The sequence below is a fragment of the Polypterus senegalus genome, chromosome 4 (genome assembly GCF_016835505.1).
Source record: "Polypterus senegalus isolate Bchr_013 chromosome 4, ASM1683550v1, whole genome shotgun sequence".
Lineage (NCBI taxonomy): Eukaryota > Metazoa > Chordata > Cladistia > Polypteriformes > Polypteridae > Polypterus > Polypterus senegalus.
This window is the reverse complement of record NC_053157.1, coordinates 57,915,352-58,059,530: the sequence shown is the minus strand read 5'-3', so window position 1 is coordinate 58,059,530 and position 144,179 is coordinate 57,915,352.

Here is a 144,179-nt window from a genome sequence, read left to right as displayed (position 1 = left end):
TAAAAAATGTGACAAATTTTAGTTATTAGATTTTGATTAGACACCTGTTACTGTAAATATGGAGTTTCTATACTCTTCCTGCCTTGGAGCAGATAATACTGGGATAGGCTCTGGCCCTCTGTCTCACTGAATTGGAAGAACTGGATAGAGAAAATGTATTAACTGGTATTTATCAGACTGAAGAAAGGCATTTCTTCTGTATTTAGTCAGGACCTTTGACTATTATATTTGATTCAGTTCATGTGATACATATAAAGTTAACTAGCCTAAATATTCCAAATGTCTGATAAAACGTTTTGTACATTGTACTTATTATACAGTCAATTCTCGTTTCCACAGGGTTAACTTCCTTAAAAACCCTGCAGATAAGAAAACTGCAGACACCCAAAGCATCAATCATATGGGAACAATGGGGTTAGGTTCCAGTGGATTGCTGGCTCAGGGGGAAAACCAACAAGGGAAGACAGGGTCAGATGGACACATTGGCCTTCTGCTGTCACACCTCAGGGCTCAGTAATGATTCTTCTGTAAGTTCACCTAGAGAAGCCTTGTTATGACTTTCATTTCCTCAATAGTCAAGTTTAATTGTCTTCTAGGCACTCCACTAGAGACTGCAAGTGACTGCAGTTGGGCCAATCCAAGAACCTCACTAAGTCATCTAATCAGTGGTAGCAACAGGCAGTGTGTACAATGGGCAGGGACGTAATCATTGTGATTACCCACACTTACTAGAAATTCTTCATTCATGAGGAACAATTGCAAGTTCCATTCTCCATCAAGAATCTGGCTCAATGTCTTACCCAGTCCTCTCACAACAGGGTAGACACACAATGATCGATTCAGTGTAGCGAACGTGCAGTCCAGAATATCTCAGGGCATTACAGACCTGTTATTGCTCAGTCTAACATTGTGCTGCTAGCTTATTGGATAGGCTCCTCTGGATTTTTTTTTCTGCTAGGCATAGCCGTGAATAAGAGTAACTGGGTTACACTACTGTAATAGCAGATAGGTTTATTTAAATTAATTAAATAAGGGAGAAATTTCACAGAAGCTTTCCCCAAGTTTATTGTTTATGATGGCTGCAGGGGAAATGTATCTACTGTAAAAAATAATATCAGATAGTGTTATGGGATATCTAGCACTGGATGGACAGGTAAGGGACACAGGAAAGCTCAAAAAGAAAGAAAAAACATGATCTGAGAGAAAGCTGGCAGTGTTTCCCAGGATTAAAGAGTATAAGTGACAAAGAGAAACATAACCAGAAGTGTGAAAGAGCTAGTGGAAAGTTAGCAACAACTCAAATACTCCTGGTCAGATGGACAGCACATCATTTTGCTTCAGGGAGAAACAGGACCATGTTGACCATTTTAGGACAGACAGTGAGCCAGCTGTAGCACTCCAGATGATAGGACTTGTTTTAAAAACAAAACCACTGGAAATGTGTTTTCTTTTTAAATTTGAAAGTAGAAGTGCTGCCTTAGAGAAACAGTCTGTTTGAAATTTCTTAATACTTAGGAGTGCTGGGAAACCAGAGCAGTTGTAGCCTGGCATTTTGATAACAAACGTTGTGTTCCCCCTTACACAAGGCATAACTCTGAGCTTGGCACGAACAGACAAAGAAATGGCTGGTAGAACCTTAGCAACTTTGAGCAAACAGCTGGGAGATTAGCTGGAGAAAGTCCTTACCTTCAGGAAAACTAAGTGCAGAAAAGACTGACAGTTAAGGCCATGTCTTATAAGGCAACTTACATGTGGATTTTCAGTCTTAGCTTCATGGAGCTGGCAATGTACTCCCGTGAAGGCTAATTGTGTATTTTGACATACCCTCAGACTCACTCCAACTAGTCCATGATTTGTTCCATTAAAGACAAACAACTTTGCATTTGTCTTTAGTTGTAGGTGAGTGCACACAGCCAATGAATGCTCATCCGGAAGTGCAACATGTATAAAGCAGCAATGAGGAATAAGGAACCGGACCACACAAACCGAAGAAAAGCTCACCTGTCTTATGTCTTGTGTTTTATGTACCACAACATAATGGAAAAAAAAAATCTGAAATTGAGGCTGAACCTGTTAACTCTTCATACAGCATGGACTCTGTCATGCAGCATGCTACTGACGGTCAGAAAGAGAGGCTAGCATGACCATGCTGGAATTTCAGCACTCAATTGGCAATTATAGCGTGAATTGCGATTTTCAGTCATATAAATTGACATATAAATTGTGTAATGTGACATAGGCTTTAGGCAACTGAGGGACCAGAAAGACATTGTGATACTTTGAATTTGGGAAGTAGTGAGCCAACCCACCTGGAAGATAAAGATCAATGCCTGTAAAGATAGGCCCAAATGGAAATAAGGTATGAGGCTTCATCATTTTTCCTTATGTTAATTTGGTACTTTTATTTTATCCCTTTGTCCTTCTTGTTTGTTTATTATATTAATAAATGGTATAGGGAGGTGGCATGGTGGCACAGTGGTAGCGCTGCTCCCTCGCAGTAAGGAGACCTGGGTTCGTTTCCCGGGTCCTCCCTGCGTGGACTTTGCATGTTCTCCCTGTGTCTGTGTGGGTTTCCTCCAGGTGCTCCGGTTTCCTCCCACAGTCCAAAGACATGCAGGTTAGGTGCATTGGCGATCCTAAATTGTCCCTAGTGTGCACTTGGAGTGTGGGTGAGTGTGTGTATGTGCACCCTGCCCCGGATTTGTTTCCTGCCTTGCACCCTGTGTTGGCTGGGATTGGCTCCAGCAGACCCCTGTGACCCTGTAGTTAGGATATAGCGGGTTGGATAATAGATGGGTGGTATAGGGTACCACTGCAAGTGGAATTTATCCTCCAGTTAATACACAGAATGAATAATTATAAAAAAGAAAACATTTTATAAGAGTTATATAGGTTCAAGCACATATTTAATAAATAAAGGAGAACAATACGTTCAGGGAATACTATAAGATGTTGCACTCTTTCAAATTTGTTAATAATGTGATACAAATAATCAACTTTCTTAGGATTTTACTGTATGCACACAATGAATTTTAGGCTTTATATACAAATGAGCTGGACCAACCTCTACATTTTTACAAATTTTTACAAAAAGTTCCAAATCTAAATGAGTTTCCATCAGAATGTTTCTATATATTCTAAATCTTCACCATTAAAGCTATCTGTATTTCTTCAAATGAAAGAGGAAGAATCATTACCTGAAAGTCTATATTAGGAACCTCATCCTTCTTTAGAAAAATGAAAATCTCTTAAACCATGAAGTGTATGTTCTGTAAAAGCCATTTGCTTTTAAATTACAGCAACTCGAAGAGTGGGAATAACACAACATGCATACGAAAACTATTTACCAAGCGCAACTTTAAAGGTCTTACAATATATTCTGTTAAATAAACAGTGCATTATGTTTAATAGCAGATTGAAGTAAACTAAAATATCCTATTTATAATAATAACAAATGTCCAGTTTTTAAATTTAATACATACAAACTACCATGGATCAAAACCTTACAGTGTTTTGCCATTGTAAAGAGAGAACTGATAAACATTTCTGCCGGACAATTCAGGCACAGCATCTGCATCATTTGCCCCATCCAAGGTTTGTTTTAACCTTGGCCTAAACCCTGACAATTAAAAGCAGCATCAGAAAATGGTTATATGAATATATACAGTATGTTTGCTCAGTATAATACTTTAGTTGCACAAATCCCCAGCAAGCTTTTTTTCATTGCAAGTTACTCATCAATTAGTTTCTCAACTAACATATTTTACAATATTGTTGTTTGATGGGGCAGGGCAAATCTCAGGAGGGTCTATCTGCATTTATTTGGTTTCTGTTGTTCCTGGAAAAACATTACAGGTTTGCTTCCATCATAACCATTCACCTTAACCTAATCAATTTACCGAGAGGAGTTTTTGCTTGAATGCATGTGATCCAACTGTTTTTAAAATTATTACTGTTTTAACGTCAAATGGTTTTGGGGAGACCTCTCCTAAAACATAATTCCTCATCTCAGCTGCACAGAACCTTTACCTGTAGACCCACAGTTATATATATTCTTCTCACCCTCTATGCTGTGCTCCTCCACTTACTCAGGAGATAAGACCTGCAGCCATAATGCACCGACACCTGGGACTATAGTGCAACAAAGCAAGCAAGGAAGCAGGTGTTGATCTTTATTTATCCATTAGTCATTCTTTAGTCATTGTCATTACTTAATATAGAAAAAGTAGAAGCAAATCAAAGGAGTGTGAAAATCCCACTGTACAACCTGGATGTTTAGCAGCTGTCAGAGATGGATGGCACTGACCAAACTGTTCAGGTAGTTCTTGGGTTCTGTAGCTCAGTCTCATGGCATGGATATCTGTTGGTTACAGTGCTGCTCCTATTTCATTGTCTAACTTTAATAAAGCAGGTCTAAAGTGTTACAGTTCCTGAAGTGGTGCACCTGTCTCCTTTTATGGAATTATTGTGAGCTTGGGTGCTGGGACATTTAAATGTCATCATTTGATTGATGTAGTTTGTTTATTTGCGCAACTATGTATGTAAAAATGTCAAGCAGCCCAAGCTGTCGGAGCAGTTCTGCTGATTCAGCCAGTTCAAAACAATCTATAAAGAAATAGTTTGGTATTTTTCAAGTCAAAATTGTTTCTTCACAAACATGGTATACAGTATATGCATTTCCCACACAAAATTGTGTTCTAACGTTAGACGTTTTCTATAAATTTAAAAAAATATATAGCCAGCCATGACATTTTACAATGAACCCTGTGGGCACGAAGCTCCAAAGGAATATAAAAGCATAAAAACATACCGCATCCATCCACTTTGAGTTTTGATAAAAGAAAACATGCCTTCTGCATTTCTGATGCATGCTCATGAAAACAAAAGGGATCTGGAAATAATTATTTTATCTCATATTCCTGGTGTTATTTTTCTCAAAGTAAGGATACATATTCTCTTCGCTTGTGTGAGTTCTCACATAAATACGGAAGTGAATCAAAACAAAACCAACCATGGGGAACAAACAGTTTGCTATGATTTTGCGTTTCAAGAGAAAACCATGTCTTGTGGGGGTAAAAGATTATTGCAGAAGACATGTGCTGAGGTAGTATGCGCAGCTGGTCTTCTTTTAATAAAGCTGAATCTCATAATATTGGTGTTTATTTGTTCACAATTTACATGTATAAGCTATTTTACAATGTGTGTGTGTAATTACAGGATGCAGTCCAATACTCAATAACTGTCTTGGCTTGAAAAACAGATATATTCAATAAATTTTTATGCTTTATACCCCGTGCCCCATTGGGTTAAATATAAAACTCCCAGAATGGCTATGCATCTTCTAACATTTATAGAAAACATTTAATTTTAGAACACAATTTCACATTACAAATGCATACCATGTTTGTTAAGAAATAACCTTGACTTGAAAATTGCTGAACTTATCCTTTAACATCGAGAAAACACACATCAAAGTTTCCCCTAGTTTATAAAGTCTAAAAACACATTAGCGGAAAGGTTACAGTCATACAGGCCTGTCATCTTTAAGTACTTTCAACATAATAAATTTGAAATGAGAGATACAGTAAGTAGAATATATTCTTAATAATGCTGATAAAATAATGAAATCATATTCCCCAACAATTACTTTAAAAATGTAAAATGATAACACAGTTTTTACATGCAGGAGTGGGGAATTTTGCATGTGCTTTTGTGAATGAAAAAGGAAAGGTCCTTTTTTAATTAAAATATTACCTATAAAAATATTTACTGATTTATGTATTTTAATTCATGAGACTGTATGTGCTTTTTCATGCACATAATTATTCATGATATCAGATGCTCAGTATAAAACTGTTTGGTCGAAGTTGAAAAACTGTCTTGGAACAACAACTGTGATGTTATTCACAACAGAACAGGTACAACCCAACAATACCAGATTGTCTGTCTCAGCTGCATGGGAATCAAAATAGTTAGCAACCCTGGACATAGTGCTAAATTACTTAAGAAACCAGGCTGGGAATTAAAACTTGGTCACCTGGAAACTTGGAACTATAAAACAATTGTTCTAATCACTACAGGACCACACCACTTAGTTTCAAAATAATACTCATAATAAATAATGCAATTAAAAGTAAGCACAGTTTATATAGTTTTCTAGTTCTTGTTTAACCTACTCTACAATTAATCACATGGTGAATGTCTTTCAACTGTATAGTGTGCCCTTGACAGGGACCGGTTTCACAGGTGCATATCAGAAGGATTTGGGTGTAAGCCTCTTACACATTTTTCCTCTTCCTTCCTCAGGCCAGAAGAAAATGACTTGGAAGAGGACCACTGATTTCACCTCAGCATCGCCTCTTGTCCAGCCCCTTTAGGTTTTACAATGGTTGGTCTCATCCGTTACAGAAGATGGGCGTCTGAAGCGAAACTCTGTTAGCAGCAGTGTTATTTTTTTCTTTTTTTAACATCCCATGGTATCCTTATTTACTTAAGGTTCAATTACAGTATATGCAAGCACATATAAACAAGAGAGGGAGAAAAAGGGCTCAGAAAAAAACAGAAAAGACAACTAATGCTTCATCCAAGCCTGGACAGGCGTCAAGTCCAAGCTCAAGGTACGGCCTGGCAGAGACTGATATGGAACAGACAGGCGAAAGCATAGATTTCCTGGGACCTGATGCTGCTACATCGTCTCCAGCTGAAAGCAAAAGTGGAAATGAACTTGCAAGCGAGTCAGGCCAAGAAAACTCATCGATTCCAGAATATTCATTGAAACTGAAAATGGCCTTACCGTGCACGTTGTCAACTACTCCCTGCGAGCCGAGAACATCAACTCCAACTGGGCCTGCCACTTCATCTGCGGAGCACGGAAAAGACTGAAATGATCTGTCCAAACTGAAGGTAATGATTGCCGCAATGGCCACCGCTCAAGACATAAAGGACCTCAAGAATGATTTAAAGAAAGATATAAGGAAATAAATAAAGGATATACACAAGACAAATGAGAAGCTGCTTCAGGATATTAAGGAAATTAAAACATTTAAACAATTGCTTTGAGGAAAACTTTAATGGTATGCTAGAAAAAATAGAGGAAAAAATAAAATAAAATGCGTCTAAGAAGTTTGAGAATAAATTTAGAACAATTGGCGCTCAGTTTGAAGATGTTAAGCAAACATTCACAACTCATATTGAAATAGCTAAAAAACTGGCATCTACCGCTGACGGAAAAGCAGTGGCTGCAAATTCCGAATGCAAAGTACTCTAAGACAGACTAGCTGCACTGGAAGATGGATGCAGAAGGAATAACATTAGAAGCGAAGGTCTCCCTGAGAATCATGAAAGTCCAAATCCAGTGAAATTCGTAGCTGAACTATTGTCTAAAATAATCGCAGTGGACTTAAAATCAGACACCAAGATAGCAGCAGCTTACCGTATATGAGGATCGAATACCTTAAAACCTAGGAATCTTATCATGCATTTTGAAAAATGACAATTTAAATTACATATAATGTTACTTCTCAGACAGAAATGAGATTATATTTGAAAATATAACCACATTCACATTTTCCCTGATTTGTCACCCTCAACAGCTGCTAAACATGCCACATTTTACAACATTAAACAGTTCTTACGGAAAGCCGAGATCAGATACAGCCTCTTGTACCCTGCCAAACTGAAGGTGGATATTTCAAGGCAAGCTGTACATTTTTTCTTCTACGGAGGAAGCAGAAAAAAAGCTTAGAAAACTGATCCCGATACTTTTTTGATATGCAATCATGAGTAACATCTGGTTCTGGCATGGCAAAGGTAGAGCTTACCTGCTGTTTGATCATCTTGCAATGATACTGTTACCATAATTATACATTCTATTTCCTTCTCGGCCACTTCTTGTTTACGTTTTAATTACAATTATAGGTTTTATGACTCAAGAGGATCATGGTGTCATTTGTGGATTGACCACAAAGGAAAGACAACAGTGTAGCACAATTATGTGAGATTTTCTTGCATCTTAATTTCAACTTGCCTTCAAACTTAAACTTAAATACAAAAAATAAAACATTTTAAATAATAACAGTAGCTTTATTATATACTAGAAAAATACCCGCGCTTCGCAGCGGAGAAGTAGTATGTTAAAGAAGTAAAGAAAAAGAAAAGGAAACATTTTGAAAATAACGTAACATGATTGTCAAAGTAATTGTTTTGTGTATTTGGCCGCAGCATCGCGAAGTTGTTTTCGTCTAGCTGCATCAGAAAATGTACCACGACATCTGACACGCCTCTTTTTTAGTGTTTTCTCACAGCTTGGATGCTTAAACTGCATTTTAATTCAAAACAGAAACAAAAATATCATCCCTGGCTAAAATTGGGCAGACTTAAAAATAAAGTGGTATTTTAAGTACTTTAAGTACATTTTCAGAATGGTATTGTCTTTAAATAATAATAACCAAAATTTCAACATAAAGTGCAGTTTTTCTTCTTAAAAAAATAAGTCAGCAACATAAAAGGTAATTTGACCAGCTTCACCTTTAAACTCTGAGTAACCTTAGCCAAAATTATTTTGTACATTAGGCTAAAACAGTGTGATCATTGAACATTTTGTAATTAGATGTAATTAGAATTACTAATGGTCACGGAAGTCCAATGATCCCCAGTAAGAGCCACAAAGTCCGCTTTCTGTAATGCATCTAATTTTGCTTGCTTTTCAGTGTGCAGAAAACCACGCTTTTATCAAGGCTTCTGTTGGGTAGTCTCTTGAAATTAAATTTTCCTCCGATCAGTCGTAGGAACACACTTTATTCCGACTGTAACATTTTTGTAGCTCTGAAGTGTGCATCAATGTAATCGATGTACAGGGCCGCTGCTGGCCAAATGGGTGCCCTAAGCAGAAATTTACTTTTGTGCCCCCTCCCCCAAATATTATGGAAGTAAAAATAAAATAATAAAAAAACACCTACTATAGGGGCCAAAATAGAACTTTATTCAAATAAAAGTAAATACATAAATAAATTGTATCATTTATAAAGTACAATTGTAGCTTTACAGCAAAAAATACAAACTAAAATTACACTTTAAATAAAAAAATTATAATAAATAAAATAAACAATAATAAACTGAAATAAAATCAACACTGTCATCTGCTGCAGCTTTCCAAAGTTCAAAATTTACAAAGGCACACTTCAGCTTTTTCTTGAGGCAAAGTCGTAAATGAGCTCTTCATATGATAAAGCCTTTGCTAATTCAGAGTTGATGCTGACAATTGCCAGACCACTCATGCGCTCTTGTGCCATAGATTAGCACAAGTACGTTTTGATGAGCTTCATTTTAGAAAAACTTCGCTCAGCAGAGGCAACAGTTACAGGGAGCGTCACTGCTATGCGCAGAGCAATCCAGAGATTTGGTTACATGCACAGGCTTCATCTTGGGCTTTTTTTTTTCTTTCGTTACTTGGCGCCGGACTGTTGATGTCTCCTTCCAGGAGCAGGCATATTGTTCAATTATTATCATTTTTGGCTAAATAGGCAGCCGTAACAGAGGTGAGGGCGTGCGCGTCATCACGTGTGCTTAGCCTACTCTGCGTTCAACGTAAAATGCAATATATATGTTTATATTTTTGTTTATTTGTATATGTATATTATTAATATTAATTTATTATTATAATATATAAAAACTATTTTTTTGAGCAGCTGGGATGGTGCCCCCCTGGGAGTTGGTGCCCTACACAGACTGCGTACTCTGCGTATAGGGAGCGGTGGTGCTGTCGATGCACCAGGAAATCATGCATTGACAAAAGTTCCCCTTTGCTTGGAATTGAAAGTGTGATTAAATGCGTTATTTTTTTTAACGCGTTATGTAGTACATGCATCAAAGCTTCTCAGCTGTGCTTGTGCTAAGAAAAGGAAACATTTTAAAAATAACGTAACATGATTCTGCGTTAACCGCATATTTTTTCATACATCTCAAACCAAGGGGATGCGAGGGTAAAATGAATCGGGAAGCACGCGTACATACTCAGTGCATCCCCTCTCGGGAATCAAACCTTGGATGTCGGCGCTAGAGGCAAAGCCTCTACCATTGCACCACGGCGTGTGGCTTGTCTATTTGAGAGTATGTAGATCGGGTATATATATATATATATATATATATATATATATATATATATATATATATATATATATATATACCAGCGTTCACAGCGGAGAAGTAGTGTGTTAAAGAAGTTATGAAAAAGAAAAGGGAACATTTTAAAAATAACGTAACATGATTGTCAATATACAGTAATTGTTTTGTGAGTGTTGCTGTCATCAAGGATTTGATTATCATTATTTCTTTCAATCAGGTTCGTATTTGTAGGATGTGTTGTGTTCAAGTTACATTCCGTGTTTGTCAATTGTTGTAAAGATAGCAGGTTTCATTCATCGATTCGTTTCTTACTGCATCAATAAACAGCTCGTCTTCCTCTTTATGTGAGACGTGACACACTGCATGCACGGGTTTTTTTTTACACCGTCTTCCTTTAGCGGGACATTGACTTTTTCCACCGTGTGCTTTGTTTCCGCAGTAGCTGCACTTATGAATATGCTTGTATGTATCAGACGCTTTATATTTTTTTGCTGCCTTCTCAAATGTGTATTTCGTTTTTTGTTCAGTACTCTTTGGAACTGTTGCTTTTTGTCTGTGCACTGCGTCAGTTAACGTGAGCCGCTCGTTGTACATGCATCGAAGTTTTCCAGCTGTGCTGGTGCCATGTTGTGCGATGTCCACGGCTGTATGTAATGGTAGCTAAGGCCCGGCACTTAAAAGTTTCTCTCGCAGTTTCGCTGAGTTTGTGCCGAACACCACCATGACCATGTCATCTTCCTCTGCATAAGCACAGTCCTTCACCCGTGAATATTTAGCGGCAGTGTTTCTATTGGATTGCCGCTGACGGACAGCCTTATATGGGCAGGCACTAAATTACATGGGAGGCGTAATTCCGCCTCCTATGGGCATCGAGCAGAAGTCTATTATAGTATATGGACGAAAAAATAGGTTCCAGTAATGACCATTACGCATAGAATTTCGAAATGAAACCTGACCAACTTTTGTAAGTAAGCTGTAAGGAATGAGCCTGCCAAATTTCAGCCTTCCACCCAAACGGGAAGTTGGAGAATTAGTGACGAGTCAGTGAGTGAGTGAGGGCTTTGCCTTTTATTAGTATAGATATACACGTACATATCTTCATATATATATACTGTAAAAGGATGAGACTTGACACACGTAAAAAAAAGGTTAGGGCAGCCACCCGTATAATATTCCTAGCTGCAAAGGAATTAGCTTTATGCAACAATGAAGCTGACTGTTGAGAGTCCAAGACTGAACTGCTGAAGGTTGTGAGAAATGGCGGTTTTAAATGGTCAGACAGGAAGTGATGTTTCAGGCACCGGAACCGGAAGTGACATTCCTCTAGGGGCCGGAACCGGAAGTGACATTTTCCTAGGCGCCGGAAGTGACACTCTTCTAGGCGCCAGAACTGGAAGGGACGCTCTTGTTTCAGAAAGGTTTTCCCGCGGCTGGTTTGCAAAGATAGTAGGAGAAGGTTTAATGCACTCCGCCCCCCCCTGGCCTGGCGTGGAATTACCTTTACTTGGTCCACACAACATCCTCCTATGCGCACGTGTGTTACAATACATATATACGTATCTGCATATACACATATATATATACATACCTATCTACATCATATATATACACACACATACATACAAACACACACACAAATTATATATGTGTGTGTGTGTATGTATGTATGTATATGTGTGTATATATAATGTAGATAGGTGTGTGTGTGTGTGTATATATCTATACTAATAAAAGGCAAAGCCCTCACTCACTCACTCACTCACTCAATGACTTATCACTAATTCTCCAACTTCCCGTGGAGGTAGAAGGCTGAAATTTGGCAGGCTCATTCCTGACAGCTTACTTACAAAAGTTGGGCAGGTTTCATTTCGAAATTCTACGCCTAATGGTCATAATTGGAAGGTATTTTTCTCCATTAACTGTAATGGAGTTGAGCTGGAAAGACGTGGGGGGCGGAGTTTCGTGTGACATCATCACGCCTCCCACGTAATCACGTGAACTGACTGTCAACGCAGTACATAGAAAACCAGGAAGACCTCCAAAAAGTGCTTAAGAAAACATGCATTATATAATTGAGAAGACAGTGAAACAATAAGAAGCGAGCGAGTGACATATACTACCATATTCATGATTGCTGCTACCTCGGAAAGAAAGCAAGGTGTAAACCTAAACTTTAAATTAAGGTGTGGACTGATGACAGTACAGGAGATAATTATACTACACAGGAGCACTATAAGAGTGAAATGCTTAAACCCTTCACCTATGGTTCTGCATGTGAGTTGATGGCTGCCGCTGAATTGTTTGGTTGTCGCTTTCAAGTGTACCGAAATGGCCAAATATTTTACACCTTTCGACAACCGCCAATGCCTCTTAAACATCTTAGATTGACAGGTGACGATTTCAGTAGTGGACACTTTGATGTTTATGAATGTTTGAACTCTCAAAAGCTGGATGTGATTTTATCGCTGAAACCGGTTGTGTGCTTACAACGCTTGACAGATGCCGAACGTCACTTCAATACAACAAATCCTGCAAATACTGCAAATAATTATTGGCATATTTTCCCTCAGTTTAAAAAGGTTAAATTTTCTTCTTAATAAAAATTTTAATGCAGTACTTCGCCGCTGTGAAGCGCGGGTATTTTGCTAGTATATATATATATATATACATACATACACATACATACATACATACACACAGGTATATATATGTGTATATATATATATATATATATATGTATGTGTCTATATGTTTGTGTATAGCTTTGGTCACTGAGTGCAAGGGAAAAATAATAAAATGTAGTCTATAAGTTATTAAACAGTAAAACATTAACGTTTTTAGAAGTAAAGCTACATTGAGCATTACTGGAGTGGTTTCGGGTAAACTACATTTTAAAGACGGTGTAACACTGCCAATACTGATGCTCTATGTAAGAAAGCTCAGAGCAGACTTTACTTTCTGAGAAGGTTGGCATCCTTCAACATCTGCAGTAAGATGCTGCAGATGTTCTACCAGATGGTTGTGGCGAGTGCCCTCTTTACGCGGTGGTGTGCTGGGGTGGCAGCATAAAGATGAAAGACGCCTCACGCCTGGACAAACTTGTTAAGAAGGCAGGCTCCATTGTAGGATTAAAGTTGGACAGTTTAACATCTGTGGCAGAGCGACGGGCACTAAGCAAACTCCTGTCAATCATGAAGAATCCATTGCATCCACTTAACAGGATCATCTCCAGGCAGAGGAGTAGCTTCAGTGACAGACTTTTGTCACTGTCCTGTTCCACTGACAGACTGAGGAGATCGTTCCTCCCCACACTATGCGACTCTTCAATTCCACCCGGGAGTAAATCACGAACATTAATTTTATTTTAATTCTTTTCATTTTTATTACTATTTAATTTAATATTGTTTCTTTGTATCAGTATACTGCTGCTGGATTATGTGAATTTCCCCTTGGGATTAATAAAGTATCTATCTATCTATCTATCTATCTATCTATCTATCTATCTATCTATCTATCTATATATATCTATCTATCTGTCTATCTAACACAACAGGTAAGTAGTACTAACAGCAGCTAAAATGTATATGGATGATCTCTCAGTAGTAGATCCCTTTTGAAAGGTGCTACACGACGGCTGTGGTATAGAAATTACATTTTCTATGTGAACGTCCAAATTTCTGCCTCTGGTAATGTGCCTTACCGGCATTACTAGCAATTAAAGAAAATTATTTTTGTGTCCTCTGCAGTGTTAAGAGAGAAAGGCTTTGGTTTGGGATAAAAGGAAAAAAGGTGTAAAGAAAGGAAAGTTGCCTTTTTCTTTAATATAGTGTAGAGAGAGGTCTTCGCTGACAATATGAGCGTCCCGGTGGGTCTCGTGTAGACTGGAGAGACGGCCTTGCCATTAACTGTCCGGGATGGCACTGTCGGTCCTCCACTCCTGTACGTGTCTTTATAATCCGACCTAACGACCTCATAATCGTATACGTGTAAAAGAAAGTGCGAAGCGCCTTAATATTAGTTTGCCGTGGTCTACAAATGGGATCCCGTGTTTACAGTTTTCTGGGCTATAGCTCATGGGAAGGGGGAAAAAAATTAAAAGAGTTTACTTTCACTTAAGGCAGAAGCGCAGTCAGCGTCACAAAGGCCGGCACAGCTAAGCGCGCGCGCCGGCTGCCCGACTTTTGTGGTATTTTTGCAGTGCAGGAAACTCCTCTTTTTGCAGACTCGTGTCTTCTCATTAAACTTGTATCTCGCGAATAGATTATTCGGCGCTCAGCGCTCTTTGGGGGCTCATCCTTCTTTTCTACGTACTGCCGTCATAGTCAGTTCACGTGATTACGTGGGAGGCGTGATGATGTCACACGCAGCTCTGCCCCCTACGGCCATCGGGCTAACGTCCATTACAGTATATGGAGAAAAATAGGTTCCAATTATGACCATTACGCGTAGAATTTCGAAATGAAACCTGCCCAACTTTTGTAAGTAAGCTGTAAGGAATGAGCCTGCCAAATTTCAGCCTTCTACTTACACGGGAAGTTGAAGAATTAGTGATGAGTGAGTGAGTCAGTGAGGGCTTTGCCTTTTATTAGTATAGATTATGTTCTGAGTTTAATGGTTTTTAGAGCAAAAAATTGTCTTTGTGCTTTTTTTAGTGTGAACATTCGCCACAGAGCCCAAAAAACACCAGGCATATCTCCATTAAACACAGTTTGGTTATAAATAAAAGTGTTTTTATTAACCAGAGACATGTTCACAGGCTTTCTTTAACAGTCTAACACAGTATTTGTGGATAATAAAGCCCACTTCTCCAATTCCATCCCCTTTCGCTCATCCACATAAGGCAGAGCAGATTCTTTAATGTGAGATATGGAAGCACTTCCAAAGTCACGACATTGCATGCTGGAAGTACTTCCGGGTCATATGGAAGCTCTCCAAAATAGTGATGTCCATTATTCAAAGCACCCCCCTGTGGTGCCCAAAGACCCCAACAGGATCTCCCTTCTGATGTACAATACCCAGGCAACCCTGAGGGTGTCCATATTGGGTTCCAGGCAGGGGAGCATTGCTATCTTGCATGCTGGAGGACAAAAGGTCCACTCGTTCCTTGTAGATCCATTATTTGATCATCCCAACTGGGACAAAAACTGAGGACCATTCCAGCTGGGTTGTGTCACCAATCTTGGGCTCCATTCATTAAGTCCTCCTAGCAGGCAGGTGATCTTTCCCAACCCCAGTCAGGATGCCCGGCCCTTCAATCCAGCACTTACATTAGGCATAAATCAGTACTTGGAATGTTGCATTTCCACAAAATCATTTTTTTAAATATTCTTAATGATTAGCATCTGCTTCAATATAAATGAAGTGAAGTAATTTTTATAGCAAAATCTGCAGTTATGTTAATTAACTGGATAAGTCCAACTTGTTTTTAGGGTACAAAAAAAAAAAATTGGTTTAAATAATTGCAGCATTGACTGTGGGTCTTTTTGTGACTGACATGTTATGTAATTAACACAAAACACAAAGATTGGAACATTTTTAAACAGTATTACTTTGGATAATAGATTTGTCTTCTCCAAATCCTAAAAGCAGCAATGCAAACGGTAATGTTTCTACTTTGAGCTAAGTAGATAACAGTGTGGACATCAGAAATAAAGAATATTACTTATTATTTTGGTAATAATAGTCAGCTATAATATTCATGAAGTATATACCCTGTCGCAAAAAAAAAAAAAATCTCACACATTCCTACTTAGATCACTTTCTTAGTTTTCAGCCTCTTTTAACACAACATATTTCTTCTTGCTGTAAACAACACATGGCAAAAAATCATGGTGTATTTTTTAAAGGATGTGATTTGTTACGTTTTAAACATTTTGTTGTTAACCATTTTGTGGAAATATTTAATTATTTAAAGTTTAATTACAGGTACTGGACATGATATAAATACAACAAAACAGAAATATCTAAATACCTGACCTTTTTAAAATTCAGCATTAAAGTAATAATAAACTTACAAGTACTTTAAATTATGTCATTAAGCTTTCTGTAGCATTCACATTGCTGTGAAGTATTCAAAAGAGAGTCATTGGCACATGCTTTCCCTAATCACCAATTCAGTTGTTCTATTAATGGAAATTTAAAATGTGTTTATCAGGTTATGAAGCTTGGTTTGTAATTTTGACCACAATTTTGTCTAGCACTTGAGTGATATTTGTCTGTTTAAATAGCATTAATGTTATACAAAAGGTTTCAAGGAAAAACATTTTCCTTTTTAAAAGGCTGTATTACTCAAATGCTTTTAATTTTACAAAAGACGAAAAGGTAGCATAGAAATATATAGTTTATGCAAAACAAAAACTGCATATACCTGCATATGATTATGGTACTTCATGTCACATATTGCATGAATTGTGATGTATAAAATGTTGCAATCATAATGGCATAATAATGACAAAATTTCTGAAAGAAGGAAGAAAGTGAAGAGATGTATATTTCTGAGAAAAGTGGCCTGAAATATTAATTTGGTATATTGTAATGCTTTAGTGAATTGAAAATTGATCTTCTGGCGACATTTAAGTTAGTCATAGTTCAAATCACACGTACAATACGTATTCAAACTACAGATTGGGGGATATTAGGCTCCTGTTATATTTAAGGGCTACCACTGCCATTGCAAATTACATCAAAAATTACGCATAAAAAATATTTCCTTCCTTCTTACAAACTACTCTGATCCAATGATAATTTTGGGATAAAACTTCATGAACGCAGCAAGAAATTGGATCACCATTGAGTGAGAGTCCTAAGGTAAAACTGCTTGAAAATATTGATCACTAAGATTCAAAATATAAAATCCTGTTGTAGTTGTCTTAAGTCCATTATGTTGGCAAATTTTGATGTAATTTCTTAAGGGCTTATCTATTGGCAACATATTGCACATTAATTAGAATGTGCATTCTTCACATCTAGAATTGCCCATAACATAACTTAAAAGCATAAGAATTTTGACAAACAACAGCAGACAATTTAGTCCATCAGCCTTGTTTAGTTAGCTAATGGCTAAGCGGTCCTAATATCTCTTACAGATGCTTTTTAAAAGAGATCCAGGTGTCTGCATGACTCAGAGATTTATTCACAGTTTTCATAATGCTATATATAATGTTTCTTTTAGTTTCGAGTAGTATTATCAAGCCCATAAATTGTAATTTATTTGGAAGAACTAACATTTTATTGGCCTTTTTATGCTTCTGTGCATTGCCTGGAGGATGGGAATGCTGCATTAATGTAAACCCTTAAACCTACTTAGAGACTACATAGCATGATGGAGATTATTGTATCTTTTTTATGTGCTTGTTGTTTGTGACACAAGGCTTGCAAGAAATTTTATTAAAATACTCAATTTATGTGCCATACAGTAGTGTTTGTGGGTTTTTTGAACAGTGAATTTAATTCCTGATCCATTCACTGCCTTCATGGAGTTGCACAATTTCTCTATTTAATTTGTGCATTTTCTTCTGGTACTCCAATTTCCTGCTACACACTAAAGATGTGCTACTAAGGTTAACTGTTATCTCTAAATTGGCATGGCATTAGTGCATATGAGTATGTGCTAAGTGAAAGAATTATACATGTGAACAGCAGCTAATTTGTTCTATTGAACCAATCAATGCATTTTCCAGCTGACTTTTTCGGCTTTTTCAGTGTCTCTGTTTATCCGTTTTCCGATGCAAGTAAAACATTCTACCATCCTTTTCATACTTTCTGTACTGTCTTTTTGAGAGGTCTGACCACTTTTTATGGAGTCAGCTGTGATGCGGCTGCAGGGGTTACTAAAGGTTCTTTTGTTTTTGTCTTTCCATCTATCCATGTTTATGTAAACGAGGACATGTTCTTCTTTCTCTGAATCAAGTGTTAGCAGTCAGCTATACTTCAGCCTAGTTGCATATCTATCCCAAAAATGTTTTAAAAACAAACCCCAAAGATTATTTATTATAATCTTAGTCTCTATGCTATTAGGACTTAGAAAACATACTTTAGCATTTCTACATTAAGGGCCTCTTAGCTGCCCTGCCACCCTGTATGAGTTCACTGTTTCCCTCAGAAGCTGCTCCACTTCCAATGTCCTTGAAGACTTTAAAAAAAAAAATTACATCTGACCAGTGGGGTGTCACTCAAGCGAGCCACTCTGTTGCAGAATACAAAATTTAAGGACCTGTCAACAGAGATGTAATGACATTAGGCCACCTTCATTTTTATTTAAAAAAAATGGTTTAATGTAAGAGATGTGGGAAGGAGTGAATACATCTGACATTGGGGACATACTTGATGAGATCATTCACCAACCTTTGAGGTGGGGGGCTACACTATAATAATCAGAGTTTGCTGATTCAGGTGCTATGTGTTCATAATCTGCCATTTGACTTCACAGCTGCAGTGTCTCTAGTGATCTGTACTCTGCTATAGCAGAGGCAAAATTTAGTGATCCACTGACAGCATGGATTGGAACTGCACTTAAAAGCAAACCAATGCCCTTGAACTTTTGACCTCAGAAATACCTGTGTTATGAATCTGTGAATTCTTTTTTGTGCTGCCCTGTATCACTTATTCACGTTTAAGGATCTGTGTGGAGTTGAGAGTGACTGCACGGATGCAGTTGAATACTCAGTCAGTGTCTGACAGGAGTGAAGTGCTGCCAGGTCATTGGCTTATCTTTCATGAAGGTTGTAAGGTATACAATAAAGTTGGATTGGTTATCAGGAAATATTTTCCTAAACTTTATCTCAGAAGACAATCTCTACTGATGCCATTGAGAAGTGGATGGATACCATGACTTGGGATAGTTTGAGGTCAGGTCAAGTCAGGTTGGGGAGCATGCAATGGCACAGCATGTTGCTGCACCCACAACATGATGAAACAGCTCGGGATCCTGGTTGGCAACCCCTCAGGCAGACATGTAGTCCAGTCCCACCCTATGCAAATGAACATCTATCTGCCATGGCTTGATAAACTGTGGGTGTCCCCTTGGCCTGGTTCAACTTTTCAGGTTCTCAACAATCCTGTGAGCCAGATCACCCTCTGGGAATTGTGCCACATGCCTGCAGTGCTGTAAGTGATCCTCCCTCACAATGCAGGTAATGTGCCACATTCTGGACTCCATGAACAATTGCCCATTCAACCCAAAGTCAAACCAGCGGAACCGAAGGATTCTCCAAAGAGACACAGTACCGAAGGAGTTCAGTCTTTGTCTCAGGTCACTAAATAGAGTCCATGTCTTGCAACCATATAGAAAAACAGGAGGCACCAGGACTTTAAAGACTTAGACCTTTGTCCTTTTGCAGAGATATCAGGAATTCTACACACCCCTTTCCACCGACCACATGACCACCATGCTCACCCAGTTTGTCTACTGACTTCATAGGAAGAGTCACCAAACACGTTAATGTCGCTGCCGAGGTAAGCAAACCTCTCTCGACACTCTCTAAAGACAGACACACTGCCAATGGCTGTGCCCAAGAGGTCATTAAAAGCCTGGCTCTTGATTTTTATCCAGGACACTCGCAAGCCCAGATACTCAGACTCTTCACTCTGGCTCTCAAGAGACCTGAGCAGAGCCTCCATTGACTCCACAAAGATCACAGCATCGTAAGCAAAGTCAAGATCAGTGAATCTTTCTTCAGCAACAGATGGCCCACAGCCACTGAACCCCACAACCTTGCCCAACACCTAGTCCATGCAAGCACTGACAAGAGTAGGAGCAAGAACTCACCCCTGACGAACCCCAGATTTAACTGGGAAAAACACATAGGTTCAGCCTCCACTCTGCACAGCACTCACACTACCAGTGTACAGGCACCATGATATCCAGCAACTTCGGGGGAATTCTGTGAAGTCGTGATTAAAATGTCTTCCTCACCGAGATATCACTTACTGAAGCCAGAGCTTAGACTAAGACAACTGACAAGGCACCCAGAAGGTGTCTTAATCTGTGTCTCATAATATACTTGTTGACAGGAGTGACATTGGACACCATCAGAAGGAGCTGATGTGCTACAGCAACAGCTACTCCCTGAGTATGACAGCCATCAGAGCGACCAGACTAATAAAAGGCCAGTCCCTGGTCTGCGCACCTCAGAGAGTGCTGCCACCGAAATGCAGAGTTTACGATGCTCCTCCAACAGAAGAGGAAGATGAAAATCATGCTGGAAAGACAAGACATTCCATGCGCCTACCCGAATGGGCCACCTCAAATTGGGACTTGAGTGGTGCTTTGAACGGGGCAATACCTCAACACCACACCAGTTCTGATCCACAACAGGCATGACCCCATTGGCTCTCAGTAGTTTCGACTATTCCAGGGACAAGGCTGCCAAGGGCTTTCCCTCATCCCCTTCATAATCCAAGCAGCCTTCCTATGGGCAGCTGCAGCAGAGCTACTTCTGCTCTCTTCTTCTCATTTATATAATGACTTGTACTTGTCCTCCATTATTATCTTAGTTAGTGAAAACTATATGAATTTTCTAAGTAGATTTGATAGTGAGAACAGGAATTTGTTAAAAATTGCCTATTCTGCTCTGATAAATGAGTCAAAGCCTGCTAAAATAATTTTGAGTTCTTGGGGCTATCAAACTATATAATACGTTTTTTTTTTATTTTTTTTTTATTGATCTTATTGAAAGCACACAACATTCCATACCAATAGATCAATTTTACAAGAATAGGATTGATAACAAATCAACCCCCACTCCTGAGAAAGAGACCATGTACAGCAGAATAAAACTTTAACCTAGTAAATATAAGTAAATAGATAAATTAATAAGTGAATATAGATGAATGGAGAAGAAAAAAGAATAGGGATATGTTGAGGGAGAGATTCTTTTCCCATTGTCCTCTTGGATCTTTGAAAGGGAGGGACTGTAAAATGGTTTTATAAATTGCAGAGATGCTGTCTAAGTCCTTCAAACAGTTTAATATATTTTCCAGCATAGAGGGAGGTGGGAGGTGAGGAAAATTGGGTAGGTTCTGTTTAACAAAGTTTCTAATTTGAAGATAATGTAAGAAATGTGTTGCTGGAAAGTTGAATTTTGAATGTAATTGTTTGCAGGATGCAAAGACGTCTGTGTACAGATCTCTAAGTGATTTAATCCCAAATGATTTCCAGACATTAAAAACGGAATATTTTTGCGAAGGTTGAAAAAGGGGGTTCTCGTGCAGAGGTGCCACTGATAAAAGATTCCCTATCTTAAAATGCTTCCTACATTGGTTCCATATTCTGAGTGAGTGAAGCACTATTGGGTTATTAGGATATTGGCAATAATTTGCATTTACTGGGGCGCAAAGCAAGGAATATAAAGAGGAACTGCAGGATTTTATTTCTATTGCAGACCAAGCCTGTATATGTTCATCTATTTGTGTCAATGTCCAGGTTTTTATACTGTATGTTGTATGTTTGCTGCCCAGTAGTAAAACTGAAAGTTAGGCAGAGCCATGCCACCTTCTGCCGTTGGCCTTTGTAAGGTCACTCTTTTGATATGTGGATGTTTTGAATTCCAAATAAATGTGGTTATGGTTGAATCTAATTCCTTAAAGAACAATTTATTGATGTATATTGGAATATTTTGAAATAAATAGAGAAGCTTAGGGATGATATTCATCTTAACAATGTTAATTCTTCTAGCTAAAGTGATATGTAGGGTTGACCATCTATGCAAGTCTTGCTTGATTTTTTCCATACAGACAGCGAAATTTTGTTGCTAAAGAGCTTTATGTTTACTTGTGAAATTTACCCCTAGATAGTTAAACTGATCTGTGATGATAAAAGGGAAGGTGTCCAATCTAATAGTGTGTGCTTGAGAATTCACTGGAAAGAGCACACTTTTAGTCATATTAGAGACCAGGAATCTTTTGAAATTCTGTTAGTGCTGTTAGGACTGCAGGCACAGTATTTTGTGGGTCTGATATATACAGTACCATATCATCTGCATATCGAGAAATTTTCTGTTCAAGTCCTTCTCTGCTAATCCCCTTTATCTTATAAGCATTTCGACAGTGAACTGCCAGTGGCTCAGTGGAGATTGCAAAAAGTAGTGGTGACAAGAGCCATTTTAGCTTGGACTTTGGAGAGTATCTTAACATCATTATTTAGAAATGAAATTGGTTTGTATGGTGCACATATAATACGTCCTTATTTTGTTTAGGAAAGACTGTGATTAATGTTTGACGAAAAGTTTGAGGTAAGATTTTATTGTCTCTAGCTTCTGTGAATGTTGCTAATAGGAGGGGAACTAGCTAAGTGGAGAACTTCTTATAAAATTCTGCAGGGTAGCCATCGGTGCCTGCTGCTTTCCCACTCTGAAGTGACTTTATAGCATCTAATACTTCTGGTAGTGCCATATACTGTAATACTTTATGAACTTGATTAATGAGGTGCCAGACATCAAGAAAAATATATATAAGTATTTCTTATGAACACAAAAAAAAACTCAGAAAAATATTACTATACAAATACAAACTAAGATACTCATTATAAGGTATTAGGGGTCAATTAACAGAACATTTGGAGGCAATATAATCAATGACTTTAGCCATTTTATTTTTACCTGCACGGTATGTGAAAAGCTTCTGGGAGCAACCAGCTGCAGTGGTGGTATGAAGACACTGTGGAAACGTTTCAGACAGTTTAATGCAAATGAGAAGCCCTTTCGCTCGTTTTAACCCTCAAGTGCTGACATGCCAACATCCTGGAGTTACAGTACTTCGTGCCATACCAGGGAAGGATGTCGGTTTGGCTACATGAGTTGCAGAGGAATAACAGGCTGACAATAGAGGAAAATAAGCCGGGCATGCAGAGGAGCCATGAGTTTTGGAAGCCCAGAGAAAGAGTAAAGGAGAAAGCAACTTCAGGAGGCCCATGTATGTGTGTGTGTGAGAGAGAGAGAGAGTGACAGTGAGAGTGAGTGTGCCAGGAGCCATGTACTTATGTATGAACAACACACCCACGAAATAGAATAACTTCTACCTAGATCGAGGCTGCAAGGGTGAAAGGTGACAAGTGGCGCAGCTGACTGGATTGTCTTGGGCAGGCATTAAAGGTTGGCCAGGTACATTAACCTGGCATATAAAACCGAGGGACACCCAGCTAGGGTCATCCTTTGATTGAGCAAATTAGACAACAAGCCTTATTAAGTACTAGCAAAATACCCGCGCTTCGCAGCGGAGAAGTAGTGTGTTAAAGAAGTAATGAAAAAGAAAAGGAAACATTTTAATAATAACGTAACATGATTGACAATGTAATTGTTTTGTCATTGTCATGAGTGTTGCTGGCATATATATGTATATTGTCACACATGTGCGAGTAGGAGGCAGCTAAATTGCTTGAGTAATTGTAATAAAACATCCGACCAGGGGGCGGCGGAGTGCACTGACTGTCTTTCTCAGTTCCCTACAGACCTTTCCCGGGAAATCCTGCAAGGTTCTGGCGCCTCTGAAGATGTCACTTCCGAAGCCGGCCCCTTTGATGACGTCACTTCTGGTTCCGGTCCCTTTGACGTCACTTCCTCTCAAGACCTTTAAAGCCTCAATCTTGGGCTAGTTTAGTCAGTTCTGATTTGGACTCTGTGAGATGCACATCCTTTCTTTGATAAGAAAACCCATTTGCAGCTGGAAAAAATAATATACGGGTGATATAATGTCTTGGACTCGTTTATATGACAGTGGCGTAGTCGGCAGGATGAAGTCCCAGAAGAAACCGTGACTCGGACAGGTGATGAACTAGGTAGGAAAGTACCGGGGCCGAGTTTCTGGGGGGGGAGTGCGTTTGGGGGTCAGGAAGGACTCAGTACAGGCTCCGCTCCTCAAATACAACCCCGGGCGTATAACTTACCAAATGGAGAATATGGGGGGGACATACAGGCGTAGGCTGGTTTCTGGGGATGAAACAAAACGGGCTTATTATGTTCTCTCGGAGGAGAGAGCTGAGCCGCCCATTGGGACTGAGGTCCCAGATAAATATGGGCTATCCCCAGTCCAGCAGGTGAAAATAATAAAAAACTGGACACTTGATCCAGAGAGATCAGTCCAGGAGCAGGCTATGACCCTCTGGGAGCAGGTGGCTGCGTGGCTAAGGCCATTTGAATTAACCACCTGCCAGATAGTGCAACAGGTAGCCTGTCTCCTCTTTTTAAAAGGCCTACCTAAAAACTTTGCCCAGCCGGACTGGGGTGAATTCCATTCAATGGAAGAGCTTATAAAGCTCTTGAAAACACCCAAGCCAGTCTGGGAGAGCAGAACGGCCCTCTAGTGGATTTCCTAGAGAGCACGTCCCACTGTAGAAGTCTCTTACACATACATCGGAGCCTGTTTCTGAGTTCCCAGGCCACCGGGCATACAACCTACCCGGGAGCGAGGCCGGGATGTAGGTGGAAGGGGAGAGATGGTTTGTGTGCTCTTGCCAACCCCCTGACGTGTTCAAATACAGGATTTGTAGTCATTAATGGTTATAAACTCCTTTCCCTGTTTGATTCCGGCAGCAACATTTCCATTGTTGATTGCCGATATGTTTTACCGCGACAGAGAATTAAAAAAAAGACCAGTATTAAATGTATTCACGGAGATCTCCGGATGGACGACACCGCCCTGTGTTTCGTGAGTCAGGGAGGAACGCTAAAAAAACATCCCATGGCGATCCACCCTAATCTTCCCTTCTCAGCGATTCTAGGACAGGACTGGTCAGAAAATAAATGCGGTAAACTATTGACTACTCCTGATAAAAACTTAGGCCTCGTTGTAGATGGGGATAGCTCGTCTCAAGCTGTCTTCACGCCGTGTACACAGCCGGCGGAGAGAGATACGGAAGCCCACGAGGAGGACGGGGAGATTCCTGGTCTGTTGCAGTCGAATACGTCATCCACCCACGCCTCGACGAGTCGGGAGGAATCCCCTCCCCTTGAGGTCAGACTGGACCCTCTCTCCGACATTTACTTTCAGTTTAAACAAACACCGGCTTCTTTTAAAAGGGAGCTGTGAAATGATGACTCCTTAAACTTTGCAAAAAATGCAGTAGTCCTTGTCAACGGCCAACGCACACATCAGCCCATGCCACAAGGACCTCACTTTGCAATAGAAAATGATCTATTATATCGGGTCGTGGAACATGGGGCGGAGGTTCGGAAACTGTTGTTAATTCCACGAACTTACTGGCGGAAGGTTTGTGAATTAGCTCACGCCCACCTCCTTGGAGGCCATTTAGGCTCTGAAAAAACTTTAGAGCGGATTAAGCTCAGATTTTATTGGCCGGGAATTAACGAGGAGGTTCGCCGTTTTTGTATTTCTTGTCCAGAATGTCAATTGGGGCAAATTCCTAAGAAGTAATGTGCTCCTCTCGTTCCCCTTCCCTTAATTGATGTCCCCTTTGAACGAATCGGGGTCGATATTGTAGGACCCTTGGAGCCCTCAGCCCGAGGACATAAATATATATTAGTCCTCGTGGACTATGTGACCCCATATCCAGAAGCTGTTCCCTTGCGCTCAGCTACATCTAAAGCAATCGCACAGGAACTCATAAGAGTATTTGCGCGTGTTGGTATTACTAAAGAAGTCCTAACGGACCAAGGAACACCTTTTACCTCGGAGACGTTCAGGGAAGCGGCCAAGTTACTGAAAATAAAGCACTTAAAGACCGCGGTGTATCATCCTCAAACCGACGGTCTAGTGGAGAGGTTTAATCAGACTCTCAAACAGATGCTTCGCAAGGTGGTCAGCGGGGATGGGAGGAATTGGGATCAACTCCTCCCCCTCGTTCTCTTTGCCTATCAGGAAGTCCCACAAGCCTCTACGGGGTTCTCTCCTTTTAAATTGTTATACAGATGACAACCCGAGGTATATTGGATATTTTGAAAGAAGGTTGGGAAGGAGAGGCTCTTCCCTGTACAAATATTTTGGAATATATCGCTCAGTTACGCGATAGATTTGAAAAAATTCAACCTATTTTAAAAAGTCATATGGAAGAGGCACAAGCAGCACAGGCCCGTTATTACGATCATGGCACGACACTCCAAGAATTCCAGCCGGGGGATCGTGTCATGGTATTAATTCCTACCTCTCATTCTAAATTACTCGCCCATTGGCAAGGCCCTTATGAAATTAAGGAGAGAAAAGGGTTGGTCGACTATTTGGTGAAACAACCCAATCGTAGACCAACTGAGCGGGTTTATCATGTGAACTTGCTGAAGCCGTGGAAGGAGAGGGAGCCAGATCCCTCCTCCGCTCAGCCCTGCTCATTCTTTGCTCACATAGCCACCCTTAATTTCGGCGAGGAATTAACCTATAGACAAAGATGGGAGCTGGAATCAGCCATCCTGTCCGTCTCAGAGGTGGTGAGTGAAAAACCCGGACGGACCTCTCTGATTGTGCACGACATAGTGACTGAACCAGGGGTTATAGTCCGAGAGCGCCCCTATAGACTTCCTGAGGCAAAGAAAGCAGAAGTGGAGCTGGAAATCAAGCGGATGCTGGAACTAGGAGTGATTGAGGAAAGTTTTAGTTCCTGGTCCAGCCCAATTGTCTTGGTTAGTAAGCCTGACGGCAGTTGGAGGTTTTGCAATGACTTCCGTCGACTTAACCAGGTCTCCCTTTTTGATGCTTATCCCATGCCTCGCGTGGATGACCTCCTCGAGAGACTTGGACAAGCTGAATATTTGACCATGCTTGACATGACAAAGGGGTACTGGCAGATTCCTTTAACGGACTCCGCGAAGGTCAAGACCGCGTTCAGCACTCCTAGCGGACACTGGCAGTATCGTGTTCTTCCATTTGGGTTACACGGGGCTCCTGCGACTTTCCAGCGTCTGGTGGACAAAGTGCTCCAACCCCATAATACGTATAGTGCTGCCTATCTGGATGACGTAGTCATCTATTCCAGCACATGGAAAGAACACGTACAGCAGGTCACTGCGGTATTGCGGACACTAGGAGAAGTCAGCCTTCGTATTAATCCCAAGAAATGTTTCTTTGGATTGAAAGAAGCTAAATATTTAGGCTACCTGGTGGGTCGGGGTACTGTGAAACCACAGTGTTTAAAAATAGATGCCATTGTTAAATGGTCCCGTCTGAAAACCAAGAGGCAGGTCCAAGCCTTTCTCGAATTGGCCGGGTACTACCGCCGGTTTGTACCTCGGTTTTCAGAGAGAGCGGCGCCCTTGAATGATCTTACAAAGAAGAGGGCTCCTAATCATGTGGTATGGACTGACAAGGCGGACGCTGCATTTAGTGACTTAAAACAGGCTCTTATGTCAGCACCAATATTAAAAGCTCCTAATTTTTCTCTCCCTTTTATTCTCCAGACGGACGCTTCGGACACAGGCCTGGGTGCAGTGCTGAGCCAAAGCGTCGATGGTGTTAAACACCCCATCATGTACCTGAGCCGGAAACTGTTGGATTGAGAGACCAGGTATGCAGCGGTGGAGAGAGAAGCCCTTGCGATCAAATGGGCGATTACGCAGTTGAGGTACTACTTGGGCTGGGAGTTCACTCTGGTGACGGATCATGCTCCTTTACAGTGGATAGCCCTTCACAAGGAGTCAAATCCACGGGTCACTAGGTGGTTTCTTGACCTTCAACCTTACAAGTTGTCGCTTATTCATCGTAAGGGTTCTTTCCATGCCAACGCTGTTGCTCTCTCTCGTGCCCACGACCTCTCAGTGCAGGACGCCCGACCCGATGGGTCTGGGCTGAGGGGGGGCCTTGTCACACACATGTGATTAGGAGGCAGCTAAAGGGCTCGAGTAATTGTAATAAAACATCCGACCAGGGGGCGGCGGAGTGCACTAACTGTCTTTCTCAGTTCCCTACTGACCTTTCCCGGGAAATCCTGCAAGGTTCTGGTGCCTCTGAAGACGTCACTTCCGAAGCCGGCCCCTTTGATGACGTCACTTCTGGTTCCGATCCCTTTGACGTCACTTCCTCTCAAGACCTTTAAAGCCTCCATCTTGGGCTACTATAGTCAGTTCTGTTTTGGACTTCGTGAGATGCACATTGTTTCTTTGATAAGAAAACCCATTTGCAGCTGGGAAAAACAATATACGGGTGGCAGCCCCAAACCTATATAATGTCTTAGACTTGTTAATATGACAATATACTGTGTATGTATATATATATATATATATATATATATATATATATATATATATATATATATATATATATACTGTATATATATATATATACACTCACACACACACATATATATATAACTATATATGCATATACATATTTACATATATATACACATATATACAGTATATACATATCTACATATATATATATGTTAGGGGTGGGACTCGATTAAAAAAAATAATCTAATTAATTAGAGGCTTTGTAATTAATTAATCTTGATTAATCGCATGTAATCGCACAAGTAAATTTGCCCCAAAGCACAAAGGTTTTTTTAATGTAAAAGGGTTTTAGTGGGCGGCAGAATCAAATAATAGACATGGACATGAATATTGTAAACTCAAGCTCTTTTAATTTCTGAAAAAAAATGCATTTAAACTGCATTTCAATTCAAAACAGAAAAAAAAATATCATCCCTGGCTAAAATTGGGAAGACTTAAAAATAAAGTGGTATTCTAAGTACTTTAAGTACATGTTCAGAATGGTATTGTCTTTAAATAATAAGAAAAATTTCAACATAAAGTGCATTTTTTTCTTAAAAAAATAAGGCAGAAACATAAAAGGTAATTTGACCATGTTCACCTTTAAACTCTGAGTAACCTTAGCCAAACTTATTTTGTACATTAGGCTAAAACAGTGTGATCATTGAACATTTTGTAATTAGATGTAAGTAAAATTACTAACGGTCATGGAAGTCCAATGATCCCCAGTAAGAGCCACAAAGTCCGATTTCTGTAATGCATCTAAATTTGCTTGCTTTTCAGTGTTCATAAAGCTGTTGAATTTTACTTGAAATAGTCTCTTGGCACGGTAGTCGGAAAGTTGGATCACCTGACGCTAATTGTAGCACATTTTCTAACCCCCTATCTTCCACCACTGTTAGTGGTCTACAGTCCAAAGGAATCCATTTTGCGAGAGAATTTGTATGTTTGACCAATGTTGACTTACTAATTTTGGTCCTGAAGCCAGTCATTTCATCAGGTTTGGGCTGCCGACACCTTTTGTTGGTACTCGAACTCGCACTGCTAGTGCTAACAGCATACACGGTTTCTGTGCTCGCTGTAACACGTTTTGCATTTAGATTGAACCGTAAGGTTGAATTGCTTCGGTGGTCTGCAAACTCCTGTTTGCACAGTTTGCACAAAACCACACTTTTATCAAGGCTTCCGTTGGGTAGTCTTTTAAAATGAAATTTGCCTCTGATCAGTCCTAGCAACGCGCATTCTTCAGACTCTTCCATTTTTGTAGCTCTGACGTGTGCATTTTTAAAAAAAACTTTTTAAAAATTATGTAACATGATTGTCAATGTAACCTTTTGTAGGCTTTGTCCCTGAGACTTATTAATTGTCATTGCGAAGCAGAGCCTTACTGGAAATTGAAGGCATTTGAATTGAAATGGGAGATCAGAGAGTATAAAGGGGATGCGAGGAATACAAACTCTCTCCCCTGAGCAAATGCCAGTAAAAATAGTTGCCTCAATTAGGTTCTTTTGCAGACACGTGACCTGAAGTCTCGTGCCGTTACAAAGTCTCTGTGGCTGTAAGGTTTTCAGTAATATTAGTGGTGTCCCAAACCTCAAAATTAGATTATGCTCAGTAGTGCCTGGAGGATTAAGAGTGTGGAGAAACCCTAGAGACAGCGTGTGTATTAATTTGTGGATTTTTCTGTATTTGGTGGCAGCGTCACAATGTTGCTTCCGCAAGACTGCGTTAGCTGTGGAGCTCATCTCAGAGCGAAATGAAGTGAATGAAATGAGGTGAATAGGAGGGGAGATGATGACGTCAATCCCCCCCACAAACACAGTCTCTTGGAATTTGCATAAGCACAGTCCTTCACCAGCAATTTTAACTTAGTTACAAAGTGATCAAAACTCTCGTTTATACCCTGCGTCCTCTCATTAAACTTGTATCCTGCAAATATCGTATTAGTAGTGGGCATGACAAACGCCAGCGGCAGCCTGTCTATGAACTTAATTTAAACTTTAGGTTTACACCGTGCTTTGTTTCCGAAGTAGCTGCACTCGTGAATATGCTTGTATGCATCACTGTGCATGACAAACACCAGCGGCATCCTGTCTATAAACTTAATTTAAACTTACGGTTTACACCGTGCTTTGTTTCCGCAGTAGCTGCATATGCTTGTATGCGTCACTCGCTCGCTACTTATTGTTTCGCTGCCTTCTCAATTGTATAATGCATGTTTTCTTCAGCGCTCTTTGGAGCTCCTCCTTGTTTTCTACGTACTGCCTTCACAGTCAGTTCACGTGATTATGCGACACACAACTCTGCCTCCCACGGCCATCACGCTGCAGTCTATTACAATCTATGGAGAAAAAATAGGTTCCAGTTATGACCATTACACGTAGAATTTCGAAATGAAACCTGCCCATCTTTTGTAAGTAAGCTGTCAGGAATGAGCCTGCCAAATTTCAGCCTGCCACCTACATGGGAAGTTAGAGAATTAGTGATGAGTGAGTCAGTCAGTCAGTGAGTGAGTCAGTGAGGGCTTTGCCTTTTATTACTATAGATTCTTGTATATAGACTTGTATATTTTTCAAAGATATTCCTGTATATTTTTGAACTTGTGTCTGTTTCTTCACTTTTTATTTAATATTTTTTTTTTCTGTCCTCTTAAGTTTTGTCCTGGGTAAAGGAGGAAGAAGAGTTGTTTATGTTATTTTTTCATTACCTTTTCTTTAAACCATTATAAATACTGTACATATTCACCATCATTTATTTTTATTTATTGTTGCATATATATTAATTCTATGTTATTGCAAAGGGCTGCATTTAATCTGAAGTGCTGGAGTTTAGATTGTTTTTGTTTTCCTGGCACTTCAATAAATAATTGTTATCTTTTCTTTGGTTCTGTGCCTCCACTTTACACCACTGATCCATTCGGTTATGTTACAGACGCCCAGAGTTTGAGCGTGTGCATATGTCACATTAGGGAAAAAAAAATCATAGCGTTGGCCAGCGTTAAATATACATATATTTCAAAAAAATATAATTATTATGAAAGGTTTTTGAAACCCCCCCCCCAAAAAGTTTAAAAGATTTTAAATGAAAAATGTGCATATAGCTTGTTCATTATCAGTGTGCATTGAGGCATTACTGTTATCTAGATATAGGGAAACATCATGAGAGAACAATGTTTACAATATAAGATATACCTGGTTATGAAAAATAGTCTCGTACTTCTTGTGTTTTATATAAGAAGGTAGAGTAATCATCTAACCTGATGATCACAGAAGATGTCTGCTCAATACCATTACTGATCCATAAGCATGTTTTTACAGTTGGCAACAGACACTGTGTGTTGAAGGCATCCCTTAGACTTTCTCCAAACATAAAAAGTTCTGGATGTAAGATGGCTCATCAAATGATATTACCTGTTCCGTTGTTTACACCTGACTATGTACCTTACTGTGCTGGCAGTTTCTGACTGTCAGCCATGCTATGTAGTTATATTAGCTAGGCAGCCTTTATCTACAGAGTACTTTATCTCTCTCTCTACCAATAGTGGTACAACATTACGTATTTTTGTATATGAGGTCACAAGAGCACCTTGCGTTTAAAATATATTAGGAAAATTAATATGGGAGAAGGGCGGCACGGTGGCGCAGTGGTAGCGCTGCTGCCTCGCAGTTAGGAGACCCGGGTTCGCTTCCCGGGTCCTCCCTCGTGGAGTTTGCATGTTCTCCCGTGTCTGCGTGGGTTTCCTCCGGGGGCTCCGGTTTCCTCCCACAATCCAAAGACATGCAGGTTAGGTGGATTGGCGATTCTAAATTGGCCCTAGTGTGTGCTTGGTGTGTGGGTGTGTTTGTGTGTGTCCTGCGGTGGGTTGGCACCCTGCCCAGGATTGGTTCCTGCCTTGTGCCCTGTGTTGGCTGGGATTGGCTCCAGCAGACCCCCGTGACCCTGTATTCGGATTCAGCGGGTTAGAAAATGGATGGATGGATGGAATATGGGAGAATATAACCTAAATGTAATAAAAGAATCACCAACAACTCACAGAGCCCAGAAGCAATGGAGAGCACTTTATATAGAACATTTGGTTAAAATTGAGTGAAGTGTCATTTTAGGATGATATCTTCAAACAGTATTTTTATTTAAATAATTTTATAAGCCTACTAGTCTATCAGCAGCTAAATTAAAATAATATGTTGTCAGTAAGGAATTATTAGATTTTTTAAAATACCTGTCCTGTGATCAATTCACTGCATCAATAATTTCTATTATTATAAATAACCAGTACTTGCCTTTTGTAGCATTACTATTTTTTGGTCCATGTTATTGTGATCAGAAACTTTCAAACACTGAAGCCCATTCTTTCTTTGATCATTAGATACTTTAGGTTGACAGTTTTGCAGGGCAAATATACTGCAGGCAATGCCAGACTTCCTGCTCTGCAGTACAGATTTAAAGAGCTAGGTCAAAGGGGCTCAGAGGCAGAACTGACAAGGTGGTTTTCTTTGAGAGGCTGCCTATCCTGCACTCTAATTCAGGAATGAGTGATTAAACCGGACAGATAAAATGCCTGGTTCAGGTTTTGATGTTGGGAAAAGGTCTACAGGTTTATATGGCTTTGGGGTTCCTTTTTTAACAGATGGAATGTGTACCACACAAATGGGTTACACTTGAAATAGTGGGATGTGCAGTAAACACAGGTTGAGAACAGTTTATATGTGGTTTTTTTTTATTAAATGCATTTCAAGATTTACACATAATAAAGTGAAAAATGTTAAAAAAGTATAATACAAATGTCATTTTGCTAAATGAAAGAGCCAATGCTAAAAGGCAGCTACACTAAGTTTTCAAAATACCAAATCTACATGGCAAAATGCCCTTGGGAAAGTTTAGCCTGAATTGCAAAGTAGAAGAAAAATAGCAAATGTAAAAATTATACCATGAACATTGTTACAATTAGAGGTGGACTAACTAAAAAGTGCAAGTGGAAAACCTCTGAGTGTCAAATTTAGCACAGTGCCCACTTTGTCTCTTTTTTTGCTAAGTCAGATAATATAATTTGTATCTCACTTTGAGTTTTTTTTTTTTACTTTCTTTCAGAAATAAGTGGATGACAAAGTATTCCTTCAATACACCAGAGTACTGAAAGCAAGCATTATTTCAAAGTATGGTCATTAAAAAGTATCCATAAAGGCAAGATGACTCTCAGTACTACTGGGCTAGGAGGTGGGGGATATAGACAATGGCACCATTATGTGTAATGACAGTAGACATGGCAGTGTTATTTTTACATTGGTTTGTCAAAGCCATGCTGTCTTTATGTTCAATAAAGAGGTCTGAACTTGTGTGGAAACCAATCTTATTCTTCATACAGAAAAATAATTTGTACTTGTTATGGTGTATAAAACCTGTACATTTTGGTTTTTAATTATATTTTGTTCAAGACAAGACAACAGATGAACTAAGACAAATCAAAGCAAGTTTTCTTCCCTTACACTTTACTTTTATAACAGTTGTTCACAGCTTAGTGCGAATTTGGTATTACAGCCTGGGAAATGATGCTGAGCAGATACCTCAGGCTATTGATTACTTTATGGATGGACATCTGGGAAGACTATTGGGTTTACGCCCTGGGAAAGGAAAGCTGACGCAATATCAGAGAACTTTTTTTACCTGGGGAATTCACCAACCATTTTGACAGCCAGCCAATCAGGTGCATGTGTTGTGAAACCAAGGCATGACATTATATAATAAATATGCCTTGGTTTGAGACAGAAGAAAGAAGAAAAGAGAAGAAGGAGAAGAAGAGGAACGGACGAAGACGGCACTGGTCATCAGAAAGGCATCATGAACATCGATTGCTAAATCAAACGCCTCCCTGGGACATTCATCCTTGTCATCTTTTCCTTTTTTCGTAAGCTTTTTCTAAAGACTATGTATATTCAGACTTACCTATCAGTACCCATTTTCTAGTATACTTTGTTCCAGCGGTATTATTATTATTCTTGTAATAAATACCATGCTGCTTTTAACTTTCTATGCTTTGTCTTAATGTCTAGAGTGATTGAAGTAATAAGTTAGATTTCTTTGAGCACCTGGTCGGATTTTTGCCATTATATCTGTGCTGCGAGATTTATAAGGCTGAGAGTGAGGGCACTACTCAATAGTTAGGTACAGTACGATAAAGAAGGTATTCTTGGCTGATAAATGGCCTATAGTCAAGAGTGCTGAGTCTTTGTATGTTTAAATGTATTCTTGTAGACTAAAAGTAATATTTGAGTCTGAGATATCACTAAAACATTGTATGTTGTTCGTGCTGATAATATGTAAGTCTCTTGAAGTGCTGAATGACAGGCTGTTATTCCTATAGCACTTGTGTGGTTTAAAGTGCTAAGGGTTAATCAGCGTGTGTGTGTGTCATTCATGGTGCACTGTTGTGTATAGCATCTGTGTGTATGCGTATAGCTATGTATGTGTGTGTTCATCTTAAAGTGCAACAGTAGACCAACCCAATAACGAACTTGACGAGAACACTTACCCTTGAGGGAACAGGTAAAAGGTAAAGTAGAGGGAAATACCACGATAATACAGTACTTAAACGTTCTGCATTAATGTTACTCTGTGCAGACAACAGCGGAAAAAGAAGTGTCTATACATACCACTACAGAAAAATCCAATATTATTTTCTAATTCCAGTTGTGATATATTGTAAAAGACAGGGCGCCACTGAAACCCAAAACCCCAGACACACCACACTAAACACTCCCAGGCATAAAATAAAGGTTTTTATTTTCACAAAATACCTCTTTTTCAATCCAATGCACAGCCTTTCAATAAACAATCGTCCTCTTCCATGTGAAGTTTGCCTTCTGCCTCCTGACTCTGACTCACTGGAGGATGCTGGACGGCTCATTATTATGCTAGACCCAGGAGTACTTCCAGTACTGGGGCATAGACCGATGGAAGCACTTCCAGGTCAGAAGGAAGCATCCTAATGCAGGGAGTCACTCTGCAGACATCCTTACTGGGTCCACACTAGAGGAGCACTGCAATGTACCGTACAGGGGGAGGAACCACACAAACTCTCCCACATTATCCATTAATTTAACCCTTTGTAAGGGATGTTGCTTCAGTTCCATCCCAACCAGGTTATGCTTTCTTCTATATTGTCCTTCCATTACAGCATTCCAGCTAGGAAGGAGTCCAGCACAGCTTTCACAATATATATAGTAATATCGTAACAGAACGCATTACAGAAATATGTAAAGCTTTATTGGTGCAAATTGCAGCAATTTCTACATTATATTACAGTTTCTGTCGAAAATGACCTACAGTTTTGTCTGTAATTAAAGTTCCTCTTCTTCTCTGGGGTGCTCCTGTTAGGTGCTGCCACAGCGGATCATCTTTTTCCATATCTTGTCCTCTGCATATTGCTCTGTTACACTCATCACCTGCATGTCCTCTCTCAGCACATCCATAAACCTTCCCTTAGGCCTTCCTTTTCCCCTCTTGCCTGGCAGCTCTTTTCTTAGTATTATTTTCCTAATATACCCAGCAACTCTCCTCTGCACATGTCCAAACCAATACAATGTCACCTCTCTGTCTCCCAACCGTCCAACCTGAGCCGACCCTCTAATGTACTAATTTCTAATCCTATCCATCCTCGTCACACCCAATGCAAATCCTAACATCGTTAACACTGCCAACTCCAGCTCTGTCTCCTGCTTTCTGGTCAGTGCCACCATCTCCAACCCATATAACATAGCTGGTCTCACTACCGTCCTGTAGACCTTCCCTTTCACTTTGCTGGTATTATTCTGTCACAAATTACTCCCGACACTCTTCTTCACCCATTCCCCCCTGCCTGCACATTCTTTTTCACCTCTCTTCCACAATCTACGTTACTCTGTCATGTTGATCTCAAGTATTTAAACTCATCCACCTTCGCCAACTCTACTCCCTTTATCCTCACCATTTCACTGATATCCCTATCATTTACACACATGTACTGTATTCTGTCTTGTTTCTACTGACCTTCTTTCCTATCCTCTCTAGAGTATATCTCCACCTCTCCATGGTCTCCTCAACCTGCTCCCTACTATCGCTACAGATCACGATGTCATCAGCAAACATTTTAGTCCACGGGGACTCCTGTCTAATCTTGTCTGTCAACCTGTCAATCACTACTGCAAATAAGAATGGGCTCAGAGCTGATTCCTGATGGAATCCCTCCTCCACAGTGAATGCATCCATCACTCCTACCGCAGAGCTCACCACTGTCACACTTCCATTGTACATATCCTGTACCACTCTTATATACTTCTCTACCACTCCCAACTTCCTCATACAATACCACAACTCCTCTCGATGCACCCTGTCATATGCTTTCTCCAGGTCCACAAACACACAATGAAACTCCTTCTGTCCTTCTCTATACTTCTCCATCAACACCCTCAGAACAAATATTGCATCTGTGGTGCTCTTTCTTGGCATGAAACCATACTGCTGCTCACTAATCATCACCCCCCTTCTTAATTTACCTTTCACTACTCTTTCCCATAACTTCGTACTGTGGCTCATCAATTTTATCCTCTGTAGTTACTACAGCTCTGCACATCCCCCTTATTCTTAAAAATCGGTACCAGTACACCTCTTCTCCACTCCTCAGGCTCTTTACACTTTCCAAGATTTCATTAAACAATCTGCTTAAAAACTTCACTGCCATTTCTCTTAAACATCTCCATGCTTCCACATGTATGTCATCCGGACCAACGGCCTTTCCATTTTTTACCTTCTTCATAGCTGTCCTTACTTCTTCTTTGCTAATCCATTGTACTTCCAGATTCATTATCACCACATCATCCAACTTTCTCTTCTTTTTCATTCTCTTCATTTATCAGCCTCTCAAAGTACTCTTTCCATCTGCTCAACACACTCATCGCTTGTGAGTATGTTTCCTTCTTTATCCTTTATCACACTAACCAGCTGCTAATCTTTCCCAGCTCTGTCCCTCTGTTTAGCCAATAGGTACAGGTCCTTTTCTCCTTCCTTAGTGTCCAATCTCTCATACAGCTTATCATACACCTTTTCTTTAGCCTTTGACACCTCTCTCTTCACCTTACACCTTATCTCCTTGTACTCCTGTCTACTTTCTGCATCTCCATGACTATACAACTTCTTCTTCGCCAGCCTCTTCCTCTATATATTCTCCTGTACTTTCCCATTCCACCACTAGGATTCCTTTTCCTCTGTCCAGATGTCACGCTAAGCACCCTTCTTGCTGCCACCCTTACTACTTCTTCTGTAGATGCCCACCTATCTGGCAACTCTTCACTGCCACCCAGTGTCTGTCTTACCTCTTACCTGAACTCAACCTTGCAGTCTTACTTTTTCAGCTTCCACCATTTGATCCTTGGCTCTCCCCTCACTCTCCCCCTCTTCTTAATCTCCATCATCCTACAGACCACTGTCTTATGCTGCCTAACTACACTTTCCTGTGCCACCACTTTGCAGTCTTCAATATCCTTCAGATTGACTCTCCTGCATAAGATATAATCTATTTTTGTGCACCTTTCTCCAATCTTGTACGTCACCCTATGTTTCCCCCTCTTCTTAAAATACATATTTACCATAGCCATATCCATCCTTTTTGCAAAATCCACTATCATCTGATTTTCTTCATTCCTCTCCTTGACACCATACCTACCCATCACCTCCTCATTCTCTCTGTTCCCTTCACCAGCATGTCCATTGAAATCTATTCCAGTCACCACTCTCTGTCCCTTGGGTACACTGTCCATCACCTCATCCAACTCACTCCAGAAATCTTTTTTCTCATCCATCGCACACCCAACTTGCACTAACAGCTCTCATCATCACACCTTCAATTTCCAGCTTCATAATCATCACTTTGTCTGACACTCTTTTCACCTCCAAAGCACTCTTAACATAATGTTCCTTCAGAATAACCCCTATCCCATACACACCATGATAGAACAATTTGAATCCAACTTCGATACACTTGGCGATACTCACCTTCTATTTAGTCTCTTGCATGCACAATATACCAACCATCCTTCTCTCCATCACATAAGCTAACTCTCTCCCTTTACCAGTCATACTGCCAACATTCAACGTTCCTACCCTCAGTTCCACTCTCTTTATCTTCCTCCTCTCCTCCTGTCTTCCCCCTGTTTTTCTTCTTCTTCAGCCAACAGTAGCCCAATTTCTGTCAGCACCCTGTTGGCTAACAACAGTGGTGGCAGTTGTTAACCCGGGCCTCGATAGACCCTGTATGGAAATCTGTGTTGTTGTCCGCATATTGATCTGGCAGAGTTTTACACCAGATGCCATTCCTGATGTAACCCTCCACATTCATCTGGGCTTGGGACTGGCACGAAGAAACACACTGGTTTGTGCATCCCCTGTGGCTGGGTTTTCATCTGTAATTAAACTGATGTTGTAAAATGTGGCCAAGCCAAGGCATTTGCACTCTTATTTTTGAATGATTTTGGTTCAGATTACTGTGTCAATAAAAGACAGCCTTTGTCTCTAATCATCTGGTTGTTTTTTATTTGTATAATCAGAGAATCTGTGGTGGGCTGACACCCTGCCCGGGGTTTGTTTCCTGCCTTGCACACTGTGTTGGCTAGGACTGGCTCTAGCAGACCCCCTTGACCCTGTAGTTAGGATATAGCGGGTTGGATAATGGATGGTTAGATAATCAGAGAATATATTAAGTGTTGATCAGCACATTAAAAGTTAAATAAAAAAAGGTAGATTCTGAGAAAATATTATAAAAAAAGTAGTTTGACCACATATTTCTTTTTTTTCATGAAAGCAGAGAAGCGCACAAAGAGTGGAGACTTGAGGTTTTTTTTTTGTCTTAAAGATTTTCTATTAATTCAGCCTTCTTAAAGGCTGGATTGGTCTAAATTCTCCCAGTCTGTGACTGTGTGCCACCCATCTATCAAAAAAGAGGTTTTTATCTTCATTGCCTCTATTTGTATCTCCTTCTTTAAAAGAGAATTAGGTTTTGATGCTGCTTTTGGAAACAACTGCTCCCTAAAATCCTAGGCAATACTGCATGCTTCCTACCATATAACATGTCACCTTCTGCTCTTTCAGTGCTCACTGCTCACATATGCTTCCCTTTCTCTGCTAACAACAATAACATATATTTCTATAACATATTTTCATACAAAGGATGTAGCTCAAAGTGCTTTACAACATATCAAAGAAGTAGTTACATGAAATGAAAAAAAAATAAATTTAGATAACAACAATAATGAATACATAGTATACAAAAGATAAATACTGCACACACTCATAAGACAAAGAGAAATAAAGAATAAAGAGGAATGATCGAGGAAGAGAAATAGAGTCCTTAAAATACAGAATATAGAATTGTGTTTTATTAAGTTTCTAAATGACAGTCCTATGATAACGTCAGATGGCCAGGGTGAACAGAAAAAAATGTAAAAAAACTCCAGTTAATCTGCAGTAGTTCCAGCCCAAGAAACTATACCTTGCATAAATGTTCTTAAGTAGTTCTTTATTGGTTCTTTTTAGGCTTCAACTTAGATAATTAGACACAGTGGGTCTTGTGATGCTTTTATTCAGACATCACAACCAGCTGCACAGAACTAAAGCTCAGGTGGTGGTGGTGTAGAGCACTAGATATTAGACTGTATAAGAGGTTACACTACAGACGCCAAAGAAAAATCCAAAACAGAGTCAAATCCTAAACTGTTTTATCAAATATAAGCCCATCACTGAGCATTTCTTTTAATTTCTTAAAATGAACATGCTGTGAAAAGCGTGCAGCCATCTACACATTACATGCCTAGCAATGCACAGCAATCAAAACTCCAAAACAATGACACCCATGAAATTAAAAACACAAAATAGTGGCATTCATAAAGATAAGTGTTCTTCACAGTCTGATGTTGCAAACTTTTAGACTGAAATATGGACAATGAGATGAAAAGAAACTAACGTCAACAAAACACATCAGAGTCAAAAACAAGAAGTTCTAAATTGAACCAAATAACAAGCCCCAAAATGAAAACCAAAAAGTTACAGTCAAAAAGTTCATGCTAAAATCTAAAGAGACTAGAGGCTTTTGAGAAACATTAACCAGCAGTCAAAATGTTTTGTTTGCATCTAGAAAACTTGACACTGCTAATACCACACAACCAATTTAAATAAAAGTGCACTGCTGACAATAGGAATAATCAAAAAGATAAGCAATTCACAAAATTGTGTTGGCAAAAAAAGAATAAAACAATTAGGAGTGTTGTACAGTAACATAAAAAATGTAACCCAGAATAGTCAGTAAATTATTTCAAAACAATAAATGATAACTATTGCACAAAATGGCAATGAGATGACCTCACCAAAATGACAATAAAATATAAATATTAAAATCTTAATAAAATGAATTAATAGCCATAGGCAAACAAAAGAGACACATTTGTTTCTGACAAAATACCTCAGTCGTAAACCAATATTCCTAAACGTTGTGCTGTCTGGATAACAGAACAAGATGCAGAGGACAGAAAGATATGGAAGAAGATGATCCGCTGTGGCAACCCCTAATGGGAGCAGCCGAAAGAAGAAGTCTTGCTGTCTTGAATCAAGTTTGTTGCTTATTCTTTGCTTTACAAAAACATAGATTAAGCATAGATTAAGCTATTACACTCCAGCCCAGAAGCTTCGGTTTTTTCAGATACTACTAATTCTGGTCTTGGGTTTATACTTATGAAAATAATTCTTTGTAACAAGTCAAGTACTTGCAAAATATGGCCTAAGAACCGATTTGGGTCAGAAATGGATTGGCGACACTCATGTTAAAGTTTTTGATTCTAATGGTTAAATTAGATAATTTGATGATTAAGAGAGAAATGATAGGCTAACCAAGGAGGAAGACCTATGTTAAAGTACAGAGCAAGTCTTCAGTGCTACAGGGATATATTCCTGTCTTGGGGGCTGTAGCTTAAGTGAACTTTTAAAGCAAGATGTGCCATTGTAGTATTCATAATACCTGATAAGGGATTACATTTTTGGAAGAGAAATCAGTTTTTTTATTTGTGACTACTAAAGTATAAAAGCATACGTAAGAAAAATCTAGATTATATCTCTTCTTAGTATATTTAGTTTAGAACTTTAGAACATTAACTTTGTAACGCACTGGTGAGGTCTCATCTGGGATACTTTGTACAGTTTTGGTCTCCAAGGCTACAAAAAGGACATCTCAGTGCTTGTAAAAGTCCAGAGAAAAATGACTAGGCTGATTCCAAGGCTACAGGGGATGAATTATGAAAAAAGATTAATAGAGCTGAGCCTTTTCAGTTTAAGCAAATGAAGATTAAGAGATGTGACTGAATTGTTTAAAACTATGAAGTGGATTAGTACAGTGGATTGAGACTGTTATTTTAAAATGAATTCATCAACAACACGGGGACACAGTAGGAAAATTGATAAGGGTAAATTTAACAAAAACATTAAGAAGTTTTTTCCTTTAAACAGATAAATAAAGGCCATGGAATAAGCTACCAAATAGTGTGATAAACAGTAGCACTTTAGGGAGTTACAAAACTAGACTTTATGTTATTTTATGAAGAATTAAGTGGACAGGACTGGCAAGCTTTGTTAGGATGAATGGCCTGTTCTCGTCTAGAATGTTCTAATGTTGTAATGTTCTAATAACCAAAGCCAACATTCTAAAATTTTTAAAAAGCATATATATTTATTGTTTAATTAATATAGCAAGCATGTGGGCTTTTGGCTAATTGTAATTAAAATTAGTATAAGATAAGTAAATGTCTGTAATGTAATTAAAAATCATTAATCATATAAGGAAATGTACTTTTTATTTATTTTAAATGTTACACAATAGTAAGAATAAAAATAACGAATTAAAGAAGTCAATTACTGAAGATGAGTACAGAATCATTCCAGAACAGAACACCTTTTTAAGGCTAAGGGGAGATTAGAGTAAGGGGGGAGTTTTACTAAAGTTGCACCAAGGATACAGTTTAAGACAGAAGGGTAGATTCAGTGTCAGTATTGATGAATTAATTTTAAGGTTTTTCTAATTCTTTGTTACTTTTATTTTGTTCAGATTTCAGAGGTTTCATGCTAGGTAATTACCTTTACTCTCTTTTTATATTTTTTCTTTGTGCTTAATTTAAAATAAAACATTTTTAACATTAATTTGGCCTAAATCTTGCACTTTTCTAGTCTCAGAAATTCAGGTGGGAGGGTGTCAACTTAGGGGTTTCCTTGAAGTGTTAATCAGGGTTAGTAACATGAATTACAGGATTAGAGGAGCTTCAAGTCTATCCAATACAATAAAATAGAATTTGTTTTTGTATACCCCAAAATCACACAAGAAGTGCTGCAATAGGCTTTAACAGGCCCTGCCTCTTGAGAGCTCCCCTGCCTTGACTCTCTAAGAAGACAATGAAAAACTCCCAAAAAACCCTTGTAGAGAAAAAATGGAAGAAACCTTGCGAAAGGCTTTTTAAAAAGAGACCCCTTTCCAGGTAGGTTGGGCATGCAGTGGGTGTCAAAATGAAGGGGGTCAATACAATACAATACACAGAACAGAACAAATCATCAAGTACAGCATAAAAAATAAAAAATTTACCAGTATGGAGCAGAATTTAACAGATATCACATAATATGATTTGGATTTGTTTAGAGTCCTGGAGACCTCAGCTATCAAACTGCCTCCCCCATTTGGTCATTCCACAGCTTGAAACAGCGCTGAGCCAGCCAATCTGATGAAAGGACTCCTCAACTCCACAATTCCTGAGATCCTCCATCAGGGATGACTTTACCTTAGGCAGGCAAACAAGTTGGCAGGTGGGCCGTGGCACCAAGTGCCACATTTGAGTACTGAGAAGAGAAACAGAGTAGCTGTTAGTAACAAATTCTAACTATCATGTTACTTATATTTTAGTGCTAATGACTAACAACAGAGATTCAGTCTGTACAGTTAATCAGAAGCTCTAGTTAGGATATGCTAAACCAGCGCTTCCCGATTAGGGGTGCTCGCACCAAGCAACTGTTGCTGGGGGTGCCAGAACCCATCAAGGAAGAAAAATGAAAAACAGTATCTGTACAAAATCTTGATTTATCTATCCATTCCTAAATAATTAAATGGGCAGGCTATTTCGTATCAGTGCAATACGCTGTTTGTTAAAACAGATGACTCTTACGCGCACTTAGTGCTGCATGGGTATTATGAACTATCGTATCTGTTCAAGCTCTATTTAAATTTTAAATATAAGTAAGTTTTATTTAGTCGACAGAAATATCTTTGGTAGGAATGTAAGTTAATTTAGTCATCATCGCATAAATTTTTCTTCACCATAGAAATTTAAAGACTAAATACAACTTACATTCCTACCAAAGATATTTCTGTCGACTAAATAGAACCTACTTATATCCAAATAGAACTTGAAAAGATATATTTTTTTGAATCTGACCGCACATTTTAGATCTTGACGCACACCACATTGAGCCTGCGAGCTATTGAGCTGTCGCTTGCCTGCCTCAATAAGTGACCCTCGCTTCACTCTGACATTTTTACCGTTCATTTAATCATGGCTAGTCGCAAAAAAAATGGAAGGAGGATTACACTGAATATGGCTTTACCAAAACAATTATTGATGGAGAATAAAGTATCCATTATTCATAAAGCTTCAAGTGGTGATCTGTTTTTCTGCGTTAACCTCATATTTTTTCATACTTCTCAAACCAAGGGGGTGCGAAATCGGCCTCATCCGTCACAGGGGGTGGGAGGGTAAAATGAATTGGGAAACGCTGTGCTAAACTGAAGTAGTGAGTCTTCAGCCGGGATTTAAAAGCTGAGAACGAAGGGGTATCTCTTATAGTAGCAGGCAACCCATTCCATAGTTTAGGGGCCCTGTAACTAAAAGCTCGACCTCCCACTGTTATTTTATTAATTCTTGGAATCATTAGCAGACCGGCATCTTGAGATCTTAATGTGGGCTCTGGTTTGTAAGTCATGATAAGTTCAGACAAGTAAGCCGGACCTTGGCCATTTAATACTAGAATTACCAGAGCCTACGAAAAAACTCATATATCCGTCCCACCTTAAATCACTTCTTAAAACCGTTCTCACCTCTCCACCAGCGTCTTTTGTTCATCTAAATGTGCTGATAAACACAAGCTGCAAGCAGCCGGCTATTCCATCCCCCACCGACTTAGAATGTGCACGAACTTCTCCCAGCTCATGCCTTGATTGATTATCTGGGAGTGAAGTGGAGTTTTAGAGTGTAATGTGCGCTTTAAATGACATGCTAGAGTCAAAGATAACTCCTAGATTAGCGGGCTGATTTAGTAAAATTAATGGTGATTCCTACTGAGTTAAATGATGACAAAATATTGTTGTGATCAATATCATTCCATCCAACAATTAACATCTCTGTTTTATCAGTGTTTAAAGATAGGCAGTTCTCATTCATCCACTCCTTTAATTCACTAACACAACTAATTAAAGACAACATCAGAGAAACTTCATTTGATCTAAATGAAAGGTATAACTGAGTGTCATCTGCATACGAATGAAAATTAACATTATGTTTCCTAATGATAGATCCAAGTGGAAGCATGTAAATTGAAAACAGTAAAGGTCCCAGTACTGAGCCCTGCGGAACACCATATTGAACTTCTGTGTATAATGATGGAGTACTATCAGCAAATTTCTGTACATATTGAAATCGATTTGATAAACAAATGCCTGTAAGCCCAACATCATTTTCTAGCCTGTGCAGTAAAATAGAATGGTCAATGGTGTCAAATGCTGTGCTTAAGTCTAGCAACATACTTACAGTGGAGTTTCCTTCATCAGAGGATATCAGAATGTCGTTTACAACCCGCGTTCGTGCCGTTTCTGTACTATGACCAGTGCGGAAACCAGACTGGAATCTCTGAAATAAATTGTAATGAGTAAGGTGTGACTCAAGCTGATTGGCAACTACTTTTTCTAGTATTTTAGAGAGAAGGGTAAATTTGAAAAAGTCCTATAATTATTTAGTATGTGTGGGTCTAGGTCTGACTTTTTAAATAATGGTTTAATGACTGACACTATTAGTGCATCAGGTACTGTGCCATGCAATAATGAACTATTGATAATGTTAAGAATAGGCAGTACAAGAACATCCATTGCACTTTTTACTAGTTTTGTTGGCACTGGATCTAGGGAACAAATAGTGGGTTTCATTTTAGAAATTAAAGTTTAGACTTCCTGCACAGTTACAGGATTAAAATTACTAAAGTGCTGAATTCAATGTGAGACAGGGTCTGCTAAGGTAGTATGCAGTTTGTACTGTGATGCTGAGATCTGGGATCTTATATTTTAATTTTCTCATTGAAGAAGTTCATAAAGTCTGTACTGCTAATATCTGTTGGTATTTTGCACTGTAGATCTGAATTCCCATTTGTTAATTTAGCCACTGTTGTAAACAGTACCCGAGGATTTTTATTATTGCTATTATTGTAGAATAGTATTCTAAACGAGCTTTAAAGAGAGCTTTTTTATATTTTTTAACACTCTCTGTCCATCCAATTTGAAAGACATGTAGCTTTGTTGTTCTCCATCTGCGCTCCAGTTTTCGTCATTCTAATTTAAGAGCTTGAGTGTTTTCATTAAACCAGGGAGAGTTTCTATGTGCTTTTATCACTTTTGTTTTAAGGGGAGCCACTGCATCCAGAGCATCTCTCATGGTCAAATTATAATGTGATGTTAGCTGATCTAAATTGTTTTCCACGTTTACATATGATGTTAATTAATCTAAATGGTTTTCCACAACTACCCTCGACTTGCTCAAAGTATCTATAAATTTTGAAGTAGAGTTACAATCTAGATGTCGCACTGTCTTTGTTTTAATCTGTAGGTGTGTTGGCAAGAGCAGGACTAAATCAAATGTAATTAAGTAGTGGTCAGAAATAACTTCATTTAAATATTTAAATTTTGAATTTCAACTTTGTAGCTATAATTAAATCTAATATGTGGTTATGATTATGAGTTGGACCTTTGACAATCTGACAAAAACATTTGCTAAAAGTGTCAGTTTCCACATCAATGTATACATTAAAATCCCCCATCAATATTACGTGATCATAATTTATAGCCAAATCAGATAAATGATTGCTAAATTCAGTCATGAACAATGAATATGGCCCTGGTGGTCTGTAGTCTAGTACTATAATTGTGTTGGAGTCTGTTATAATATTTTAAATGAATGTCTCAAAGGATGTAAAGTCGTCTACATTTTTAGAATTGATTTGCATTTTGTTACAATGAATTTTTCCAAGGCCTCCTCCTCGACCAGAATCTCTAGACTTATGAAGGAACGAGTATTCATCTGGGGCCTCATGTATAACAGTGTGTGTAGAATTCACACTAAAACATGGTGTACGGACAAAAGCGGAAATCTGCTTACTCACAAAAAAATCTAGATGCATAAATCTGTGCGTACGCCAACTTCAACATTCTTCCACTACACAAATCCCGGTCAGCGTGAAAAGTAACACACATGCACGCGTCTGCTGTCCGGCCCCAGCTCCTCCCAGAATTACCCCGCTTTGAATATGCAAATCAATATAAATAGCCCTTATGCTCAGCCTTCTGTGAAAAGGCAATGGCAAACGCAAGAGGGAAAACAGAAGAATTTCAGCAAATACCAAGTGGAGGAAAAGAAAAACATACTATTTGTTGGTTTGAAACGTATACACAACAAAAGGAAGTTGATCGAGTGACATAGCGTGGCGGAGAAACTCGAAAGCTCACGTTCACAAAGTCGCACAATGCCCGAAATAAAAAAGATGCTGTCAGATATCAAAGTAGCCGTGAAAAGGCAAGTCGTAGCACACCGTCTGAATGTCATAAGAAAGCTTATTAGGGTACAGAGAAAAAAAAGGTACACAGTGGGGAAAAAGCATGAAATGTCCACTTTAATCTCTAAATTTCCACTTTAACCATGTAGTTTATTTTGTCATTAAAGTAGAACATCATAAACTTAATCCTAAAATCTTTTAATTTACTAGTTTCTCAATCCCATTGTAAAAAATTTTCTAGTTTCTCAATCCCATTGTAACTAAAGTAGCACATTAAATGCTTTGTTTTGTATTTGATCTTCTATGTGCTCTATGTGTGTGAATCACTACGTGCTTCCGGGCTTTCTCTTCCTCCGAAAGGACACAGAATCCATTACATTCGTAATATTACAGCTCTCTGAATAATTAAAATACTGAGATGTATCCGTGATATAATTTTCATGATGATAGGAGTTAAAGCATGTTATTAAACATGGGAACACGGTGGCACAGTGATTGTTTATGTCATGCAAGATGCTTGCTGCGCCGTGTGCTACCTTCGATGAAATACTTTATTGTAGCAGTACTGTCTCTTTCAAACGTACTAATCTCCAATTCCTGTCCTTACTTATCTTTCTCCAAATACCCAATTGTCACACAATCAGCTCTATAATAGACGTTACGCCATCTGTAAGCTTAGAACGCCAATTCTTCAAAACTTTTAAGGAACATTGAAATATCTTCGTAGTACGTGTTTAATTATTCTATCCATCTATCCTTCCAGCGTCGCGTCAGCACCAGCAAGAATACAGCGCAAGGCAGGAACAATCCATGAACGGAGCGCCAGCGGCTTGCTAGCGCTGCAGCACCGTGTAGTTAAAGTTTTATCGGGTATAATGTAATAAACATATTTTTCTGCATTTCATCTTAAAAATAATATCGTCATCATATTGTGATATCGTGCTTTATAAAGTGGCTCAGGTAGTGCAATATTATAACTGTAGTGCAAGTTTACGGTGAGGTGATTATACTAATAAGCACAAGCAGTTTTACAAGGAGCACTTGATGGACTGATTGAGTGCGTTTAGATTTCTTGGGATGAAACTGTTTCTGAACTGCGAGGTCAGTACAGGAAAGGCACTAAAGTATTTGTCATATGAAAGCAGTTCAATAGACAGCATGGCTGAGGCAGCATTTGCTTGATGCTGTATACTGATAATTCTCTTTCCGATCAGGTGCTGTACAGCTGTGATTCACACTCAGATCCAGTGATATAAATACTCTGAGTGGTGCAGTGAGAGTAATATTGAAAAAGATGATCCGATGTGGGATCCGAGGTGCAGTGAAAGTAACAACGCTAAAGCAGTTATGGTATTTGGAATAGTTTGACCATTCTGTGGACCATTATATTGTTACAGGTTAATTAATTAAGCCGCATCAGGGATGTGAATCTAAAAAAGAAAGGATAACCACACAGGAACAGTAGCACTGCTTTGACGCTGGATGCCGCCAGTCTGCAAAACCAAGTCGAGAACTTGCGTACGACAGGGTATGAGCTACCGTGGAAATGTGCGTGACTTTACACCAAGTTTAGGTTTTATACATCACGATTTGAACATGGAAACATTCCTATGCAACATTTTTGTGCGTACGCACCATTTATACATGAGGCCCGAGGTGACGCCTCAGCTAGGGGAACAGTGTCAGATTTACTAAGCCAGGTTTCAGTGAGAAGACACAGATCAGATTTAGTACTTAATATAATATCATTTACTAAAAACAGCTTTACTGCCAAGAGATTGAATGTTGAATAAGCAGCATTTAAAACTGCATGCTTCTTTCTGAACTGGTGATGTATTTTTTGTTTTAATTTGAAGTAAATTTCAATTACAGATGCCCCTGGTGAAGGGTCTGGTTTTATCTCTTGGTCTATTTATACACCTTATTTTTTGGTTAACAAGTAATTTAAGGTTTGCATCAAGACTAAATGTACTGGATGACCCACAACAGGTAACCAGTTGTGAAATCCCCATCACCAGGTGCTAAGACCAGGTATCACCCCCCCCCACCCCCAAATGTCCTAGCTGTAGACAACCTACATGGATAGAGACATCTTGGCTGTCCATAGCCACTAAATAAAGAAGATGGTGAGCTCATATTACAACATCATTGATGGTGACTCCAAGTAGGTTAAATTCTTAAACTTCCCAAAGCATTCATTCTATTATAGAAAGTGTAATACTGTACCTGCCTCCTATTTCCCAAAGTCTAACCAGCTATTTGGTTTAACTAACACTAAGGGGAAGATGGCTCTCTTGACTCCTTTGTGTCCACAAGCAAAAGTCCTTTCTATAAACCCTTTCATTTTTATTTGCGATTGGACATACACTGGTGGCTTGTGTCAATCAAGAAGTACAAAATCCAGAAACATGTGGCACTAACTTTCAAATCTAGCTTTATGGTGATGAATACAAATGAATAAATAAATAAATGTTGTCAGTTTTTTGTACAGTAGACTGGCAAAGTAGCAAAACAAGCTTATACAGGATAAAAATCCAGGGCAGCTCCATAGAAATGTGACATACTTGTGTGGTAAACATTCAAAATAAAAAACAACTATTTGAGACCTAGAATTTTAGGAACAAAGAAATACTTCAGCAGAAACATTATAAACATTGTGGTGCAATGAATTGAAGTGAACAGGAATTAACAATCTAAAAAACTTCAGGCACATTATACAACATACTGGCATCACTGTCTTTATGGACTTTAGGCTAAAAGAAGTATTAATAGAAGTTTTATTAGGATCTATGACTAAAATGGTATTGAGAGAAGCTGTGACAATTTTCTTTGTTTAAAGTTACTTTTTAAATTCCATTCCTTCCCAGAATAAATGTGTGCTTTGTCAAGCAATTACTCTATGGGGAACCACATAACCTAGTAAAGAACCAAAACATGCCATTAAAGAACTATTAATTTTAAGAGTGATATTGCTAAGAAGACTTCATACATATACTGTATACAAAGGGGGGACCCAAAAATTCCCAGAATTGTTAAAAAAAAACACAAAACTTTATTATATAACTAATAGTAATTCCCTTTTAGATCCCTTTTTTTCCTCCGCAGGGTGTCTGGGCTTTCCCTTAAAGATAGGGTGAGGAGCTCAGTCATCTGGGAGGGGCTCAGAGTAGAGCCACTGCTCCTCCGCCTCGAGAGGAGTCAGATGAGGTGGCTCGGGCATCTGATCAGGATGCCTCCTGGACGCCTCCCTGGTGAGGTGTTCCGGGCACGTCCAACCGGGAGGAGGCCCCGGTTAAGACCCAGGACACGCTGGAGGGACTATGTCTCCCGGCTGGCTTGGGAACGCCTTGGGATTCTCCCGGAAGAGCTGGAAGAATTGCCCGGGGAGAGGGAAGTCTGGGCTTCTCTGCTTAAGCTGCTACCCCCGCGACCCGACCTCGGATAAGCGGAAGAGGATGGATGGATTTATGGATAATTCCCTTTTAGTCACTGTCAAAATATTCCCCTCGAGATGCAATACATTCCCTAGAAACATTTTCTGTAGTCATCTTTTGTTACTGTGTCTAGTGCCTTCTGCATTGTTTTCCCTTCAGTCTCAATTTTAATTTCATGAACAAAAAGAAGTCACAGAGAGTAAGATCTAGTGAATGTGTGGGGTCCAAGCAGCAACCACATTGTTTTTGGTCAAAAACTTTGACTGACAATGCAATGTGATGCATACAGGTAAGCTGTCACACTGCAAAATGTAATTTTATGTGGAGCAGTGGTCGGGATGCTTTTTTCCCTGGTGCTTTCCCATAGATGCTTCAGCAGTTCAGTGTAATATCAATAATTAACAGTCTGATCACAGGGAAACTCTTTATTAATAAATCTGTTAATACAGAAAAGTGTGATCATTGTTGTCTTCATGTTTGATATTACTTGGCATGCTTTTCTTTCGGCATGGAGAAAATAAACGGTCTAAATGACGCACATGATTGTAGAATAAATGTCAGAAATACACATCTCCATCAACTCAGCGCAATGCCACTTGGCAGACAGATTAACAAGACTCTAGGCATACAATGCATCGTCAATAACCACACTCTACTCCCATGCTATTGATCAATTTTTGGGTTTCCTCTTGTATATTTACACACAATTATTGTTACAGTATTTATTTTATACCAGTAACGCAGAGTGCACAATAACGTGCAGTGAATAAACTTGACTTATTGTTTTCAGACTCTTTTTCTGTACGTTTAGCATTCATTTGCACAGAGGTTGATGCGCTTAATGCTTCCTGAGCAGCTCTTCTTGTCTCCACCCTAGCGGCCCACTTCTTCTCTTCTTTCGTGTTAAAACTGATTATGTCAGTGTTGATGTTGCAATTACTTAGTATGTTTTCCCTAATTTTTCACAAGCTGGCACTTACGTCTTCAAGCTGCCTCAAGAATGATTTAAGATATGAAGAGGTAGAGGAAGTGAAGGTGAAGGTGGGAGGAATGAGAATGGCACCCGTACACATGCGCTGCATAGCTGCCCTGCTGCCGAGAGATGATTCTACAATAAAATACAATAACAATAAAAAGAGGAAAAACCTTGGAGGTCAATCATCACCTGAAAGCGGATAGTAGGCGTCATGTAGTATATGTGTACCAGATTTCAGGTCAATAGGTTTTTTTGATACAGGTGATTTAAAATCCTGGACAGACAAATGGACAGCCACGGTAGCGTATTATATAAGAAGATCAAGGTATCTTCATATATAAACGAGTTGAGTTAATCAATTGATTCACTTCAAAACATTTCTATTTCAATTTCCATGTCACTGTCAGTGAAGCCTGCATTTAAAGTCCACATACAGTAGGTATGTGATGTAGTAATTCCAGGATTTTCACTAGAGCAGATTTTCTTGTGTTAATTGGGCAACTTATTTAAATATAATTGAACTAACCACATTACAAATCAGTCTGGTTTTGCCATGTTTAAAGAGTGTCTGAATTCATTCTGTATTGGACTGATGTCTACTCCAGTGCTGTTTCCTATGTTGCACCCAGCATTGCCTCCACCCTGGTATAAGATTAGGTGCGATGGGGAATTTTATATCTTGCAATGGATTGAAGACAGTACTTATGATGCAACTGAAAAAGTAAGTCAAGTAAAGACATGTTACGTATTCGAAAATTGCTATTTGGAGACAGAAAAAAGCTGGGAAAAAAACAATCGATGTATATGTGAGAGGAGTTTACCTTGTAGATTTTTAAACAGAAATTAATGGTGAACCAGGGTTATGACAACCACTGTATTAACATATAAAAACATACAAAAGCTGTTAAAGCCAGTGTCAAGGGTTTTGTAATGAGATTTCACCAGTGACAAAGTTATCATACTCTACAAAGAGAGATGACAAAATCAAACCTCCTTGATTTTGTCTTACAATATAAAGGTTGTGTGTGTGTGTGTGGGTGTAAGGGTTGTGTATGTGAAATTTGACAACAAATAACCACTTAGCTGGAAGTATGATGTATATACAATGCAAACACAAGGAAAAGAGGATTTTTTGGATACCACAGACAAGGGGAGAGGTTTAAGTGTCTGATGCCTTGAGTTTGTCATATCACAGCAGAAAAACTGGTTGAGACTGCAGTTGAACACACCATAGCTGGAATTTATTTGTACAGCCACTGCGCCTGTCAGACAGAACTTTAATTGGCTGTCAAAATGTGGTAAATTCTGTTGGAATCTGTGCTGACAAGTCGTGAGGGAGTTGTATCTCCTGTGATTCCTAGTCATGCACTCTGACGGGCTCAAAGCAACAGGAAAAGAATCTGCAGTCTTTCTGAATTGACTCAAAGTTGTGCAGTTTGACATCAGCTTAAGACAAATGCATTTCAAAGAGAAATTAGCAAAAATGGATGCGATATGAATGCAACATTCATTAATTCATGAATAAACTCATCTGAGGAAATGCATTGTACCACAATTAGAGCAAGAATAGACCATCCATATGATATAAACTTTTGCCAAAATGTCCAGCCATAGCTATAGCCTACTAAGAGTGCTACAGAATATAGTATAAAATGAAAGTGTTTTTGAGGCATTCATAACATCAAAATGTAAAAATTAATCCAAGAATGTTTCTTCAAATAAACAACCCGGTCAATCTTAAGAGGTCACAAACATGTTGGCTTTCTGGTTATTTTGTAGAGGGACTCTCTTTAAAGCGGCAACTTGATCTCCATGGAAAGTGCATTGTTCAAAGACATGGCATAGTGAATCTTTTATATCGGATCTGTTGATATGCAGTCAAACTGTTTAAACTAATACACAATCCCAAATAATGGCGACACTATAAAAGTCCTTTTAAGTGTCTCTAGAATATCTCTCCAGATTTCATACACAGAGGACAACTGAAATCAATTAAATTTTTAGTTTGAGTTAAAAACTCATTACTCCCACACTATTTTGACATGCATTGCATGTTTAAATAAAGATAACATTGCACATCTAACACATAGCATCCTCTAGCATATCAAAAACTCCAGCACATGATTTTCCCCACAAAAAGCTGTACTTTTAGCAGTAACATATTGTAGGATGGCAGTTTATTTTATGTAATAAAATGGAAAAATCATATCTTGTTGAAAAAAATATCCCCAGTTCTGGTATAGTTGGAGCACAAACTTGCTAAAAAATGCAAAATCATTATGTTAATAGTGGAAAACTTGTAGGAGAAATTTTACACAATAAGCTTCTAACAGTTCGCCATGCTATGAAAACTTTGATGGCCATTCCCACACACACAAACAGACACATCCCATTGCAAATCACCTGTAAATATAAATCCATTAATGAACTTGAAGCCAATGTTATGTCACAATATTTGCCTATGCTGAATATATACTTCAAGTATACACTGGCAACATAAAAAACATGTCTCTATAATTACAATCGTTTATTTTATTTTATACAAAAGAAAAGAGAAGTGTGTAAGCTAAAATGAGGCAAGGATACTGCTTCTGCAACCCTTCAGTAACAGTCTCAAGTCCTCCAAGTTATTGTGATCCCATCCATCCATTATCCAACCCGCTACATACTAACTACATGGTCATGGGGGTCTGCTGGAGCCAATCCCAGCCAACATAGGGTGCAAGGCAGGAAACAAACCCCATGCAGGAGGCCAGCCCACTGCAGCATTATGATCCCATTTTGGTTTTTATTTTTCTTTACCGGAGTATGCTTTCTTCTGCAGTTTTCTGTATCAGTGGGAGATTTGTACTGTGAAGAGTTTAACTTTTTGCAACACTTTTTGTTCTTGAAATTTATTTAATGTTATTAAAATATTGTTTTTTTTTTTCTTATGCCTTCTGTGTTTTACTTGGGCATTGTCATTTTGGACGTTTGTTGTAATGTTGCCAGGCTAATGAACTGCAAAAGGCAGAACTGTGATTTTAATCAATAAAAATTGAGGCGAATTTAACTCACTAACTTAAAATCTAAATAAAATAATAGAAATTATGGTTAGAAAAAGAGTAAAACGTGAAAAACTATTTTAAATCGCAGACAGCTTGAAAAATTAAGGAAAAGATCCAGCAAAGCCAAACTGGTAAAATATGCACTGGCAGATTGGATAGTAGTAAAATGTGTTTTATTAGTAGTAAAATATGACATTTTATTTTGACTTTTCAAAGGCTCTTAATATGCATATTCTTCAAAAGAAATAACAGCCATTGACAACCTCAGTAACTTCCAAAACTAGGTTTCTGATCTTGTATGAATGATTGTGGGTGTGTGCATGAGGGTGCAATGAGACCAGTTGGAGCACCTTCTCTGGCTGGCTATCCAGTGCCAGGATTAGCAATGGCTGGCTGTAACACTGAACAGAACAAGTGGGTTAGGGAATAGAGTGATTAATTTTACACTTGTTAATAAAAATAAGACAAAGAGTAAATCAAAGAAGAGAACGGGGTAAAGTCATCAGTGGAGTCTGTTGCATAACTTTGCTAGTGCCACGTAATGTTTCCAAAACATATTAATGATGTAAGAGGCACAACAAGTAATAATGACGTAGAAAATATATGAACAATCTTCCAAACAAAGAAACTGCTATAAATAACAAGAAAAGACAGAGAGAAAGATTTGGTGATCCACCCCATATATTGTAAGGTTAACAAGTAAAGTTGGCGAGTAGTCACAAAAGTTTGAGTCCAAATAGATCTGAATGGGGAGGAAAGGTGCAGGGCTTTTATAGGTGGTGTGCAGGAAGAGGCAGGTCTGTGGGGAAAGTTCCCGGAAGTGAGGTCAGTAGGAGGGCGTGGTCTCGACAGGTTTAGCTGGGTTTGCATTACATCAACACCAAGCTGACATCCTACACTCAATCAAGCCCTTTGACTGCCTCCTATGTGTACGTGTGTGACACTGCTTAAATTATTTAGACAACTGCTAAAATGTACATGTAGATTAAAAAATATTATTTTTGCAATCAGCTTTTTAGAGATAAACAATAAACAAGTATACATTACAAAGGAACCCAAACCTCCCTCTACCAACACCTCCCACTCAACTTAGGCTGTAATTATATGCACATTTTCTGAATGCCCACTGTGTATGTCACCTTTGATAATCATGGGATTGGAACTGCTTGTTCTTAATTTTGAACTTTATGTATAATGTGATTTTATACTCTGGGTCCTCCCTGATCATCTGCCAAATTATGGTCCCTTTAGGTGAAGTTTAAAAATGTTTCCAAAAAGAAAAATATAATGGTTCAGCCACGGTATCTTTTGTTTTATGTGCAATAAGACACAAAAAGTTTTTTGTGCAATTCTCAAATACATGCAAAAAACAAGATGAGGCAAATAAACAACAGTATTAAAAAAAAAATTACAGCGCAACTAACAAAAGAAGAAAAACACATCTACAACTGGCAAATTAGACCCACTTCTCTTGGTTCCACTATCTGCTAGTGTGTCAAGGAAAAACAACCCACCATTTCTCCTGAAGACAGCTCCTTTATATAGCTTTTGACTACTTCCATCTTTTGGAAACTACCATTAGTTCTAATTCACATTAGAATTCTTATCTTTTACATAGCCATCCATTTCCTATAATATATTCAATGCATAACTCCTGTTAATAACATAATCTCAGAAATAAACATTTTTTTTCTGGAATGCCTCTAAGCAAACATCAATATCGTATTGCTAGTTTCTGGCTATCATTAGTTATAATATCCATATTAATTTCCCCATTCAGCTGTAATTGCAAGTTGGAGTGGTCCTTTGTTTCCAGTCTATGCATAACAAAGCAATCACTACTAAGCCAACGTCTGCATAGTCGGTCAGGTGCAGACCCCTCTATGATGTACTGTATGTGAAAGTTGGCATGGCCGCTAATTCAAACACATCAACAATGACAGACACAAAGTCACATACAAAACAAGACGACACTTTATATGTGTATTGCATCATATTGTTATGACAACAGAATTTTTTTTGTTCTGCTTGTTATATGGTCACTGCTATTTTGTGGCTATTTCTGTATTGCAATGGCCATATTGTTTACAATAACTATGTCCGTTGCCAATCATGTGACACAAATGTCACATGGCAGCTTTTACCATTATGCCTTGTCTATAAAATATGGTAGTACATAGCTCTTGGTATCCATGAATTCGAAAAGAAAAAAAATCTTCAACCTTTTTTGTTATTGTTCATGGAAGATAAAAGACACCAAGGTTTCAGTATTCGGACTAATCATACTGTTCCTTACACTATAATTCTGGTTTTGTTTGCCAAATTTTCAGTTTCAATAATTGTTGCTTGATTACATTATTGCCAAGCATTGTGCATGCCCATTTCCTAGCCACAAACTGCTTCTGCCATTATTTCAATCTTTTCTGGATCATGAAAAATATAATTCAAATTAGACTTGCAGGAAGTTAAGCTGCTAAATGTGTCACTGCAACAAAGGGAGCTTAAAATTTTTGGTAATTCATGATACTCTTTTGAGCACTTCCATAAAATTGGGAAGCATTAAAATTTGTGTCAATTGATTTTTAAGTTTAGTTTCAAATCAACGCTTTTTGGGCTACTTGCCTCCCTGCTACAACTCAGAGACATGAATAGAAGGTTGATTGGTGTCTCAGAAATTAGATTCATGTGAATGAGGTATAGATCAGTGTGTGAGAGTTCCCTGTGATGGGCTCTCATCCCCACAATCTTGAAATGGACAATGCAAGCTTAATAATGGATACATTTAGAATTTTCAGTTTGTTTCTGTAAAATAATATATCCAGAATTACTGACTGCAATCGCAGTGTCTTATGTTTGAAATATCTTTATCTATGTATTCTGGTGGAAAATAATCCTCAACAAATTGTAAACTCCATCTGTTTTAGCACCTAAACTCATCTGGGAACCTGAAATGAGCTCTCAAGTCTCTTTCATGAGTTCACAAGTCCCTTTTACTAATCTGTTCCACAATCATCAAATTGAAAAACCTCTGAAACAAATGCGTAAATATGAAACAGAAGCTAAATAGTTTTCTGAAAGAAATAGTCCATTGGCCAAATACTGTATATACATGCATTAAATATACTAGACAGAGAAAAAGAAAAGTTACATACAGTACTATGCTACTTTAGATTAAAAATTGCATTCTGTAGTCCCTTATTTATGTTTCATTCAGTAAGTAGATTTCCATTACGTTTCAGAGCATGAAATAATGTATTTCTACAAGAATCAAACATTATAAAGTTATGCTGGTGCTGAATACGTTGCTTGCTGTTATTCTATTGAGTTAATGTATGAAATGAAGAAAACTATCTAGTTTTGCTTAATTTTGTTTTGTCTTTCCATTTTCAAGTCAGAAGAGTAAATTACATTCTGGCCAAATATGAAAATAACTCCAAAACCCAATAATATTGTATATGTAATTTAAGACACTAAACCTTTGCCTAGACCAGAAATTCTCAAACAGTTTCAGACCTTGGACCCCTTAGAAGGAGAAAAATAATTACAGAAATTTCCCATTATAGGGAAACACCAAGCAAATAATTAATTATAACAAAATACATAGAACTCTTGAAAGTAAAATCTTTTTTCAGCTTGTTTAGATTTAGAACTGCATTACACCACAATTTCTTTATATTACTGATCATTTTCTAACTCACTTAATCTAGAGTCGTGGGAACTGCTGGAGCCTAACCCCAGCTATCATAGGGCACAAGGCAGGAACAAACTTTGGATAGTTTGCCAGTCCATTGCAGGGTGAACACACACACATTCACACAACAACCATATACTAGAGCCAATTTAGTGTCACCACTTCTTTGGACAGAGGGGGGACGCCCATACAGACATGGAGAGAACATGTAAACTCCATGGGACATTTTAATGAAGATGCATCTGGTAAATTAATGAGAAGGGTGTGCTTGTCTCTGACTACATACTTTCACAAGTCTAGGAGTGATGGATGGTAGGTAGACTCTAAGATCATCCTTCACATGCAAGCGTGCCCTGTATTTGATAGTAGTCAGTGCTGAGAATGAGCTCTCACAGAGCAAAATTCTGTAAAATTGTCAAAATATTTAATTTTTTTAGATGAAGCTGTCTTACTTTCATTTGATGATGTAGATTCTTGACCCAAGAAGTGATTAATTACTTGAAAAGTTTTTTTTTTTTCCAAACTATCTAACTAGTATCCGGGCGACCGAGCAAAGCAGAGTAATAAATGACTGACAGCAGTACATACAAAATGAGTGATGTGAGACTTCTCTGTTATTTTTATTTACTCAGAGCACAATGGGAGTGACTGGCACAAATGTTAGCTTGTGTGCTTATGTTCATGTTTGGTGCAAGGGGTCTCAGCATTTGTTGAAAAGCTCAGTCTATGTCATATATGTGAAGAAATACATACTGTACATAACTGAGATGGCCCCTTCTTCAAAATGAAAGTAGACTTAAATAACCTTAAATATTAGAACATGGTTTAATAGATGTATTGCAATTACTCAAATATTGCAAATATTTTAATATTCTTCTTAATTTATCCGTATAAGTAGTTGTAAAATAACAGAACCAGAAAAAATCTATCATATCATAAGAAGCATGATAGTTCTATTTGGAGTAACCCTTGTCTGAATATGACATAGCATTAAATTTTATTCTTGCAGGAAACAAAGAGTTATTTCCTCACTTGGGATACCTGCTGCTAGGTTTATTCACTAATAAGCATGATAAATGTTTAAGTCTTTGATCAGTGCTAATTTAACAAGTGAGGTCTGCAACAAAGGTTTTGAGGCACCAGGGATCAAAATAATGCATTTGCAACAAAGATGATTGATTGTTATGCTGAAAAATACATTTCCATAATTCAAAAACAGAAAAAATATGTTAGGCTGCTAACATCATTAAATAAAAGTTATACATTCATTTAAGTGGAAGAGAGCTGCATAGCAACAAGGTTTATCAAATGATGTTAAAGGGAGTAAGAAATATAACTTCAACAAGCTTTAATTCTGAATATTACTAAAGGTGAAAGGGTAACAGACGACAATTTTATGTTCTGCAAACACAAATCAACTGCTTTACTCAGACATTACTGACACAGTCCCAGAAACGTTTGTCCATCTATCCACATCCTGAACTCACTAAATCTATGGCAAGGCAATCTGGCAAGGTAGAGAGTGTGTGGTCCTTCAGACTGTCTTTGGGAAATGCCCTGGCATTTTGAAGAATTATCAAAATATCTTTTCTTTTCACTTTTTGGGATTTTGTTGATGATTCCAGCAACACAAGGCCCTGTCACTGTACATCCAATCAGTGACATAACATAATACTTGCTGTCCATGGTGAATGACAGTTACTGCTGCCCCAATAGTCCCCAGAATAATTCATATTTTCACATGTAAGCATGGTGCAACAGAGAATTTCATATTTTTTATAAATGTTTATTTTATTTTGGGATTATTCTGAGCAAAAAAAATTTAATTAAAAATAACCTTTATAAATTAACAGTAGACAAAATTCTGCTCTTCTTACTTTAATGCCTGCTATCTAAAATAATTTAATTGAAAATCAAAGGAAGATGTATCGTGATGCTACATTGAACTTATACAAGTCTTTCTGAGGTTACTGTGAAACATTAATTTTACTTAAATGTAAAGTATTTTAAAAGCCAGGCTATATTTTTCACAGTGGTAATGTACTTTTATTTTCTGCAGCCACTTACTTTCTTAAGTGTGTTTCTTAGAGCGCATGGCCCCAAGTGTAAGATGAATGCTTTTAAATTTTATAATAACATCATTTTGAGTATTTTAACTGTGGTTGCAAATAGAGGACCCCACAGTGAATCTTCCAGTGCAGAAAATAAATTCCTCCATATCAGCTCTGAAGACTCTGGCAACCCCAACATGGCTGCTTCTTTGATGACTTTATGAAGGACATGAAATAGCCTGTTCCAGAAAAAGATAGAAGTATAAGAGGGCCAAAGAAATTTATCACAAAAGTTAGGAGCTCTTCTAGGTTTAGCAACATGCCGTTAGAGTGAGATCCAGCCTCTGGGATAACTAGTAACAAATAGTTTGGGTATTACCGTGTGGCCACGTAGGCACAATACATAGAAAAAAAGGCAGTGTGCTCCGTGGTTACTCTCTCAGGTGGGCGTTAGCATATCATAATCTCTTGGACCAATAGCGTGAGTTTTCCGCATTCGACTTATATGATCGACATTAGAAAATACAGTCAACCCTCGTTTAGCGCGGTTAATCTGTTCCAGATTCTGCCGCGATAAATGAATTTCCGCGAAGTAGGATTCTTTATTTACAAATTGAATATTTTCGCAGTTAGAGCATAGAAAACCTGTTTACGACCTTCTAAATACATTTTCTAACATTATTAGAGCCCTCTAGACATGAAATAACACCCTTTAGTCAAATGTTGAAACTGTGCTCCATGACAAGACAGAGATGACAGTTCCGTCTCACAATTAAAAGAATGCAAACATATCTTCCTCTTCAAAGTGTGCGTCAGGAGCAGAGAATGTCAGAGAGAGAGGGAGAGAGAGAGAGATAGCAAGCAAAGCAAACAATCAAAAATCAATAGGGCTTTTAAGTATGCAAGGCACAGCCGGACAAAGCAGCTACAAGGAAGGCAGCAATGTGAAGGTATTCTTTCAGCATTTTTTAGAGGAGCGCCCGTATCCTCTAGGCAAACAGCCTCTGTATAAACAGCCCCTCTGCTCACACCCCCTCCGTCAGGAGCAGAGAATGTCAGAGAGAAAGAGAGAGAGGCAGAGACAAGCAAACAATCAAAAATCAATATGTGCTGTTTGGGCTTTCAAGTATGCGAAGCGCCGCACGGGAAACATATCGTATATCATTGAGGAGTTTTATTTAATATGTAATATGTGCTCTAATTGGGTAGCTTCCATCTTGCAATAGCGTTCCTTGTATGAAATCAACTGGGCAAAGCAACTGAGGAAGCCGTTACCATAAATTAAAAGACCCATTGTCCGCAGAAATCCGCGAACCAGCAAAAAATCTGTGATATATATTTAGATATGCTTACATTTAAAATCCACGATAGAGTGAAGCCACAAAAGTTGAAGCGTGATATAGCGAGGGATCACTGTACTGGAAATTATACAGTAAAATCAAGCCCCGACTTATCCGCAGGAAAACTTAAATGCGAGTATATACGGTATACAACAGTTACATCTCATACTCTCTAAAATATACTAAGTATCCCACCTGCAAGAGGTTTCACTACAGTATCTACTCTATTCCTTTGTTCACATGGTTTAGCTTTCCCTTTACCTCACAATTTGTTGTAAGTTCTATTTTCACCAGCCATGTGTCATTGAAATTGCAAATATATCACCATGCACTAATTGCCCTTTTGCGCGTTTCTCCTCATAGAGCAGCGTTTCTCAACCTTTAAGTATTTGCAACCCAAGTTTTCATAACAGTTTTAATCACGCCCCTCCTAACGTTTTTTTAGGAGCCCACTAATACCAATTTGTTCTTTTTTAATTAAAGATATATCATAGATGCATATTTTATTATACCTGCTTAACTTTTATCAACATTTATCTAACTCTATATTTATTTTTCTAGTATCAGAATGTAGTCTAAGTTAATTTGTTTTGGTTTCAATATATGTATTTTTCATATTTTTGATTCTTGCTTTCTTTTTTTCACATCTTTGCGCCCCACTTTTTGTTACTTCGCACCCCCCCCTAGAGAGGCCCGCCACACAGATTGAGAACCACTGTCATAGAGCATTTGTCCTCAAAGACTATTCTACTGGACAGACCACAGCCAAGTTGCTTGCTTGCCAAACAATTTAACAGCAAGAAATTGGAACCAATCTTTTTTTTTAAACAAATGGTAGTTTGGAATGGGACGTTAGACAATGGACATGGTAGCCTTTTCTTGGAAACAACTATAATTTTTCAACTCCCATGACAATCTTAAACATTTTTGTATTGTTTAGTGCTGTCCTATCCTGAAAACTAATAAAGACTTTCAGAATATGATAAAACATAACTAAAACCATATTAAGATAAATAATTAAAGGTTAATGTATGTCATTTTACCAGCCTAGAAACAGATAACTATTTTTCCTGACACAAAAAAAATTATGAAGTCCAGTATAATAGTACTTCTAAAAAACACAAAATAATTTATAATGAATATTGACAATATGGGCATGAGACATAATTTGAAATTTTTCATTCCTTTAAAATCATATGAAACTAACTTGCCTAACATTGCATTATAAAATATGTTAAAATATTCACAGCATATACTGTATGTCCTACATGTGAAACAGACTACATTCTGTGTTTACATTGCCTTAAACATACTGTAAATCTATCTATTTACAGCTTTATTTCATTAAGCAAAACTGTTTTCTTGGAATTTGATAGTATTTAAACAGTAGCACTAATAATTATTTTATTTGTTTGACATAATCTTGTTATATTTTCTAGGTTAACTTATTTTTAGATTTTCCCCATGCTCACTGTGTATATCATTTGCTTCTAAATTATAAAGACTTTCCCTAAAAAGTCATTCTATATTTAACACATAGAGTATAATCCCAAGTGGTTTATTTTAATAAGGAATGATAGTAAAAAGTAAAAAAAAAAAACTTCATTTTGAGACTCTAGATGTAAATCTTCATGTACATTATGTAAAATCCCCAAGTTACAACAACTCTATCAGAAAGTCCAATTCAAAACCTGGTAGGTCTTCTGTGTCTTTATTTTTTGTCCCAACTTTGGCCTAACTTTCTTAATTGAACTGGCAAAATATTAAAATGTCTTTCATCATTTGGGTTCAGTTGGGTTTTAATGTTAAGCACATTATTATAACTGATTGTGCTCTCATGAAGAATAAACACTAAGTTTGATTTTTTGATTGTCAATGCAGTGTGTTAATTTTGTATAAATGTATTTAAATATGGATAAATACATATTATGGAATGCATAGTTTTTATTGAAGAACAGCTGGGATTTATAGTGATGGAATCCACAAATGTGCTGTCTGTGTCAAATCTGAGGTCTCACTGTATTTGGCCCTTATTGTAATGCACAAACATTTTCTCTGCCATTTCAGATTCTGTCAGGTTCAACTGAAATGTGCCTTATGGACAGGTACTCAACTTGTTCAAGACAATTTTAGGAAACATCATGTTCTGAGTCTCAATTGTATGCTGTTTCTAGGTAATAAGTAACTGTCATTTGACTTTTCTGTGTATTCAATAGCACATAATAAGTGTGAAGCTGTCTTGGATCAAGATTTTAACTTAAAGTTTACATTTCTGTTTCATTTAGAAGACAACCAATCTAGGAAGGTACGACTGAATTTAAAGACTAAACAAAAATAGATTGTTCCAAAGGCATACTTTTTGCAGTACTTGTCCAGCATCTGGGGCACCAAAATCTGGTTTCTCAGACTCTAACTTTAAGGTGTACCAACCAACTGAATGTACATTTTGTGCTGTCTGTGTGCACTTTGTATTTTTATTTATTTATTTTGTAGTTTTTGTTTCTATTGGTTTCTTATTGTCATCAAAGATCAAATATGATGGGAATATTGTAACATCATCAAGACAACAGGCAATGTACTTGCAAATGTAATGTTAAACAGCTATTTTCCTTAAAAAGGAAACATAATGTTAAGGCCATTCGCTCTTCTTATACTGATTAGAAAGTTAGACTTTGTCAGCTTGACATTTCTTATCCTTTGCTATTCATTGTTATAAATAGTTATAAATGAATACAGTTTTGCATTTGTATATTGTCACGTAGCACCTCTGAACATGGTTGTTTTGTAGTGCTGCTATGGAAAGATTAAAAGAGCTGGCCCTATACAGTGTAAGCAAAAGAAGATTAGGAGAAGACATGATTGAAGTGTTTAAAATTATGAAGGGAATTAGTAAAGTGGATCGAGACTGTTATTTTAAAATGAGTTCATCAAGAACATGGGGACACAGTTGGAAACTTGTTAAGGGTAAATTTCATACAAACATTAGGACGTTATTCTTTACACAAATAATGATAGACACTTAGAATAAGCTACCAAGTAGTGTGGTAGACAGTAAGACTTTAGGGACTTTCAAAACCGGACTTGATGTTGTTTTGGAATAAATAAGTGGATAGGACTGGCAAGCTTTGTTGGGCTGAATGGCCTGTTTTCGTCTAGAGTGTTCTAATGTTTGCATTGATTTTTTTGCTTTTGTGATGATTAGAAACTAGATTGTATAGACTGTCAGTCACCTTGACCATGTTTCAGGTGAGGAAAGGAAGTTCTTATTCTCTCTCCCTTAAGGATCCTGACTAGAATTCTGGTCAGTTAGGGATTAATTTTCCACTATTGGTTTGATACTTAAGTTTCTTTATTGCTTCTAACATCTGAACATTTTACTGGAATATTCTGCGCTACACAAAATATTATGTAATACCTGCCATGTTCTGACAATAAACAACGCTAAGTACTTCTTTCAGTGGCTAAGGGCGCCTTGATTTTTGAGGTAGTGCCATTGCCACAACATGTAGTAGTTGGAAGTGAAGTAGTTGTTCAGAGAAGGCACAAATACTATTTAAGGGATGAAATTCCTAACGTGACAAATATATAAAAAAACAACTTTTTTTTACCTTTTTCCATTGTTATTGTTTTTCGTGAATTAAACTAATTTTGGGTTTTCAATACAAAACCCTGTTTTGAACATATTTGAAAACATGCATGCCCATGTGTCTACTATAAAAAGTTTGACAACACCTTATATCATACTTATGTTATAAATATGGAGAAAGTCATGTGCTGGTCACATCAGATTTTTAAACTTTTTATTACCATTTTGGTTGGTCCCCTGTTTATTTCTGGATTATGGTTTTATGTTTATAACTCTGCATTGTTATACCTTCGGTATATTTGCCATGCAGTTGAAGGTGATCGTAATGGTTTAAAAAATTCCAAGGCCTGGCAAATTTTATTGAGATCAGCTAACTAATAGTTAGAGTCCATAAGATGTTAACTTATATCTTCTCAAACATTTGAGGAGGGCTTATAAGAGATACTCTGAAAATTATATTGTTCTTTGTGACTGTAAGTTTGACCAGCGATTTCTGATTATTGGTATTCTCTAACTGAAAAAATATCAGTAACTATCTAGTAAACATAAAGGAAACAGTATTGGTGGTGGCAGGTTTTATCAGCTCAGCCTGAATGTGACAGAAAACACCACACACACACATATCGTCAGTGCCTTAGACATGAAATGCCTAACAAAGGTAGTAGACAATTTTGTTTAATAGATTCATGTCTTTAAAATCTTTTTTGCTGAGATAAGCATTATGCCATGTACTATTGTGAATGAGCTGGGTTCACTAGATATATAATGAATTGACGCACTCTTGTCCATGCTAAAGCTTAACATACACAGGACTGACATATGCGCATGCATAAGCAATGATTTTCACTGATGGCTGCACAACCTATAACTTCTCAGTTCTTCAGACAAGGACTCACTAACTTTGGTCTGAGCAAGAAGAGGCTGATGCGCCTTAACCTTTATAATGCACTGGTGAGGCCTCATCTTGAGTACTGTGTGCAGTTTTGGTCTCCAGGCTACAAAAAGGACATAGCAATGCTAGAAAAAGTCCAGAGAAGAGTGATTCCAGGGCTTTAGGGGTTGAATTATGAGGAAAGATTAAAAGAGTTGAGCTTATACAGTTTAAGCAAAAGAAGATTAAGAGGTGACATGATTGAAGTGTTTAAAATTATGAAGGGAATTAGTACAGTGGATCGAGACTTGTATTTTAAAATGAGTTCATCAATAACACGGGGACACATTTGGAAACTTGTTAAAGGTAAATTTCGCACAAACCTTAGGAAGTTTTTCTTAACACAAAGAACAATAGACACTTGGAATAAGCTACCAAGTAGTGTGGTAGACAGTAAGACGTTAGGGACTTTCAAAACTCGACTTGATGTTTTCTTGGAGGAAACAAGTGGATAGGACTGGCGAGCTTTGTTGGGCTGAATGGCCTGTTCTCGTCTAGACTGTTCTAATGTTCTAATTTATTGCCATTTACTAATGGCATGTTACTCCTTGGGCGGCACGGTGGCGCAGTGGTAGCGCTGCTGCCTCGCAGTAAGGAGGCCTGGGTTTGCTTCCTGGGTCCTCCCTTCGTGGAGTCTACATGTTCTCCCCGTGTCTGCATGGGTTTCCTCCCACAGTCCAAAGACATGCAGGTTAGGTGCATTGGCAATCCTAAATTGTCCAGGGTGTGTGCCCTGCGGTGGGCTGGCTGTTACTCCTTGATGTGGTATCCCTCCTGAGCCACTAATCTTGTGGGTGAAAAATGGCAATATGCCCACTTTTCCCTTAATCACCTAAGATGGGCAAACAAAGTATACACAATTAAAGCATTGCAATATGTATTAGTAAATATGAATAACAGCAGCAAAAATGAATAATAGTAAAGTCTGAATGTGAAGCCCTAATAAAATCCAACCTTATTTCAAAGTCAAAAAAAAATCTTCACACCTGTAAAATAATAAACAGTACTGGTAACACTTTACCTTAACAAAAGCTTCTTTTGGTCTTGCAATACAATTGCATACTTTAGTCCACTCACACGCACACTGATTTAGACTCAGAGGTGCCAGTTAGGCTAACATGTTAATCTTTGGAATGTGGGAGGAGAACCAGAACACCTGGAGTTAACTCTGTAAACACGGACAGTGTGCAAAAAGTCCACACAGACATCAGTTGCACATGGGATTGGAGACCAAGACATTGGACCTATGAGGCTACATGTTTATTTAGTTCATAACATTTTGAGCACAGTCTGAATGTGTTATACATCCACAGTGATGTGTTCTATTTGTGCTTATGGTTTAACTCTGTTCTGCACAGTGGGCAGACAGGTAAAACACATTAGGTCTCTAGCTGTACAATTTGTCCACATTTAACAATATCTTGTACTTACAAGTAAACCTGTACCACAAATAATACTGTCAGGAGATTCCCACACTGTATATAAATATAAATAAATACAAACTAGCACACCAAAAGCATAGATTTTAAACAGCAGGGAGGAATTGTGCAATTGCCCAGACTTGGATGGGAATGAATTTGCTGGTCAGTACATACTGTATGTCAGCAAGGCCTAACACAAAAGCAAAAACAATTCATAACTGAAAAACAATAATTTGTCTTAAAACACAGAAGTACGAGCCAAATAAAATAATTCACTAAAGCTCAAGAAAATGCATGATGTTGGAGCTAAAGTGTTCTTATAAAGAGTAGCTGATTCTGACATCCACAGACATTGTTAGAAAGCAAACAAGTCACTACCAAAGCCTGAAAAAGACCATTGTTTGATAAAAGAAAGAACAAATTAACAACACAAACTGAAATGTCTTGTTATTTCTTGAGCACATATTGATTTTTCTGGAAAGTATCGTACAATCTCTTTTCCATTCTGAAATTAAGATTCTATGCACTGCGTAATCTACTTCTTCTTATGGTTAATCCTTGGCTATGCTAATCTTCACACAATGGGACACATCTTCCAGATGCTATTATACATGCACAACATCCTTTATGTGTTTCTTGCCCTTCACCTCACTTTCTGCGCTGCTTGGCAACTTTCTTTCGTGGGCACTCACAAAGGATGTGGCACATGCATTTGAACAGGCCTCTAGCCATACCTGAGTGCTCAGATGTTGTGTCCTGAGACCCTGTTCTTATCATGAGTGGGAAAAAGTTATGCAGTGGAATGTTTAAATGTTTTTAATAGCAAATATCTCATCAAAATAAAATATCACAATTTTTTTTCTTGTACTGTCTGTAATAATATAGTGGCAATGTATGTTTTGAAACCTTTATTGTCGACTGAGGGAATGCACAGTCCACAAAATGAAATGTTGGGGCACCAACTGGGTCCCTCCAATGTCTCCAAAATAAACAGCTGTTTGATGGCACAAAAAGATACAAGAAAATAAGGAGCAGCAAAGCAAAACAAACTCAGGATGGTTTAATGCTCTGTCGAGAAGTCTGTTTTTTGACAGGAGTCTCATTCAGCTGTCAACTCTCTCCAGAATGAAACAAACTATTCTGGGAGCTGCTCGGTTTTATTGCAGAGGGACCGGAAGGGGCAGAGTCAGTTGGGTGGTTTCTTAGTGCTGTGGGATTAAGATGAAATGTGGTCATCAGCAACAGCTCCCCTCAATTCCTGGAATGGTAGTGCTTATCATGTATGAGCCCGGAAGTCAAACTTCAGAGGCACATGTGTGACAACCTACATAACTAAAACCTATTGTTTTATATTTTCATAATTGATGCCCTATAAATGATAACAGTGATGCAGAGATTCTCATTCATTGTGCTCTCTCCAAATATTAGTTTCTAGGTAATTCTCATGCCTTATCGTGTGAAACACAAATATATCATAACCCTACAAACTATGGGTATTTCTGTCTTCCTGTTTTCTTTCTGCTGGTCAAGAACAGAAGATTATGAGAATAATGTGTACAAGACATCTTAGCTAAAATAGCTTGTCTCATTTGGTTTCAGTATTTACACGCTTTACACCATGCTTAGGCAAAGTTTACTAGCTCATTTGTACGTCAATTATAAATTTCACCTAAAAAAAAAGAAAAAATAACAAAGAGGTTTCTATTTAAAATGTTTAATTGTTTTTAGAACCTTTATTAATATTTGAGAATTGAACAGTTTCCAACATGCTTTACTTGAATATGATAATAAATAAAATATTGTAAAATAACTATTTTAATGTATTAATGACCTTTTACAATTATGGGAATACTGTACAGTACAGTATATATACATGCTTTAGTGCAAAGGTTTTATTATGTGTTTTTAATGAGTTTTCCCACATTTTAATGTGAAGACTGCTGATATATTTAAAATCCATTTCCGTAGTTAAAAAAATGTTTGAGCCAAGGTTTTTCTCTTTTTTCTTCAAAACTCATATTATTAGAATGAATCAGAGTATCCTAATAATAATGCTAATAGTATGTCAGTTCCCACCCCTGTCTGTTTTTCAACTAAGATTTAAACATGATTCTATGTCTATGGGTTCTGGCTATCGACCGTTACCTTTCTTGACCATGGATTATTTTCCAGTGGCTAAAAGAAGAGTCTTTGATTTTAATTGCTATTTCAGTTTGATATATTTAAATAATTTATTGTTATTATTTTTGAATTCTTAGTCTATTGTCAGTCAACAGTGATTATTTAAACTGTTATCTTCAAGCAGCATATTCTACTAACCCACATAAGGGCCAAAAGAAATATATCAAAAGCTTTGCTTACATTTATTTATTTATTTTTTTAAGATCCTCATTGTATGGCACATTGTGTTAAGTAATGGCTGCCATAGTAACTTTCATGCTTCTTAAAAATAAAAAGGATTTTCTAGAAGTCATTATCCACAAACCTTTGTCTACTTTTTGTAGTATAATGACTTTATTTTCACATTCATTGGTCTGTTAATTACCTCATCCAGTTGTGTAACAGAAAGGTCTTCTTTAGTGTCTTGAAAAAGGAACGTGTCTCAGTTATGTAACAGCCAATTAGTAAGGTGAGTATAATAGTTTTCTTTTAGTTAACATTTTTTTAATCATACCACTTTTGTAGTTTAGGAAAGTATTACACTGCTTTGTAACCCTGTAGGGGCACAGATATAAAAAGTGTGGCTTTTAACTGAAAAAAACATTAATGAATCCACTATCCATGTACAGTTCTATGTAATATATTGTGAAAGTGACAGCCATTTGTAGTTAAGTATTGTAACCCTCGCCACCTTGAACAGCAATGCAGCAAACAGAAAAGACAGAGAGTGCAATCATGACAAAATAAGGATTACAATAAGACAAAAATTAAAGTAACTCCAACCCATACATATTTTTGTATTTTACTTATTTTCTATGTGGTTAAGTAAATAAATAATCAGGTAAATCAAGTAAAAACAACATTGACTTGCCTGTATAGCAGCTGTCCTACTCTTTATCTTTTATTTACGGCCCCGGGTGTTGTTAAATCTCTTGGCACTTTTGGTTAAGTCTCGTCTCGTGGGACGTGAGTTCTTGATAATTTTTAGTTTAGAATTTAAAAACAGAATAAGAATCTGAAAATCTAACAACATCACATTAAAGTTTGATAAATTCTGAAAAGAATGATACCAAACATATATATGTAGGTTTTAAAATAAGCCTGATTTAAAGCGTGCCAAAAAAGTCACATAAAATCATTGCATTTTTAGGCTTAATATGTTATATATAGAGAGAGTAGATGTAGCGTCTCTCCTGATTTCGTTTGTAGTATGCACTGGTAATGAATCGATTATTTCATATTTTATATTGTGTTCATAAGAATTTCTTATGATCATTTTGAAATCACTTCAGTTTTTATTTTTGGTCATTGCCTTCTGACCCTCTGGTACTAGGAAACCCGAACAAATGATATACCATTTGACTTGTCTTGATGTCTAGTTATATTGGACAATGATCTTTTTGAGGTCACCCCCTATACACATTTGTTTGGTACTTTAGACTTGAAAAATTGTAATTTGTAGGCCAGTTTTGGACCATAATTTGTGCAGGAAAAGAGTAAACCAATACATGTCCTTGACAAAAATTATCAAAAAAAATTGAGCTTGTGCATGGCACATCAACTGACCCCAGGGATTCACCCCTTTATGAGGTATGAGGGGTTAAAGTCACTCCTTTGATAAAATGGGGATTGGTAATATAAGCATGTGGAGCTTTTTTATCCTATTTTGAGAGCGCTTTTCTTGAATATGGTAATATTTGTGATATTTAATTCTTTACTGGTGGTCCTAGCTCTCCATGAGCCACTCCCAGAAGGTTAAAAATGACATATTTCAAAAATAAGCATGTTGGATATCATTTTATCTATTTCAAGGTCAGTGATTATAAATATGTCATTCATTGTAATCCTTTACTAGGGATCTAACTCACCATGGACCTTTATCAGAGGGCAAAAATGACAAATGTTTATTATATATGAGAATATTTAAACTAAATTGAAGCACACATTTTGATATTTCAAATACTTGACACAGCAGTTCCTGTTGATTATGTACTTCTACCTCATGATATAAAACATTGCATTTCCTATGAACACTCTGAATTAGAGTGGTTTATGGTAATTTAGACTTTTTGATCAATTTGAACTGTTCATACCTAGTACAAAAAAGGATTGTCATATACATTTAACCATTATTTATTTATTGATATTGCCAATGCTGTTAGTAAAAGGAAGATGTTGCAAAGCTCTACATTGCAGAATTATCTATTATTTGTACTTTTTTTACAAGCTTGTGTGGTGGGTGCAGCAATGCGCTGTTATGACTGAATGCTCCCAACCTCTATCTCTCTCTGTTCTCACTCTTACACTTTCCACCATATCCTCTATATAATTTCCTGTCTAGAAAAAGTTTGCTTTATGTATTATGTGTAATTGTATTAATGTTTCCAGCTACTTTGACCAATGTTCCTTCTCTAAAAACAGGAAAAGATTAGAAAAAAAGACATGAAAAAGTAATTCACGCTTTTATTTTTAGTTAACTAGATTACTGTAGTGTACTCCTAATAGGCCTACCTAAGACAGACCCAAATCAGTTGCAATTATTGCAGAATGTAGCAACCAGAATCTTAACTATAAAAAGAAAATTTGAGCTTCGTTACATTGATTACCTGTGTCATTCAGAAATTACTTTAAAATATTACAAATGGTTTATAAAGCATATAAATATATAACCTTGCTCCATCCTGTATTTTGGAATGCCTGTCCCCCTTCACCCCAAGCCGTAACTTTAGATCTTCGATTGGAGGTCTGCTTATAATTCCAAGATCCAAGCTTAAAAGAAGTGGTAAGGCGGCCTTTTACTGTAATGAACCTAAAATCTAGAATACTTTACCTATAGTCAGTCTAACCCTCTGAAACATTTTTTAAAAAAACCTAAAATTCCATTATTTTAATATGGCTTTTTGTAGCTACATTTTAGTTCTATTTCAAATAGACAATATGATTTATATTGTTCTGGGATCCACAATTTGTACTAATCCCCACTATTCTCTACTGTCTTTTCCTAGTTATTCTGTGGTGGCGATCTGCACCACCACCTGATCAAGGCACCATGCAGCCCCATGAGATGCTGGAATGAAGGTGGGTGTCTCATGCATCCTCAAGACCAACTTCATCAAACTTTTTCATGTGAAGCAGGAAAACAAAAAGGACTAAATCAGGAATGTTTATGTTAGGTAGAACGTCCAGTGGGGGGCTGGGCAGTCTTTTGGCCTTGGAACCCCTGCAGATTTTGTTTTTCCTACTGGAGTTTTTTTTAGTCCTCCCAACCATCTGAACTTGTTCTTTAATATTAATGTATAATCTTAATTGTTTTTCTGTTCTTGTAACTTTCTCTTTGTCATCTTGTAAAGCACTTTGAGCTACATTGTTGTATGAAAATATGCTACATAAATACATTTAGTTGTTTTCTTGAGTTGAAGTTATATAAAAATACATACAAATTTCAAGAAAGAATTAACTCTGAAAAAAATGAATATGAAAGTAATGCCCTAAAGAATGCATACATTCATATGTATTTGTTACACAGGCTGGCATGCTTCATATCCGTAATTTATTGCCTAGTGTATTGAAAGACATGAACATGACAAAAAGGAAATATGGCATTTAAATGAACAAGCTCAGATAGAATTAACTGTACCTACCTCAAAGTCATTGGTGCTTAAAGTTTTCTTACTTTATTTCTCTTGACAAAAGCAATGTAATACAAAATTATAAAGATATTACTCAATCAAAACTCTATAGAGTACCTATATATATATATATATATAGTGGACCCGGCCCGGACACAGACAGGCGGACATGTTGTTAATCACCACCACACGTTTATTATATACAATATTTACAAGCTCAAAGTGCCACACAAACCCCAACACAGTCCTGGCCACACAATGCCTTTTCTTCTGGCCGCCTCCACACTCTCTTCTCCTGCCTCGTCCTGCTTCCACCCGACTTCAGCCTCGAATGAAGGGAGACAGCCCCTTTTATATGATCCCGGAGGAGCTTCAGGTGTTTCCCGGCATTACCCCCTGGACACGCCCCAGTGTGGCAGAAATGCCGGCTGTTCTCCCGGAAGCTCTCCGGGTGTCTCTTCTCTTCTTCCCCCCAGCACTTCCTGGTGTGGCAGAAGTGCTGAGGTCCAGAGTCCCCAAGGCATTGGGGCGCCCCCTGGCGGTGACCACGAGTTCCTACAGGGTTGGGCTTCCAAGCCCTTTACCCGTGCCCCCAAAGCAACCAGGATGGCGGCCCCCATGTGATCCCAGTTGGGAGCACGCCCACTTCTGGTCCCTGAAGGCGTCACGGCCGGGTCATCGCCCCTGGCATCCTTGACAATATATATATATATATATATATATATATATATATATATATATATTATGGAACTCTGCCCCCTGCTAACTTCACTCACCAACCCCCGTGCCGGCATTATGCTCCAGCCATTTTGCGTCTATGCTGCTTGCATATGGATAAGCAGATGTACAATTTAAACGGATTGTTATTTTTATGGGAACTGTTACATATGCATAATAGAACTAACTATTTTACATTACAGTGTGTAATTAACCATAGTTAAAATTAGTAAAATGTAATAAATTGAAATAAAATTATGTTTCTTGTTGCATTAGAAGTATTCGTTGAGTTATACGCTTTCGTTCTATTTGGCTTTGACATTAACATGCAAATACTTTTTACACTTCTGTCTTTGATATCTCAGTCTTTCCAAACTATTATCGCTGACAATTGTTTTACATAAAAAATTGACATAAAAATCCAAGAAAATTTCTTTGTCCGTGTTAAGCAGATAAATTTCGTGTAAAGTGCGATACTTTTGGATGTATGGAGTTGAACCAATTATTGGCTGTAGAATTTCTAATAAGTCTAATCGTTGAACTCTTTCGATTCTCTGTTGCATTGCTTCTTCGTGATCATAAATATAAACCTGACCCAAATTGTGGTTTCTTCAAAATTAAACTTGTATTAGCTTTAATTGTTGCGGGACCACAGATTCTCATAGCGTATGGTCCAAAATTGTGTAAATGTATATTTTGAGCATTGAATGTTGCGTTCTTGAACAGATTATTGTAGATTTGGATATTTTGCCTGTAGTGTTTGTGAATTTCACTTTCACTAAACAACAAATGTTTTAATTCTCTTCATTGGGAATAAACACTACTTTTCCCTGATGGCAACACGAATTAGACGATCTACAAGTCTCCAACTTAAACTTTAAAGCCGAACAATTTCTACATACTTTTCTCATACCACCTATGTCCATATATTCAATTTCTTTTCGCTGTTCCTTTATTTCACCAAGTAATCATTTCTGTTTGTTAGTGCTAATGCAATCTTTACTATCAGTTTTTTGAGACTCTGAAATTTTAGTACTTTCATAATCTCTAACCTGCTCTGCATGTGTATCATGCCAGCATTGACTTTAAATGAGGAAAAATTTAGAAGAGCTGAGAGCGCAGGAACTGTGTCTGACAAAAGCATTCACATGAATGAGAGTTGAGTGGACCATAGGTATGTTTGATAATGGTTGAGAGGAGGTCCGGAATTGACAAAATCTCTTGGCAAAAACTCTCATCTCAAAATTCCCTTTTATAATAGACTAGCAAAATACCCACGCTTTGCAGTGGAGAAGTAGTGTGTTAAAGAAGTAATGAAAAAGAAAAGGAAACCTTTTGAAAATAACGTAACATGATTGTCAATGTAATTGTTTTGTCACTGTTGTGAGTAATGAGTGTTGTTGTCATATATATATATATATATACATATATATATACACACACACATATATACATACATATATATATATCTACATATATACACATACATATACATACACACATACATACATACACACATATATACACACAAATACATATATATACTGTACATGCACACACACATATATATACATATACATACATATACACACACACACACACACACACACATATATATATATATATATATATATACACTCTTTGGGGTGCGAGCAACTGTTGCTGGGGGTGGCAGAATCCATCAAGGAAGAAACATGAAAAACATTATTTGTACAAAATCTTAATTTATTTATCCATTCCTAAATAATTAAATGGGCAGGCTATTTCGTATCAGTGCAATACGCTGTTTGTTAAAACGGATGACTCCCGCTCTTACGTGCAAGTCTGCGTGGATATTATGAACTATCGTATCTGTTCAAGTTCTATTTAAATTTTAAATAGAAGGAATTTTTCTTTAGTCGACAGAAATATCTTTGGTAGGAATGTAAGTTAAATGTAGGCATCATTGCATACATTTTTCTTCACCATACAAATGTAAAGAGTAAATTCGCCTTACATTCCAACCAAAGATATTTCTGTCGACTAAATCAGGGGTGTCAAACTCAATTGCACAGGGGGCCAAAATCCAAAACACACTTTAGGTCGCAGGCCGAACAGGATAAACATTTATTGAACACACTAAAACTAAACTTTTAAAACTTTAAAACTTAACTTTTTTGAACATAAATATGAATAAAAACAGATAGGAATATTATTCCTGAATAAATCAACTCAAACCTTAAATAACTTATAATATTTTGCTCTCCATAAAAATATATCCTGTCTAAATTATACAAGTTAGAAATAAAGTAAACAAAAGAACAAACATTCAAATTTCTTTACTCTTATGTAATTTTATATAAAAAATAAACTTAAATTTTAAATATCCCAAAAGATTTTGCTCTCCATAAAAATATATCCTGTCAAAGTTATACAACAAATATGAACATGCTGCATAACAAAACCTGGAAATATAAATAAAATGTGTTCTTCTCAGCAATAACAAATCAAATCATTCAGTTGTCTTTGCTCATATGTCATTTTATCAGAGCTGGGCGCCTGACATCTTTTTTTGGCAACAAGTTCGTTTATGTTTGGTGTGAGGTTCTGTGTTGTGGAGATTCTCAGGATGGACTGCAGGTGCTCATCAGTGAGGCGACTCCTGTGTGCTGTTTTGTTAGTCTTCATCACTGAGAAGAGCTTCTCACACATATATGTACTACCAAACATGCACAAGGTTCGAGCCGCATGTAGACGGAGCTGGAGCATTTCTGCGGGAATGGAGTGAATAAACTGTGCGGGCCCTGCAGTATCGTACTTTGCCTTCAGTGTGCCATTACACTGCAGCTCAATCACCTCCATCTGAATCTGCACAGGTGCAGTTTCCACATCGACAGCAAATGGGTTGCGAAACAACTCAAAATTCTTTTTTTGTTCTTTAAAGTCACCAAAGCGCCGTGCGAACTCAGTGCGCAGTGCACTCAGTTTATCAGCAAAGTGCGTATTTGGGAACACCGTTGTGCCGACTTGGTTCAACATTACTTGGCAACAGGGAAAGTGGGGCAAGTTGCACTGGTGCATTTGTGTCTCCCATAAAAGCAGCTTCACTTGAAATCACTTTGTGATTGTGCACGGGTAAAAACGTCTGCTGAAGTGTCAGATTCTTCTTTAAGTCTTCTGCTTTCTGTATCTTCTGCATTGCATTCATGTCTTTCAGGTTATCCTGATGTTTTGTCTCATAGTGCCGTCTTAGATTAAATTCTGTAATTACAGCCACATTAGCTCCACAAATGAGACACACGGGTTTACCGGCAATGTCAGTAAACATATACTCAGCCTCCCATCGGTTTTTAAAGGCTCTATTTTCAGAATCAACTTTTCTCTTCGTCATCGTGTGGGCTAGCTTCGCAATAACTTGCAGCATCATAAGCTAGACTTGATTAACGCGGTAAGTGTTCGGCAAGGCAGCTGAAGCGTTGCATTATGAGATCTGTAGTTTATTGTATTACCAGCGCTTCATATCCCTGGGCCATTAATAACAATAATACAGTATATAAAATGATCTCGCGGGCCGGATATAATTACACGCCGGGCCGGATGTGGCCCCGGCCCTTGAGTTTGACACATATGGACTAAATAGAACTTGAAAAGATATATTTTTTCGAATGTGATCGCGCAATTCAGATCGAGTTGACGCGCACTACAGTACATCAAGCCCGCGTGCTATTGTGGTTTTGCCTGCGTGCCTCAGTAAGTCACCCTCCCCTCGCTCTTACTTTTTTACCGCTCATCTAATGAATACACTGAGTATGGCTTTACCAAAACAATCATTGATGGCAAATAAAGTATCCATTGTTCGAGTATGTAGATCGGGGTATATATATACATATATATACCCGCATATCGCAGCGGAGAAGTAGTGTGTTAAAGAAGTTATGAAAAAGAAAAGGGAACATTTTAAAAATAACGTAACATGATTGTCGATATACAGTAATTGTTTTGTGAGTGTTATTCAGTGTTGCTGTCATCAAGGATTTGATTATCATTATTTCTTTCAATCAGGTTCGTATTTGTAGGATGTGTTGTGTTCAAGTTACATTCCGTGTTTGTCAATCATTGTAAAGATAACAGGTTTCATTCATCGATTCGTTTCTTACTGCATCAATAAACAGCTCGTCTTCTTCTTTATCTGAGACCTGACACACTGCATGCACAGGTTTTTTTTTACACTGTCTTCCTTTAGCGGGACATTGCTTTTTCCACCGTGTGCTTTGTTTCCGCAGTAGCTGCACTTATGAATATGCTTGTATGTATCAGACGCTTCATATTTTTTGCTGCCTTTTCAATTGTGTAATTCGGTTTTTGTTCAGTGCTCTTTGGAACTGTTGCTTTTTGTCTGTGCACTGCGTCAGTTCACGTGAGCCGCTCGGTGTACATGCATCGAAGGTTCCCAGCTGTTTTGCTGCCATGTCGTGCTATGTCCACGGCTGTATTTAATGTTAGCTAAGTCCCGGCACTTTAAACTTTCTCTCGCAGTTTCGCTGAGTTTGTGCCAAACACCACCCTGACCATCTCATCTTCCTCTGCATAAGCACAGTCCTTCACCCGTGAGTATTTAGCGGTAGTGTTTGGATTGCCGCTGACGGACGGCCTTATATGGGCAGGCACTAAATTACAAACGCCAGCGGCAGCCTGTCTATGAACTTAATTTAAAGTTTAGGTTTACACCGTGCTTTGTTTCCGAAGTAGCAGAACTCATGAATATGGTTGTATATGTCACTCGCTCGCTTCTTATTGATTCGCTGCCTTCTCAATTATATAATGCATGTTTTCTTCAGACACCCTCTGTTCTGGTCGGGGATTCTGAGCCACTGAAACCCTTTGAGGAGGACAGTTTTGTGTTCTTTTGAACAAGAAGCAGAGCTGAGGCAGTGAGTTTGACACTTGTCCCTTGTGCAGCCTGATCGCTCCTGAAACAGACTGTTGTTTGTTCTGTCTGTTCTGGAATAAAGTTTTTGTCTCTTGGAAAACCCTGTGATAAGCCAAATTCAGAGGCCGTAATTAATGCAAGTAAAGAGGCAGCCGATCATGGACATTTGGAAAGAAAAATGTAAAAGAAATAAAGTTTTCGTTTACCTGTTTTAGCACCCCTACACAGATTAACACGGCAGCAGTACAAAGTTTTAGCGGCACTTTGAGCGCCAGGATGTTCGAAGGGTTGCCTGGTGGCCTACAGGTGCTCCGAGATCAAGCCGTAGGGCTCAAACTTGCCGACGCTGAGGCACGCATTTGAGGCAGTTTTTTGAGCACGCTCACAGTTTCGATAGCCAAGTGCGGGAGTGCACTTCCATAACCGCTGGAGGAGAGAGGGTGAAAGTGATATATTTAAAATAAGAGGAACAGGTCTGAAGGACAGAAAGCTCCATTTTAAAGTAGCTGGCAAAAAGGAGATTCACACGTGTGGAAAAGTATAGGAGTGAACACAGGAGAAAGTACAATAATATGCTAAAAACACAAGTCACCAAGACAAACGCATGTGCGCGTGCAATCGAGAGAGAACATTTAAATACCGTAGACTGTACCTGAACGGGTGCTGAGGAATGGCACATGTCCCGACGTGTACAATTATTGGAAGTCCACGAGAAACGTAAAGGGGCGAATTGGATGGTCAAAAGGGCTCGCAATATAAAACCAGGGTCCAAATGCCAGAGGTCGTCTTTTGACCAGGTCTTCAAGCTGTAGTGTAGATTTATGCTACTGATTTATTTAAGGGAGTAGTGGAGATACATACTGTTCTTTGTGGATATAGTAGGTACTTAGTTTATTCATTATGTTTTGATTATTTTTTTTAGCCTGTCCTTTGTAGCCAGATGAAGGAAGTGGAAGAGTTTTTTTCCTGTTTTGTTCTTTTCTTCACTTTTGATTTGGAAACTGTAAATATTATAACACCTGCACTGATTTTTCCTTAGGGAAGTATCTCTGACATTTCTTTGTAAGATAGTATGGGCATTGCTGGAATAGAACAGATTCCTGATTTGAATAGTTTTTTTTTAGTCTGAGTTTCTCTTACTCCATCCCCTGGTTGTTCAGTCTCATCTACTGACACCCCGGGTCGGAGATTGTCACAATCCCTGAGTAATCCTGTGCAACTTTATGACCCAAGCATGACAATATTGAGAGAACATCATACTATTAACTTGCATTGTGACCCAGATGGAGACTGTTGGAGGGAATTATTCAGTTAGAATGGGATGTAGTTCTCTCCCTCCAAGAATGGAATTTTCAAAGGTACTATCAAGGCACACAAATGACTTTAAAAAGCTCTTTCTGGATCTCTGTCTTTGTTTTACTGGTAGATATCCAAACAGAGGGTGCTTATCTTATTTTAGAGCTTTAAAATATTTGTGATGGGCTGCTACTTAAAATATCAGCCAGTAGAATTCTGACTAGAATATTTTATTTTCCATTGGTGCTGGTATTAGGAAACCAGTGATATTTTGCCAGGTCCAGTTGAAGGCTATATCTGTTTGCCTCTCATGGACTTGTACCAAATGAAACTTGCATATTCTTCCCCAGAGTAGCAAGAGAGAGCAGTTGCTGTTGTACTCAAGATGTGAGGTTATGTACCCCAGTTTGACCCAGTCAGCTTCCTCAGAATATTGTTTCTGGGAGAAATCTTAATTTTAGTGAGTGACTTAAATAGGTCAAGAATTGATCTATTGGTCACACACAAATACTTAGGTGTGTCAGTGCTCCAATAGTGTATCTCCCCATGCATGTTACATCACAATCTTCTAGAGGCATATCGATTCTTTAGATGGAATGCACATTCATACATCTTACCTGGATTAGGTCTCAATTGATTGTTTTTGTAATATGATTCAAGTTCATTCAGTATGTTTCTTAATGTTATTTCAATTTCTTCAAAACTATTAGACTGGGTGGCTAGTGCAAGATCATTAGTGTATAGGAATCTCTTAGCATCCCAAGGACAGAGTAATCACTTGAAAATATATATACAGTCATATGAATAATAATTCAGTCAGTCTGCATAATAATTTACTCTACTTTCAACAAAAAAGATAACAGTGGTATGTCTTTCATTTCACTGGGGTGTTTTCTATATAAATATTTTTAGATGATTTGAAGCAGGCTGTCCATGCTTGGCAGCCATCAAATTTAACTGAACTGGAGAGATTTTGTATGGAAGAATGGTCAAAAATACCTTCATCCAGAATCCGGACACTCATCAAAGGCTATAGGAGGTGTCTAGAGGCTGTTATATTTGCAAAAGTAGGCACAACTAAGTATTGATGGAATATCTCTGTTGGGGTGTGCAAATTTATGCACTGTCTAATTTTGTTATGATGAATATTGCATATTTTCTGTTAATCCAATAACCTTAATTTCACTGCTGAAATACTACTGTTTCCATAAGGCATGTCATGTATTAAAAGGAAGTTGCTACTTTGAAAGCTCAGTCAATGATAAACGAAAATCCAAAGAATTAAGAGGTTCCCAAACTTTTTCATATGACTGTAAGAGTGGGGGGAGTTGGCAAGTACACTGCCTTGTATTTTTTTTTAATTCTCCAATGACCACGGTAACCTTGGAGATCTATGAAAAACATACAATTCTGAAATAGAGCTGCAATTATTTTGGTTAATGAGAAATCTCTTGTGATATTATAGACTTTTTTTAGTAGTAGTTTGTTATTAACAATCTTATAAAAAATACATAGAAATCCCTAACAACAAATTAACTCTGAACAATTAATAGTTCTGAAGAGCACATGTAGCCATGTTTTACGACCTTTGCAGATTGGCCCACCATAGCTCAGAGGCTGATCAGGGTGGCTGACCAACACAGTAATTCATTCTCTGATTGGCTGAAAAACTTTTCAAAAGCTAAATAAAAAGTCCTTTGATTGGTAAATTCTAACATTAATCCACAAACTGTACTCAGCTACTTCACAGACAAATCCATCAAGACAGATTGGATGGGAAGTGCTCAACACACAGGCGAGTAATACATACCACTGAAAAACTCAAATTATATACATTTATATGGAAATTGTAGTATCTTGATATCTCACTTCTTCTTCCTCTTCTTTCGGCTGCTCCCATTAGGGGTCGCCACAGCGGATCATTCTCTTCCATATCTTTCTGTCCTCTGCATCTTGTTCTGTTACACCCATCACCTGCATGTCCTCTCTCACCACATCCATAAACCTTCCCTTAGGCCTTCCTCTTTTCCTCTTCCCTGGCAGCTCTATCCTTAGCATCCTTCTCCCAATATACCCAGCATCTCTTCTCTGCACATTTCCAAACCAATGTAATCTCGTCTCTAAGACTTTGTCTCCCAACCGTCCATTACTTGAGCTGACCCTCTACTGTACTAATTTCTAATCCTATCCATTTTCGTCACACCCAATGCAAATCTTAGCATCTTTAACTCTGCAACCTCCAGCTCTGTCTCCTGCTTTCTGGTCAGTGCCATTGTCTCCAACCCATATAACATACCTGGTCTAACTACCGTCCTATAGACCTTCCCTTTCACTCTTGCTGATACCTGTCTGTCACAAATTACTCCTGACACTCTTCTCCACCCATTCCACCCTGCCTGCACTCACTTTTTCACCTCTGTTCCACAATCCCCATTACTGTTGATCCCAAGTATTTAAACTCATCCTCCTTCGCCAACTCTACTCCGTGCATCCTCACCATTCCACTGACCTCCCTCTCATTTACACACATGTATTCTGTCTTGCTCCTACTGACCTTCATTCTTCTCCCCTTTAGAGCATATCTCCACCTCTCCAGGGTCTCCTCAACCTGCTCCCTACTATCGCAATTCAATCTATGTTAAATAAAGCTAAGAAAAAGACATTCATTTATGAATGAGTCCAATGCCCAGGAAATGGGCACCATATATTTTATGAGTGCCACAAATGTCATGTCACAAAGAGAAAAAAATGTACATCATTAGAAAGTTTAAAAGCTCTAAATTTACTCTATATTTCCTGTTAAAGAGGTATTCAGTCTTGATGCCACAGGGAGAGTGTATAGAGATTTGAAGCAGAATAACATAATGTTAAATAATTAAAAGGGCTGGTGTGATGATACAATCCTGTATGACCCTCGTTCAGATAATTAAAAGATCCATTTTCATTCAATCACAGTGGACAGTTAAAGACATCTGGTCCTTTAAAAACCTCAGTAAATTGATATATTTGATACAACAGCAAACTATGGGTAAGATCATCAACAAGATTTAGCAATTGATAGAGACAGCTGCAGAATTTGTTATATTTCAAAAGCCTCACCACTACACCAAGGGTATGTGGCTACCACTCTTCTTCCACTCTTGCTGTGCTATGATTTATTTATTATGGGCAGCCCATTTTTGTACTTTTTTTGTTAATATTTGTTTTTCACTTATTACAATGCTTTTTTTCTTATCCTGGCAATTCCTTTTTTTATGTTCTAATTTTTCTGATAGTCATTGCCATTTTTTAACTGTTTCTGCATGGTCATGTTGTTTATAGTTGCAATGACCATTCCTGGTCTGAAATACTATGTCATCACTCCCTGCCTATATAAGGTGACAGCACACAGCTTCTGGCATCTGAGTATTAGATTCAAGACAAAAATGTTTCCCAGTGTTTTTGTGGTGTTAATTAGGGGAGATTAATTGTTGGGATTTTTTGGTTTTGAACTTAATTTTGTTAACTATGATTTTGATTTTGTGCCATTTATCAGCCAAGAATGCCTTGCTTTACGCACTGTTTCTTACTATTGGGTGGAGCTCACACTCGCAGACTTAATAAACCTCACAGCGCAAAGCGTATGGCAAACCACGGGTTGCACCAGGTGCTCAAAGAAATGTACTTAATTACTTCAATCACTCTAGAAATGAAGACTAAGCATAGAAAGTTAAAAGCATTTATTACAGGAATAATACTATCTGTAGAGAAAAGCATAAAAGAAAATGTAGATAGCAAAGTGAAAACCTTTCACCATGTTGATCACTGATGGCACTGAGGTTGGCTGGGAAGAAGTCTAAGTGGGAATGAAGAAAATGTGTATTCAGTGACATGTTTTAGTCCATTGATTTGTATGCTTGGAGCAGATTTTCAACTTGTTCAATGTAGTTTGGTGCCTTGTAGTTGCCCAGAAAGTTAAAGGTGGTCCATGTGACATGCAACATTGTTCCTGTGAGGTGGCCAGTCCTTTATTGTGTAATGTGAATCACCTCTCAGATCTGTGGACCAAGGAAAACACCTTCTTTTATTTGGTATCACTGATACGTGGAAACATCTGTCGCCAGTATGCAGTCTTCATTTTGCTTGTTCATTGCCTTAACAAAGTTTTTCATTGGTCCAAGTTTGATGTACAAAGGTGGAAGAAATATGTTCTTCGGATCAACCAGTGGGTCATGTACAACATAATTCAGCTCCAGAACCAATTTCCTGTGAGGTGGCCAGTCCTTTATTACATAAAGTGAATCTCTTCCTCCGCTGTCCCATTTGCAAAGAAAACAACAGTACTTGATGGATCCAAGCTGCAAACCAAGTAAAATTGCAACTACCTACAGATTGCTGTATATATTCCAGTTGTACCTCATGTACTGAATGTGTTTCAGCAGCAGCTGCTTGTTCTCATACATTTCCTTCATATGAATGGCATGTCCAAAAGGTATGGAAGGGTAGATGTTGCCATTATTCAGCAAAATGGCCTTCAAACTTAACAATGATGAATCATTAAACAGTTGCCATTCTGTTGGATCACAACTGAGGGCAGAAAGCAATCCATCGATGTCAGTGCAAATGCTCAGACTGTCAACTTGTCTGAAGAATTTTGTCAAATCTTCATGACAGTGAAGAAATACTGAAATTTTTGTACCTGGTGACAACAGCTTCCATCCTTGTAACCTAGATCCAAGCAATTCTGCCTGACTCATCGATAAATCCAAATCTCTGACAAGATCGATCACTAGATGTTAATGGCTTGAAATCTGGATCATCAGCAGCTACAGCAGCTTCTTTCTATCTGCATCGGCTCTTCCATCCCTGCCTTCCCCTCTTTATCCTGCAGCATCCACACCTCTGGTGGTTTTGGAACAGGAAGACTTTTGTCGTGTGGCACTGGTCTCACTGCAGACACAAGGCTCAGGTGCTCAATAAACTTCCTGTTTTGAAAAAAAATCTTGAGACATTTGACATTCAGAAGTAACAATCAGTTATATGATTCTTCTGCTCCCTCCGTATCATTGGGATGGCAAACGGCATGGATGGATGCACACCCTTCAGCCAAGCTCGCAGACTGGCAGTGCAAGATGCACAACATATTAGGAGCCCATACTTTGTCCTGGTCACCAATTTTACACCCGAAGTATAATTCATATGTCTTTTTCATGAGTGCTGTCATTCTCCATTTTTGTGCATTCAAAGTAAATTCGTCACAGATGTAAAAAAATGTATTGTGGCTATTACGACATTGGTGTGATGTTTCAGAAGTTATATGTAATTAAATTCACTGCCTTTGAACTCTATAGCTTTATTTCTAATGTTATATTCATGGGTCATTCATTCAGAAAGGCTGCAGCTGCTATTCCCTGCTGCTACTAGGTATATATAGGGTTGTGTTGACATCGAAAAAAGCCATTGTCTTGAGGGCATGCTAGGGAATCACATGATCAGAAAGATTTTCTTGAAGTATTTTAGCTAAGTGAGCATCTCATATAAATTGCATTGGTAATTGCTGTAAAATATAATGATTTTGACCTAAGAAAATCCTGAGCTACTGCCAGGCAGCTAAACCTTAGTACCCATGACTATGTGAAACACCTTAATTTGAAAATTTTGTAATTTATATCACAAGATTAGCCATTTCTCAAAAATATTGCGTGAATTTTAAAGTTATTTCTGTGATCAGTATCACAAAATCTATCTGGTACACAAGAAATTGCAAAGGAAACAAAAGCATTGTAAACCAGCTAGCCACTTGCCCCAACTCTCTTCCCAATTCAGTGATCTTCATGCTGTAAGGTGGCTTTAAAACTTCTTCTAGGGCCGCTTTTAGCTAAACCCAGTATAACATTTTACATCAGGCTTGGCTCTACATTTGCTTAAGCTACACCTGGCTAGAACTTTTATCTGCACCTGGTTTCGCTGTACCCCATACTTCACTTACTGTGAAAAGGACAAATTCCCCTTACAGAACCCATTCTACATGCTCTGGTAGCTCTCCTGTGGACATGAGATCTTGCAACTTATTGCAATTTCTCCTTGGCCTCACTTTCTCAGGTATAACTACTGTGTGCTGAGCCACTTACCCTTCATTGGTTTCTTGGGTGACATTGAATGCAGTTGTCGAGGATGCATTTTTTTCTCATGTTTCAGTCCGTGACTATGGTCTTTTGAGGACATCTAGCACAAATATTAAATGTACTGCCTCCTAGTGACTTCTTAGACATGTGCAGAATCACTGTCTAGAGTATGGTTCCATCTAACGGTTTTTGGGACTTGAACCTGATCTGAGCCAACCTCTTGGTGCCTTTGCCCCAGCAACCACTGGGCAGTGGTAATCCTTCACATGATCCTACCTTAATTACTTTGTAAATAAAGTTAGTTATTTTTATAATAGAGCATATAAGGGAGATAATCTGTATATTATACATAAAAATAAAAATATTCACATTTCACATGAATATGAAACATTAAACTCTTCATACTACAGAATATTACTGAATTCTGTGTCAGCACCCATCAAAAAGACTTGCACACATTTTTACTGCAATTTATCTAGACATTAATTGATATCATTGAAGCAGATCACATATTTCCCATTACCATTCATTTAAAACAATTTTTGTAATCATTCAGAATTATTTCTGAATATGCTACTGACAGTCCTGTGGTAATACTTGCCATCTGTGATCTGAAGTACATACAGTATGAGCATGTGTGTATGAGGGGTGTAATTTACATAAAATAATTTTGCCAACAGCACTGAGTTCAGTACCCTACAACAGGACAGAATTATTTTAAATTATTTAATGATGAACTACCTAGCTTTATCATCATTTAGTAACCTTTTTAACTTACAGGCTGTTCTTAGTGGCACATTTCCTTTTTTAAGCTTTTGAAAATAATATATATAAAACTTCATGATATGGCAAATGATTCAGTATTTGCATGGCAGTAATGACACTGTTAATCCTATAATTATTATAATAAACAAATCACATACTTAAGCCCATCTTCAAAGTTAAAGGCCCTATTGTTAGATCTTAAGATGTAAAAAACTGAAAGAATCTCTCCACTTGTTTCCTGATTATTCCTATCAACAGCAACTCATCCACACTGGATATACACCAATGCCAATACTGCAAGAAATTTCAACAGCTGTAATCCTTTATATTGCTAGGGTCCGGAACAAAATTTAAAGTATACTCCAACCAAAAAGTATGAAATTCAACTAAAAATACAGCCAATAATAAAAATATGCTTCAGGTCCAATTTAAGTAATTTGTCTACCAATATACTGATATTTGCCATTTATTTAGTTCTGTGTTCCAATAATAAATCATTTGTATCATTGTAGTTAATCTGTATCATCAAATGCCGCTGCTGTTATAAAAGGTGAATATCTGATTCTGAACATTTACATTATTTTTCTTTGTCATGTCAAAATCCAACTGTGATAAATATCTGTTTGAAACTTAGAACATCACAAATAAAATTTGGTATTAATATCTGTAAAAATAAAGTGATGATAAAGCTTTTGAAACGATGGTATAAAGCATTTAAATGTAAGTAAATTAATGTTTTAATGTTATCATGTTCTCAACAGAATATATTCTGAACCTTCAAAGGCTGCTTTATTATTTAATACTGCATTTGTTCCAGCTAGATTTCCTTAATTAATCTGGAAGAAGTCGTTGAAGTGCAGATTAAACACAAGTGGGATTAATTAACACACCTGATTAGTCTTTTAACTAAAAAAAAAAAATTGGCCAATTATTTAATTTTCTTTTTAATGCCAACACTGTCTTTAAATTCGGTCTACTAAGTTATATATAGTTTAATCCTTTTAGTATTTAAAAATATTTAAACCTTTTAGAATGCATTAAAGTTTTACTTTTATTAAAATGTTGTCATAAAGGCTGTTGGAGTAGTTTTATGCTGTGAGTTTTTTTGGTTTTTTTTACAGTTTTTGGTTAATTTAAAGATAAACAATTTATTAAATCATTAGGTAGATTTATTAAATCTGATTATTCAGTTCTGGGTTGCAGGAACTAAGGCTGGTGAGTCACTAAGCCGTCTCAGGGCACAATTAAACATGGCCAGTTTGAAGTCGCTAATCAGCCATACCTTAGCAATGGTGGAGGAAATCCAGAGACCCCAGAGAAAAATTCCCACAGAAATGGAGAAAACCTGTAAATTCCACACATGCTGTGCACTGTCCATAATTTAAATCCATGAGTGAAGAGCTGTGAGGCATCAGCATTCATCACTGTGCCATGATCACACACCATAAAATGATAATAAATAGATAATTAATGGCAGAGTAAAGAGACTTTGGGTATAAAAAGAAAATGATTTTATGTTTAAGATTAAGTTTTAAGACAGTTTAATTAAATACGCACATGATGTAAAACAGCACTAAATGAATACAAATACAGATAATAAATGTTTTTTATAACTGAGTTTTCATTTCCAATAATTTAAAACATAAAAGAATAACTGGCAATAACTGTTTAAATCAGTAACATTTCATACATAGAATGTGACATATTTTTAGATTTCTGATATATGTGAATGTATACTTTTCAATATAAATTTTACCAGTAGGCTTCTCGTTTAAAAATAGTCACCTGTTTAGGTTCCAGTTCAAATGTATTACCATGTGTATTTAGTAAAATGTAATTTTTACACGCATATATCTCATAGATTAGTGGTTGTAGTACCATATAAAGATACAAATGAAATGCAAAGACAGTGAACATAACATCATACATCAAAAAACAATGTCAGATAGTGTAGACAAGCCTTATGCAACTAAAAATACTTTCTCTGAAATGTGAAAATTTGTGTTTCTTTTTGCATTGCTCAAGAGGAGACATAAAGAGTACGGCAAATGTTCAAAAATAGATAGATAGATAGATAGATAGATAGATAGATAGATAGATAGATAGATAGATAGATAGATAGATAGATACTTTATTAATCCCAAGGGGAAATTCACATAATCCAGCAGCAGTATACTGATACAAAGAAACAATATTAAATTAAATAGTAATAAAAATGAAAAAAATTAAAATAAAATTAATGTTAGCATTTACTCCCCCGGGTGGAATTGAAGAGTCGCATAGTGTGGGGGAGGAACGATCTCCTCAGTCTGTCAGTGGAGCAGGACAGTGACAAAAGTCTGTCACTGAAGCTACTCCTCTGACTGGAAATGACACTGTTCAGTGGATGCAGTGGATTATTCATGATTGACAGGAGTTTGGTTAGTGCCCGTCTCTCTGCCACAGATGTTAAACTGTCCAACTTTACTCCTACAATAGAGCCTGCCTTCTTAACAAGTTTGTCCAGGCGTGAGGCGTCTTTCATCTTTATGCTGCCACCCCAGCACACCACCGCGTAGAAGAGGGCACTCACCACAACCGTCTGGTAGAACATCTGCAGCATCTTACTGCAGATGTTGAAGGATGCCAACCTTCTCAGAAAGTATAGTCTGCTCTGACCCTTCTTACATAGAGCATCAGTATTGGCAGTCCAGTCCAATTTGTCATCCAGCTGCACTCCCAGATATTTAAAGGTCTGCACCCTCTGCACACAGTCACCTCTGATGATCACAGGGTCCATGAGGGGCCTGGGCCTCCTAAAATCCACCACCAGCTCCTTGGTTTTGTTGGTGTTGAGGTGTAAGTGGTTTGAGTCGCACCATTTAACAAAGTCTTTGATTAACTTTCTGTACTCCTCCTCCTGCCCACACCTGATGCAGCCCACAATAGCAGTGTCATCAGCGAACTTTTGCACGTGGCAAGACTCCGAGTCATATTGGAAGTCTGATGTATGTAGGCTGAACAGGACCGGAGAAAGTACAGTCCCCTGCGGCGCCCCTGTATTGCTGAACACAATGTCAGACCTGCAGTTCCCAAGACGCACATATTGAGGTCTGTCTGTAAGATAGTCCACGATCCATGCCATAACAATGGAATGAAAGAATGAGTAAACAGTTTCCAAGTAAAATGTGCTCATAAGGATTCCAGTGTTAACAAATTTTAGTGTTAAACCCTAATTTGTATGAATTACTATGATGCCAGTTATATCATTAACAGACTTATCCAGATTATTCTGTAAAGCTTCAAAAACTACACAGAACAGATCTCAGCTGTTTATTGAAAATGCTGTTTTCTCCCAGTCAAAGAGAAAATAATTTCTGCAGATTTTAGGTAAAGTTGTCAATGCTACCCGGCCTCTATGTATAGCTTTGCTAAATTGTCAGGCCATATCTGTATGCTGTTATGTTGAACTTTTACTATCACAATTTCTATATCCCGTACGTAAACTAATCCCTACAAATGCATTTGTATCAGTTTTCTACTTATATGCAAAATCCTCTCAATCTGCATATACCGTTTAGATGTTATTAGGCTAAATTCTCCAGATGAACATTTAGTGAAGATATTATGATCATACAGCAGATGTATCATAATGCATTTTCCAACTTGCATGTTCTTACCAAACTTCTGAAAATAACAAATTCTTTATGTTTTGTATAGTGCGTTGGTTGTTTATTTTCTGTTTTATTTTTGTGTGCTGAAGAGTCACCCACTGATGGTGTAATCTAGAGCAGGGGTTGCCAACTCCAGTCCTGGAGGACCACCATGGCTGCAGGTTGCCCTGTTTGTGCTGCTAATTAACTTCTTGTGAATTCATTTTAATTGAATTGTTCTCCTGAATTTCTTCATCGTTCCTCTGAATTGCTTCATTTCTTTCCTTAAATGGAACCCAAACAGAAATGAAATGTGAAGTGAGTGAGCCAACAGAAGACCAACAAGTCAGTGCCTGAAACTCCAACCAATTTCACTCCAAGTCTTGTTGTTAATTGTGGAGATTATTCTTATTGAAAAAATACTTCACAATAAACAATAAAGTTTTGGGGACTGTCGTCAAGACAAAAAAGAAATGAACAGATTCAAAGTCTTTTCAGCACAGTGAACATTTTACAGTTGACAAAATGGCATATATAGCAAAGGATGATGGGGACAGGAAATGGTTGGCATGGTGTGACGTTGGAGACAGGAACTGGAACCAATGTCATCAAGATGAGAAGGAAGTGAAGTAATCTGAGAGGGCTGGAAATGATGTCATCGCGGCCATTTTGGTACCCGGAAGTGGAGGTAATTATTTTTCTTCTGTTTTTATGTTGGCAAAAGAGATTCAGGTAAGTACCACATGATGACCCTTTATCTTGTGATAGTTCACTCACCTTTAGGTTCTTTGACTGCCTCCTAATCGCACGTGTGTGAAATAATTAAACCAGTTCTTTAATTTTGTGGCTTGTTGCTGTTCTTCTGGTGCATTAGCAGACATTTGCGAAATTGTTGATTTTTCTCTTTCTAAGAGCACTATTAAAATGTTTTTGGGACCTAAGCAGATCGAAATTCTTGAGACTTTCATCTTTCTTTATTTTCAGATATTGTATGATGGACACCAGTTGTTTGGCTCATTTTTTATATCATTATTGTTTGGCTGCTAATTAAGGAAGAAGAAACAATTAAGTGGTCTTAAGAGTCTTCAAGAGCAAGTCAATTAAAATTTAGTTCAAAAGAAGTTAATTAGGTCACTCATTAAGAAAAGTGTTAGAATGAAAACCTGCAGCCACGGTATGGTGGCTTTTGCAGGTGTTTTGAGTTAATTAGCTGATTAGAGTGTGGCACCAGGTGTCTTCAATATTGAACCTTTTCACAATATTCTAATTTTCCGAGATACTGAATTTGGGACTTTCATTAGTTGTCAGTTATAATCATCAAAATTAAAGAAATAAACATTTGAAATACATCAGTCTGTGTGTAATAAATGAATCTAATATACAAAGTACAAGTTTCACTTTTTGAATGGAATTACTGAAATAAATCAACTTTGTCATGATATTCTAATTTTATGACCGACACCTGTATAACAGGCAAACTTAACCATCAAAATGGCCCCATTTTAAGTTACTACTGTGATTAATTAAAAACATTCCAATGCACAGTCCCTTGCAGTTCATGCAAAATGGTGCAACAGCCCTTGAGAGAGAGATTGGGAGCATGCGCTAATAGCGTGATTCTACACCCACTATATGATGAACGTCCTGGATTGGGACCCCAGCGCAGTGCAGTGCAGAGTATGATTTTTTTTTAACAGTGGCTAGGGTGTCAATCCTGCCACCAACCCCTAAGTTTTGGAAACAGACTAAACATAAGATCAACTGAACACTAGCCTAGTTCCATACATTTTTCTTTAGTGTACAGTAATTGAGCTCAGAGCTGAAGGTGATGTTCAGAAAATACCAAACTAACATGTCGACCCCTTAGCACACAGCTGCAGAATAATTTAAAAAGTTCATTGCAATTGAACCACGGAGTTTATTTTTGGCTTTCTTATTTTGATTCTGACATTTCTTGATTCATGGCTTTAGATTGTTCCTTTGCTTAAATACCTTGGCACAGTTAGACTTTGACCCAGTTAAAGAAAGTTGATTTTGAGTTTGTATAGTGTATAAGATAATTAGCATCTGCCATTGTCACTAAAACATAGCAACTTCAGTTGATTTTTTATTTTTTTCTAGATTTAATAATAGGAATGTACAATACAATGCAGAACAGAAAATGCAAGAAAAAAAAAAGACAAATAATAATAATAGAGTGTAATGTGTTGTGATAGTACCACAAACCAATGGAAACTGGGGATTTCCCATGTGTTTTTAAGGCAGTCAAGAGATCAAGAGTGCACTCAGCATGTCTGGGGTCTGTCCGGTTGTGTATTCCAGAGAGCTGGGCCACTTACAAATAATGTGTAATGTAAACAGGTTTCACCCCATCTACATTCTTAAAGCATCCACGCTTGTCCAGAGAGGTAGCAGTTCTACTCCTATATCCTTCAGTATAAAACCTGTGAGTTTTTCACCTGTGCAGGTATCTTATTTTGTCCATTTTTACTCACAAATCTATATTTATAGAAGCAAGTAAGTTTTGCTTAAATCAAATTTTACAGTATTTTGCTTATTTTTTGACAATTCTTTAATATTGAAAATGTCTATGAAGTGCAGATTTCTGAAGCACCTGAACAATTACCCTATACACAGTCTCCATCATGGAAGGCTAATTCCTTCAAATTTTTCATATATCTCTTGGTGCCTTCCATGATTAGCCTTCTAGACTCAATACTTAGCTTCTTAGAAATGTACACTATGTAATGTTTCCCCCTTTTTTAAATAACTATTGTAGATATATACAGTACTTTGTTTTTACTGTGTAGCACTTTTCTGAGATGGTTGCTTTTAGCCTAAATTCTTTTTAAGCATTCTAATTTTGCATGTAGACTTGACTCAATTATTTTGGAACTTTAAAGACAATTGGTTCAGCTAGAACTATTACATATGTAGCTGTAGAAAACAGAGTCAATATTTATTATATGCGTTATTTTATTTATGATTAATTTAAGAAATCGCACATTTTCACTTGATCTAAAATGTTATGGTTTATGAAGATTAAATAAAAATCCAGGAAAAAATTTTAGAATTTCCTAATGTGATTCAGTTATGTATAAGACATTTTCAGAGAGCCAAGTGAATTTTGCAGATAGTGTATGCAGTACTACACATATTTCAGCAGTGACATCATTTTACAAGATCATACAGTGAACCAGAGATTCTGTTAATTTGGAAACTAACACAATATACTTATACTGCAAACCCTATGGTTATAATTTCTGTTTTATTATGTTTTGTACTATACATCTGTATTAGGGCCCATTATCCATCCATCCATTTTCCTGACCCACTTATTCAGGGCAGGGTCATGACGGCTGATTTAGTCTATCTCAGCAAGCATCAAGCATAAGGCAGGAAAATCAACTGAACTGATTGACAGTCCATTACTGGATAAAGAGACTCACACATATACACTAGGGGCAGTTTAGCACACCAATTCATCTAATCTGGATGTTTTGGGACTGTTTTGAGGAAGCCAGAGTACCCAGAGGAAACCCATATGGACACAGGGATCACCTGGGACACGATCCTCAGTCTTCTTATTGCATGGCAGCAGCAGTACCACAGCACTTTTGTCCCACCCTAAAAGTGTCCACTATTTACTAAATACATTGTGGAGAATCAGCATATTTAGGCAGCAGATTTTTCATCTGCACTTATTACAGTATGCAGGCTTAACTATCTGCAAACATGACCTAAACTGCCTTTTGACTTAAACTGCATTTGTTAATCATTGGATTTTATCATTTTAACCAAGGATAACCACAAACAAAGAAATAAATCTACAATTAAGCACCCCAACAGGTACAGTTATCATTAATAAGTAAATTAATTAATGGAATCTTTTCTTATCAATATTCCATTATTTTCATTACTATAACATAAATAGATATTTTGTGGTTCTTTTGCTATTTCAGTATTCATCTGTGACAGTAGACAAACAGTCTGCATACTGCAAGTCTCTATCAATGTGTGCTCATGTTTTACAATGAACAAAGAAGACCAAGTAGTAAATATTAAGAATTAAATTTGTAAGTGAACCACCCAATCTTACCTGAACAGGTATTTCCTATGTACCTGAGAGCCCAAGTTATAAGGAGTTTGATTAAGGGTGCATTTCCCAAGATTAGACCTCTCTAAGTACTTTGTTACTAGTTACTTAACAGCCTTAGATAGCCCCTTTATAACAATTAAATAAGGGTGGCCTTATTCCAAGATGCCTAAATAATAATATAAGATTGCAATATTTTAAAATTAACTATAGAGTTAGTAATTGAGTGACTACCTTGCCTCAGTCAAAAAATTGTATTGACTTCTATCTGTCACTACCAATTGGTAAGTAAAAGTAAATTATTAAAATATTAAAAAGCATGCTGCTGTGTCACCTGATTTTAGTCAACAAATGGAAGACCAATAAATATGCCGGAAAAGCATGTGGTAAAAAACCTAATCTGCTGTAACGTTATCTTAAAAGAAGACTAAAAATCTACCAGCAGAACTATGTTGACATTCCAAGAGTTTGGTTTAACCCTTGACTATAATACAGTTTTTGTGGGTACCACCATATTATTTGCTGTGAAAGAGCAAAGTAACACCAAAATACTGAAAACAAAACAGAAAAATAGCTAAAAATAAAAAATATGCAACGGCACAGGTACAGACAGAAATTAACTTACAAAAAGTTTTAGCAAAGGAGTGCAGCAATCTATACAGTATATATAATTAACTAAGTTGCCTGACCATGGGGTACGCACGACAGAGACCATGGGATACACATGACAGAGCCCCGCTCGCCAACTCTAACCCTCCTCCCGTGTCCACCTTCCCTCTCGAGGCATGCGCACTGCCTGCTCATGTGCCCGCACGCAACACTTCAACAAACACAGCCTCAGTCGCTTTAGTCTCTGCTACAGTCCACATGCACCTCTGAGCCACGTTGACTTTTCATTGTTGTTTTTGGTTCCGGCTGCTTTTCTATATATAAATCGACCATGGGGTACGCACGACAGAGCCCCGCCCGCCAACTCTAACCCTCCTCTGGCGTCATGGGGTACGCACGACAGAGCCCCACCCGCCAACTCTAACCCTCCTCCAGCGTCATGGGATACGCACGACAGAGCCCCACCCGCCAACTCTAACCCTCCTCCCGCGTCCACCCTCGCTCTTGAGGCATCGACTTCTCAACTGTCACTCTGGAACAACTCGAGCTATATTAAGCGTCACCAACAAAGACTAACTACACCTTAATGAACAAGTACTAAAACTTATCCCTACTGATGAAGTAACTTTCACCAGCGTTGACTCCATCGTCACAGACGATCCCGCAGATCAACTTTCATTCCCCAAAGAATTTCTTAACAGTCTTACTCCCACTGGCATGCCTCCGCATAAACTGAAAATTAAAATTGTTTCAGTTGTCATGCTTCTCAGAAACCTAATGCCACCAAGAGGTCTCTGTAAAGGCACTAGACTGACTGTTACCAGCATTCACCACAGACGTACTGGAGTGTAAAACTATCGCAGCTGCTACCTCACAAACTGTCCTTATTCCCCGGATTTCCCTGACCCCATCAGATTCAAATTTGCCTTTTACTTTTACACGCAGACAATTTCCTGCTAGATTTGCCTTTGCAATGACAATTAATAAGGCACAGGACCAAACTTTCAAAAAGATATGCCTGTATCTGCCAAAACCAGTTTTCAGTCACGGACAATTGTATGTTGCTCTCTTTAGAGTTCGTATCCTCAAGCCCACCCCATTTAGACATCTGTGTCATTCAGGAAGTGTTCACCCATCAATAATAATTATGCGGCGTACACCGCGGGTCGGCTAGTTATAAAATAAATCAAAAACGTGGATGATCTAATCATGCTTCTAGGTCTCCTTTCACAGTATCCCAAAATGGTTGCCAAAACTATAGGGCCATGCCTGGGGGCCTGGGGCATTTTTTAATGTCTTAAGCAGACAGCATGTAGTAAAATGCAATTTTCTGTCTGCCAATACAATGACAACAATATAGGTTTAATCATTCAAAAGCATCTTCTCCTGAGATGATACACTGATTCTTACAAACATTTGCAAGTGTTACTCATTTAGAGAAAGCCTGTGACAGTCTCTCAAACTCTTCTCTCCAATGCAACCCCCTTCTGACTACTGATGGGCATTTCGTTTAACTTTACTGATTCGATTCTTTTGAACTACCTTTTTAAGTGAATCGATTCTTCTAATTCATTTAGAGTCTCGAGTATATGGGGATTTCGAGAGGGAGTAATGGTGTATATGGTGAATTTAATAATTTATGCATTATTTTGATATTTGTGTGTGTGTATAAATAATAGCAATGTTTATTAATTTATATACGTAATAATTCAATATATTTTTAATCATGATAATTCAAATGCCATTGTCCTGTTTCCATACACAAAGCTTTTTAACACATGTTATATGCATAATTAAAATATGATGTTTTGTTAAAGAATCAAAAGTGAATGAGAATTATACATCTTGTAATGATTCGTTCGAGATACGAATGAATGAGAATCATTAGACTGGTTCTCAGGTAACGACTTCATTCACAAATTAAATGAAAAAGAATTGTTAGACTAATCTCGGGTAGTGATTTGTTCATGAATCAAATGAAAAAGAATCATAATACTAATTCTTGGGTAATAACTTGTTCACAAATCAAATGAGCCAAGACTCATGATTCAGTCAATGCTTGTCTATGCATTTTAAACATCTGCTAGCAAAGAAAAGATGCCGATGACAACATGCAGGACACACATGCGCTTTAACACTACCTCTGAACTCCACTGTATTGATTAATTCAAGCTTTTGAATCGATTTGTATGATTCTTTGAAAACAGTCGTTCAAAAGAATGAATCATTCACAAATTGCCCATCACTACTTCTGACCATTGAAAGGCTTTTAAGAAACCAGCCCAGTCTCTTGTGCCACTCTTTTGGCATAGTAATAAATCTATACTGTCATTACATATCCCCACCATTGAATCTGCTTGTTTCACATTGATTATTGCTGCTGTATATACTTTACAAAGTTCTCCATTGTACCCTTATCGTATGTGCTTGCTGTGTTTTAAAGGTTAGGTTGACTGAGGTTTGATAGGAACTTTCAAATTATAATAATCTCCTATTGATAATTCCTCTGTCTCCCCTTCCCCACAGGTTAAGAGTCTGGGTGTCATCCTTGACAGTGCTTTATCCTTTCAGTCCCACATCAATAACATCTCCCAGACTGCACATTTCCACTTGCATAACATTAATTGCATTTGCCCTTTCCTCACTCCCCACACCACTGCTATCCTTGTTCATAGCCTTGTCACTTCTCGTCTGGATTATTGCAATTCCCTTTTTTTTGGTCTTTCTCGCAAATCTCTTTATAAGCTTCAACTGGTCCAGAATTCAACTGTCCACATCATTATTAGAACCCCCTCTATTCACCATATCACTCCCGTTTTGCAGCAGCTTCATTGGCTTCCAGTTCAGTTCCGAATTCAATTCAAAATTCTCCTACTAACTTTTAAGGCTATCCACAACCTTGCCCCTCCATATGTGTCTGACTTCCTCCATGTTGCCATTCCCTCCCGTACCTCAGATCCTCTTCCTCCATCCACTTGACTGTCCCCTTCGTCCATCTTACCACTATGGGGAGCAGAACATTCAGTTGCTCTGCTCCCTAGCTTTGGAATCACTACTGCCTGAGCTTAGAAATATTGAATCATTTTCACTTTTCAAATCTAAACTTAAAACTCATTTGTTTAAGACTGCTTTTTCTCTTTGATTACAATTGCTCTGTCTTATTTTAACTTTTGTATTTTACCTTTGTTTATAATCTGTGTTTTGCCTATTGTTCAGTGTCCTTGAGTGTTTAGAAAGGCGCCTACAAATAAATAAAATGTATTATTATTATTATTATTATTACCAGGGAAATGGTTCATTTTCTCTTTCCAGGTCAGCTACTGTATATAAGTGTGATCTGTCCCAATAAACTTGAAATTACTCACCAATCAACCTTTCCTAAATACAAAGGTCTTAATGAATGCATTAACAGGACCTCCGATTTAGGTTTTTTATTCATGCATCAATATTATGTTGCCCCCTTGAGAATATCTATGAACCTCTCTGCACATTTCAATATTGCCCTTAGAGTCTATAACCTTGTCCATCCATCCATTTTCTAACCCGCTGAATCCGAACACAGGGCCACGGGGGTCTGCTGGAGCCAATCCCAGCCAACACAGGGCACAAGGCAGGAACCAATCCTGGGCAGGGTGCCAACCCACCGCAGGACACACACTAACACACCCACACACCAAGCACACACTAGGGCCAATTTAGAATCGCCAATCCACCTAACCTGCATGTGTTTGGATTGTGGGAGGAAACCGGAGCGCCCGGAGGAAACCCACGCAGACACGGGAGAACATGCAAACTCCACGCAGGGAGGACCCGGGAAGCGAACCCGGGTCTCCTAACTGCGAGGCAGCAGCGCTACCACTGCGCCACCGTGCCGCCCCCTATAACCTTGTGACAGAAATATATTTTTTTTAATTATTTTGTATGAAATATTAAATAGATAAAGGAAAAGTATGTATCTTACTGTACAATCACTGTCTAAGATATGAAGTTGATATGGCATGTTAGATCAAACTGTATTTTTTTTTTTATTATTGCTAAGCTCCTTAAAAAATATGTAAATTAAATGTACATTCTGTCAAAAACATCTGCTTAAGAGTTACAAATTTACTAATTAAAATGTAAGGGTCTGTTTTGGTGAACAAATTCTGTGTGTCACTGAGAGGACACATAAGCACTGATCAATAATTAGACACAAATGGATTTGATATTGACAGCTTAGGTCTGAGAGGAAATTAGACAGAAGCAATGTGTCCTTGATGAAAGACTCTAGATTGCTTATTTAATTTCACAATCTGAAAAAAGCAAAAATAATTCATAGACTTGTGTAAAAGCATTTTCTAATTGTTATAAATTCTGGTATTTCCTCATAGGTCACTTTTCCAGCTCAGATATATGTAGATTATAGTCATACGCATGCAGTACATTATCAACACTGACTAAAAATATAAGTAAACACTTGACACTTAGGCTACAATAACAGTCATATTATTTTGGCAACTGTTTTTAAACTTTTGCATAATAAGTTGTTCTGGTCAGGGGTAGAAATCTGCTGTGCAGTGACATTGCAAACACCTCGGGGTTGATTTGCGCAGCTCAACACACAGAGATGAGGCAAGGTTACATTTACATAAAGGTCATTTTCATTCTGGGAAATAAAATTATCTTTAGATAATAAATAAAGAACAACTACAATTTGTGGATTTCAAAATGCAATATAATAAATGTAATATGTGGTTTCATTAGGTTTATCTCTAAAATCTCAGTAAGGAAGGGGAAATGATTTGATTAAGAATTCTTTAGGAGCAGCAAGGTGAAAGTCCAATATTAATATATTTTTAAGCCTTTTCAAGATTCATTTAGCCAAGCAAAAATAAAGAGTTCTGTACTTTTTCATATTTCTTTTATAATGAAAACATAATTTAAAAAGTATACATAAGTAAAATATACAGCAACATCCCAGCAGAAAACAGGTTTTTAATTAAATGTCTTTTTTAATCACTTGTTATAAATCTTGAAAGTGTAAAACTGAACATAGTAACAGTATTGGTATTATGTTAGAATTAGATAAAACTAAAATTTCAGGTTTATAATGGTCTCCTTTCTTTATTATATATATGTGTAATGTCTAATCTATTTTACTTTTCATTACATTTCTTGATTATCATTATTTTTCATAACACACAACCAAGTGAAAGTTATTTTAATGTTCCATTTTGATTACAATTTAATCTTTACACACTAAAAACTATCAAGGACTTTTATAAGATATGAAGGGAAGAGGCCCAACAGAAATTTCTAAACGGTTTGACTGTGTGTACAGCACATTGTATACTAGCCCAAGGACAATCTCTGATTAACCTAGGGTGAGTGTGCAGCTAATCTGGGGCACTTACTGGATAGTCAGCACAAGGAAGAATTACAACTGTACTTCAGGAGTAACATTAAAGGCAGAGGTGTGGCAGATGGCTGAAGATCCTGCCCAGCCAGAATGCCTGGAAGGACCAGGAGAGGATCAATATCTCCCCTGGGCCACGAGAGGGAAGCTGCGCTGGTCTGCATGGGGGCCACAGGATCAGAGCTTAGAAGCTCATCCCTGTTGGGGCCTGTGGCCACCACCAGGGGGTGCCCGGGGGATCATGGAGTCCTGGACTGCAGCACTTCCACCACAACTGGAAGAGATTCCAGGCACACCCAGGGTACTTCTGGGTGCTCATGCGGCACTTCCACCATACCAGGAAGTGCCATCAGACGATCATCAGGAAGCACCTGGAGCACATCCGGGGCAGTATAAAAGGGGCCACCTTACTCCATTAGACGAGTTGAAGTCGGGAGGAAGAAAATAGCAGAAGAGAAGACAAAGAGTGGAAAAGGACTGTGAACATTGTGGGTTGTTAAGGCACCGTGTGTAAAAGGAAGTAAGAACTGTGAATAAAAGCATGTCTTTGTGGACATATGGTGTCGTGTCTGGGCTGATCCTTCCACAGGGTTAACATTATTATTATTATTTTAGAAGTCAAAATGGCTTTAAGAAAGTAGCTAACTTTTTTCATATTGCTTGCTGGCTACTTATTTGTGTTCTGAAAGAAAGACATTGTAGTAAATATTTTGGAACTATACAAAAGCACAGTCAAAAACAAAACTTTACCAGATGTTCTGATGTGACAGAGTTAACAACCACCATCTTCATTGTACACCACTAAAATGGAAAACAATAACTCTAAGCTAAAAAAAAGCCTCAACTAGCACTCACTCCTCTTACCAATATCGATTTCCCCAGTTCTTTAACTAATGAGACATTGAACCTTAAGCATCAAAGCAAAACACAAAACCTTTCATTTGTTTCATATTTATATTTTTCATTTAATTGGTTAAAACATATACAGTCACACAAAGTTCGGACAATGACTCATTCACATAAACAATACAATAGCAAAGTCATCATGTTCCAAGAAAAAAAAATGATATAGAGTGAAAAAACACACACACATAACTTCCTCCCTGTTATGATTTCTGCCAATTGAAAAATCACAAAAGGGGTACAGGCTTCCAAAAACTGAAACCAGACCTGCTCTCATTATAGGTCTGCATCCAAAGAGCAGGCATCACCACAACAAGCAGCTGCGTTCAAACTCGTTTGCAGTGAAATTTGTTGGAGTATGAGACTTAGCTGGCCATTTGTTGGCTTGCTTCATATCTCATTTAAGGAAAAAGAAGCAATTTAGAGGACGGAGTCTTAAAAACAAAGCAATTGAAGTGGAAAAAAGTCAGTTACCAACAGAAATTGGCCATTGATTAAGACAGTGTCACAAAGGAAAATATGCAGCCACTGTGGCCCTGCAGGATTGGAGCTGGACAACCCAATTATAACCTGAAACTCAGGAGACCAACCTGGTCAATGATGATGATAGAATTTTATTTGTCCCCAGGGGGAATTTGGATTTTTACAGAAGATGTTTCAATAAATACATACACATACACACACACAATATGACACAGTAGTAGCAGTGCTGCCTCACAGTTTTGGACTTCAGGGTTCGAGTCCCTGGTCCTCCCTATGCGGGATTTACTTGTTCTCCTTGTGCCTGCATGAGTTTCCTACCACCATCCAAAACATGCAGGTTGGGTGAATTGGCCCTAGTGTGTGTTTGATATGTGTGTTGGGTGTCTGTGTGTGTTTTCATCCTGTAATGGATTGGTGCCCTGTCCATGGTTTATTCCTGCCTTATGAGACGTTTCTCTGTTGGTGTTGCAGACTTTACATCTGTTACTGCTCCATGTGGAGTAGGGTGTGATTCTCCATCCAGTATTGCTTTTCTTATACATCCTTCCTTTGTCTCAGCTTATAAACTCTTTCAAGTGCATTTCATGTCACCTTGATGTGGATGATATACAGCATTTAAACCAAACCAAACTCGATCTAGTTGGAGGGTGCATATTACTCCCATCGTGTACAATTTACACTGGCTTCCAGTTTATTTTAGAATTCATTTTAAAATTTTGGTGCTTAATTATAGAGCTTTCTGCGGACAAGCCCCTGAGTATATCATTGGCCTCCTGCACCACCATACTGTCTGTCAGGCACTTAGGTGTGGGCAACTGGGCCTCTTAGACATCCCAGGTACCCGACTTAAGCTACGTGTGTTTCAGTCTGTTGCATCAATCAAAGCACTGGAATGGTCTTCTGCTAGCAGTGAGCATGGCTGAGTCAGTTGATTCCTTTAGTAAGACATGTTTTTTTAAGCAGGCTTTTGAACACAGTGGAATAGTCACTGCTTGGTATTTTAGTTTACTTTTAGTTTTGTTCCTGTTATTCTATTTTATTGTTTTCTTGTTTTGTTATATTTGGTTTGCACTTTTAAGTGTTTTATTGCTGTACAGCGCTTTGTGATGTCATGTCTGTGAAATGCACTTTATAAATATATTTTACTTACTTTACTTACTTACTTAATTATGCCCTATGATAGCTAGGATAGGTTCCAACACCTCCAGCAACTCTTGAATTGATTAAGCAGGTTAGAAAGTGAAAAGACATAATATCATAAAGATTCATTTTAAAATTGCCTCCCCAATAGCTAACTCTGGTATTCTTTTTAATTTTTAAAATTTTCCTCATTTAAAAATAACTAAATAAATAATTCAAGGTTGTGGGGTGACATTAGATTAGATAGAACTTTATTTGTACCCATGGGGAAATTTGTTTTTTTTTATTACAGAAACTCTTTAAATAAACAAATACATAAAAAGGTAGATAAGCAAGTAAGTAAATAAATATTGTGGAAGAATAATTTTAGGTTAACATAGCGTTCATATTAAAGAAATAACATAATGTGTTAATACATTTAAGAAACCTTTTCAGGCATATCAGGAAAACTGGATAAAGGTCAAGTCAAGTGAACAATAGAGACAAAAATGTAATACAAATCTTTTTAGAGATGACTAAGAAGTCAGCAGATGTCCTGTGAACAACCAGATTGGACAGTTGTTACATGCACAAAAAATTCAAGGGTGGTGGCTCAACCCAAAAGGTATAAGAAGAAACCAGAATATAATATTATAGACTTTAATTTTATTAGATTGTTTGGGTGTAAGCCAGCGAACCAATCAGAGTAAATATATGCATTGATTAACACTTTTATGTAAATTCAGTTGCTCATAAAATAGACCTACACCTGTAATATTTGACCATTCTGATCATGCTGTGAAAGATGCTCCCTGTTCAAGCATTAGCTGAAGAGGAATAAATGAGGTAGATGGATATGCTTTCTCCTGCTTACTTACTGATTTGTCCTGTTAAATGATATGTTTCTTTCTTTAAGATTTTGATTTCTGCCACAATATACACACAAACTTTGGTTTGAACACACACCAGAATAACTATTAAAGCAAGAAAATTAAAAAGAAAGCAAATGTCTGACTTGGTTGTTAGTCACAGTGAGGTATTATGCAGACATATTGCTGTTGATATAAAGGAGTCCCAGCAGCATTTCTTGACACACTTCTGCTGAATAATTAATTGTCTTAATGTACTCCGTGTTAGTGTTTCAGAGAGAGGATATGCACCATTGTTCATAATGGCACTACGTTTTGTTCCTAACTCTCTCCTTTGCTATTGTCTCCAGGGGGGTATTTAGCTTGTTGATTTGGTGGTCCTCTCTTAAAGTGATGTTACCAGTACAGCTCACCATAAAATAAAGAATCATACTAGCCACCACACAGTTTTAGAAGATATGAAGGATGTCACTTCTTACATTAAAGGAACGCAGTCTCCTAAGAAAAAAGAGCCTGTATGAGTTATCCATAAAAAAAAACTTACAGTAGATGGTGGCTTATGTCTTTATATCAAAGTTTGCCACTTATGTAAGCAGCCAGGTGAGAATTCACATGCTTCCTAAAGCAACTACAGTAATCCCTCGCTATATCGCGCTTCGACTTTCGCGGCTTCACTCTATCGCGGATTTTAAATGTAAGCACATCTAAATATATATCACGGATTTTTCGCTCGTTCACCGCTTTCTGTGGACAATGGGTCTTTTAATTTATGTTATGGTACATACTTCCTTAGTTTGATTGCCCAGTTGATTTCATACAAGGGACGCTATTGGCGGATGGCTTAGAAGCTACCCAATCAGAGCATGTATTACATATTAACTAAAACTCCTCAATGCTATAAGATATGCTTCCTGTGTGGCGCTTGTTTTGTTTGCTTCTCTCTGTCTCTCTCACTCTCTCTTTCTGCCTGACGGAGGGGGTGTGAGCAGAGGGGGCTGTTTGCACAGAGGCTGTTTGCCTAGAAGACAGGACGCTCCTCTACAAAATGCCGCTTTATCGCGGTGCTTCTGTATACTTAAAAGCATGTATTGATTTTTTGATTGTTTGCTTTTCTTAGCGAGCGCTCTCTCTGACATTATCTGCTCTTCACGGTGCTCCTTTGAAGTTAAGATATGTTTGCATTCTTTTAATTGTGAGAAAGAACTGCCATCTCTGTCTTGTAATGAAGCACAGTTTAAACGTTTGACTAAAGGGTGTTATTTCATGTCTAGAGGGCTCTAATAATGTTAACAGTGTGGGAGAGTTTATAAGGGCTTAAAATATATAAAAATAACCATACAAACATATGGTTTCTACTTCGCGGATTTTCACCTATCGCGGGGGTCTGGAATGCAACCCCCGCGATCGAGGAGGGATTACTGTATTTAGAAGGTCGTAAACAGGTTTTCTATGCTCTAACTGCGAAAATATTCGATTTATAAATAAAGAATCCTACTTCGCGGAAATTCATTTATCGCGGCAGAGTCTGGAACGGATTAACCGCGATAAACGAGGGTTGACTGTACTGCATTGCAAAATCGTTGACTGGATGGTCTATCGCAAAGAATGGTCTAAGATTTTACCTGGGCATCTTTTATTTTTACTGTAATGGTCAGTTAACTCATCACATCTAGTCAGTAGTTCAGGTAGCCCCTACGTTTTCAGGCTCTTACCAGTTTTTACAGTCATTGATTAATTCCTGAGTTTAATTAGTTTGATTTTTTTAGTTTCCACTGTAAACTTATAAAGAGGACACAGTGACTCATTTACTTCTGTACAAAAAAATAGACTTTGTATTACAGATTATAAACACATAGAATTTTCCTTTTCAGAATACCTAAAACTGTTTACATCTATTTTTTAAAGTTGGATGATAGGCAAGTGAGACTTGCTTAGTTTCTGTTTCACCATCTCACTATGTTAACAAATGTTGTAGTTGCGGAAGAAACCCCCCAAGGGAGACAGGAATACTTCAATCAATTAGATGTTTATTCAGTCACAGATGAGTACCTGGATTCTACGTTGCAAGGCAGAAGAGCAAAGTTCCATTTTTCAATTGGCTTTTTATAATTTCTTCTTCCTCCCCCTTCCCCTTACTTAATCAAAAAGCATAATATCATTTACTTAAGCATTTTATTTTATTACGCTAATGGGCCATCTGTTCTTATTTTTTTACTTGTCAGATAGAAGGAAGGAATGGTCATCTTCCCTGCGTCAAATAGACTTGTTCCTAAAGAAACTGGAAATTGTCCTGGGACAGCTTACTGCGCCCTGTCTTATGACAGATGCTTGTATGAATAAATGGCCGTTACAGCAAAACAGCTTTGTCAACTTTTTAACCCTTAGTAGCTTGCAAGCAGTTAATTTTTCTTTCACATAGTATATGATCAGTATTACTTTTTAATGTTGGTCACTAAAACATTTAGACTATCACTTTTACACATGCATAGCTTTATAAGGTTTACTGACACAATGTGTACACAGAAGACAGAGCGATTCACAAGATATTAGCAAATAACTTTGTTACGATCACAGTCTGTACATTTTCTCACAGAAACCCCAATGTTTCTCTCACAGTTCCAAAGATCACCAATCTGTTCATTTTTGATATTATTTTTCAAACTAGTGAATAGAATTTCCAAAATATAAAAAATCTGAATGGATTGTGTTACTCTAAAATAAAAATTACTTTATTGATGCACCAGGAATGATTTCCCAATCAGAAAAGGTTAATCATTTTTTGCCTTTAATGCTTGAGAATGCTTTATCTGCCAAACCAGTACAGGAAATATATGATTGATAACCACTTAAATTAATTTTATTATATTATTTAGGGCAAATAAAAAAGGAAGATACATTAAAGAGATCCAAAGTAAATAGAAAATAACAGGATCTATAAAAGAACTTGAGCATTTAAGTTACAGATGATAACTGTGGATGAAAATGCATTTCCTGCATACAAAATTCAAGATAAATCTAGATTCATTTATTTCTTTATATAGTAGCCAAAATGAAAGTCATATCTTTAATTCTACATTTATTTACAATGTACCCATTTTACAAACCTAACAGAACATTTGAATTTCAGGGATTCGTGTAAGACTACAAGAAGTAACCTTGCACAATCAACTGTGTCAAAATAAATTCACCTTGACAAACTCCTCTCTTGACTGTGGCTTAAACACAATTTAATTAGCAGTCTGCCTGCAGATTTCTGCAGTGCTGAACGCACACTGCCGCTTCACTCCCTATTAACAGCCCAGCAGTATGTAAGCCAACACAAATACCCAAAACCAAAAAAGTATGTTTTACAGAAGTCAAAAGGATTAGCTACCAGGCATATTGCTCTGCAGAGGAAATTGCTTTTGTTCCCAGTAGTGCTGGGTACCAGGAGAGAAGCAGTGTGTCTGCAGTCCATTATCAACATTCAGAGTATTGCCACCAGCAAAGGGGTTATTGGGCAACCACTGGGCAGCCAATTAAGTACAATGAATAAGCCCTAAACCAAACAGTAGGTGGCCTGTTTGTGGCACAGTGGCATAATATCTACATTGGAAACATAAGTGAAAAATATAAAGATCAGTGCTACAGACAGCAATACTTATAACATTATTAGAAGAAATTAAATATGATTTTGTAACCTTTATTTTCAAAGTTGCAAGATGATTTTATTTTAATTGTTAATATACTGTACATACGGTTTCATACATTTTTATTTTAAATGAACACTAAAATATTTTTGGATTGAACATCACATTGATTGTTGGCTGAAAGAGACTGAACAACACTGAACAGTGTTCTGTTTTCATAAGCCAGGTTCAGTTCTGCTTATTCAGTTTACAGTTCAGTGCGCTAACATATATTTTTAAATCAAATAAGTTAACAGTCAAGACCTTATACATAAACACACAAATTGAGGTACACATATACAATAAAATTAGGAATCATTATCATTGGTTAGGTATAAAAATGCTAATATACAATTTATATTTACTTAATGACTGATACATAGGTGGTTGACAGTAATGTTGAAACATTACTCTACTTGAAAGTATTTCTAAAAAAAAAAAAGGAAAATTTGCGGGAGTCTATAATCATTTTTAACAGGCAAAGTCAGTTTTCCTCTTGTAGGCCAAATGGCCACCCTTCTCCTTCAGGTAGTTCACATTTTCAGACTATACAATTATAAACTGAAATGAAATAAGTTGGTCTAGTATTGTAGCAGTAAGTGTAAGGAGCCCCTAACTTCAATAATAACAGCCTGATCCAGAGCTCTAATAAGGGTGTGCTAGGCTAATGAGGCATCACATATGATAGTAAGCAAATTATTCTAAAAATTATAGTCCATGTAATTAAAGGCAGGGCGGCACAGTGGTGCAGTGGCAGCACTGCTACCTTGCAGTAAGGAGACCTGGGTTCTTCCTGCGTGGAGTTTGCATGTTCTCCCCGTGTCTGCATGGTTCCAAAGACATGAAAGTTAGGTGCATTGGTGATCCTAAATTGTCCCTAGTGTGTGCTTGGTGTATGGGTGTGTGTGCCCTGTGGTGGGCTGGCACCCTGCCCGGGATTTGTTCCTGCCTTGTGCACTATGCTGTCTAGGATTGGCTCCAGCCGACCCCCGTGACCCTGTGTTAGGATATAACGGGTTGGATGATGACTGACTGACTGATTAAAGGCTCAACCTCCCAAAGTAGTTTTATTTAAACTTGGGAATTTTAGAAGACTAAGTTGTACTTTACACTTGTGATATTTCTATCCATCCATTTTTCATCCCTAACAGGGTTATAGGGAAGCTGGAATTTACCCAGCAAACATACGGCACAAGACAGAAACAATACCTGGATAGAGCACCAGAGCCTCACACACACACTTGGGCCAATTTAGCAACAACAAATCACCTAACCTGCATGTCTTTGGACTGTGACAGGAAACCGAAGCACCCTGGAGAAAAAACATGTGGACATGGGTAGAACATACAAACAAAGGGATGTTAACCTGTGAGGCAGCAGTGTTACCACTGAGCCACCGTGCCGCCCCTTGTTATATATCCATCTCCAAATTTGGTAAAAGGGGATAAAACTATTTTAAAGCATTGCATGCTAGAAACCAAAGTATTTCTATCATTATATTTAGGCCTGGTAATGGCCTTTGTGAAAGAAATAACAATTAACTGAAATATGGGAGAGAAAATGATTAATATAATGTTAGTAAAACACAGAAGTAACCAATTATACTGGAAAAAAAGGATAAATTAACTTTTTGATATACTATACGGTGTGTATACATATACTGTACCATGGCATCAACCTGATGTGGCACAAATAAACCTGAATATTAAGCTTTGTCTAGTAGCTATAATATATAAATTGAAAATAGTAATGGTTTTGGTGCTGGGCCCCAAAGGACACCATAGTTCATCTCACATTCATAACTTCACAACATTTTCAAATGAATTATTTTATTGCATTTATGTACTTACTGAAATGTATTTTATACTAAAGAACTAAAGAACAAAAAAACTATGTCTGAGAGTCCAACATAATTTTCACACCTTTGCGATAGAATATTGTAGTCAATAATGTGATACATTGAACTTCAAACAAGAGTCTAATAAGTCTAGTTCTCAGGAGTTTTTAAACCAGATTCATAATCAGTGACAACAACTGGTAACACTGATCTAGTTTAATTAGCTTTCGTTTTTTTATCTTCACTTATTTTACATTTAGAAAAGCAAATTTCTATTTAAAAGCTTAACTTTCTTTTGTTGATTTCATTATATTTTGCCCTTTCTCTGCACAGTTTGCTCCCTTCATTGTATCTTAATAATGACAATTAAAAATGAGCAGTACACACACCCAGGCAAATAACACTGAATAATGAAAGGCTGCAACTACTTTAGCATCAGACCCACTAACTAGTAAATAATAAATTAATTAAACAATTATAACACCTGGAAAAGTAGAATGAAAGTCAAGATGAAAATATTGTTAAAAAGAAAAAAAAAGACATTATTCCCAACTGCTTAGTACATTTTAATACATTTTTTAACCTAACTTTGCTTTCCTATTTATGTATTTTTTCCAAAACACGGAAAAAACAGTTCACTTAATTAGCCCAGGAGTTGGATTAAAAACAGAAGCTGGTTTGAACAAACACCTGGAGCCACAGTGGGTCCCCAGGACTGAGTTTGAGAACCCCTGAACTATAGCATATCCTCCAGAAGAAGACATTAGAATTTTGTTTTGTACTATGAGCCAAGATATGGCTGAGTTTTTTGGGTTGCAGTGATATTCGTGTAACTGAAACTGTTAGGCTACAATTTTCAATCAGAAAAAAAAGGTTTATAATATAGATATTATATGTAATTGGTTCTGGAGCTTCACCCACCAATCCATTTTCCAACCTGCATATTTAAGTTACTGTAATTCATGCTTCTTTAGTAAGTGAGAGTAAACAGAGGCAATATACAGACAAATGGAGAATAAGCAGACTCAACCCAGACAGTAACCAGATTGTGATTTGAACCCAGAATCTGTAAAACACCTACCCGCTGTACCACTTTTACTCTCAGTGCCCGTTGTAACAAAAGTCACTTTTAGTTCATCAGGAACTGTGCCTTTCAATATAGATCAAATGTATAATGTTAAGAATGGATACTGCAGCTGTTGTAATTTTTTCATTAACCTTTGTCGACACTGAAGTTGAAATTTTCTGTTCTGTTATTAAAATTAAATTGCTTCAGCTGAGCTTCCAAGAAAAGAAAGTTTGTTAATGCAATGCTCATTTCAGAGATTACTTTGATATGTGAAATCTTATGTTTTCTATTTTATATGTTTAATGAAGTTCACCAATTTAGTCCTATTCATTTTCTTAGGGATTTTACATTTCTCTCTATTATAAAAAAAAAATCCTGGAGAGAAACACTAGGGCGACAAGACGTGATCTTCACTTAAAAGACCCATGAGACTAAAGAGATTGCCCACAGAGCGTCTCTCTGGGACCTTAAACATGAGACTTTGTGCCAAGAGATTGACCCCCTACTTATAACCGATATCAAATAATCCCATGGGCAGCAAAACACTCAGTCGTGTAAAGGAGGCTTTGAGCACACACAGATCCAGGGCTCTCAGTGCATATAAAGCATATAGGGACAATACATTATAAATGAAACGTAGACAACTAAGCGAAGAAGAAAGCAGCGTGGAGAAAAGTGACTCAAAAGCATTGGAGAGAAAAAAAAGAAAAAGAATATTCTATGTGCAAATTCAGAAAATAAGGAAGGTAATTATCAGCCCGGAACAAGTGGAATTGAAAAAAAAGCACTTCCAATCCGGACGTTGGTGCTATAAACATGCAGAGCAGGTTAGAGATTATGAAAGCAGTGGAATTTGAAAGGCTCAAAAAAAAATGTTGGCACGATACACATGTGGAGAAAGTTAAAGAATATGAAAGTAGGAAAATTAGAAAGTATAAAAAAAAAGAAAGTAAAGATCGCAGTAGCGCAAACAAATGGAAATTATTACTCGAAAAAGGAAAAATAATCACCACGGACCAGGTGTCATTGAAAAAAAAGCAGGACAAAGTGAGGTCAGAAATAAAAGACAAAGAGTAGAAATCAAAGTAAAACATCATAAAGAAGTTAAAAAACAAGGGGGCCAAACACATGCAGTGCAGGTTAGAGATAATGAAAACTGGAATTCAAAAGACTCAAAAAAACGTAGGCGCGAAACACATGCAGAGCAAGATACAGAATGTAAAAGCAGAAAAAAACGACAGTGTCAGAACAAAGAAAGTAAACATCACATTAGCGCAAAGAAAAATAAATTATTACTCGGAGAAATAACGAAAAGGCGAATAGAGATCGAATATATATGGACATAGGTGACATGTCAGAAGTATGTAAATATTGTAAGGCTTTGAAGTTTAATTCAGAGAATTTAAAAAATGGAGTTTACCTCACATTCATTTATTGGTTACTTTGCAAAAAAACTATTAACTGCTGATGTTGTAGATCGTTTTGTATGTACTGAAATTCCAAACAGAGAAACCTATCCTGAATTATGGTACAAAGTCATTAAACCCATGTCTCACTGACCTCATTAAAAAGATTCAGCATATTGGGACTCGAAAGATTCCAAATATTGTTTTTAACGAAGTTCTAAAATAAAAGTGAAACTAATGAAATAGCAACAATTCAAAGAAAAAAAATATCTTAAAAGTGTGTATCCAGAAAAAAAAACAGGGGTTGGCGAGCGAAGCCCCCTAGTTAGTTCATGTTTTTATTTGTCACATTAGCCTATGTGAATTTCCCCTTGGGATCTATCTAGTATTTAAAAAACAGTCTGCAAGGATTGATTATGTTTTAATGTTAATGTAGAATAGTATTCAGAAGAAGCAAAGTTAAAGAGCTTTTTTTTTACATTGTAAGATTGCCAGTTTGAATTTGAAAAACCTTTAAGTTAGTTGTTCTCTCTATATAATAGAGTTTGTGCTATGTTTAAGGCATGAAGAGTTTCTTTGTGCTCTGTATGCAGCTCAGTCTATTGGAATGTCACATCTGTCATGGATTTACCAGTATGCCTCCCTGACTTTAGCTTCTTTACTGTTTATTAATCTACAGAGTTGTTTTTTTAGATCAGTTCTTTTGTTTGTTTTTTCCTTTTCTTTTTAATTGTATAATTGTTTAATTAGTTTTGTAATGTTTATAAATCATTTTGTGTACTATGTTCATCTTGTTAGTTTTTATATCCATTTCTATATGTTGAGCTTAAGGGGGTGGGCCTCCCAATACTGCAGCTACAGGACCATCCTCGTGCCTGTATATATATTGCTTCTAATTTTTTTGACTGGCACTTTTTGGATTCCTGTATTTTCTTATAAGTGCATACTTTAAATACTTCTAAGATTTTTAAAATTCTTTGCCTTTTGTTTTTGGTTAAATTGATTCCCTACTTAGCTTGTCATCTTTTTATTTACCAGCTATGTTATATGGGTTGGAGACAATGGCACTGATCAAAAAATAGGAAACAGAGCTGGAGGTGGTAGAGTTAAAGATGTTAAGATTTGCATTCGGTGTGCCAAGGATGGACAGGATTAGAAATGAGCACATTAGAGGGTCAGCTCAGGTTGGATGGTTTGGAGACGAAGTCAGAGAGGTGAGATTGCATTGGTTTGGACATGTGCAGAGGAGAGATGCTGGGTATATTGGGAAAAGGATTCTAATATGGAAAAAGTTGATCCGCTGTGGCAAACCCTAACAGCCGACAGAAGAAGAAGAAAAAGGATTCCCTACTTGGCTTGTTATCTTTTAAGTTTGCCTTGTGCAGGCATAAAATTTTGACTCTTATAATATCTTGTTTTGTTTTTAAATGTTTTAATAAATATATCCGTAAAGTATTAAGAATTTATTTTGTTATTTTGGGCCAGGTGGTTTCACAGTTCCTGTTTAAATAAAATAAACTTGGACTCACTTTGGCTAGTGAAGACTCTAAAGCCTGCTTCTTGAGTTTGGAATATAGCCTTGCTTTATGTTGTGGAGATTTACTTTAAGTTTCCATGCTTCACTGGAATTTTGAAGCCTAGGTTTTGGAGTGAAGCTCTTTTGAGTTATTCCAGCCTTAATTTTTATATTTGTTTTCTCTGTCCTTGCAGTTTCCTAAACAACCACCAACATGCAGATAACTTCCTCTTAAAAACCAGTATGGGCTTCATATGTGACGAATGTCAACGTTGCTCTTTTCAAGGGATTGATTTTTGCCCTGCATATTCATGAACCGTATTCCAAACCCTTAAAAATTGTAATTGTATCTCTCTATTATAAAAAAAAATCTTGGAAGGAGACGAGACGTCTCAGAGAGACACTTTCAAGTCCCGCGAAATGAGTCTTCATGCCAAGAGTATCCACACTTATTATTTATATTAAAACTAGATTATTTATTTTAAAACTGGCCCTTTTGACATGAGCTATGGACCCGCTATACCACAGTTTCCCATTGTATCACCGTTTAAGAAGGGATGTCGGAGGAGTGACCGCATCTCCTTGGGGTGTGTTCAGCCCCCCTCTTCAAAACATGAGTGGCAGAGATGCGTAGTGGCTGGCGTGTAGCACAGCGCGGTTTGGTGAGGGAAGTGAGCAGGGGCGAGCCCCCTAGTTATTTAAAATTTTTTGATTGCTGGATTTCACATGTGTTTTTTTCTTACAACCACTAATATTGTCCACAAGTTTACTGTTGTCATCTATTGACAAGTAAAAAGGGATTCAACATGAATGTTTTGACTAGAGGCTTACACAGGTATGGATTCAGACCTGTGGTCGTCTACAAAGTGCCCTCAGCTGTGTGTAAATGTTTGGACATACACTTGTGCTCATAACAGGTTTGGAAAAATATAGCATATGAAGTATGTCTATTGGGTGCAGGTTAAAAAATTGCCTTACACCCAAGGTAATAAAGTTGTATGAACTAGCAAACCATGAAGTTAGACATAGTGATGATAAAGCACCTTTAAATTGAAATGTGCTACATGGTACTTCAGTTATCTACCAATCTTGCTTAAAATGCATGTAATGAAATTCTTACAAGACTGTGAGAGGCACTCTTTTCAGATGAACTTGACTCCAACTTAGTGCTACTTTCCTTTAAATGATGGAAAACTCTAATGTCCTGGAGCTGGTATATACGAAAGTTCTCTGTCACTTGTCATTTTGATGTGGTTTCTCTCAAATGACTGAAGAGTGGAACTACAGTATACAGGACAGTGTTTAAACTGGCTTTGTTAAGTGTTTACAGTATAACAGTGTTTTAAAGTGGGAACTGTAGTACAGCAGGCACAGCCTATGGGCAGATCATGTTAGCTTTGAGACAAATTTTTAAAAACTAAATGTTGGTCATGAAAGAAACAATTCAGAACACACAGTTCATTGCAGCTTTCTGCGTATAGGTCTGTGTAGCTGCAGACTGGTCAGAGTGCCCATGCTGACCCCTTTCCACTGCCGAAAGCACCTGGAACTGGACCACTGAGCAGTGAAAAATGGACCACTGAGCAGTGAAAGAAGGTGGCCTGGTCTGATGAATCACATTTTATTTTGGATGATGTGGATCATTAAGTGTGTCATTTACCAAGGGAAGAGATGGCAGAAAGATCCACAGTGCGAAGAAGGCAAGCCAGTGGAAGCAGTGAGGTGAACTGGGTAATGTTGTTTTGGGACACCTTAATTCCTCATATTCATGTGGATATTACTTTGACACGTACAACCTGCTTAAAGATTATTGCAGCCACGTTCACTCCTTCATGTCAATGGTATTACCTGATAGCAGTGGCCTCTTCCAGCAGGGTAATGCGCCCTGCCACACTGCAAAAAATTATTCATGAATGGTTTAAAAAACATTACAAAAATTTCAGGGTGTTGATCGGCCTCCAAATTCTACATATCTCAATCTGATCAAGAGTCTGTGGGATGTAGTGGAAAAACACGTATGATGCATAGAGGCCCGACCTTGTACCTTACAGGACTTAAAGGATCTACACCTATCATCTTGGTGCTAGATAACGCAGAACACCATCAGAGGTCTTGTGGAGTTAATGCCTTGATGAGTCAGAGCTGTTATGGTGACACGAATGGTACCTACACAATATCAAGCAGGCAGTTTTAATGTTGTGGCTGTTCGATATATACAGAAAGACAATTTAAGCTGAAACATCTGCAAATGAAAAAGTGAAACCGGCCAGCTCTTCAAAATAAAATCATGTTTACAGATACTTTTTTCTTTGACACTTGTAAATGAGACACTAATTAATAATAAATCTAAATTGCAGTAGTAGTAAATAATAAAGCCAGCTTTAATTGATATGGTGCCTTACAGACAACACATCATTGTCAAATGTCAACATGCAAAATAAAATGTGCAGAAGACCAGTAAATTGTCAAGTATGTCCATGTATTACTTCTCTCACACAAAATGTGACTGCCATCATAATTTGTTTTGATAACATAACAAACGTGGCCTACTCAAAACCTCTTAATTTAGGGGCCACAGGAGTCCATCCAGATCTTGGCAGGGCCCACACAAGCATATACCATAACACTTTGTCACACAGAGCCAATTTGGAATTGCTAATCAACCTAACAAGGACATCGTTGAAGATGTGGGAGGCAATCCTATGTAGAAACAGGGATTATGTACAGATACCACACAGCCCTCACCTGTGAGCTCTCAGCACTCAACCCTGAACGTCATCACTAGACCTCAAAGTGCTGGACATGAACAGTGCTTCACATGAGAGACAGTGGCACTGCCTGCTGTCTCTGCAATTTGTAAATTTCACATAATATCTACAGTGGGATGCAAAAGTTTGGGCAACCTTGTTAATAGTCATTATTTTCCTGTATAAATCGTTGGTTGTTACAATAAAAAATGTCAGTTAAATATATCATATAGGAGACACACATAGTGATATTTGAGAAGTGAAATGAAGTTTATTGGATTTACAGAAAGTGTGCAATAATTGTTCAAACAAAATCAGGCAGGTGCATAAATTTGGGCACCGTTGTCATTTTATTGATTCCAAAACTTTTAGAACTAATTATTGGAACTCAAATTGGCTTGGTAAGCTCAGTGACCCCTGAACTACATACACAGGTGAATCCTATAATGAAAAAGAGTATTTAAGGGGGTCAATTGTAAGTTTCCCTCCTCCTTTAATTTTCTCTGAAGAGTAGCAACATGGGGTCACAAAACAACTCTCAAATGACCTGAAGACAAAGATTGTTCACCATCATGGTTTAGGGAAGGATACAGAAAGCTGTCCCAGAGATTTAAGCTGTCTGTTTCCACAGTTAGGAACATATTGAGGAAATGGAAGACCACAGGCTCAGTTCAAGTTAAGGCTTGAAGTGGCAGACCAAGAAAGATTTCGGATAGACAGAAGCGACGAATGGTGAGAACAGTCAAAGTCAACCCACAGACCAGCACCAAAGACCTACAACATCATCTTGCAGCAGATGGAGTCACTGTGCATCGTTCAACCATTCGGCGCACTTTACACAAGGAGATGCTGTATGCGAGAGTGATGCAGAGGAAGCCTTTTCTCCGCCCACAGCACAAACAGAGCCGCTTGAGGTATGCTCAAGCACATTTGGACAAGCCAGCTTCATTTTGGAATAAGGTGCTGTGGACTGATGAAACTAAAATTGAGTTATTTGGGCATAACAAGGGGCGTATGCATGGAGGAAAAAGAACACAGCATTCCAAGAAAAACACCTGCTACCTACAGTAAAATATGGTGGTGGTTCCATCATGCTGTGAGGCTGTGTGGCCAGTGCAGGGACTGGGAATCTTGTCAAAGTTGAGGGACGCATGGATTCCACTCAGTATCAGCAGATTCTGGAGACCAATGTCCAGGAATCAGTGACAAAGCTGAAGCTGCGCCGGGGCTGGATCTTTCAACAAGACAACGACCCGAAACACTGCTCAAAATCCACTAAGGCATTCATGCAGAGGAACAAGTACAACGTTCTGGAATGGCCATCTCAGTCCCCAGACCTGAATATAATTGAAAATCTGTGGTGTGAGTTAAAGAGAGCTGTCCATGCTCGGAAGCCATCAAACCTGAATGAACTAGAGATGTTTTGTAAAGAGGAATGGTCCAAAATACCTTCAACCACAATCCAGACTCTCATTGGAACCTACAGGAAGCGTTTAGAGGCTGTAATTTCTGCAAAAGGCGGATCTACTAAATATTGATTTCATTTCTTTTTTGTGGTGCCCAAATTTATGCACCTGCCTGATTTTGTTTGAACAATTATTGCACACTTTCTGTAAATCCAATAAACTTCATTTCACTTCTCAAATATCACTGTGTGTGTCTCCTATATGATATATTTAACTGACATTTTTTAACGTAACAACCAATGATTTATACAGGAAAATAATGACTATTAACAAGGTTGCCCAAACTTTTGCATCCCACTGTATTTATTTCTTAGAAATATTAATGAATAATTACATATTAATAATTGTTGGTTTTAAGATACTGAACAAAAACATGACTATAATTTAAAATATTTCTCCATCAGTCTATACATTTTCAGAATCCATTAACAAAATACATATCAGTTTATACAGAGAATATATATTTTTGTCTTAATGAATTTGTAACATATAAAGTTATCTTTTAATGTCTAAAACCTTCAATTTTCCTTGTTTATTTTAAGCGATATACTATAATGTGAAATAATGCATAGTCTAGAGATTATTTATACTAATACCTTGAAATTTTCTGATTATCTGCTACACTGTTAAGGGGCTTATAGACGGTAATGACCTTCGGCATTTAAACAGTGTTGTTACTGCATCTTTCCATTTACATAAATATTAAAAAGGATCAACGGACAATTGAAGAGATGGATGTTTATCAGAAATAATTTGTGACAACAATACAGATATGCATTAAATACACTAACAGTTTAGACCAATATTGCACTATTTAAATAATATGTAGGAGAAAATTTTGCTGCTACATAAACAAAAAAACAAGAGTTTACAACCATAGTTTATGGATAATAACATGAAGAAACAGGTTTAAAAATAAAAGCTCCACATAAATTTTTGCAGACTTTTTATAAAAAAGAGAAGATGATAAGAAGGTTAATCAAATGAAAACATCTACATTGACTTGCTGTTTAAATGATGACAGATTGCAGAATTGTATATATTTTCTATTTAAAGTAAAATGATGTTATGTTGCAAAAAACATTTCCAGTAAGTTGTACCTTTTGAAGTAGAGAAACAGTTGCTTGTCTAAGATGCTCCAATTTCTTGATACATGATGTTAATATACAGTATAAGAAAAAATGACACAATAATGTGCAACAAACATTCCCAAGAAAAGTCAATAAATATCAAAATGAAAGCATTTCTAGAGAAGCAAAGCTGAGAAAAAAATTACAAATTACACCAAAATGATTTGCAAACTGTTTTTTGGTTTTTTTTGTGAAGAAAACTAGTGGATGCTTGACATCATGATTTATCTTCACTTCTCTTCATAAGGACTCAGGTATATATTTTGGCTTAGAGCAATATTTTTTTAATCTTAGATACCGTTACCTTGCATTTTTTTTCAGTTTGCATCCTTTGAAATGTGAAATTTTAGGCAGAAATGCAGTGCTCTTTAGGACTACTAAGAGCACCATTGAGGTTTAGCTTTGTGATTGAAAATTACAGGTTGTAATTTAGCTTAACTCTAACTTATTCCCACTTTTTCGTTACTGTGTAAAAGTATCTCAAAATTCTGAGTGAAAATTGCAGCTAACAAATTGGGATTAGAAATTGTCCTTGTATAATGTCACAAGGACTGCTGGCTAGCATTATGGTTAGTAATTTTAATTTACATTGTCAAGATATTGGCCTTGAAGTCTGCACCCATTTGCTGTCTGTGAGGGATTTCCTCTGTGTACTCTGATTTTCCTTCCATATCACTAACAGAATGTTAGCAGTAACGTGTTCATCATGGGTTTCTAACTGATTTAGTTTTGTTTTGTTTCTCCCTTGATTCTGATAGTGCTTTCCTGTTTTGTTCCATATTTTTTAATTGCTGTGTTTACTTAATGTTACTGTGAAGTTTGTGGAGAATCTCTCCTGCTGTGGTAATCATTATGTAAAAGGGCAGAACTGCAGCAGGTAATTTGCCACCTTCTTTCTGATCTTTTTTAGAACTTCTAGACACCTTCTTTATAATATGTTTACCATGTATTTAACAAGATTTACTGTTGTCTTGTTTGTCTTTCCTGCCTATTTTTTACTTAACCATTTACTCACTCATTTATTTATTTCAGTATTGTGTCCTGGTTCTTGAGTAAGCGGTGTTTGCTTGATTCTTGGAGCAAGGCAGTATAAGGGTATGTTTCAGTTTCACATGGCTAGAGGGGTGAAGATAGTCCTTAGAAGCTATTATTTCACCTGGCAAGGCTTAGAGATTGGGCTTGTTTGAAAGATACAATATGGCGCTTCACTTTTTCTATAATTGCCAATTAAATTAAGTTCATATAAGGCTTCATTCCTTTGTCCTTGTTATTATACTGAAGATCTAACCTCACAATTTCTTTCCTCTTGTCAATATACAGTTTCTTGGACATTGTTGCTCCCATTAAAATCCTGTGTCCTAAACTTAAAAATGAACCCTGGCTAAATGACATTACAAATTCAGTCAGATGAAAATGCAGGAGGGCTGAGCGAAAGTGGAAAAAAAATAAGCTACAAGTGTCTTTAGATATTCTAAAGGAAAGCTGGAGCAGGTATTAGAAAACAGTTAGAACTGAAAAGACTAAATATTGTTCTAATACTGTTTTAAATGTGGTGTTCTCTTCAGTACTATTAAACATGCTCTTAATGCCACACAAGCCCATTGCTTAGAAGTCTCCTCTAAAACCCATGAGAAACGTCTGCACTTATTTTGTGGATAAGACTGCAACCATTAGCGTGCTTATTGTCATCCCTTTATTGATCCGTCAATCTGTTTCCTTGTCGGCCTCCTTTAGCAGGTTTCAGCCTGTGTTTCTTTCTTGAGGATATCATTGGCCGAATGAAATTATCAGTGTCCCAAAGATGTTGTTCCACATCATCACTTTATAGAAACATTTGAGAATACTGAATCAAGCATCCAAGCAATTATGAACAGTAGTCTGGCCACACGTATTGTTCCTGATCATTTTAAACCTTCTCTAGTGCAACCTCTGATTAAAAAACCTAATTCACACTCTGCAGTCCTTTCAAATATTAGACCAATTTCCAAGCAGACATTTCTGTCCTAACTCTTGGAAAAACGTGTTCTCTTACAACTTCAGTCTTTCCTGGACAGGAGTAGTATTCCTGAACCATTTCAGACAAGTTTTAAACCACTTTACAGCACTGAGTCTGCGCTCATAAAAGTTTTTAATGACCTTCTATTAGCAACTTTTTCCGGTGATCAATATATCCCTGTTTTTTTAGATCTCACAGTCACATTTGATACAGTAGACCATAACATACTTATTTCCCGCCTGGAGCACTGTGTGGGCATTAATGGCACTGCACTGGATTGGTTCAAATCACACCTGTCTGACAGAAGGTTTTCTGTTAACATTGGTGATTGTACCTCCTCCTCAGCATCTCTCCTCTCTCGTCATCTCTCTATCCCAATACCTCTTCTTTTTTCTCTATACACTCTTCCCCTAGAGTCCATTTTAAGCAAATATAGTATTTCTTTTCATTGTTACACAGATGACACACCCACATCTACTTACCTTTAAAACAGAAAGATATCAACCTGTCTGCAGGATATCAAAGTCTGAATGACCTTAAATTTTCTAAATTTTAATGAATGTAAAACTGAGGTCCTCATTTTTTGACCCAGTGGGTCCAGTGTATTCCTCTAATTTAACCTAGGTCCTTTAGAACCTTTTGCTAAGTGCACCGCAAGGAATTTGGGCGTGATTATGGATGTCGATATTAAAATGGACAATTAAATTAGCTCAGTGACAAAGTCAAGATTTATTCAATTAAGACTTTTATCTAAAGTTAAGCCCTTTTTACCATTTGATGATTTCGAAAAAGCTATACATGATTTTATCTCATCATGGCTTGATTACTGTAATGCCCTGTATTCAGGAGTCAGCCAAGTTTGCCTCTCCTGCCTTCAGCTGGTACAAAACACTGCAGCACGTTTACTAAGAGACACTAAGAAGCGTGGCCATATCACTTCTCAGGATAAAATTCAAGGTTCTCATGTTTACCTTCAAAGTTTTAAAGGGACTGGCCCCCACCTATCTTAATGACCTGATTATTTTTACACTCCAGCAAAGTCTCTCAGGTCTACTGATCTGTTTTTGTTGACTGCCTGAAAATCTAGGCTAAAACAGAGAGGAGACAGGGCCTTCTCTGTCCTGGTTCCAAACCTTTGGAATGATTTACCTCTGAATGTTAGGATAGCCTCCTCATTGCTCTTTTTAAATTGCATCTTAAGACATACTTTTATTCACTGGCTTTTAATTCAGTTTGACAGCTGTCTTTTTTTTCCCTGATTTAAAATTTTTTATCTGCCAATGTTCATTTATTTAATTTATATAGTCAGTCAGTCATTGTCCAACTCGCTATATCCTAACACAGGGTCATGAGGGTCTGCTGGAGTCTTTCCCAGCCAACACAGGGTGCAAGGCAAGAACAAACCCCTGGTAGGGCGCCAGCCCACTGCAGGGCACACACACACACACACACCAAGCACACACTAGGGACAATTTAGGATCGCCAATGCACCCAACCTGCATGTCTTTGGACTGTGGGAGGAAACCGGAGCACCCGGAGGAAACCCATGTAGACATGTGGAGAACATGCAAAGTCCATGCAAGGAGGGCCCGGGAAGCGAACCCCCAGTGGATTTATAATTTATTATTAAAATTGCTATTTTTATGTGCTACTTGATATATGGCTTATAGCATATAGCATACAAATCTGGATGTTTTAATAATGCTCTAAATAAATATGAAATTAAATTAAATTAAATGTTTATATTTCAAAACAATTTTTAATAACACTAGGGGGCTTTGCCCCCTGTTTGCATTGCTTGCCAACCCCCGTGTTTGGTTTTCCGGATACACACTTTTAAGATTTTTTTCTTTGAATTGTTGCTATTTCATTAATTTCACTTTTATTTCAGAACTTAAAAACAATATTTGGATTCTTTTGAGTCCCAACATGCTGATTCTTTTAAATGAGGTCCATGAGACATGTGTTTAATGACTTTGTACCATAATTCAGGATTGGTTTCTCTTTTTTGAATTTTAGCACAGACAAAACGATCTTCATCATCAGCAGTTAATCATTTTTTTTACATAGTAACTAATAAATGCATGTGAGGTAAACTCCGTTTCTGAAATTCTCTGACTTAGACTTCAACGCCTTACAATATTTACATACTTCTGACATATCACCTATGTCCATATATTCGATCTCTATTCGCCTTTTCATTATTTCTCCGAGTAATAATTTATCTTTGTTTGCGCTATCTTTACTCTCTTTTTTTCACACTTTCTTTTTTTTTCTGCTTTCATATTCTGTATCTTGCTCTGCATGTGTATTGCGCCTATGTTTTTTTTGCGTCTTTTGAATTCCATTGTTCTCATTATCTCTAATCTGCTCTGCATGTGTTTGGCCCCCTTATTTTTTAACCTATTTATGATGTTTTACTTTGTTTTCTACTCTTTGTCTTTTATTTCTGACCTCGCTTTGTCTTGCTTTTTTTTCAATGACACCTGGTCCGTGGCAATTATTTTCCCTTTTTTCGAGAAATAATTTCAGTTTGTTTGCGTTACTGTGATCTTTACTTTCTTTTTTTTGATACTTTCTGATTTTCCTGTTTTCATATTCTTTAACTTTCTCTGCATTTGTATCGCACCAACTTTTTTTGAGCCTTTTGAATTCCACTGCTTTCATAATCTCTAACCTGCTCTGCATGTGTATAGCGCCAACGTTTTTGAACGTCTTTATGAAGTTCTACTTTGTCTTTTACTCTTTGTCTTTTAATTCTGAGCCCGATTGTACGTTTATTGAATTCCACTTGTTCCGGGCTGATTATTACTTTCCTTATTTTCTGAATTTGCACCTTGATTATTCTTTTTCTTTTTTGCATTTTTTTCTCTCCAACGCTTTTGAGTCTCTTTTCTTCACGCTGCTCTTTCTTCTTTCGCTTAGTCGTCAATGTTTCATCTATAACATATTGTCTTTATACGCTTTATATGCGCTGAGAGCCCTGGATCTGTGTGTGCTCAAAGCCTTTACATGACTGAGTGTTTTGCTTCCCATGGTCTTATTTGATGTTGGCTGTAAATAGGGCGTGTCTTGCATGAATCTCATGTTCTACATCCCCGTGAGACGGTCCTGGGTCAATCTCTTGGCAGAAAGTCTCATGTTTAAGGTCCCTGCGAGATGCTCTGTGGCTAATCTCTTTTGTCTCACAGGTTTTTTAAGTCAATTACCACACTATATAGAAGCTGGAAGATGAGTAGAACAAAATCAAGTCAGAAAAGTGAGAAATTGGTCATGACCTGTGAGCACTTATGTACCTGAGAAAGTAAGGACCCCTACAAACCTGTAATCATCAAAAATACAATTGGTGATTACATAATTTTCATAATAATTTAATGACAAAATTCATCTGTAGGTGTTTTTGCAATACAGTTGTGACAATTCTCTTACTTTGATCACTGTAGTTTTCCAAAATTAAATGTTTTTTGTTGAATTAATTTTTTTTCACAAATCATACCTACAGCTACTACAAATTTAAATTTTGAGTAGTGATAGTCACCAATATTTGAAAGAAACAAATTTCCATAAAATGTTCTCTAATTTTCATCACTAGTGTATATTATATATGGATCCAGCCTGCCTTGTAGCAATGGTTCAAGCTAGTTGTGATGGTGTAATGGTGTCGGGGTATTTTTTGGCACACTTTGGGGCCATTAGTACCAATTGAGCATCGTTTAAATGCCACAACTGACCCGAGTATTCTTGCTGACCATGACCATTTCTTTATCATGGCCCTGGAACCCCTGCAGATTTTGTTTTTTTTTCTCCAGCCCTCTTGAGTTTTTCTTTTGTTTTTTTCTGTCCTCCCTGGCCATTGGACCTTACTTCATTCTTTGTTAATTAGTATTGCCTAATTTTATTTTTATATTTTTTCTTCATCTTGTAAAGCACTTTGAGCTACATCATTTGTATGAAAACGTGCTATATAAATAAATGTTGTTGTTGTATGACCCCAGTGTACCCATCTTCTGATGGCTATTTTTAGCAGGATTATGTGCCATATCACAAATCATCTCAAACTGGTTTCTTGACCATGACCACGACTTCACTGTACTCAAATGACCTCCACAGTCAATCCAATAGAGCACTTTTGGAATGTGGTGGAACGGGAGATTCACATCATGGATGTGCAGCCGACAAATTTACAGTAATTGTGTGATGCTATCATGTCAGTATGGCCCAAAATCCCTGAGGAATGTTTCCAGCACCTTATTGAATCTAACCCACAATGAATTATGTCAGTTTTGAAAGGCAAAAGAGGGTCCAACCCGGTACTTGCAAGGTGTACTTAATAAAGTGGCTGCTGTGTCCCGGTAACATTAATTTACACTATTCTTACACAAAAGTTGTATTTAGTGGAGTAATTTGTTTACTTTTTGTGTTGTTGCCACTAATGCTTTAAAAACTCTATAAATAGCACTGGTAATTATTGAACTTCATTTAGATCTGTCACTTATAGATGTTAAGTTTTAGTCTCATTAAATAAATTAGACAAATACAGATAGCATCACCAAACTCTGCATAATTAATTAAAGTTTGCAGAAATCCAGCTTTGCACACTAGAAAAAATAGAAATCTAGGAAACAATTAATTTTTATACTGAAAATGAATTGTGACCTTAGCCTTAAGTAAAAAAGGTCTGTCATTAAGTTATTGAACTGTGTTAATGAGTGGCAGTGTCTCTCACATTGACAGTTCAGTCACAGGCTCCTTCTGGGATGCCTGCTGATCATCTTTTCCTGTTCAATAACAATTGATCTGTCTGTTTCATGTGGTATCAGCAAAAAGCAGCTGTCAAGCATCTCCACTATAACAATTACAAAAAAAATAAATAAAATAATAATAATAATAATTCCTTTTGTAGTAAAGACTGTGACCAAAATTTCATACATTTTTTTAGACAGTACCCTGTTTCTAAACCAGGGAACCAGAACCATTAGCTGCAGGCAAGACCCCAGGGTAAGAAAGCATGCAGAATACCAATCCACCGATGACAGACTAAAATGAAAATATGTAAAGAAAAAAAAGATAGGGTTATTAAGAATCTCCTGTGTCTCACATCATGCCTAAATAATTCCACATTGTGAAATAATGTTTAATAATGTGACCAAGAACTATGTGTATGGTGTTATATCCTTCCAAGAAATTAATTAAAACAAAATGTAGTAGATATTCAAAGAGGCAAAAATGTTTCCCTTGTGTCTTAGGTCAATCAGTCACTAAGATCCTAGCTTTCATTGGCACACAGGTTGAGATTAGTGTAATCCCTTTGCTGTTTTCATACTCTATTGCTGTAAGATTATGATACTAGACAATTTAATTTCTAGAAAAGACATTTAGCATGGCAGTTGATGAAGACTACAAATATTACAACAGAAATTTGATATGGCATGTACAAATGTGCAATAATAATTAATACTGATTTGGGGCTGGAGTAGATCTCAACATCTTTTCTGTTTGCTCATTTAACAGGATCTTCATGAACCTATTTTAGGAGAAATCCTTAAGGTACTAATATTAAAAAACATTTCACATTTTAAATAATTGTTATAAATGCCTACATAGGGCAACAACTCTGTACGTTTATTAGATTGAAGCTGTTTTTTCTAATTTGAATGTAATGCTTTACTCTGTTGTTATTATCACATGACTTGGACATGGCTTTCAAAATTTGGAGTATTCCCAATTTTTTCATTCTTTTCAGTACATTGCTTTAATCCATAGGATCTGACCTTGGAATTCTCTAATCTCTGCCAAATCTCCAATGCTTGGATTTATTTTTCTTTATTGAAGCTCTTAGATTATATGTTGCAAAAGAGCACTGCTGTGATTTTTTTCCTTTGATAAGATGAAAAAAATATTGAAAATATTTCATATTGTTTTCCCATTGGATCACATAATTTATCTAAGCCTCATAATAAGTATGCTTTACTTGAATTCGTACTGTCTTTAGAGGTTCAATAAATTCATTTACTGTGCCTCACAGCTTGGGATGACTAATGATGAAAGGGTGACATATTATAATGTATAGATGAAAACATTTTGGTAATATACGTATTTTGCAATGGTTTACAACTATCTTAAACTAATCCATTAGGTCTTTCTTGGGGTATAGGCCACTAACAAGTCTCCTCCAGCCATCTCTGTCCTAGAGCCTTCTTTCCAGCTGCCTAAAGGGAGTAGCCCAGATTTTTAATGTTCACCTCCACATTTCAGTGCCAGGTATTTTGTGGTCATCCTCTTTTCAGCTTGTCCTGAGGATTCCAAGTGAGTACTTGCCTGGTGATATTTGTAGTGAGTGTGGAGTGTATGGCCAATCTATCATCAACATCTTCTCTTTACTGCTTCATCTACTGGCTGCTGATCCTACAGATTTTCATTTTTGATGGTGTTTGGATAATATCTCTGTAAATTCTCCTTAGGTAGGTGGTAATGAAGTTCTGGAGCTTTTTAGTAGTTGACACCAAGTCCTTCCATGTTCCTCCTCCATACTACAGGATGTTGGTGTTAAACACTCTGACCTTGGTATGTGAAGTTAATTCTTTGTAGTCACAAGTACTCTTTAAAGGTTGCTCTTGCTTTGCTGTTGTAAAATAGTCAGTCAGATTTAAAGCTAGCAAAATCGAAAACAGTTATGTAATGATTAATACAGAGAGTACATTATGACAGTTTCTACACAGGCAAGATTAGTCTTTATTGATGTGACGATTATATTTAAATTATTTAATATTTTACAAAAAATTATCAAAATTCAGCATACAGTATATACCTAGCAGAAAGTGCTGCTTTGCAACATGTGCATTTCAAATTATATGTCAGCTTGGAAGATTTCACTTTTAATTTTGTTCTGTCAGGACTTTAAAGCTATTTGGTAGGTGTTAGCACAATTTCCACAATTCCTTTTATCCCTTTGTCAGTATTTTGGGGTCATCTGGTATTTTTTGTATTATTTCCTCAATTTGTATTAAATAAGGAGTTTAACAACAAGTTTTAAAGGGAAAGAAAAAAGATAAGCTACAAAATAAATGACAGACCTCAAGGCGTACTTGAGTTAAACTGCAGCCTTTTCATGAATTATAATACACTTTTTTAAAATGAGTGGATTTTTTTTCATCTTGGTAGTACTTGCAGAGACGTTGACCTTGGTTAGATTTCCAGGTCCACATGTCTTTTCTGTGGAGTTTTTACGTCCTTGTATTTGTGAAGTTTCTCCTGTAGAAAGTTTTAACTTACTTTTACCATACATAGCATTGTCACATGAATAGGCAACTGTACCTGTATTTTCAAGCATCTCAGAGTAGGAAAACAGTTTTAACGGGCTCAAAAATCTCAATGTGATGTAAATTTGGTTTTACTCTTGGCAGTATGAGTAAAAACACTTTTTCATTTTTCCTAATTTAGGATCTACTTCTAACTTTACCAGGAATTAGGAGCATTCGTGTGCTGCCTTAACTTAATAGGAGCTGCCAGAAAATGGTGTTCAGACAGAGATCAGCACACTCATTCTGGGAAAGGCTAAATGTTTTGGAAATGCTGGACAACAATGAACTCATAAAAAGATAGAGTTTTGACACAGCTGGATTAGCATCCTTAAAAAATCTTATATTTTATATGTCCATCTACGAGTAGAAGCCACATGCTGAGAGCTGAAATGAAAGTGTTGTTAACGTTATAGCCACAGGGAAATGCAGCTTTGCAGTAGAGCTAATTTGGGCACGTCACTTCTAACCTTTTCTTGAATTTTACACAAAAATATGAATGCCCTTACAATGTGTAAGGTAATATTCAAATTTATACATCTCCCACTACTCCATCTGGAGTAATGTTAAAGCAAGCTGCATTAATGGAAATTGCTGGTATTCCTTAGAGTTGTTTTTGATGGCATGCAATTAAAAGATTATTACTAGAAGTATGGATGAGCCTGCATATGTAAATCACAAGCAGTGTCACAGTATTAACGCACAGGTAGTCATGATGCAAACTGTGTTGCAGTAGCCAGCATATTACACTTAAGGTAGGCGGGCCTGGGTGGGTGATTGACAGCGACATGTCACATACTGTAGATGTCACACTGCGCACTGCATTCCATGAACTTCTAGAACTTTCGCAGTACACTTTGCAAGGATGGGAAGGTTCAAAACGGTAACCTGAGACTCTTGTTTCATTGGATGAATACAGCCTCACTGAAGACAAGTGGGAATCTAAGGAAATGGCATAGCATGTAACACTGCAGACAACTGTGAACAGAGAAAGAGTGTACGCGACTTCAGTAAAAGCGCAGCAATAGCTATGGCTTTTTACAGTGACAGTTGTTTTACCAGGCGTTCCCCATGGCCGTAACAGCAGGAAAGTGATTTTTCTGAAAGTATGGCTGTAGCTCATTGATTGTTAAATAAACCTGCCTGTTTTCAGGCTTTGCCTTCATTTGGTGTGTGTGCCTCGGTCTGTCTATCTTTGTTCTGGATACAGTATTTCTGATGTTATTGTGAAGTGGCAACCATTATGTGCAGCTTAGTGCAATATCCTTCCTTATTATGTTTTCCTCATCATTCTTCTTCTAATATTTTGAATATTATTTTAATTATTATTATTATCTTTGTGGTGAAGCTTTAGCAATATTATCCAAAAACAATGGAGCATAATCATGATTTCCATCTGAGACTCATGATAAATTTGGGCTCTGAACATTTGTGTGGATATGTGTTTGATTGTGACCTCTTAGGGACAGTTATCTAGAATTGGAATGGGTCTGCTGTTGTCTGTGGGGTCAGCTGCTGCTTAGAGTGTGAAAAAATATACTTGGTGTTGTTTTTCTTTTTTATAATTACATACATTTAGTATGATCCACACATAATTTTATCTTTTATTTTCATCATGTTTAACCTCTATAGTAATTTTCATTATAATTTCATACTTAGAAGTATTTAAGAGCTCAATCCACTTTTTTCCTTAGACATCTTGAAATGGAGTTTAATTCATCATTTAGCCAATTGGTTTAATACAAATAGGTAAAGCTCTGTTTGTTCTAGTCTTACCCGGATGGATGAATTATAGTCGTCCAGGCCATTATTGTTTACAGCTTACTACTATTGTAACTGACATACAAGAAACTGTTCCATATTATGGGACAAGGCAGAAACACAGTGGTTAGCACTGCCATCAGGCATTTCTTGTAATATTTTATTTGCCCTAAACCCTCCAAGCTGTGTCTGCTGCTGTGCAATGTGTTTTTTGCAGGAACTGGGAAATAAAAACAGGAAGCTTTGATTGTGGTCATAGTCATCATTTAGCGTTGCTCTTGTTTCTATTCTATTTGGGTTTAATTGCATTATGAGTTTTGCATAACATTTCTGGATTTCTGATTTTGCGGAATGATGTGCTCTATATGACCAACAGCCTGTTTTTTTAGATTATGTACTGTATGTGTGTTTCTTTTGGATTTTATTTTTATATTAGCCGTGTTTAACATTTTGCATGATTTTTGACCAGTCCTCTTGGTTAATGGATTTATTAAAACAATTATATAAACTAATTTTTGTAATGCCTGTTTCTTTATCATATGGGCTTTCTAAGAATACTCTGGTTACAAATAAAGCAAAGGCTTACAGGTTACATTAGTTAGTGACTCTAAATTTGCCTTCTGGGTATGAGTGTGTGTGTGTGACTGTTCCCTAAGATACAGTAGACAGGTACTCACTTGTTACACTGAACGCTATAGACACCAGTACCTCTCAGCCATGCATTGGAAGCTGCAGGGCCAGAAAGTGGATGAATGAATGAATTTTCAATATTATGAGAATCTGAGAATAGGAAGTGATAGAGTGGCGCTGCAGACGGCATTGCCCTCTCACAGCTCCAAAGTCTCAGATGTGGACACACTCTGTGTGAAATTTGCAGAATTGCAGGTTTCATCATACATTCACATGGAATATGGTTTAGGAGAATATGGAGTACATAAAAAAATAGACACATACACCTATCTTTAGTTTACTATAAACAGTCATGATGTAAGAAGAGTGATTTTGTGAATGGAAAACATTGAAATTCTAGTGTTGCCTAGTATGTATGTAATATTACACAGGAGCGTCGCAGGGGACTGTACTTTCTCCGGTCCTGTTCAGCCTATATACATCAGACTTCCAATACGACTCGGAGTCCTGCCACGTGCAAATGTTCACTGATGACACTGCTATTGTGGGTTGCATCAGGAGTGGGCAGGAGGAAGAGTACAGAAAGCTAATCAAAGACTTTGTTAAATGGTGCGACTCAAACCGCTTACACCAGAACACCAGCAAGACCAAGGAACTGGTGGTGGATTTTAGGAGGCCCAGGCCCCTCATGGACCCCATGATCATCAGAGGAAACTGTGTGCAGAGGGTAGAGACCTATAAATACCTGGGAGTGCAGCTGGATGACAAATTGGACTGGACTGCCAATACTGATGCTCCGTGTAAGAAAGGTCAGAGCCGACTATACTTTCTTAGAAGGTTGGCGTCCTTCAACATCTGCAATAAGATGCTGCAGATGTTCTACCAGACGCCCTCTTCTACGCGGTGGTGTGCTGGGGAGGCAGCACAAAGATGAAGGATGCCTCACGCCTGGACAAACTTGTTAAGAAGGCAGGCTCTATTCTAGGAGTAAAGTTGGACAGTTTAACATCTGTAGCAGAGTGACGGGCATTAAGCAAACTCCTGTCAATCATGAATAATCCACTGCATCCACTGAACAGTGTCATCTCCAGGCAGAGGAGTAGCTTCAGTGACAGACTTTTGTCACTGTCCTGCTCCACTGACAGACTGAGGAGATCGTTCCTCCCCCACACTATGCGACTCTTCAATTCCACCCGGGGGAGTAAATGCTAACATTACTCTAAGTTATTGCCTGCTTTTACATGCATTTTTTATTCCTCTTTAAATTAATATTGTTTTTTGTATCAGTATACTGCTGCTGGATTATGTGAATTTCCCCTTGGGATTAATAAAGTATCTATCTATGTTGTCTGTTAGGCTTTTTTTCTCTGAATTTACTATCTTACTCTTCTTTATTTATTTATCTGGTTTAGTACAATGCTATATACTGTATACCCTGCCTTTCTTTCTTAAACTCTGTGAAGTGCCTTGAGCATGGGAAAGGCTCTATATAAATAAAATATATTATTATTATTATTATTAGTGTGTGTGCTAAGGTGGTGATGAGTATTATTCTTCAGCAAGTATTAGTGGGTTAGAGTTTGGGTTTAGCTTCTGTAGATGATGACAAGTTTGGAATACTTTTTTCACAACTGCAGAAAATTGTTTTAATCTTGACTGTCACAAACATGCTTTGTTAGGCAAAATAATTGGATATTCAACATAAATTCTCATACATTGCATTTAAGCAAACAATTTCAAATCTCATGAAATGTTGAAGATAAAGTCTCCAATTGTATTCCTAGGCCCTTCTTTTATATACACTGCTCACAAAAATTAAAGGAACACTTTAAAGAAACACATTAGATACATCAGATCTCAATATGAAGTTGGATATCTATACAAATAACGACAGGGCAATGTCTTAGGAACAAAAGGATGCCAAGTCTTTTAATGGAAATAAAAGTTTTCTGCCTACAGAGGGCTCAATTGTGTAGACACCCTAAAATCAGAGTGAAATGAAGATGTGGCAGGCTAGTCCATTTTTTCAAAAACTTAATTTCTGCTACTCAAAATGCTTTTCAGTATCTTGTGTGGCCCCCACGAGCTTGTATGTATGCTTGACAACGTCGGGGCATGCTCCTAATGAGACGACGGATGGTGTCTTGTGGCATTTCCTCCCAGATCTGTATGAGGGCATCCCTGAGCTGTTGTACAGTCTGAGGAGCAACCTGGCGGCGCCTAATGGACCGAAACATAATGTCCCACAGATGTTCTATTGGGTTTAAGTCAGGGGATCGTGAAGGCCATTCAATTGTTTCAATTCCTTCATCCTCCAGGTACTGCCTGCATACTCTTGCCACATGAGGCCGGGCATTGTCGTGCATTAGGAGGAAACCAGGACCTACTGCACCAGCGTAGGGTCTGACAATGGGTCCAAGGATTTCATCCTGATACCTAATGGCAGTCAAGATGCCATTGTCTAGCCTGTAGAGGTCTGTGAGTCGCTCCATGGATATGCCTCCAAGATCATCACTGACCCACCACCAAACCAGTCATGCTAAACGATGTTACAGGCAGCATAATATTCTCCACGGCTTCTCCTGACCCTTTCACGTCTTTCACATATACCCAGGGTGAACCTGCTCTCATCTGTGAAAAGCACAGGACGCCAGTGGTGGACCTGCCAATTCTGGTATTCTATGGCAAATGCCAATTGAACTCCCGGTGCTGTGCAGTGAGCACAGGGCCGAGTAGACATTTTGGGCCCTCAGGCAACCCTCATGAAGTCTGTTTCTGATTGTTTGGTCAGAGACATTCACACCAGTGGCCTGCTGGAGGTCATTTTGTAGGGCTCTGGCAGTGCTCATCCTGTTCCTCCTTGCCCAAAGGAGCAGATACTGGTCCTGCTGATGGGTTATGGACCTTCTATGGCCCTCTCCAGCTCTCCTAGAGTAACTGCTTGTCTCCTAGAATCTCCTCCATGCCCTTGAGACTGTGCAGGGAGACACAGCAAACCTTCTGGCAATGACACGTATTGATGTGCCATCCTGGAGAAGTTGGACTACCTGTGCAACCTCTGTAGGGTCCAGGTATCACCTCGTGCTACCAGTAGTGACACTGACTGTAGCCAAATGCAAAACTAGTGAAGAAAAAGTCAGAAAAGATGAGGAGGGAAAATGTCAGTGGCCTCCACCTGTTAAACCATTCCTGTTTTGGGGGTCATCTCATTGTTGCCCCTTTAGTGCATCTGTTGTTAATTTCATTAACACCACAACAGCTGAAACTGATTGACAACCCCCTCTGATATTTAACTGACCAGATTAATATCCCATAAGTTTCATTGACTTAATGTTATACTCTGATTAAAAAGTGTTCCTTTAATTCTTTTGAGCAGTATATTTTAAGTTACATAACACATTTTTTAAAACTTTTATTAATTTATTACTGCACAACTTGTAATTTCTATTCCATTCACTTACGTATTTAATCTTGTGCCAAATGCCTTATTTTAAATTTGTCATGACCTGGACTTTTTTTTATATTTTTACAGTCTATTTCTTGGCCTTGAAAAATAATAGACTTACTTTCTTGGTGTTTCAGTGGTCAATGAATTTAATAGTCAGATTGTTCTGTTTTAGGTTTAGGACATTTTTGAAGTCGTTATTTTTGAAATACAGTATGTGTTCCTGGGGCGCCATTTTGTTTTTATTATTGTCACCACCATTCTTTGCTGTTTAAGATTACTGGGAGTGTGCAGTCAGTAATGTAATTACCACAATGATATAAAGGCCAGGGGCCTCATGTATAAATGGTGCGTACGCACAGAAATGTTACGTAAGAACTTTTCCATGTTCAAATCACGATGTATAAAACCTACACTTGGCGTAAAGCCACGCACTTTTCCATGGTACCTCATACCTTGTCGTACGCAAGTTCTCTGCTTGGTTTTGCAGACTGGCGGCACCCAGCGTCAAAGCAATGCTACTGTTCCTGTGTGGTTACACCTTATTTTCCTGACGCGGCTTTATAAATACACTGAAACTAACCGCATATTGTTTATTAGTGTAATGCATCTGATTGTAATTAACCTGTAACAATATAATGGTCCAGGGAATAGCCATAGTATTCCAGATACCATAAGTGCTTTAGCGTTGTTACTCTCACTGCACCATCTTCTTCTTCTTCTTCTTTCAGCTCCTCCCGTTAGGAGTTGGCACAGCAGATCATCGTTTTCCATATTACTCTCACTGCACCACTCGGAGTATTTATATCACTGTATCTGAGTGTGAATAATAGCAGCAGAAGAATTATCGGGATACAGCTTCAAGCACATGCTGCCTCAGCCACGGCAAAACGTTTCAAAGCCTTTCCTGTACGAACGCGTATTTACATATGATGATGATATCATTTTTAAGGTGAAATGCAGCAAAATATGTTTATAATATTATACAGATAAAACTTTAACTTCATTTAAATAATCTATATTCTTCACTGGGAGTGTCGTAAAGGAAGATATTTTAATGTTCCTTAAACGTTTTGAATATTCGGCGATCTAAGCTTACAGATGGCTTAACTTCTATTAAAGAGCTGATTGTGTGGTGATTGGGTATTTGGGGAAAGAAAAGCAAAGACTGCAGTGGCGGCTACGCCAATATATATTGAATATAAAACAGAAAGAGAAAATAACAACACAGCTAAAAACGCAGCGACAAATTTCGGCAAAAGTTAAATGCTTGTGTCATGAGCATGAGGCGGCTATGCAGTGTCTGCAACGGACATGGCCATCCACCGTGCATAAGCTACCTTACTGACATTGGCAGGCAAAGGAGCCACCGATTCTTCCTCTGCCCAGTGCCACCACAAGCCTAGAGCCGCCCCTGAGAACTGCTGCAATAAATTATTTCATCGAAGGTCGTACACAATCACTGCGCCGTTAAAGCCATGTTTAATAACGTGCTTTAACTCCTATCATCATAAAAATGATATGACGTATACATCTCAGTATTTTAGTTATTCAGATACCTGTAATATCACGAATGTAATGGATTCTGTGTCCAGTTGGAGGAAGAGAGCCGGTTTAAGAAGCAAGTAGTAATTCACACACATAGGCACATAGAAAATCAAATACAAAACAAAGCATTTAACGTGCTACTTTAATTACGATGTGATTTGAGAAACTGGTTGATTAAACGATTTTAAGATGAAGTTTATGATGTTCTACTTTAATGACAAAATAAACTACGTGATTAAAGTGGAAATGTCGAGATTGAAGTTGACATTTCATGCTTTTTCCCCACTGTGTGCCTTTTTTTCTCTGTACCCCAATAGGCTTTCATATGACACTCAGACAGTGGGCTACAACTCGCCTTTTCACAGCGACTTTGATATGTGACTTCTTTTTTATTTCTGGCACTGTGCGATTTTGTGAACGTGAGCTTTCAAGTTTCTCTGACACGCTATGTCACTCGATCAACTTCCTTTTGTTGATTATACCATGGTTTATTTGAACAAATAGTATGTTTTTCCTTTGCTTCCACTTGGTATTCGCTGAAATTCTTATATTTTCCCCGTGCTTTTCCCATTGTCTTTTCACAGAAGGCTGAGCTTAAGGGCGATTTATATTTATTTGCATATTCAAAGAGGTGTAATTCTGGGAGGAGTTGGGGCGTTACATAAAGCGCGTGCACGAGGATTACTTTTCACGCTGATCGGGATTTATGTAGCGGAAGAACGTGGAAGTTGGAGTACGCACAGATTCCTGGATCTGGATTTTTCTGTGCACATTTCAGCTTTTGTGCTTACGCTATGTTATAGTACGAGTTCTACGCATGGCGTTATACATGAGGCCCCAGAACTGTACATTTTCTGACTGTCCAAGTTTGTGGATAAATCAAAACAAAAAAAAAGGTTACAAATTCTTTGTTGATCTTCAACTTTGATTTACGTCTTGTGTTTTGTCTTATGCAATGTGAAATGCTCTAGCTATTGATTCTCTGATTATATTTATTGATCTACCATTTTGTCTCACATCTAGGACTTTGTTTGTTTAATTCATGTCCTCCTGGCTTGTTGTTACTATTACTATCAACACTGCTGTTCCATCTTATTTAAATACCGCTACCATCCTGTGCAAACAGTAAAAAAATTACTTTTCTTGAGCACAATTAGTAGTACAGTATGTAAAATTACCATGTGATTGCATTTGATTTTGTGTGGAGTTTTCATGCTCTTTCAGATTGAATGTTTCCTGCAAGTTCCTCTTGTGTTCTTTCACTGTCTATATAAATGATATTAAGCTGATTAAAAACACAATTGGCTTGATGTGCATATATAATAGTTCTAATACAACGGATCAGTGAGTCTCATTCTGTTTAATTCCTGTTTAAGCTCCTTTTTTTTATTTCAAAACATACCAATATACATTAATAAATCGTTCTTTAAGCAATTAGATTCAACAATAACCTAATTTATTTGGAATTCTAAACATCCACGCATCAAAAGAGCGACCCTACAAAGACAAAAGGCAGAAGGCGGCATGGCTCTACCTAACTTCCAGTTTTATTACTGGGCGGCAAATATACAGTCGATAAGAACCTGGACACAAATAGAAGAACATACACAGGCATGGACCGCAATAGAAGTAAAATCCTGCAGTACTTCTTTGTATTCCCTGCTCTGCGCTCCAATAAACACACGTTATCGGCAATACACTAATAACCCAATTGTGCTCCACTCACTTAGAATCTGGAACCAATGTAGAAAGCATTTTAAGACGGAGAAGCTTCTTTCTGTGGCACCCCTGCAAGAGAACCACCTCTTTCAACCTTCACAAACATATGCAGTTTTAATATCTGGAAAAAATTTGGAATTAACTTGCTTAGAGATCTTTATATAGACAACGTCTTTGCATCCTATGAACAATTACATTCCAAATTTAACATTCCAGCTACAAATTTCTTTCACTATCTTCAAATCAGGAACTTTGTTAAACAGAACCTTCCAGATTTTCCTCATCTTGCACCCTCATCCACGCTGGAAAAAATATTGCTCAATTTTGAGGAATTAGACTCCATCTCTACAATATATAAAATCATTTTACAATCCCTTCCTTTCAAAGATCCAAGAGGACACTGGGAAAATGACCTCTCAATTAATATATCAGAAAAGGAGTGGAAAGTAGCAATGCAGAGAATTCACTTGAGCTCCATATGCGCAAAGCATACAATTATACAACTCAAAATTATATATCGAGCACATCTGTCTCGACTAAAACTCTCCAAAATGTTTCCAGGGCAAGATCCAACCTGCGAATGTTGTAAGCAAGCCCCAGCCTCACTGGGTCACATGTTCTGGGCCTGCTCCAAATTAACATTATTCTGGACAAAAATTTTTAATTATCTCTCAGACAGCCTTGGACTCACAATCCCTCCTAACCCATTAACAGCTGTGTTTGGGGTTCTTCCAGAGGGGCTTAAAGTGGAGAAGGACAAACAAATTGTGATTGCATTCACTACACTTTTGGCACGCAGACTTATTCTGATAAATTGGAAGAACCCAAACTCTCCTCCTTTAAGTCAGTGGGAAACTGATGTGTTATACTATTTAAAATTGGAAAAATCAAATACTCAGTTAGAGGATCTGTACAGACTTTTTTCAAAACATGGCAGGATCTAATCAGTAATATTTTAAAATAAGTTTATAAAGCACAGAGAATTTATTAATTTAGGTATGTTTACAAGCCTTAAATTTTACACCGTTTGGCTTGCTCTCTCTCTCAGGGTGGGGATCGATTTGTTCTTTACATAATTCTTTTTTGTAAAACTTGATTGCTATGTATTGATTGTAATAAAATTAATAAATAAAAAAAATAAATAAATAATTCCTGTTTTATACCTTTGCTACTGAAATACTCTCCAGCACTGGATAACTTCTACTAGTAAAATAGTCATAACATTAGTATAATTATCTTAACAGATTATATGAAACTCCCTTGGTAATCATGAGTATTATTTATTGCTTCAAACATTTGTGGGACTGTCCATGAGTTCAATTCAGATAACTATATCTATGCAGATATTGTTTGTAATGATAAAAATATTGACAGTACCACATTACTGCATACATGAGAACATCCTTAGAATATCTATTGGCAATAATTCCAAAGTTTTACATAATAATAATTATAAACATTTTTTATATGCAAAATCTCCTAATGTGAAATGAAACTAAAGGTAAGGAACCACAAGCAGCAGTTTAGAAATATTAGACTTGCTTAGCTTTTGTCAGTTGCAAAGACTATTAATTGAAATGATATTCACAGGGTACCCTGTGATAGACAGGTACCCATCCCCTTACACTGAGCACCATCAAAATAGATACCAGTACCTCTCAGCCATGAATTGGAAGCTACAGGTTCAGAAAATGGATGAATGAATGAATTTTCAATATTATGAGAATCTAATATTACGTCACCACAATCAAAACAGAGCATCCATCACTCCAAATTGCCTACTTTTTGTGATCCTTTACCTTGCCCTTTAAGGCTAAATCATGCCAGGAACACCACATGCCCATGAATCATTCACAACAGAAAAAATGTGTTTGGGTATATACTGTTGACTTCTTTTGGCAGTAAAGATGAATACACACACTCACTTATTTTAATTATATGAAGCAAACCACCATTTTTCTTTGCAACATTAAAACTATAAAAAAGTTGTTTTTTTGGTAACAGATTTATGTGCTACACCCTTTTTATAGTATCTCTCCATTATTATTATATACATATTATATATAATATATTACATAATCTGTTTTATTATATTAAAGTCTCAGTCTTGTGTTCTTGATTCAATTTCCTGCTCATCATTTAGAGTGACTTTTGTAATCAAATGATTCAAGATTACTTGTTTTTCATTTTGTTACATCTCAAAGCAACATAGTAGTTTCATGGATTTCAAAATCAAGCAGTTTGCTTTATTGTAAGAAGTGTCCCTCAAACCCCCTTTGCAACATTTTTTACATTGTTCCTCATAAAACATCTTCACGTTTATCAATCTTATTCCATAAGTCTCCCTCTAAACTTGCCCCACTGTCACTTAAAGCCACTGTGCTTTTTACTGAGTGGCTGGAATGACCCAGGATTTTCATATTAAAATAAAGTATGATTAGATATTAATTGCATATTTGTCTCACTTACCACATCTGTGTAGAAGCACTGGTATTTAATATAATCTGCATACCCCATTTACTCAAGTGTAATTTTTTTGTGTCCATTTCCTTCATGAATATTAGGGATCTCGATAGTGTTTTCATAAAAATCAAAGAATTATGCACATTAAATCTAGACAATCACTGTAAAATTATTTTAACAATTATCACTTATACTGTCATAAAGATAAAACTTCTAAAAATGGCATTAGCTCAGCTCTCTCGGTAGATGATGTTTCAAATTGCAGGATTATCACAACTTTATTTTTCTACTGCTGCAACATGACCAGCTCTAGTTGTGGGGCATAATAAAGGTATGTAGCCAGAACATACAATTAAAGCACATTTCAAAAGGAGACATATTACAAGCAAAGCAAGAATAAACACAGACAGTTGTAAAGAAACTTACACCACAGGAAACATTCCAAAAACAGTAACAAAGATATAGTTTAAAAAAAAACTATAAAATAGTAAAAATACTTATAACAAACAAATCAAAGTACACTCATAGTACTAAAAGAAAACAATTACTGTTTAAAATGATGTGAACAGTAGGTGGTTCTTTTTAAATGCTCACACCCCACTGGGTCATTCTGCTGCCTCACAATTGTATACCCTTCATAACTGGCTTCCTAGGCAAGTTTGAAAGAGAGTTGTGGCCAAAGGCAAGTTGCATCTGGGTCAAGGTCACACTGCATAAGGAACGTGTGACTAAAGACGTAGAAATGGGCATAACCAAAGGGATGGCAAGATACCCATGTGTTGCCTAAAGAAACAAATTAATCACTACTATTGCTAAGCTGAAGCTCACAAGATTAAAACATTTATTCGTAACTCTCTTTGGGAAAGATGATATCTTTGTTCAGTACCTAGTGATATTTAAAAAAAAACACAGAACTGATTTTTAAAAGAGGTAGTAGCATTTAGTGAACAAGCTACTACTTGTAATTTTTTAACAACCCTGGTGCATCAATATTGATTTACGTGGGTACTGGGAGTAAAACACAGTAAAACTGCACAGTCAGTAAGAAAATGTCAATAACATCTAGAGAGTATGAAGTTACCCAATCCATTACTTCCATTAAACCTCCAAATATTTCCCTTAGCAGTTTCAGGAAAAGAAAAATGTCACAGATGTGTACCTCTTAGCTGTTATGCTTTCGAATATATTAATATTTGAACACAAGAAACCAGAGACTGCTGTTGCTAGGCAGATTGTGCCACTTCTTGTTATGGGTGAATAATTTTTCAAAATTAAAACTGAATGCCTGCATTCAAGAATATGAAACTTTTATTTAAAAAAATGCTCCTGAATTAGAAATTTCAGAAAACAGAGACAAGCTGCCCATAAGGTGCATTTTAAAAAGCTATTACAGCTGTATAATGAAATTCATTGTATAGAATTAGATGAACCTTTAGCTAAGAAGTATCAGAGGTAATTACAATATGACCCAGCCTTTCAGGGTCACGTAGTAAAGTAGCACTGGGGCGTTATCAGTACACTTGTATAACTTCGATTTTTCAATTGCTAAGAGCTCTGTGGGAAGCAAAACATCCTTTAACCTACTGCTTGTATCTCATTAACACCAGCACATGAACAAAGTTGTTTGTTTCAATTATTTATTTATTTTAATTAAGCAACCGCATGTTGGAGCTGCTTATTAACATGTACATGTCTTAAATGATATTGTGTTTAATTCATTTTCCCACTTATAAGTGATACTGACCACTGAAAAAGTCTAGTGATAGTGAGCACATTGATCCAGATTTAAGAAGTTGTTTAAACTGAATTATTAAAAATGAAAAGCCTTATAAAAGCACATTAGGCAATTATTCTGAAGCAATTAATTTATTCTAAAAATATTCACATTTTTTACACTTTAGATTAGGCAATAAAGCTTGTGTATGATTAATCTGTAATAGACCAGTGTGGTATTAATGATGGTTTTGCTTTTCGGCAGAAATTGTGCTTGAGGGAAAATGACGTTCAAAGAGTTGCCCAGATTTTTGAACATCTTGAGACAAGCATGTACAGTAAAGCATAATTAAATTGCCATGTACTATTATGTAGATATTTTATTTTTTATATATGCTAAAAATTAATGTGAATTAACATCAAGTTTATAAATGTTATTATTACAACTAGAAATTGGAATGTACACAAGGCATTTAGTCATATTGCATGCATACTAATATGTTTACTGATATTAATAATTTAAACTATTTTGCTTTAAGCTTACATCTATATATAATTTAAGGTTTTTGAGACAAATTAAAGATGTCAAAATTAATCACAAAATTTAAATCATAAGAAAGAATGCAAACAATTGCAACAGATTTCCACAGAGCATAGTAGTTTTAAATAAAATTGATGCAAATATTAATTAAAATGTGGACTTATTGAAAGTGCTATTTTGTCTGCTGTTCCCTAAGTATGGTTCTAAATGAGTAAATAATTTCATTATCAGGAGATGAATAAGCACATTAGGTGTTTGTTAGACCCAACAGATGTGTAACAGCATAAGGAAAAAATTCCTAGTGTTTCTAGTATAGCTTTAAATTGGATGGAACTGAAGCTATAATGGGTTCCTGTACTTCACAGAACCCTTAGATTGATATCAAGAGTCTTTAGTTTTGCAAAACGATGGGTAAATCTGCAAGTGGATATGGTTGTCCTAATAAATAGGTATTGCAATGGGTATCTTAAAAGCACAGACTGTCTGCCTCCTTATATGAATAAGGTTGTTTAACTGTGTGTTTAATTGTAGGCGATAAATTATCTTCCAGATTTAACAAACAAATATATGCGCTAGTTTTATGCTGTTCCAAAAAACAAATATGACTGCTTCTGGGCATGAAAAAAGCAAGCAAGTCACAGATAAAGAGGTATTTCATCCATTGTTTCTAGAAGTATCCATAAACAACATTATATTTATTTACTTTGTATTATATCTTTTAAGTAGCTTAATGCTTGTGCATTAACTACACACATACAGTTTATGAAGTGATATATATAGTACCTGCCAAATAATACAAAGAGTACACAACACGCTTCTCCCTAATTGAGGCTTGTCAGGTGTACGCACATTTGCTTTCCCTTGCTGAGATCAAACCTCAGACATCAGCGCCTGAGATAAAACCTCAGATGTTGTGCCAGGGCGGCTGGTTTGCTTACTTGACGGGGTGTAAAATAAAACTGCCCTTTCTACACTATAGACTGCTGACAGTTATTCCAGAATTTAAGATGTGTTGAAGCTGTACTAGTTACATTACTGTATATAATAATCTAATATAATATAAACAGAAAACATGCAAGTTAAATCCACTGAGTAGCTTATACCAATATCGTCACAAATAGTGAGCTTATACCCAAAACAACATTAACACATGATGAATCTTTATGAATTTAGGTAGTTAAATAATAGATCTCTCATTTATTAAGCTGCTGTGTATCAGCATTTGTATTTAAACCAAATGTACACCTACCTCCATAAAACTTTGGCATTTACCAATATGAATTTGACTGACGGTACATTCAAATTCCAAGATTCAACTATTAGCAGCATTGGCATCACTATTAATATCAACTTGCCTCAAGGGCGGTGAGTGTTTGAATGCAGGTGACTGTAGCAATTGATACAAAACTTACAACAAACAGTAGTGCAAAATAAAGTATGCATTTGACATTTTAATTTCAAAAAGTATACTGGAACATGTCACCTATAAAATTAGTAGACAAGTTTAATATTTATTGGGATGTACACGCCACTCACGGCAAGTTCTGAACCTTAGTTCATTAAAAATGAATGCAGCTATGATTATCTTCTAAGACAAACAGTGCTTTATTTTATTTTTGTTAAATATGAGCCATTAGTATAGCCAGCTCTGATTACCAATAGGTCCATGGTATCTGAGTTTGAATACATACATGTGTGAGCCCAGTGATAGTTGGCTATGCACACAGTGCTACCTTTGGCTCTACATAGTTATGTATTGAAATAAGTACATTTGGAAAATGGCTACTTGGATTTAATTTTAGAAAATACCAGCCTTTTGAATAAAAATACAGGTTTCCCTTTATTAATGTTTTAATTGTGTTCCTGAAAATGCTTGGGTTAGTCTAGGGAAACCCAAATGTATGGTAACTCTAGATATACCAATAAAGCTGTTG